Below are 105,073 nucleotides of genomic sequence, written 5' to 3'. Positions count from 1 at the left end.
ACAGCTGGGCCCTAACCGGTTTGGCTCAGTGGATAGAGCGTTGGCCTGCAGACTGAAGGGTCCCAGGTTAGATTCCAATCAAGGGCAGGTACTGTAGGGAGCTGATATAGGGTTAAGCCTCAGACTGACCTGTGGGCAAAGTCACAAACAATTCCCAGCTTAGAGGGCACAGTCCTCTTAGCATAATTAGGCTTGACCTTATAACACTCCCTAGATCTTATCTGGGAAGCTAATGGGCTGAGGAAGTGCAGGAAGTATAACCATGGTGTAAACAAGTGAAACTCACAAGAACAAAAACAAGTGAAACTCACAAGAACAGTGTAACTTTGGTAACCACTACCTTGTTTACCTCTCACTATAAAATAAAGGCTCAGCTTGCCTTGGGATCCCTCTCTGAGGCCTCAGCCAGGCACAGGGAAGATCCACGGAGACTAAGGAAAGCTAGAGAGTTCTGAACGCTGTCTTTGTGTAAAACATTCTTCGCCGACTCCGTCCACACTGGGGCTGGACCCCAGCAAGGTACCTTGGTTGCAGGCACATCCCGAGTAAGGAGTGTGCAGGAGGCAGCTGATCTATGTTTCTCATTGATGTTTCTAACTCTCTCCCTTCCTCTCTGTAAAAAATCAATAAAATATATTAAAAAAAAAAAAAAGAATACAGCGGGGGCATGGGATGCTGCTTCTCTGATGGAGAGACAGCTCCACAGCCTGCAAGCCTAAGCTTTATTTTATAGTCAGAGTCCACAAAGCAAAACAAGGGAAGTGATCAACATGTTTACAATGTTCTTGTGAGTTTCACCTTGTTTTGGTAGCCTTGCTGCACCTCCCACGGCCCATTAGCTACCTAGGAAGGAACTAGGGAGGACGATAAGGTCAAGCTTAATTATGTTAGAAGAGCTCTGCCCTCCAAGCTGAAACGTGTGTGGCCCTGCCACAGGTCAATCCAACACCTATAGCCGCTCCCTACAGAAAAATACGCTATATGAATTGAGAAACTTAATGGTTAAGCAGCAAGTTAGACACCTAAAAGGAGAAGGAACCTGAAGCAGATCTGAGAAAGTTACACAGTTGGAGCCCAGGGATACAAAGAAATGGGAACTACGGCAAAGAGGTTGGAAAACCACTGGAGATAGAGTGAGAAGGTGTGACATAACCAGAGTTCCAGGAGTGAATAGAGTCCGAGAATTTTATGAAATTGAAGTTCATAAACGCTAACAATCAGGAAATTCCAAGCAGGATTGAAAAAAATACTAAATCATAAGAAATTAGTAAGAAAGACAACAACAACAAAAAACAGCTATAAAGAAAAGGGAGAGAGACGATTAGAAACTAGGACGTCTATTGTGGGATGCTTCTGGGCTGGGGTGAAAGCTGTTCTGATGACAGAAATATAAGCTGGAGCTTACGATGCTCCACTCCCTCTGGGTGGGAGCCGAGGGCTGTAGCTGTCAGGAGAGCCTGCCTTGCCCGGAGGGAGTGCGGGATCTAGTGCTGCAGTCCGGATGACACGTGTCAATACTACTTTAAAGACACAGAACAGCTTCTTGCTGATAAAAGCAGAAAAAGGCCATTTAACTATTAGGCTCATAGAAACACTGAGAAGGTTGGAGAGGAGCTCAAAAAAGTGTGTGTGGGGTGCAGAGGGGGGTCTGAGCAGTCAAAAGCACTCCAAGTTCTACCTTGGGACCAGAGTGCTGATGTGAAGATGCCATTGCTGCCACCTAGGGTACTCCCCACTTTCCCTCCTGCTTTGCTCTTGATTGAGCAATTCCCAGCAGAGGCATCGGTCACATGGCTGCACGGGGATGCTGGGAAAGCAAGTATCTGGTCTTACATGGTGGGAGGTGGACGCTATCTTCTATCTAGATTTATGGTGGGGAGTTTCCAAGCATGAGAAGGGGGTTCAGATGAAGGGTGGTCAAGAAAACGTATGTCCACTTCAGGCTGGACTGGCCCTAAGCCTTCAAACTGTGACTTTTCCCTTCAAGGGTGCAGAGGAAATGGACAGCTCTGAACTTAAGCTGTGGATTTGTTTAGGTGGGGTTTTCTTTTGTTCTGTGTTTTTCTTCCCCATTGGTAACAGATTTATTGAGATAGAATTCATATATACTGTACACTTTACCTATTTAAAATGTACAATTTGCCTGGCCAGTGTGGCTCAGTAGTTGAGCATCAACTGTGAACCAGAAGGTCACGGTTTGAATCCTGGTCAGGGTACATGCCTGGGTTGTGGGCTCCATCCCGTGTAGGACATGCAGGAGGCAGCCAATCAATGATTCTCATCATTGATTATCTATCTATCATCTATCTATCTATCTCTATCTCTTTCCCTTCCTCTCTGAAATCAATAAAAAATATGTTAAAAAGATAAAATGTACAATATAATGGTTTTAGTATAGTCACAGAATCATGCAGCCATCACCACAATTTTGTAGCATTTTCGACAATCCCCAAAAGAAACCCCATACACTTTAGTAGTCACTTCCCATGTCTTCCCAGTCCCCCCAGGTCTAGGAAACCACTAGACCACTTTGTCTCTATTTTGGGACATTTCATATAAATGGAATCAATATGTGGTCCTTAATGTGCAAACCAGCTGTAGGGATACAAGGAACTGAGGCTGTGGGGATGGTCTCACAGGGGGTCAGGGTAGCAAACTTCACCCAAGGTTTGCCCTCTAGGGATGGAAAGTCCTGAGGGCAGACAAAGAGGCTCAGATCTTTGGTGGTGCTGGCGAGAAGGGCAGCGTCAGGACTGCTCGCTGGATGGCTGAATGTGGGCCAAGTCTGGGGGTGGGTTAGATTGTGTGCTAAGGACAGTGGGCAACACAGGAGCTGGACTGCAGACAGAACATGCAGTTTTGGGGCCACAGCTGGTGTGTCCTTCCCTTAAGAATTGCTGGAGACTCGTCCATTGCAGATGAGCAGGTAGGTCCCCTGTGGGAGGCCGAGGGGCAGGTGACTGAGGATGAATAAGGGGTTGAAGAAGTGCAGTGAGGAAGGCTGGTGGTGTGGTGTGGAGCTCAGCCCACACAGGAGCCAAGGAGGCAGCAGCAACATGGGTGGAGGGGGAGAAAGACTCATTTTGTCCCCTACACGCAGTGCATGCTGGCCTGGCTACTACAGCCCAGGGGCTCTGGGTCTCTGGTGGGGAAAAATAGGTGAATAGAGAGCAGAAGAGCGAAAAGCTGTGGGCATAAAGGCTACCTCGAGAACAGGCCTGGCCTGCCCTGGCCATCCCTCTCTGTGGTTACAGCGTCAGCTAGGGTCCCCCGTTCCATTCCCGGTCAAGAGCACGTACCTGGATTGCAGGTTCAATCCCTAGTCCCACATTTGGGGTGCATGTCAAAGGCAACCAATCACTATTTCTCTCTCCCCCTTGCTCCCTTCTGCTCTCTCTTAAAAAAAATCACTGGAGAAAATATCCTCTGATGAGGATTAAACACACACACACACACACACACACACACACACACACACAGGCACGGCCTGGACCAATAAGAGAGTAGGCCATGATCTCTGGCTCAGAGGTGGAGAGATTCCCCAGTGAGAAGCTGCAGCAGCCCTAGTGTGCCCTGGGGCCCAGCAGCCCCAGCCTGCTGCTGCCTGCCTGTCCTCCGCCTTATGAATAGGCAGATCAACAGGCCACCGACAGCGCCTTGGACCCCCCTACTGCAGAGCAAGGCAAGGCCAGGCCCGCCTGTCCACCCTGTTGGCCCTCTGGTTTGTTGCCTCGTCCTGGGCACCCCGACTCTCAAACCCTGACCTTTTTCCCTTGCAGATTCTATTCCAAATCTCAGTCCTGGGTGGCACCCAGTTCTCTGTCTGGCCTCTGTGCCCTCTCTCACCACCTGACTCAACCCTTCACCGCCTCCTTCCTTCTGAAGCTTTCTCCTAGTCACTTCTTGGCTGCAAGAACCATGAACTCTGGATGCCTGGGATACTCCTTCCCTCCTCTCCTACTGCCCCTGCCAAGAGGCAGAGCTCCAGCGCTGGCACTGGGTCCCGTAGCCTCGCCTGCCCTCCCTCAGTGTGAGTGGTGCCAGGGCAGCCATCATAGCAGCACAGGCCTGCCTACAGGGCAGGGATCGAGCTTTGGTGACAGTGGGCAGCTCTGTGTGGCGACGAGGAATTCACAGGGGCTGCAGTTCCATCTGCTTCCAACCCAGATCCTAAGGCATCTGGACAGGCCCGCATGCAGGCCCCTGGGTGCCTGCCAGGGTCTTTCACCTCACCTTCACTCCTTCGGCCTTACCTAGGCCAGGTGCACTCACTGCTGGGTGTGGTGGCCTTTGGCAAAATCTTTACCATGTCAAATGCTCCCACATCCAGTGCTTGTGAGAATGCCACAGTGACTGGGCCAACTCCACAAGGAAAGTGGAGCCCCGTTTGATAATCTGCCCAAGTTACATGCCATCCAGCGTGTGGCAAAATGGGCTGGAGCCACCCTAACCGGTTTGGCTCAGTGGATAGAGTGTCAGCTTGTGGACTGAAGGGTCCCAGGTTTGATTCCGGTCAAGAGCATGTATCTTGGTTGCGGGCACATCCCCAGTAGCGGGTGTGCAGGGAGGCAGCTGATTGATGTTTCTAACTCTCTATCCCTCTCCCTTCCTCTCTGTGAAAAATCAATAAAATACATTTTTTTAAAAAAATGGGCTTGAGCCTGCAGCCCACCAGGTGAAAGCACTTCTGACCACACACCCTCTGAGAAGGGGTGGCGATCCATCCCTGTCCACTTAATCCCCTGCTGAGGGGCCGATGCTAAGTCACACCTGACTCCCTCCCTGCACGATTCTCCCCACGCTGTCACCCTCACCCTAGTGACTCCTGGACGGCACGAGACGGCCTCGGAACCAGAGGACTCTTCTTCCCTTTTAGCCAGCGAAGCCCGCCAGATCCCCAGCAGTCACCACACAGGCCGCGTACTCCAACTCCTGCATTTTATTTCTGTAGGAAGCCGGGCCCTGCCTAGCCCCGGTCCCATCTGCAGGGCTACCGGAAGGTGGAGAAGCTCTGGGTGACGGTGCAGGAGGCATAGGGCACACCTCGAGATCGAATCTGCAGGGTGTGGAAGGTGAGGGGTGGGTTGGGGCCTGAGGAGCCCGGGTTCAGGGACTCGGTGTGAGGCTCCATCAGCGTCACGGGGACTGCGTAGGACAGCATCTGGGGCCGGTCATCACGGCGTCTCACCGTGCCCTTGCCCAGGAGGTGCAGGATGCAGGAGAGGACATCAGTGCTGCTGCAGGCAGACCCCCTACCCAGGCCGCTGACCAAAGCCCTGGGAGGACAGGGGCCCTTCTGCCACGCTTCCAGCACCTAGTAGGGAGAAGGGAGGGGGACAACAGGTCAGACACCCAGCTCTCCCACGTCTAGCTTCCACTCCAAGGACAAGCTGCCAGGGCAACGAGCTCCAAGGGCACCAGGTGCACCCCAACCTCAACCCTCCCAGGACCACAGGGAACCAGAGGCTTCAAATGTGGGCCCACCTCCCTCTGTGGACGGCACCCTCCACCCCAAAGCTCCATCACCCCTGCCCACCCCACCCGCCTACCAGATAGACAAGCTGGCCAATGTGCAGCCCCTCGTCCCCGTGGGCCTTGAGGATTCGGACGATGAGGCAGTTCAGAAGGTTCCGTCTCTTCTCCAGGTTCCGGCCCTCTTCATCCTCAGCTTCCAGGTACGTCTGAGGGGGGATGAGCCACACGTTGCCCCTCCTTGGCCTGGGCTCCTCGCTGTCATCTCGAATCTTGAGCACACCTGAAACGAGCACTAGGCACTCGGGAGGCGGCCCCCGACCAGGCCAACCTGCTCAGGCCCCTCCGCCCTCAGCACACGCCTCCCGGCTCAGCCCTCCGCCCTCAGCACACACCTCCTGGGACGTCCTTTTGCTCGTGAAGGTCCAGGGGGCCTCGTGAGGAGGTGAGAAGCCCAACTTCCTGATTCAGGGTGTCTGCAGGGAGCCCCGAGAGGGCCCGCAGGTTCTCCACGGAGACCGCCTAGGGAAGGGGGGACGTTCAGGGCTTCCTCACGGGGTGGAGCGGAGAGGGTGGAGGGAAGGAGGGCAGGAGTCAACGTTTAGGGAAAAGATGGGAGAGGAGTGGGAGAGAGCAGGGAGGAGCAGGCAGCGGGACCACCTTCAGGTCGTTGAGACAGAGCAGCAGCCACATCTGCACGGTGGACACATGCAGGGTCTGGTCCCCAAACTGCACCTCGGCCCGGCCCCGCCACGTCCACTGCAGCCGCCTCGGCGGGCCCTGCTCCAGGACAGGGTAGCTCTGGCCTGGTGAGGGCACACCACTGGTTAAGCTTTGGCCCCGCTAATTGCAGAGCGTGTGGCCCAGCATGTGTGGACACAGGCTCCTGGCCTGAGCCTTCTGGAGCTCAGCCTTCTCTGCTCCCGCCAGGGGAGCCTCAGGCACCGGGGAGCCTCAGGCACCGGGGAGCCCACCGCGTGCCTAGCCCTGTCCCAGGCAGGCTCTGGTCAGCGCCTTCGAGGAGTCCCCCATAGTTTAGGGAGACAAAACCACAAAGTGAGGAAGCGCAGGGGCTCTCATTGCCTGGGATCCCGCTGAGAGAGAAGGCATGTCTCCCTGGTTAGTCTGGGACCCCCTGAAGGTAGGTCTGATTCTCATCCCCCTCCGGTGTCACTGCCCAGCCCAGTGGGAGCTGGGGTACAGTGACTGACCTACCACGGAGGGAGAGAGAGAGCCCTTTCTGGGGGCCTCAGTGCCTCCTGCCTCCATCCTCCTCACCACCCACAAAGAGAGTCTGGGGTCTTATGTTAAGAAGGCAATAGTTCAGTGATCTAGTGCCTAATAGCCCCACCCCCTGCCCCAAACCTAAGCTCCTGCCCTTTCTTCTCAAGTCTACCCCATCAAGCCTCCCAACCCCAGGGCCCGCCCCAACCCCCAATTCTTCCCCAGCATCGCAGCCCCCCTCCCCCCGTTTCCTTCGCTCCGCTCCTCACTCTTGTTGTAGAAGTTGGAGTATCGGTTCAAAGTGCCCCTCAGGTAGGAGGGCAGGCAGGTTCTGGGATTCAGCGTGTGGCAGATGGAGGCAATGGGCCAGCAGCGTGGTGACAAGACCAGCACAGACACTTCCGGCATTGCCCCTTCATAGTAGAGGTCTTCGTTCTCCTCCTCCTCCTCTTCCGTCACCTCTGCGGCTGCTGCGGCCCCGGCTTCCTCAGCTTCCTCTTCGTGGGCTCCCGCGTGCTCCTTGCCACTGGCCTCCTGGCCACCAGAAGAAGGAACACAGGTTCCCGAAAGCCGGGGGGCCTCCCCAGTCTGCTCCATGCCTCTCTGCTTTCCGAGCCTCCCATCTGCTCCTCCCTCCCCTGGCACCCACCTGTATTTTCTTCTCCGTGTCCTCCAGCTTCAGGAGTTCCTGATCCAGCCGCTGGAGCTGGTAGACGTGGAACTGGCGCTGCAGCTCCTCAGAGGTGCTCAGGGTCCGCAGCATCTGCTGGGGGAGGCGGTGGGGGAAGCAGGAACCGATCTGCTCCAGCACGGCCCCCTCCAGCCAGCTGCAGCCCAGGCTCAGGAGACGGTCCGCCATGTAGTGCCTGCAGCACACACAGCCCGGGCCCGGCCTCAGTGTGGGCACTCGGCACGGCCCAGCCTCCTGCTCCAGGCCTCCAGGCTCCCAGACCCCTCTGTCGGCCTGCCTCCCCCCACCTCCCACTCCCGAGGCCCACACTCACTGGTAGTAATGCTCAAAGGTGGTGGCTATTTCCAGGCCAGAGAAAATCAGGACGGTTTCCAGGCATCGCTGCAAGTGCGCCAGCATCTCCATCCCCCGGGCCCCACCAATCCGGCTGCCCTGGATCCGCTGGTCAATGTGCCGGGCAAACTGCTCACTCACCTGGGCAGTGGGAAGAGCACAGGAAAACCATGAGTGGGTTAGTGGGTGGGAGCAGTGAGGAGGTCTGATGCAGTAGATACGAATGGCTCAAAGCTTCATAAATTGGTCAACACTTTCGTAAAACTTTTTCAAAACATGTTTTTATTGATTTCAGAGAGGGAGAGGGAGAGACATTAACATCAATGATGAGAGAGAATCATTGATCGATTGCCTCCTGCACGCCCCCTACTGGGGACTGAGCCGGCAACCCAGGCATGTGCCCTGATAGAGAATCAAGGTGTGACCTCCTGGTTCACAGGTTGATGTTCAACACTGAGCTGGCTGGGCCATAAAACTGCTTTATCAAGTCATTAACACTTGTATTAATGAGAGGGAGAGGGAGAGAGAGAAGCATTGATGTGAGAGCAAAATATCAATGGGCTGCCTCCTACATGCCCCCTACTGGGTAATGAGTCCGAAACCCAGGCATGTGCCCTGAACGGGAATATGCCCAACCAAGCCACACTGGCCAGGGCTAACAACCATAATTTAATATGAGGAAATACGTTATATGTACAAAAATGGTCACGCTGCAGCATTACTAATGAAACAAAACGACCAAAAGCAACTCGGGCAGCCGCTGCCTCACGCTCCCACTGCGTCCTTCCTTGCTTACCAGACAGCCTGTAACATTTTAGTTTATCATCTGCTTAATTCCATGTCTTTCCTAGAAGACTAAATTTTTGAGGGGACAGACTTCGTCTATCTTCAACTCTTAGCACATTTTAAGCGCTTGTTAAATATTTATGGGATGATGCGAATGAGGGAGTAAATTATAGTACATCCATTAGATGGAATTTAGGCACAAAGAAAAAATGAGTGCAAATAGCAACACTGGCAAAGGCTTTTAATGTAACGATCCAGGGAAACAGGATACGGCATTTTAGGTACTCATGAGTGAACTGTTAAGTCATGCATTCAGACAGGAGAAAGTTTATCAAGATATATTAGGATGGCATGCTGCGGGTCACTATGCTTTTTTCTTTGAATTAAAAAATATATGTTTATTGATTTTAGAGAGAAAGGGAGGAAGAGAGAGACATCAATGTGAGAGAGAAACATCAGTTGCCTCCCCTGTGGTCCTCGAACAGGGATCAAACTGGAAACATAAGTATGTGCCCTGACAGGGAATCGAACCCTCAACCTTTTAGTCTATGGGACGACACTCCAACCAACTGGCCAGGGCTTTTCTTTGAATTTTTGATAGCATGGATATATACATAAAAGCCCAAACAACAACAACATGGTTATGTCCCAGTGCATGCTGCTTACTGAATGGGAATGGAAGGTGGGCCCTTCTGAGGTGGGGAAGGGAGAGGCGAGGTGGGAGGCTTACGTGGGCAGCTTTGAGAAAAGGGAGCTTCAGCAAGGCCCCGGCACAGCCGTTCTGCAGCGCCAGCAAGAAGGCTGCCCGTGGCCCAAACAGCTCGGAGCTGGACTTCTGCAGATTATTAAACTGCTCACAGTAGCGTGGCACAAAGTCGTCATCCCGCCAGCGTGAGGTCAGAAAACTGTTCACCTGTGGAGAAGGGGCAGCAGCGTGAGGAGGCCACCCCACACCATGGCAGTTCCTCCCTCCCTCCCTCCCCGCCCCGCCCTGCCCACCTGCTCCTCCACCGCTGCCTGCCAGCAGCGGGTCAGGTTTTTCACGATGCTGCTGGGAAGCCCCGGGGTAGCCAGGGAGCCCCAGTCGTGGCTTCTGTTTCTGCCGTCTGTGGAGACAGGGAGGGCAGAGGAAGGTGGGGGCAGCCCTTCAGCCCTGGGTCCCCATTCAAGGCTGAGCCCGGGGGCCTTTCCCGACATGCTGCCACCCCAAATGATGCTCCTGGTGGGGTGACACACACTTGGAAGAGGAATAGGCTGAGCACACAGGGACGGGTAGGGTGAGGAGGGACAAAAGCCGTAGAATGAGTGGGGGCACACAGGGCAATGCCCCCACCGAGCTCCCGCCTGAGTCCTCTGGTACTCACTGGGCCGAGGGGCGGCCCCCGCCGCAGCGGGCACCTCACAGGGCTCCACGTGCACCAGCAGGTGGGTGAGGCGGCGCACCCGCGAGGAGAAAGCTGCCGCGCGGCTCTGAGGGTTGCGGGCCGCCTCCCGAGACTGCAGGTACTGGTCCAGCAGCCAGCCCAGGGGGCTGACGCCGTCCTCATCTGGAGGCAGAGAAAAGAAGCCACGGCAGGGCATGTCTGCAGGACTGGCGGGTGGAGAAAGAGCAGTGGACAGAATGATCTGGGGGAGGGAGGTAGCAAGGCCCCTTCTGATCTTATGGGGTCGGCTGGCACCTGAGAGATATGGGAAAGGAGGTGGCCCCTGGGCTGTGAGAAGAGGGGCACTGGGTTTCCAAATACACGCGCAGGTCCCAAAAGGGACAAGAGCAAAAACCGGTGGCTCTAGGGTAGAGCATGAAGAGGCCGGTTAGTGGGGCCGACAGCTGGATGGCAAAGGGGTCAGGGGTCGGATGGTTACCGGGGCAGGTGATGTTCTGCACCAGGGGGCTGACCAGGGCCTCCCAGCAGGTCTTGCCCAGCGCTCGGGCGGCCTCGTCGTCAGGGAGGAAGCGATCAGCAAAATTCTGCTCCTGGCGCAGAGCCCCGTTGAGTCTGGGGATGAGGAGGAAGGAGGAAGGTGTCATAAGTGGCCCCAGTGTCCACCCAGACCAAATCCCCATTGAGTACTTGGCAAACCACCCCCCCAGGGTTAACTGGCACATTCCATTCCCAGGGCACCAGAGCAATCTCGTCTTTACTCTGTCCTTCCCTCCTCAGACTACAGAACACTCCAGCCCCTCCCCAGGCACGTTAACTCTCTCTCCCACCCGCCACGGAGCCCGCCCAGCCGCCACCTGTGACCTCTCACCTTTCGCACACACAGGCACACACATGCTCGCACACACCTAGAACTCAGGTGCAGGAGGTGCTTGCGGTCCTCCGCTATGTCCTGACTCCAGGCCTGCGCCCGAACCATGTAGAAGAGGCGTGTGTGACGACAGAGCTGCTCCCGGAACACTGGCCAGAACGTGGGCTTGGGGCCCAGGACCTCCAACCCCCGAATGCGCGTGTCGATGCCGCCCTGCAAGGCGCACGGGCCTGCTTCACCTGGTGCACAGTCTCCTCAGGAGGGGCTGCCGTCAGCCACACCCTCAGGCCTCGCTCCTGGAGCTGCCCACCACCCAGCTGGAGCTCTGGCCCAAGATCTGCAACAGCTGCAGGGCAAGAGCCCGGTGCCCGGGAGCCACACCTCACGCCTGCCCTACCTGCTGGCAGCGCTTTATGCGGATCTGGATGACGGGCCAGAAGCGGTTCAGGTTCTCCAGGAGGACCACCCGGCGGGCGGAGGGCATCACGTTGACCTGTGGGGGGCGGGGGGAAGGCTGTCACCTCTGTGTGTGGATGAGAGTGCTGAGAGCACAGTCTGTTCCTGTCCCTCGCGGTGTCCCTCCCTTCCCAGCCCAGGATGTGGGAGGCCCTGATGCAAGGGTGCTGCTGCCACCCTCACTGTTGAGGGCCTGATGCCATCACGTAGGCACAGGGATAAAGGCCTCTACTTTCTATGGGGCCCAAGGCAGAGAGGAATGTAGGAGTCTGGGCAGGAGGGTTGATCCTGTGAGGGTTGGTCTCACAGCACAGGGGTCCCTACCGAGTTGAGTTCTGTGTTAAGAGAGCTGGCGCTGTCGCCCCCGAGCACCACCACCCTGGCCGGCATGTAGCTCGAGTCTTCGCCGGCCACCAGCAGAGTCAGCTGCCTGGGAGCAGGGAGAGGAACCAGTTGGAACTGGAACCGGTCATATCCTTGCAGACGGAGCCAAGGGGACCCTTTGGTCATGTTCACGGGGCTGGTGCTTCGCCCAAGACAAACACGGAAATCGTGAGCAAGTGTGGGGTGGCCAAGCACATGCATGGAGCCTGTTACCTGATGAGGACGCCCTGGCGCATGTGCACGGTGATGGAGTGGGAGCCGGTGCTCCCGTTGGACTCCCAGTAGGTCTTGGGGTTGCGGTCCGTCAGCTTGCTGGCCCGGTGCGGGTTGGAGGACACCTCCACCTTCTCCCAGCACTTGTCCTCCTTCACTTCCACACTGGAGCCTGGGGGCGGTGGGAGGGGGTGGCGGTCACAGCCCGGTAGATGTGGAGGGAAAACAGACGCAGGTATGGGGGCACGAGTGACGTGGGGACAGGCACGGACCCTGGCACAGATATCTGAGGAACACGTCAAAGAAGGGGATGTTGATGGGTCGGTGGGTTCGTCGGTGGTCTTCGATCTGACCCAGCACCATCTGCAGCCGGAACATCGGAGAGAAGGGGCACAAGGAGAGGAAGGAACACGGAGAAACAGGAACACGTATGGAGAAAGACCCAGCAGCAATGGAACTTCCTCCGTGCCACAGGCAGAGCAGGTCCACATGGGCAGAGGCGTGGAGAACAAAGCCCCAGGGTTATTAGACTCACCCGCCTCTCCCAACTTCAGAAACACGCCCGCCCCTCCACTGCTCGGCTTCATATTCTTACCATGTGTGACCCCACAGCTTCCATCCTTCCCCCTGACCTGGATACAGCCTCCCAGGATGTTGGTGGTGAGCTTCCTGTAGAGGTGGGCATGCTTCTCACACTTGAACACCATGTCCCGCAGCTCCTGGGCCAGGTCCAGCTTCCCCAGGTGCTTCTCCAGGGCCTTGGAGACGGCATCTCGGGCTCCCAGCTGATTCAGCACCACGGCATAGTCCCTGCTCGCGGAGGCCAGGCGGTGCAGGAAGAAGATCAGTTCCTGGAGCACCTGGGGTGTGGGCGGGGGAGTGAATAAAGGGGACAAGGCACCGGCCACAGGGGCATCTGCACTAGTGGTTACTCTACACCCACTGGGTGCTGGGTGCTGGGGCTACTGCCGTGAACAAGACAGAGTAAGGAAATAAAATGACAGGGATGGGGAAGACACAAGGGCTGGGCGGAGTGAGAGAACCAAAGACAAACTGAAATGGAAAAGCCAGGAGGTGCTCTGCCCCCGCGGCGTTCTCCACTCCTGATTATGTTTGCAGGAGATGCAGACAGCACCACAGCGTGTTTCTCTTCCGGCCCAACTGTCCCAAGAACCAGCTGTGGGGCTGCATTTTGCGATCCTCAGGCCCTAAGCAGACACCTGTGGGTGGGGAGGGGCCGAGAGGGACCAATGTGTGTGCGCACAGCGAGTCTACCCTGCCAAGGTGTATGCTGCAGACACCCACTGCCACCAGGACCCTAGTTCTCTGACCCGCCCCAGCCTCTGTGCCCAGGATGTCTTTGTGGCAGGGGACTCTGGGATGTGATGGTCTCCTCCGTCTCCTGCATCCACTGAGGCTCTTAATGTCATGTGGACATACCCTTTTGTGTAGAAAAGGAGCTGGCAAATAAGGTCACACATTGGGGTTGGTTTATATTTGCATAAGGAAACACAGGGAGGATATATATAAGGGGCCCACGGAAAACAGGGATTCAGGTGGGAGTGAGAATTCAGTATATATCTTATTATATCGTTTTGATTTGTGAATTGTGTGAATGTATTACATACTTAACACTAGATTGCCCAAGGAAGTCATTTTGACTGCTTTTTAATTTCAATTAGAAAAACAAATGTATATAAGGACACAATGTCTTAGAATTTTGTGACTTTTTGTACAACATATAAATGCGTTTATTAATAATTGTAGTTACCTCCCGCTCCTTCATTTCCGGTATATATATATATATGTATATATATATATATATATATATATATATATATATATATATATATATATGTGTGTTATACCTATATTGCCCAAAAGCAGTCATTTTGACTGCTTGGGGAAATTTTAATCAAATGACTCTTATTATTGAGTTGAGTAATAACAGTTCAGCTCTGTATTGAAAGAACAGTTTTCATTTTTTTTCAATTACCATCACATGATAACATATAAGTACATGATAAATTGTCGATACTTGATAAGTTGCAGTTGCTCAATAAGCTAAACTAGTACTTGTTATTCAAATCTTTATGCAGTGATACTTGTTCTAATAAGTTGTTTATTTTATTTCTTTTGGGCCCTAAATTCATGAAAGAAATGTCGAATAGAAGTGAGTTATTGGAAAAGCTAAGGAACATAAGTGAAGAGTGCTCCGATATTATTCTTTCACAATGCAGTCATTTTGACTGCTTTTGGGCAATATAGGTATATACTAAATTTCAGTCTTTCTAGTGTTAAAGAAATAAAAGTCAATTTTAAAGCCAAACCCAAACCAAGAGCACAATGCTCCGCTGTGCCCTTCAGAGCCCCACCCAGGAGGTCTGCCTCATCAGAGGCTGCCTTGCGTCCCCTGCCTTCAGCATCCCCCCAAGCAGGACAGGGGTACCTCTCGGTCAGCGTCTGGGGACCGCAGGCAGGCCATGCAGGCGTCCATGGCCTCATGCCAGGGGAGCAGCAGCGCCTCAGGGAAGTCCGCCAGCCGCATCAGGATTCTGGGGAGCAGGGGTGGAAGGAGAGATATGCAGCGAGTCTCAGAGACCCCTCTCCCCCCACCCCCCGACCTATCACCACCGCATCACCTCAGAACGGCCAGGTGCAGGGCTCTGTTGGCTGCTGGAGTGTCCAGGCTCTGCATCAGCACCAGGAAGGGCTGGGGCTGCTGCCGCAGCAGCAGCAGCAGCGACTTGACCTCGCTCTCCTGGGTCCCTTCTGAGCTGAGGGCTTGCTCCAGATCCAGGACAATTTTCCCAGCTGGCCCATAGCCCTCCACCAGATGCCGCAGGGGGCTGCGGGGGCACTGCGTCCGGGGTTCTTCTGCTACAGGACGAGGGAAGTCACAAGGGTTGGCCACGGTTAGTGATGTGAAGGATCAAAAAAGGACAAATTCCTAACTCTCAATCTTGTTTCCTAACTTCTTTAAAAATGTTTTTGATTTGCTTTGTCCCCTTTGTTTTAGGGCAGCGGTTCTCAACCTGTGCGTTGTGACCCCTTTGTCGGTCGAACGACCCTTTCACAGGGGTCGCCTAAGACCATCCTGCGTATCAGATATTTACATGACGATTCATAACAGTAGCAACATTACAGTTATGAAGTAGCAACAAAAATAATGTTATGGTTGGGTCACAGCATGAGGAACTGTATTTAAAGGGCCAGAAGGTTGAGAACCACTGGTTTAGGGTCTCATAACACTGCATAATGTACTTATGACAGCTTCATGACAAATTTTATATTTCCTATCCTTACAATTGCAAAGACGCTTCCCGTCCACAGAGCAGAGCATTTCCCTGTATCTAAAAGCGTTAACACTTAGTTTTTCTCGACACTAGGAAAAATGTGGAGGGTGGGCTTTCTCAGGCTTTAAACTCTCTCCGTTTTCTAACTTTACATCCTCCTTCATTCTATGGAGGGAGCACAGTGTCTGCTTCTCTGATTTGTTGCTCATCTCTTAGGTTTCAGCTTCTCCCTCGGGTGCCATCTCTTCTGGACAGGATCACACAGAACTCAGCACGGACAGCTCCGGGGCTCAGGCCCTCCGAGAGGCCACTGTCTGTCTGGTGCCCCACCTCCCACTCCGGCTGCATCCGCTGATTGCTGGGGCTGGGGCTGGGCTTCCAGCAGGGATGGGTAAGCCGGCTGCCCTGCCAGGGCCTCGGGCGCATATTTCCTGTAGACGCGGCAGCTGAGCAGGTCCCTGAGAGCGCTGTCATCGAGGCGCTCTGGCAGAGCCAGCAGCAGGTCCTGGGCCAACTCCACGGGCACGGCCAGCTCAGCCAGGATCTCGTCATCCAGAACCTGCCACCGGGAGAAGCTCTCACTGCGGGCAGCCCTCTGAGCACAGAGGCTCAGGGGACGGGGTAGGGGTGGGGGTCTCTGCATATGCCTTCTCCATCCTGAACCTGCCATGGCTGGCAGCTGGCTCCTCCCAGACGACTCGCCAACTCCTCCGAACTTAGACCCCTCCCCTGCAGCCCCTTCCACTATCAGCCTCCAGGTCCCACCGGAGCCCTCCAAACGCTCTAGTTCAGTGCAGCCCGTGCAGTGGAGCCTCCCAGCTTTGGGGTCTACCTCTCCATCCAGGTTCTCCTGGAGGATCTGCAGAACCTCCTGGTGGTCAGGCCCATCCAGCTTCTTGATGAAGAAGAGGAGCTCCCACCACTCGGCCTGGGTCAGGTGTTCGCTCTCCTCCGCGTCCTCATCCTCAGGCAGCACATAGGGCACGGCATAGAGCTCTGCCATGGGTTTCCATCGCCAGGAGGGCAGGGCTGTGGGAATGGGGCATCGGGCACCAGGATCACCGCCCAGCCGGCCAGACCACCACTCCCGTGCTCAAAGCTTACGCCAGCTCACCCTCTGGGCTCACCTACACCCTGGGCTCCACTGCCCACTGCCCCCCGGTACTCATCAGCCTCCACCATGTCCTCAATGTCTTCCTCAAAACCCAGAATCTCCAGCATGTGCCAGTGTACCCAGTAGGTGCGGCCAGTAGATTCCCACAGCACCTGGAAGAACATGGGGAAAGCGGAAAGGGGAACAGAAAGCTCACTTAATGACTGGCTGTGGCCACGTGATGAGGACACACAGCCCGCAGATGACCCCTGGCCAAAACACTGGAGAGCATGGACACAGCCTTCCCCTATGAGCACTGGCCCTGCCTCTCCTCTCATCTACACTTCCTCCTGTCCTGCACTACCCTGACGCCCTGGCCCTTTGGGAAAGCCTACCTGTCTCAGTTACCTTCCTGGGAGTCTTCCTGACCTCAGAGCCCTCTAAACCCAGATTTTTCCAGCCTTCCGAATGGCCCCCTTCTCAATAGACCCCTCTTTGACCATTTCAATTCCCTTGGGAGTTTTCTCCTGCCAGAGTCCCCTGCATGGAGGCCCCGTCAGGGTCCCACCGCCATGCGCTCTCACCTGCACAGGGGGCACGCCACTGTTGCTCTGCTGGAACTTGCCCTCGTCCCCAGCACTGATCTCCTCGTAATTATCCAGCATCCGCACGCGCATCCCCGGCTGCAGGGTATCCCGCACATACAAGGCATAGGTATTGCCACTTGCGAACTCAGAGCGAGGGCGAAACCGCCTTGACCTCCTGAGGGAGGACTGGGCCTGGGTGGGTGGCAGTCCTGGGCCTGCATCTGCCAGCTGGGGCTGGAAGATGGAACAGGAGGACCGAGCCAAGGGCCCCTGTCTGCTGGAGGCCCAGTCCCAGCGCATGGCCTGCACCAGCTCTGAGATCAGGGTGCCCATGGCCATGCTGAATTCCAACTCCAGCCGACCCCTCTCCCTGCTCAACTCCTCAGGAGCAGAGCTGTTCTGGGCTCCTGGTCCTGCAGCACTGTCATTCAGCTGATCCAGGAGGGAGGTGACATGCAAATAGCGCTTCACCAGGGAGAAGAGCAGCCGTCCTGGGACCTGTAGGACACAGTCTTTGGCCCATGTCCACTTTGTCCCAGCTTTAGCCCCTCTCTCCACACCATCCTCTATGGAAAGGTATAAAGGCCTGCTTGCTAGATCTTCACAGCTCCACCCCCAATGCCCCTGACAATACCTGTGGCAGCTGAATGCCCTCGAAAGACATGGGGTGTTCAGAGAGTGTGGCCTGTGCAAACAGAGCCAGCAGGGCACAACGGCTGTCAAAATCCAGGTGTTTCTCAATGGCCTCTTGTTGGCTCAGTGACAGAAGAATCTGGGTCCGGGTCCCTGTAACCCACACTCCAATCAGTAACTGCTCCCTAACCTTAACTTTCCCAGGCATCTCTCCTAGACCCCCTAGACCCTCCAATCCTTTTCCCACCTACACTAGGAATGACATGATTTGCTTCGAAAGCCAAAACTTCCTTTTTCATATATATGCATGCATATATATATGTATATATACACATCTTGCAAAAGTCTACACTTCCTTTGCCTAGACAGCCAATTGATATGAGGTTCTTGGGGACTCAGTCTTTCCTCTTCTGTAGAGGTGCCCCTACCTACCACCCCACCTCCTTTTCTTCCAACTATGAGAGAAGTGCAACAGATCATTTACGTATTGATGAGGTCAGAGGCTCCTGTGAGGCCCTAAGCCCGCCCAGCCGCTCTCCTGCTCTCCCTTCCTCCCCACACTGCTCCTCACCAGCATCATGGGAGGCCAGGGCTTGTATCATCCGGCCGGCGCTCCAGCGAATCTGATAATCTGGGCTACTCAACATGTGCATGAGCAAATCCAGCAGCCTTGGGTCTTTGAAGACGCCAGCGAGGGGCTCGATGCTGGCATAGGCACTGAGCACATGGACAGTGTGAAGCAGAGGAGCAGGAGGGATGGTGCCCACGCACTCCGCCAGCTGCCGAAGGGCCCTCTGAATCAGGGACTTCACATCCGTTTCCATCTCCTCCAGCACAGACTTGTCCAGGGCCCCAGCCTCCCCTGCAGTCTCCTGGGAAGGCCAGATAACTTGGCCATCCTCGCCCAGCATCTTGTGGCAGTTGGCATAGATCTCGTCACTGGACATCCATAGCAGGATGTGCTCAGCCTTGCAGTCCACTTGACTAGAGCCCCCTTCCCCATCCTCCCCACGCCTGAGGACGAGCCAGCGGATCTGGTACTCTGGGTGCCCATTGTGGCCCAGTCGCTGGCGGATCAGCTCATCGGGATAGGCATGCAAGCCGGGCCCCAGGGGCACTCTGAATTCCCTGTAGCGGAGTTCCCCCACCATCCTGGCACCTGGGACAAACAAGGAAAAGAGAGCAGGCAAGTGAGATTGAGAAGAGAGGTTGGAAAGTCAAGGACACCCAGGAGAAGGGAAGCAAATGCGGCACCAGCTGTTGGGCGGGTGGGTAAAGCGGGGCCCAGGAGTTGCCTGCTGCAGGCCGGCGGGGCCAGGCTTGAGCAGAGGAACTCTGGGGTGTTTGCTGCAAGAGAACACAAAATGTGGGGGCTAAGAGGGAGGGGGCCTAAGGCCCTGCAGCCTGGAGCGGGTTGGTTTAGCGCATTGGGAAGGGGAGTGGGGGGTGGGCAGCCTTAGAGTCCCAAGGGAATCCGAGGTCCTGGGTCAGGTGGAGGCAGCCCTGGGAAAGGGGTAGATGCAGCCCAGGGGGTTGTGTTGGGGAGTGTGATGAGAAGCAGTGCTGGCTCCGATGCTTGAAGCACAGGTGTGAGTCACAGAGGAAAGAGAACCGGTGGTGGGGTAGGGGCAAGGCGGAGGGCTGGGAGGAGGACTGGTGGGCTGCAGGCACGGATGACTGCGGACACTGGAGGCACAGGAGCAGCAAGGCCGGCGGGGGCAACACGAGGCCCAGGACAAAGTGGGGAGGAGGCCGGGTGCGTGAGGGGGGGGAGGCTTGGGAGGACCGGGTGGCAGACCTGAGCAGCGGGAGGAGCTGGGAGGTGGGAGCGCGACAGTGGGGTGGGTGGCTGGGCAGCGTAAACCAGAACCCCGGGTGGTTTGGAGAGCAGGGCTCGGTGGGCTATTGGCGGAGGCAAACCCAGGGAGGGCCGCGGCGGGGCTCTGGCCACCTCGGCAGCAGATGGAGATCCTGGTGAGGCCTGTTCTTCGCTGAGCTGGGGCCGCGCAGGCGATGGCGATGGCGGCGCCGTTGGCGGGCAAAGATTTGGGCCCCCAAAGGGGGTCGAGATGGGGAGGCGGGAGGGGGCGTGCCCCGCAGGACAGCGTCAGGCCGGGGGCGTGGCGAGCAGGGACCTCGCCGCTGCGCTGTCACCGCTGCCAGCGCGCAGGTCTGCAGCCCCAGGGGCGGGGCCCAGCCGCGGTGCCACCCGCCCAGCTCCGGGGGCTGCCACCTGCCCAGAGCCTCGGCTCATTTCCTGGCCCAGCGGAAAGTGAGGGGCCCTGGGAGCGGGGGCGGAGCCGGGGTTGCCAACTCAACAACGTGCCGCCCTTTCCTCTTCCTTGCGTCCTCCCTCCTGCCACCGGAAGTTCCTTCCCCCTTTCCCCAAGCCATAACTAAGACCTCGGGGGTCATTTATTACCCCCTCCTCCATGACCTATGAAGGAACGGAGAGGAGGGGGACGGCTGGAAGCGAGGAGGTTGCAGGTTGCAGCCAGTCTTTGCCCTATATTGTCTCTCCCTTTCTCCCCCGGACACGTTTCCTGTCTTTCTGCCCGTCCAATATGTACCACCTCCCCTCCCAAAACACCAAAAACAGATAAAAATGGGGGGTCACTTTATTAGAGTCCAGAGGTGTCAGCTTTGGGCAGCCGCTGAGGGCAGCTTCACGTAACTCTTCATTGGGGGTAGCGGCCGAATCTTCCTGCCAGCCCAGCCCCCCTTTCGTTGCCATCGCCCGCTGTTGGGCCTCTTGCCCAGCCAGCGGTTCCGCCCCGCCTTGCCAATGACCCGTTTGTTATGATCAACGTTGGATACTCGGCCTACTGTTGCTATGCACGTTTCCAGCACCTGACAGAGAAAGCAGAGGGAGAGATCGTATGGTGGGGGGAGAGTCTGACCATGCTGAGGGCAGGACTCTTGGGACGGGAGAGGACGGGGAGAAGCACAGCATAACTGAACCTGAGTGCAGGTCCTACAGGAGCTGAAAACAAAAGACACTGTTCTCTGTTCCATCGTGGGGCCAGCCTGAATGGACAGTCCCTCTTGCAGCCCAAAGGACAGCCCCAGCTCAGGGCAGCTCCTGACACAAAACACCTGGGAGCTACGTGGGCCGGGAAAGGTACATTCCAAAAATTCCTCCGCTGCTGCTCCCTCCCACGGGTACCCACACACACCTGCATCTGCCTCTTAGAAGGCAGCTGGATGATGGCTGTGCCATTCACCTTCCGCAGCAGCACACCGCACGTCCCTGGGGAGGGAGAAGCAGCTTTGCCACCCTCCACAAGGAGGAGGCGGGGGACAGACTTATAGGGGCCACACCCCTCAGGGGCATATCAACTGGAGCAGGATGCATGCAATGTTTTAGGTGAAAACATAAGCACTTCTTCATCCTCGTTTTCCTTTTTTCTTCTTTTCCTCTGCCAATGGACCAGATGTGGGTCTTTGGTTCAGAGAATTGGGACCTGGGGTACCACCTGGCCTTCCAAATTGTAAGGCTCGTCCCCCTACCCCCCAGCAGCTTCTTTCTTCATACCTGCGGCTCGGATATACTGGGCCCCCCGGCCTGGCTCGCTCTCCACACTGTTGATGAGGGTCCCCACTGGCAAGGCCCCAAGAGGATGTGCATCCCCTTCTCGAGGAGCAACTAAAGGACAGAATTTCATCAGCAACAGAAGGAGCCTCCCAGCCCACACACATCCGGTGGCCACCTCTCACCTGCCATGCGGCCTATGTGGTCAGAATTAAGGATTATATCTCCAGCCTGCATGTTTTCCGTGGCAACGATCCAGCGTTTCCGGTTGCCCCCAGCAACCAGAGCTATGTCTGCTGACCTGTTCAGGGTGAGTGACAGATGAGCAGACCGTCTAGGCAGCCCCACATTTCTGAAAAGCCACAGAGTAGTCATTCGGTCATGCCATCATCACCCCACATCCCAAACTTGCCTACAGGGGTCATAGCGGACGAGGATGACCTTCTCCTCAAAGGGTCCCGGCTTGGTGTCCTGCTCCGGCCGGAACCGAAGAAAGTCAATCATGCGATAACGCTGCTTGTGACCCCCGCCGATACCATGCACTCGGATTCGGCCTATGGTCAGGACAGTGAGGGGACATAACCCATGTTAGAATGACAGGCCTGTCCTGGGCAGAGAGCAGTGTCTCTAAACATTATGAGTCAAGGAGAAAATTATAAAAAATTTCACAGCACAGTGGGATAAACGGGGATGGGGAAACACATGGACCTTGGCAAAAACATAATTATATGATTATTAAAATTGTATAAAACTTCCGGATAAATTCTCTGTAAATTACTAAATTCAGTAAGTTTATTGAGGGCCACATCAATTTCAACTGTTATCAATTTTTTGAAAGATGTGGAGAAAAATGTCATGAAACTTGCTGCGAATGCCCAGTTTTCTTCTATTATTTAGATGTCTTTTAGGTGCACAGACCACCTGCCTGTTGCTTTGTATTCTACTCATCCTGCATGTAGAAGAAAGCCAGTAAGTGTGTTTTAATTATATCCCTCTGCCTGTACCCACATACAGAACTAGAGTCCTACCATGTTTTTTCCCTTTATTGTTTAAATCCTCTTGCCCTTGCTCCCACCTGTGTGGTCTCGGCCTCCAGATTTCCTCATTTTCTGTGGTGCGACAGTATACGTGGTACGACTTTTCCAGGACACGAACTTGGCACTCAGGGCCACAGAGGTAAGGAACGGGCGGCAGGGGAGCAACATCGAGGCAGAGGGCAGCTGGAGAGCATTGCTTGTCGCCTGGAGAAAAACATAAACCTCTGTCACCGGAAAGCTAACTGAAGGAGAGGCATCACAGACCCGAGAGAGAGGGCAGAGTGACCATCAAGTTTAGCTTGTAGCCCACCTCCTACTGGAAGTGTCCCAGATCAGCTGTCTAAAAACTCTACCCTTCACAGCTTGTACATGTAACAGTGTGGAATGTTTATCCAGGTGTATGCGCGTGGATTACCTCTCCTCACTTGATCCTTGTACCTTTGAAGTGTTTTCAATGTTCTCCCCTTGGTGCGTCTCCTAATTCTGGCTCAATTCTCCTTCTCCAGGAAACTTTTCCTGCCCTAAACAACTCCCTTTTCCAGAGCTGGGAACTTCCACACACCCATGTACCACCATCAGCACCGATGCCTTTTGCCCATGTGCATTATGTTTCTGGGAGTTTTTCAGATACAAATGGAAGGTTGGGATCATTTCTGCGTTGTTCCCTCTTGCATTCCCAGAATTTCACAGAGTAGGTTTTGAATTTTAAGTATGCATCTGCTGCCCAGCTGGTATAGCTCAGTGGACTGAGCGTCATTCCATGGACCAAGAGGCCCCGGATTCAATTCCCGGTCAGGGGCACATGCCCGGGTTGCGGGCTCCATCCCTAGTAGTGGGCGTGCAGGAGGCAGCTGATCGATGTGTCTCTCATTGATGTTTTTCTCTCTCTCTCCTCCCTTCCTCTCTATCTAAAAATCAACAAAAACATGTCTTTTTTGAAAAGGTCTGCATCTGCCGAACTCTACCATCAGCCCAAGGTCCAGACAGAGCAAGACTTTCAACTTTTCTTTTCTGTGACTCATCAATTGCCCACTAGGAACCTTAGGCTCCTGTTCTTGGTATCTCACTCTGCATTCTCTAATCTCATCCTTAATGGTTTTTATAATGGTTATGATATCATAACCATTGCATAATCTCAGGCTTTGAAGCCAGTCGGACTAGCTCAAAGCGTTGGTGTATGACCTTAAACTACTCACCAGTTTTCTCTCATGATAACATAAGGTATAACTACCTTACAGAGTGATTTGAAAGAGTTCACTTATATAAAACCTCTATTACTTATGCCTGGCTTATGCTAGGCACTCAATAAATGTCAATTACTACTGAGACTTGTACAACCGGTTATTCATAAAGCACTTTCACCTCCAATATCTCGTCCGAGGAATCCAGCGGCCTGTGAGATAGCAACACTTACAGAGGAGAAAACAGAGGATTAGAGTGACTTTATCCAAGGTCACGGGCCGGCGTGACTAACCGCCAGACTCGCATCCCCGCCTCCCATCCCCGGGTGTCCCCTTTCCGGCGGCCCGAGCGGAAACAGCCTCATTCCCTGGTAAGCTGCGTTACCTGGGCGGTCGGAAGCACACTTGGGCCGGGGGCGGCGGCAGCCGGGGGCGCCAGACTCAGAGAGCCCAGAGCACGGGTCAGTACCCGCAGAGCCATCAGGGTAGCCAGGCACCGCCGGGCTCAGTACGCCACCACTACCTCTAGGCCGGCGGCTGGCGCTCCGAGATGACGCTAAAGCTCCCCTGGGCCGTCGCTCCCTTGTGACGTAAAAGGGGAGGCAGGAGAACCCGAGAGCACGCCGTGTACACACCTCCGTTCTTGCGTGCGCGTGGTCAGAGCCAATCCTCGGGCGGCTCTTAGGCCGCGTGACTGGGAAGCAGGCCCCGCCCCTCTGAGCCGTCAAAACAATTGCCTCGAGCGGCAGCCATGATGGATTTAAAGGGGCAGTACCGGACAGGGCGGCAGCCAGATCAACACCGCGCGGGTGAGTCTTTGAGAGTAACTCTGGGGCGGAGGGTTGAGGTCCCGCTACCCCTTATTCCCGCACTCTCGGACAGATAACACACCCCGCCGACTGACCTCACTCAACTCGACAGACCAAAAAACTCCGCCCCCTGCGCTTCTTCCCGCCCCTCGGTGTCCAGACAGACAGACTGGCAGTCAGTCGGCCTGCCCCGCCCCCTGCGCTACCAACTGACTCATTGACCTCGGGATTGTGGGGCCGCGGAGTCCTCTCCCGCGACGCAGACCTCGGTCGTCCACCTGCACCTCCCCCGCCACCCCCGCCCGTCTCACTCTCCCCATCCTGGGCCCAGGGCAGGTGGGCGGCCGGGGCCCTCCACCGCCTGCCAACGCCGGGAGTCCCCCTCCCAGCGCCACGTTCCCTGTGGCCCTGCAGCCGCCCAGCAGCCCCGGCACCGTTCCCCGCACCGTCAGGCGCTGGGAGGCCCCTTAGGCGACTCTCCGAGCCGGTTAGCAGGTGATCCGAACAGACAGCCATGGCAGTGGCTGCGCCGGGACTGAGCACGTCTTCCTCCTTCCTCTTAACCCGGTGCTTCTCAACCTGGGCTGCACGTTAGAGTCACCTGGGCATCTTTTTAAAATCCTGATTTCTGGGCCTCATTCTCCGGAAATTCTGTTTCTTTGTTACTAATTTGTGGCCCCTCCCCATAACAAAGAAACAGAATTTCTGGAGGGCGAGGCCCAGAAATCAGGATTTTAAAAAGATTCCCAGGTGATTCTAACGTGCAGCCCAGGTGGAGAACCACTGTCTTAACCAGCCGCGCCTCTTCTCGCGGGCCAGGTCCCCGGTCAGGGCTCGCTCCCTCCTTGGGGAGGACAGCTCCCGGGCGTGGGGAGGGAGGAGGGACACCGGTCGCCTTGCAGCAGGAGGGAGGGTGTTTGTCCTGGGTGGGGCTCCGTGCCAGGTCCTCTGGGTGGCTGTGAAGTGGCGAGAGAAGGGGTGAAACGCTGGACTCCTGGACTTTGGGCAGGGCAGGTCCTTCCGAGTCCCTGGCTGCCGATCGGAGTGTCTTCCGGGCTCCGGCCTGAGCGCCCCAGCCACGGGCTGTGCTCGGGAAACAGGTAAGAGGACTGCAAAGATGAGAAACAGGCCCCTTTGAGGACGGAAGAAGATAGCCTGAGGCCTGGAGGGCGGGGAATATGGGTTGGAAACTCGGGGGAAAGAGTTAGGGCTGACCAGGTCTGCAGATGCTGCAGCCTGAAGCCCGGGAGCCCGCTCGGGCCCTCGCATCTGGGTCCTGCGATGAAGGCTCTGTTTTCTTCCTTTCCCTGATTTAACTTTGAAACGTACCCTTCCCTTTCCCCAAAACCTCGGCACTATTTTCTGCAAAGTCACCTGTCTGCTTTAACCCTGTTCCCTTTGCAACTCTCCCCAAACGCCCTGTGCTCCTTTAGTGCTGTCTTTCGTCTCCTGCTGCCTTTTCCTAACCCAAGCTCTCTCTCCAGTTCCTCTTCTGTTTTGGTCCTAAGTTCTAAATTCCTCTGCTAGTTATCAGGACCTTTGGTTCTCTCTCTCTCTCTCTCTCTCTCTCTCTCTCTCTCTCTCTCTCTCTCTCGGTTTAAGTCATTTCCTCTCCCTCTTTCTTTCCCACAACCTTAAGCTTTGTGTTTTTAGTGTCTTAGGTTCCCTCCCCGCTGGTCACAGTCTCTTTCCAATTAAAACACATGGTTGCCCATACCCTCTCTCCTCTCTTAACTTGGATCCTCACCACCCTCGAACCAAGGTGCACAGCCTCCCTTTCTTATTTTCACCTCCCTGGAGCTCTGTTGTTTTCCCAGCCCAGGCAGGGTCCTCCGGGCCAGGATGTCGGGCCTGGTGTTGGGGCAGCGAGACGAGCCTGCAGGGCACCGGCTCAGCCAGGAGGAGATCCTGGGAAGCACGCGGCTGGTGAGCCAGGGGCTGGAGGCCCTACACAGTGAACACCAGGCGGTACTGCAAAGCCTGTCCCACACCATGGAGTGTCTGCAGCAGGGAGGCCACGAAGAAGGACTGGTGATGCACGAGAAGGCCCGGCAGCTGCGCCGCTCCATGGAAAACATTGAGCTGGGGCTGAGTGAGGCCCAGGTGAGAGGGACGACATGGTGCCCGGTGGCCCATGGAGGAGCAGTCGTCTGATTGGAGGTCTGGGATCACTTGGATCCCCTTGTCCTAGATTCTTGCATTCATTCATTCATTCATTCATTCATTTATTCAGTAAATATGTATTAAGCTCCTACTGTGTGCCAGGCACCACTCTTCTGTGCACTAGAGACACATCATGAACACAACACTCAAAAATCCTTGCCATCTTAGAGCTTGCTTTCTAGCTGGGGGAGGCAGACAATACATACATAAATTAGTAAATGATTCAATATGCCACAGTGATCATTGCTAAGGATAAAAGAATAAAATTAAAGCAGGGAAGGATAATATGAGAGGGCATATGAGTTTAGATAGAGTGGTCAAAAAAAGGCTTTACTGGCCTGGCCAGGGTGGCTCAGTGGTTGAGTGTAGACCCATGAACCAAGAGGTCACCAGTTCGATTCCCTGTCAGGGCACATGCCTGGGTTATGGGCTCGATCCCCAGAAGGGGGCGTGCAGGAGGCAGCCAACCAATGATTCTCTCTCATCATTGATTTTTTCCATCTCTTTATCTTCTCCCTTCCCATCTCCCTAAAATTAATAAAAACTTTTTTTTTTAAAGGCTTCACTGAAATGGTGACATTAGAGCAAAGGTTTGAGGATGAGGGAATGAGTCATGCAATAAATGGGGGAAAGGCACCCTAAGCAGCATGGACAGCAAGTGCAAAGGCCCTGAACCAGGGCCTTTTTATAAAAAAAAAAAATTTATTATTGATTTCAGAGAGGAAGGGAGAGGGAGAGAGAGATAGAAACATCAATGATGAGAGAGAATCATGGATTGGCTGCCTTCTGCACGCCCCCTACTGGGGATTGAGCTCTCAACTTGGGCATGTGCCCTTGACCGGAATTGAACCCAGGGCTCTTAAGTCCACAGGCCAACACTCTATCCACTGAGCCAAACCAGCCAGAGCGAACCAGGGCCTTTTCAATGAGCTCAGTGAGAGCCAGTGTGGCTACAGTAGAGTGAATGAGGGGAACCAAAATAGAAAATGAAGTTCAAGAGGTAATGGGGTTGGGGAGAGGGGGAAGATTGTGTCGAACTTGTAAGTCAACATAAGGATGAGGAGAGGAGAGATAACATTTTAAAAAGACCATCTGGCTGTTGGGTAGGAATTGACGGTGGCTTGGCCTAGGATGGTGACTATAGAGTTGGTGAGAAATTGGATTCAGGGTTTATTTTGAAGGTAGAGCCATTGCTCCTCAACCCCACTTCCTGGCTCCTGCTAGTCCTGCCACCACTCCTGCCTATCTCTGAACACTCCTAGCCAGCATCTGGTGCTCACAGGATGTGCCCACCTAGGTGATGCTGGCTTTGGCCAGCCACCTGAGCACAGTGGAGTCGGAGAAACAGAAGCTGCGGGCTCAGGTGCGGCGGCTGTGCCAGGAGAACCAGTGGCTCCGGGACGAGCTGGCAGGTACCCAGCAGCGGTTACAGCGCAGCGAGCAGGCCGTGGCTCAGCTGGAGGAGGAAAAGAAACACCTGGAGTTCCTGGGGCAGCTACGGCAGTACGACGATGATGGGCACACCACGGTAAGCGTGTACGGGCGAGGCTGCCAGGATGGGGGGTTCGGATAGCTGGGAGTCACCACAGTTATGGGGCAATGGCCCCATCATCTGCAGGGGGCAGCACTGCTGCTCAGCCTGCCCCACCCGGCAGAATTCAGGTCCTGACCCCAGCTCCAGCTGACAGCAAGGGGAAAGAATATTCGCTCATTCAATCAACATTTCACTAAGTGACTATCACATATGCCAGGCACCGTGCATTCCGCTGGGGATGCAGCAGTGGACAAGGCAGAGTTCCTGCTCTCACAATTACAGATTTGTGCGGGGGAGACAGATAAACACCTGGACAGTTCCAATCCAGAATCCCAAGTGCTGCAATTAGGGAAAGCATAGCCCAGTTGAACAAGAACCTCTTAAAATTTGCTCTCAAGATGTATGAAATGTAACTCTCACTCAACAGGCATTTATATATCTTTATGCCTTAAGCAGTTCAAGAAGATGCATATAGGAGACATGTAAAGAACTAGAAAAGAGAATTCATGGGTTTTTTTCACCTTATAATGTAGCTGTAGGAACAAGACTTAGGTATGAGAACTCATGTGGGACAACACAAAGCAGCAAGTACTCGGTGCTGGGTGAGGGATCCAGTCAGTGTGGGAAGAATTGCAAGGAGACAGGTTTCTGAGGACTGGAATGGTCTGAGAAAGAGTCACAGAGGAGGCAGGGTGCAGGGATGGTGAGATATAGGTTAGATTTTTACATTTAAATAGTTAGGAGTGCCCTGACCAGTTTGGCTCAGTGGATAGAGCATCGGGCCTGTGGATTGAAGGGTCCCGGGTTTGATTCCGGTCAAGGGCATGTACCTTGGTTGCTGGCACATCCCCAGTAGGAGGTGTGCAGGAGGCAGCTGATCGATGTTTCTCTCTCATCAGTGTTTCTAACTCGCTATCCCTCTCCCTTCCTCTCTGTAAAAAATCAATAAAATATATTTAAAAAATAAAAAAATAAATAGTTAGGAGTTTGGATAGATTTTGATGGATGATGAGGGAGAGGGAGGAGCTTTCTAAACTAGGGGGTGGGGGTGTTGCAGATAAGGCTCCAGGGCTGGGAAGCTGGTCTATTCCAGGGAAAGTGTGCTGGTTGCATGGGACACAATGGGGAAGCTGGGCAGCAGGGTTGGAGGTGTTTGTACAAGGCTGCAATGCCTTGTGGGCACAGCAGAGTTGCCCGTGTGAAAGTAGGTTAGACAGTGAGGGTTGGGCACTAAGTCCAGCATGAGCAGTGGCAGATGATGGGTAAGATCACACACTCCCTGCCCTCAGGACAGACAGGACAGACATATAATCAGTGTAAACACACAGGACTATAATTACAGGAGTTGAGGGGGTGAGAGGTGGAGGCGGGAGAATGAGGGTACTTAGGAAGGAAGCTTTCTGAATGTGAAGAAAGGGAAAGTCGAGATTTGCAGATGAGAGGCCTTAGCTTGGTGAGACGAATGCTGGCCTTCCCAGGGCCAGGGACATGAGCAGGGTTCGTTTCCTGGACCTCACCTGTCAGGGATTTCATGGTTCAGAGGGGCCCTGAAGAGGTTACTGGGGGGATATCTTTGCTGCTGCTTTCTTTCTAGGAGGAGAAGGAGGGTGATGCCACCAAGGATTCCCTGGATGACCTCTTCCCCAATGAGGAAGAAGAAGACCCAAGCAATGGCTGTGAGTCTGTCTCTGGAGTGGGAGGGTGAAGAGGGGCAGCAGGAGCCTGGCCCAGCTGTGCCCCCTCCCCCCGCCCCGTACAAAGGATGCTCACCATCCAGAAATAGTTCTCCATCTTCCTCTGGAGATGGGGCAGAGACTTGGCTGGTACTCTGATTTCCTCAGCCCCCCATCATTTCTTACCCATCAACATTGCCAGGTACTGTGCTAGGCGCTAGGCATACCGAGATGAGAACGACGGGGCTGGCAGGAAGGAGTCACAGCTGAGTGGGAGAGGGACCGACCCTGGAGTGGAGGAACATGAGCTCCTCCAGGGAAAGAACCAGGTCTCCCTTATCTTTGTATCTTGGGCACAGCCCAAGCTCATGCTTATGACGGAAATGTTTGTTGAGTGAATGAATTACTGGGTGAACAAATGGGACAGGTTCAAGAGAGTGGGCAAAAGAATAATAGTTGAGGCAGATCTCCAGAGAGAGAGCCCGGCGGGGGGGGGGGGGGGGTAGGTGCAGGCGTGGAATAAGACAGGGAGTAAGGGTGCGGAGGGCAGGCAGCAAAGGAGAGAGGAAGAGTCCCTGAGGAAGTCTCCTGTTCGTTTTCTGGGATGGTTTAGTGTCACGTGGCCAGGGTGCCCAGCATAGCGGATATGAGATCCCAGCGAGATTACGGACTCTGCACAACTTGGTGATCCAGTATGCAGCTCAGGGTCGCTACGAGGTGGCTGTGCCGCTCTGTAAGCAGGCACTGGAGGACCTGGAGCGCACATCTGGCCGGGGCCACCCAGATGTTGCAACCATGCTCAACATCCTTGCCCTGGTGTATCGGTGAGCACTGCCCTCCCTCTGGCCACAAATCTGCTTCCAGGTTCCACCTTGATCCATCTTTGGCTCCCGCTCCTCCTCTCCACTGGGTATCTCTTCTCCCTGCTGGGCCTTCCAGGTGTATGCCACTTGGAGGCTTTCTTCTGTACCAGAACTCTCATTCTATCCATACCTGAGCCCTTGACCTTAGAGAATACTCCTTTCTCAGGCTCTTTGCTTGCCCAGTCTGTCTCCTGGGGAGGGTCTCTTTCTCTGTTTCTTGTGTCCAATAACCGATGGCTCCTCTTGACATGGTGAGTTTTGCATACAGTAGGGGTGAGTTGGTGAACCTGTCACTGCTCACATGGGGCTTCGTGTCTCCTCATGGTGGGTCCAATCCCTAAATGTATCTCAGATCCCAAAGGATAGGAGGGAAGGAGAGGGCTTGGGGGCAGAGTTCATGGTAACCTCTTGATACTTTTGTCCTCTTCCAGAGACCAGAATAAGTATAAGGAAGCTGCCCACCTGCTGAATGACGCCCTCAGCATCCGGGAGAGCACCCTGGGCCGGGACCACCCTGCGGTCAGTATTCCTTGCCCTCCTTCCCCCATGCTCTTTTGGTCTCTCTTAGCTGTCCACCCTCTGCCCACAGCTTAGTCACCGGGGAATGTTCAAGAAGGAGATGTGAGGACTCCTTTCTTCCAGGCACTGTCCACTGATCCCAACTCTGAGACCCAAATGACTCCTTAAAAAAAGTTTTTATTGATTTTAGAGAGAAAGAGGAAGGGAGATGGAAAGAGAGAGAGAGAGAAATATCCATCAGTTGCCTTCTACATGCCCCTTACTGGGGATCAAGCCCAAAACCTGGGCATGTGCCCTGACTGAGAATCAAACCAGTAACCTTTTGGTGCATGGGATGATGCTCAACCAGCTGTGCCACATCAGCCAGGGCCAAGTGACTCCTCCTTATAATGAATATTTTCCAGAAACTTAATTCATAGATTATGTAATCTACCTACACATATAATTTCCAAAACATTGAATAACTTATTAATATGAAAGTGAAACAGGGAAAGTAATTTATAATAAAATAATATGTACAATACATTAAAATGAAATAAAAACACAATATAACAGTTGTACTGAATATAACTATGCTAGAAGATACGATATAGTAGTCTGATATATAGTGAATAACTTTATATTAGAAGGGGTAAGACCAGGAAACCATCCTATATAAGTATGAACCCTGCAGGTGTGGCCCAGGGGTTGAGCATTGACCTCTGAACCAGGAGGTCACAGATTGATTCCAGGCCAGGGCACATGCCTGGGTTGTGGGCTTGATCCTCACGAGGGGGCATGCAGGAGGCAGCCCATCACGATTCTCTCTCATTATTGTTGCTTCTACATCTCTCTCCCTCTCCCTTCCTCTCTGAAATTAATAAAAACATATTTTAAAAAATAAGTATTAAAAATGACAGCAGAAGGATTGGTGGATATGAGATTAAAATATAGTGTTAGAATAACACAGACCAGATTTATTTGTATATCATAAAACAGAGAGTAATAAGCAGGGGTAGCATGCTAAGGTAAACGATGGGTTGGCAAAATGGAGAAAATGAGAAATAAGATATTTCTGAAAGTGAACTCACTGTGTGAAAATGATTCCCTATGTTATGACATGTGATGGGCAGAGATGCTGTATCTCAGAAAACATCACTTGTGTCTTGATGTCCCACCGAGTGTCAAAGCTTACATTTGTCAGAGAATGTCAGGCAGGACATTCAACATTTGGCCGAGCAATTCCACACATGCAGAACATCTGTAGCTTCCTTGCCTCCCCAAAGGTAATAAGGCCCCCAATATTCATGGCAACCGAAAACAAACAAACACCACACAAATAAAACCCACCTTCAGAAATATAAAAAAGTGCCCCTAGGGGGCGATGCCCCCCATAGAGAGCCCCAGAGCCATCCAGTTCAGCATTTCCCCCTCCCCAGACTCTGGCTAGGGTGGCAGAGTCCGTTTCTCTTGGGGGTGTGCAGCGTGGGGGAGGACCTCCAACTCTCAACGTCCTTGAAAGCACCAGTGTCTGAGGGGACAGGCCTGTCTTCCTAGGTGGCTGCCACACTCAACAATCTGGCCGTGCTCTATGGTAAAAGGGGCAAATACAAGGAGGCGGAGCCGCTGTGCCAGCGGGCGCTGGAGATCCGAGAAAAGGTGCCCACATCCTCTCCCCATTCTTCCCTGCTGCTGTGACCCCTTCTCCAGCATCTGTCTTCTGGTTTACCCTCTTGCCTCACTTTGTTTCTTACCTCCCTATCTCTGCCTTGTCTTCTCTTTTTTTTTAATTATTTTTTTTATTGTCTAAAGTTTTACATACGTCTCCTTTTTCCTCATTGATCTCCGCCGCCGTCTCCCCCCCCCCCCCCCCCCGCAGCCATTCCCACTCCGGGCAAGCCCCCACTGCCCCAGTGTCTGTGTCCATTGGTTATGCTAATATGCATGCATACAAGTCCTTTGGTTGTTCTCTAACCACCACCCCCCCCACCCACACTTCCCCTGCCTTTTGTCTCTGGATCTATTTTTGTTCATCAATTTTTGTTGATCATTATATCCCACATGAGTGAAATCATGTGATATTTATATTTCTCTGACTGGCTTATTTTGCTTAGCACAATGCTCTCCACTTCCATTCATGCTGTTTTAAATGGTAAAAGTTCCTTCTTTTTTATAGCGGCGTAGTATTCCATTGTGTAGAGGTAACACAGTTTTCTAATCCACTCATCTGCCGATGGGCACTTGGGCTGCTTCCAAATCTTAGCTATGGTGAATTGTGCTGCTATGAACATAGGGGTGCATATATCCTTTCTGATTGGTGTTTCTGGTTTCTTGGTTGTCTTCTCTTCTGTCATTCCCTTTCCCCGTTCCCTGTAGGTGCATGTGCATGTGTGTGCACACATGGACACACATACTTACAGCCACCTATCCCTCCTTTGCTTTCCTTCAGGTCCTGGGCACTGACCACCCAGATGTGGCAAAGCAGCTGAACAACCTGGCCCTGTTGTGCCAAAACCAGGGCAAGTATGAGGCTGTGGAACGCTATTACCGGCGGGCACTGGCCATCTATGAAGGGCAGCTGGGACCAGACAACCCTAATGTAGCCCGGACCAAGAACAACCTGGTAAGGGACGAGGGGGCACAGTGGGTGGAAGGAGGGGGGGGGGCAGCATCATAGTCTGGTATATTAACACCATCACCTTTGTGCCATCTCTGGGGCTGTCTTTGGGGCTGAGGGATCTGCTTCATTCCAGTGGGAAGCAGAAGTCCTATAGCCTCTTAGGATGGAGTGGGAACACTCTTGACCATAGCTAGGAAAGGAGGTGTGAGGAGGATCTCTGGGGAAAGTCATAAAGAGAACACCAAGTGGAAGTCCCTGAGCCTGGCTGAGAGCTTGCTCCATCTCTTGCTACCGTGTTTTTGCCTTCCTGCCCCCAGGCTTCCTGTTACCTGAAACAGGGTAAATATGCTGAGGCGGAGACGCTCTACAAAGAGATCCTGACCCGAGCCCATGTGCAGGAGTTTGGGTCTGTGGACGGTGAGTGGTGATGGCCTGGAGAGGGAGCTGCTGGGAGGGAAAGAAGTGCAGACCAAAGGTTGGGGGTTAGGCCGCAGTGGTTCCCAGGGGGAGCCAGACCCCTTTAGTCCAGCCCTGTGGGCCTCTGGGTCCTGGCTCCCCCCATACTGTAAAGCTCAGTTTTCTAACCTTGCCATGCCATCCCATGTATCACCCCCAGATAACCACAAGCCCATCTGGATGCATGCAGAGGAGCGGGAGGAAATGAGCAAAGTGAGTGGGGAGCCAGCCTGGGGAGCCTGGGGAGCCTGAGGCTCCCAGGGCCTCTGTCTTACTCCTGGCACTAGCCCAGTTCTTCACTTCCCAACCAAGCCCCAGCCCCAGATGCATGGTGCCTTCCCCAACCCAGCCTGCACCCTGCCCAGCTCCAGCTTGCACCCCAAATCTCTGTAGTCACATGTCTGGCTTCCTCTCCCCTCTGTCCTCCTGCAGACCCGGCACCGGGAAGGTGGCACACCCTACGCAGAGTACGGAGGCTGGTACAAGGCCTGCAAAGTGAGCAGGTAAGCAGCAGTGAGAAGGTGGCTTGGCCTCTGAGGCCCTCCATTCAGCCCTGATCCTGGCCTCCTGGACCTTTCCCTTTCCTCCCTTTGACTTGCCTTGGCCTTAGCTCTGCTCTCTCCCTCTCCTGTTTCTTTTTTCTTTTTTAATCCTCACCCGAGGACATTTTTCAATTGATTTTTTAGAGAGAGTGCAAGAGAGAGGGAAAGACAGAGAAATATTGATGAGAGAAATACATCGATTGGTTGCCCCCTGCACGAGCCCTGACCAGGGCCTGGGCCTCGAAGCAGCCTGCAGATTGTGGAATTGCAGGGCTTCCCTCGAACCCGTGACCCTTCGGTCTTCAGGCCGATGTTCTATCCATTGAGCCAAACCGCCTAGGGCTCCTGTTTCTTTTTAGAGCCCATCCTCACCCCCTTCCCTGGTCTCACCCCCACAGCCCCACAGTGAACACCACCCTGAGAAACCTGGGAGCTCTGTACAGGCGCCAGGGAAAGCTGGAGGCAGCCGAGACCCTGGAAGAGTGTGCCCTGCGTTCCCGGAAACAGGTCAGAGACTGGGAGGGGAAGGGTGTCCCCAGGTAGTGCCCTAGGGACAAGACCCCTGAGGCTTCTTCTGAGTCTCGGAAGAACAAGTGGAGGGACCGAGGAGGGAGACCGAGAGAGGAAGGTGATAGCCCTTGTGGTTGTGGTGGTTTTAAGTGTGTTCTTACCCCTACCTGCCCTTTGCAGTTAGAAATCCAAGTTCAAGGTTCACTTCACTGAAAGGGATTATTAAAAGGGAAGCCCTGCCCTTCCACAATTTGAAGACTCTGTTAAAGAGAGGCATGCATGGCTGGTGTGGATGAGGGGAGCCCAATGTCAAGAACTTCTCAAATTGTGGGTGTTAGCTCATTAGTGGGTCAAGAAAGCAATTCAGTGTGTGCCATGGCTAAACATATATATGCATCTATACGTAGGAATGCATCGCACATAGAGAAGGTGGGTATCGTTCCAGTGTGTGTACTGGGACATCACAAGGAAAAGTGTCTTCCTTCCTGTGGCTGATGGTGAAAAAAGGTTTGAAAGACCCATCCTGAGGAGTAAGGAGTGGGAAGTCCCAGCTTCTTCCTTCTTCTTCCAGGGCACTGACCCTATCAGCCAGACCAAGGTGGCTGAGCTGCTTGGGGAGGGCGACAGCGGAAGGACCTCCCAGGAGGGTCCTGGGAGCAGCGTGAGATACGAGGGAGGTGAAGATGCCTCTGTGGCCGTGGAGTGGTCAGGGGTAAGTCTGGCGATTGCCCCGGGGTCTCTCCTGCCCCTGCCTGCTGGTGTCAGTGAGAGGCTCTGAGCCTGTCCATGAAGGATATGAGAACATGGCCCCGCTCCAGTTCAGTCAAGACCCTCCCTCTCAGAGGAATCTACCAGCCAGCTAGTGGCTGGGCTCTGGTTTTCAGTCCCTGGGCCTTTGCGGGAGGGGTGTGCGTGCAGAATAAATGGCAGGAGTTGACTCAGAAGCCAGTCTGCATGGGGTCCCCTTGGCTTCTGTTCCCCATCCCTCTCCACCAGGACGGCAGTGGGACCCTGCAGAGGAGCGGCTCTCTCGGCAGGATCCGGGATGTGCTTCGTAGAAGCAGTGAACTCCTGGTGAGGAAGCTCCAGGGAACTGAACCTCGGTCCTCCAGGTACACAGTGAGACAGATATGGCAACGCAGGCAGGCGGGCCTGTCCTCCAGAGCCTCTGGGCCTCTCACCTCTGGAGCAGTGTCTTGGAGAGAATCATAGAGCAGGTCCATGGGATGTCCATGGAGAGCGTTCAGGAAAAATGGTGCCCCAGTAGGGGGAAAAGACACCTGAGGAGATGCTCTTTACCGATGCAGATAAGAAAGTGTGTGTGTGTGTTGGGGCGGGGGGGGGGGGGGGGGGGGGGGGGGGGCGGGATGGGGAGGAGTCAGTGACTTGCTTTTGTGTGGCAGGCCACAGCCTTAGTAACACTCAAGAGGAAGTGCCCTGGCCACTGAGCAGTGGTTAGAGTGTCAGCCCGAGCACTGAAGGATTGAGGGCTGGATTCCTGGTCAAGGGCACATACTCTGGTTGCAGGTTCCATTCCGGACCCCAGGTTAGGTCAGGGATGTGCAGGAGGAAACAAATTGATGTGTCTCTCTCACATCCATGTTTCTCCCTCCCTCCCCTCCTCTCCCCCCTTCCCCTCCCCTCCCTTCCCCTCCTCTCCCCCCTTCCCCTCCCCTCCCTTCTCCTCTCTCTAAAGAAAAAAATCAATGGAAAAAATATCCTTGGGTGAGGACTAACAAAGAAAAAAAAAAGGAAGGAAGAGGCCTCAATTCTTTCTTTTCCATTGTAGCAGCAACATGAAGCGGGCAGCCTCCTTAAACTACCTGAACCATCCCAGTGCAGCACCCCTGCAGGTGAGAGCAGTGCTGGTGAGCTTATCGGTGGGTGAGGAAGAAAGGACAGCCTTAGAGCAAGCCCAGGGGAGTTAGGGAAGGGGGAGAGTCATCTGGGATGAAGACTCTGGCTAGGGAACTGGACCTGGCAGCCCAAATCAGGCAGGCAGCTTGGTGGTGGTGGCGGTGACTAGGAAGGGACAGTTTCAGGTCAGAGATAGTAGCAATTAAATTCATGAGGGGGTAACAGGAATCAGTGTTCTCTAAACTGGTACTTTAGAATTAGTAATAATTCAAGAAAGATTTGGGGTTTCTAATTGCTCTTCCTCCTGTAGCCACCAGACACCTTACCTTGGGGACTCAGTAGTCAAGAAAAGGGAAAAAGAAAAAAGTATCCAATCATCTCCTTTTGAAAAAACAGTAATGACATTCTAACGGAAATGACCACTTGCATCAACACATTCAAAGTATATGCCAATATTCATGTGGCTCTTCCAGGTCTTTTCTCCACCCGACTGTGGCCTTCTGGAAAATCCTAGCAAAGCCTCAGATCTTGGGGTTGAGGTTACAGGTCCATCGTAGGTCAAGAGATAAGACTGCAGCCACGAGATGGACAGAGTCCAGGGAACAGTCTTCAGGGTGAGGTTGAGGGTGAGGTTCCTGGGCTGATGGCCTATGTTGTCTGTTTCAGGTCTCCCGAGGCCTCAGTGCCAGCACTATGGACCTCTCTTCAAGAAGCTGACATTCAACCCACCCCCCAGGTCTCCTGGGTTCCCCCACAGCCCTCACAGCATTCCCTCTTGCTCCAGGCTCTTCCAGCCCCTTGGGGGGACAGTGAAGGGGAACAGTTAACCAGAAGATTGCTGCTGCCCTTAGGGTCTCAGCTCCCTCCTCAGGAATCCTTTTCAAGGACCCTCAGGACATCCTCTCCCCACCCTGTGGTCCTCAAGTAGCTAGCTCCGAGGCTCCCAGGGTGGGGAAGGAGCAGGTATGCACCTCAGAGATGCAGCCTGCTGCTGGCTTATCTGTCAGAGGTTTGGGCTGGCCAAGCAAGATACCTGGCCCTGGCCTCCCTTGTTCCCTCGGCTGCCTCTCTTCAGGTCCATGTATTTCACTTTTCTTAAATAAAAGAATCAGGTAACCATTCTGCCACTTGAGTCCTGATTGAAGAGGGTAGGAAGCAAGGGTTGTGTTGGAGCCCTTCCCGGAAGGGAAGGGTGAGGGGCAGTGATGGATGGGGCAACAGGAGTGTTGATTCTTGGATCTCTCCACTCTTCCTTCCCTGTTTGTATCCTCTCCAGCAGGGCCTGCAGGAAGGCATCTGGGGGTGGGGGAGGAGGCCCACACCCCAAGGAGAAGGTGCTGTGGCTGGGTTGTCAGGGACATGTGGTGGCCATGTGGCAGGACCCTGGAGTCCTGGCGCCACTGCTCCCGGCGGTGAGGCCCTCCGTGGCTGCCCCTCCTCCTCCAGCTGCTGGGGGGAAGGGAGGTCTAGGCAGGCCTGGGGGCCTCCGGAGCCAGAGGGGAAGGAGGCACTCACTCCATCCCCTCAGCATGTCCTGGAGCCTGAGCAGCAGCTGGGGCCCATCTTCTAAAGCTTGACTCCTCCTGACCCGCCTCCTACACCCCTTGCTGCTTTCACAACAAAGAAAGAATGTGGGGGTGGCGGCGCTGGGGTGGGGGTGCCTGGAACGGGGCTGTGCTGGGCCTCCCCACAGCTGGAGACTTGGCCATGCCCTGACACAGCCCAGGCTGCCTGGGATGGACTTGGGATGGATTTGTCAGTTTAACAGCCGTCAGCCTGGTGCTCCGAGTCCAGCCAGTTTCTACCTTTGGGCTCATGGTGGTCCAGAGCCAAACCGGAGCCCAGCCATGCACCGGTCCCTCGTCTCTCCTGGGCTCCGCCGTACCTCCAGGTTACCCTGCGTGGGGGACACCAAGGATAGCCGTCTGTTCTAGGTCTGGCTAAGGATTCAGGCTGCAAAGTTCCCTCCCACCCGCGGGCTTGGGGGAACTGTTGGTCAGAGTCCCATGGAAGGCCCCGAGCTGACATCCTCCCCAGGGGTCACGGAATCAAAAGTCCCTACGGTGCCCGCGTCCTCACAGATCAGGCGGAGGCACAGCCTCTCACCCCACCGCGCTCTGGTCCCGGGCCCCCTCCGGGGCCGCCCTCCGCCCGGGATCCAGCTCCAGACCCCTCCCCCAACCGCGAGCTCCGCCCCGCCACGACGGGGAGGGGGCGTTGAGGGGGCGGGGCGCCGCGCGGCGGCGGCGGGGAGGGGGCGTCGTGGGGCGGGGCTTGGCGGCGGCGGCGGAGACGCGCGAGGACTCGGAGGTACCGGGCGCGCGCGGCTCCGGTGAGGGACGCCTCCGGCTCCGGCTGCTGCCTCGGCGCCCGCGCTTCGGTGCGCTCGGCCTCCGGGGCCCGCCGCGGAGCGCAGTCCGCGCGTCCGCCGTGCGTCCCCCGCCGCCTTCCCCGAGCCCCCGTGATGGGAACGCGGGGCGCCCCGAGCTGCCCCCGCCGGCTGCCTCTGCTCAGCGTCCTGCTGCTGCCGCTGCTGGGAGGTGAGTGCGGCGAGCTGGGGGAGCGGGCTCGGGCGCGCGGGAGCCCCGCTGCTACCAGGGGGCGCCCGGGGCGCGGGTTTGGGCGGCGGGAGCGGAGAAGACACCCTGGAGAGGCTGCCCGGGGCGCGGGGTCCCGGCGGCTGGGAGGCGGCCCAGCCCTGAGCGGACGCGGTCGGCGGGGACCCTCAGCCACCCACGTCCACGAGGTCGCGGTCCGGCTCCCACAGAGTTTCCCGGCCTCCGCGGAGAGTTGTGCTCGGAGCTGCCGGGAGTTGCCGGCGCCCGGGCCCCGGGGGGGAGTTTATTTTCGGGAGAAAAACGACTACCCCCACTTCGGGGGGTGCAGCGAGGTGGCTGGCGGCGGGGGAGACGGGTGCCCCTGGCGGGCTCAGCCCAGGTGAGGGCGGCCGGCCCGGGACCAGCTGCGGGACCGACCTGCGGCGCGGGGCAGCATTGTTACCTCCGCCGGCCCGGCGCCCCCGGCTTCCCTTCGCCCCGCTCCGGGGCCAAGCCGGACCCCTGCCGGCCCTGCTGGCCCTGTGGCGAGGGCGGGAGAAGGGGGAGTCAGGGCCGCCCCATCTCCTCCAGCTCCTGGGCCCGAGCCCACTCCCAGCCGGGGCGGAATCTGGGGAGCGGAGTCCCAGGCTGTCGCGGTGACTAATGTGTGAAGGCCGCTGCCAAGATCGGGCATGGCCGGCCTGCAAAGGTGCGGACGGGGCTTGCGCTGCTCCTTCCTGGATTCCCATCCTGTGCCTCCTCCCCGAGGAAGCGAACCCCGCTTTCTACAGGCCAGGCAGGCAGAGTTCCATCTGCCTTTTCTTCAAGCGCTCAGCATTTCCACGAGGGCGTGGCCCTCACTCCGGGACAGACGGGACCGGATCCCACCCCCTCACCCCTTTCCCCCCTCACCCCCTCACCCCCTCCCTGCCTGTATTCCCTGCCTGGGTCACACCTGAGAGTCACCCCTGCGGTATGGAAGTGCTTTACAGGAAAGCATCAAACTCCCTGCACAGCCTGGACTGGCAGTAGGCCCCCATCCTTCTCCCTTCAATAAACCACAAACTTGGAGGATGCTTGGGCAGCCACCCTCCCTGGGGACCTGGTCCTAGCTCATCACTGCCTTCCTTTGAAGAGTGGCCTTAGGCAGGGTGGGGGTAGAGAATGGCCTTTTCTGACATCTTCTTGTTTGCCGGCTGCTGAGGGGTTTTGGTGCCCATGGAATCAACATCTCGGCCACCCCTGGTTGTAAAAGGAGAGGTGATTGTAGCCCAGGACCCAGGGGTAAGAACAGGCTCCAGGGATTTGTGGGAGGTGTTTCTGGAGCTGCCCTGTGTTCCTTGTGATGTGGGGTGGTTATGGCTCCTGGCAGAACCCACATCTGCTCCCAGAGGAAGTATGGAAGTTTTTTTTTTTTTGGGTTTTTTTTTTTGCGCAGCCAGGATGGGGGGCCCAGCCATATGGGTGAGCAGCCGGAGCTCACAGGCTTCCTAGGTCAGCCAGCTGTTTGGGGTCTGGGCCTGCGGGTCGCCTGACATGGCTGCCTTCGCCGCGGATGTTTCGAGTTCTGGAGTCTAGGGCAGATTCTGGTGGAGACGGGGCTCTTGTGCAACAAATGCTCAATTCCTTCCGTGAGAAGAGGACTCTGATGGTAACGGATGTTAATCCGGTGACTGGTGTTTGGGGGGGGGGGAGGCTTTTGTGGGGGAAGTTAGGGCAGGCTGAGGGCTGGAGGTCTGGACTCTCCTCTGGGGGTGGGGGGATGTCTTGGGCTCAACAAAGGAACATTTTAATGAGAGCCTTAAATCAGTTCCACCAAATGTGCCCTGGTGTGGGACTGTCCATGTGCTGTAAACAATTTCAGTCAAGGCTTCAGCGCCTGCTGTCTTCCAGTGAAATTGGGGGACCCAACCCACCCCTGGCCGGCATGACTTCAGGGGGCAGTGATTTTTAAATAGATTACCGTAGATTTCCCCATCTCCTTGTTTGTGTAATTAGCCGGAGTTGTAGGGAGAACCCGCTGTTAAGGTTGGAATAAGGGACTAGGTTGGGACTAGGTGGCTGGGCTTGTGGATTAGACCACGCTGAAGTTTGGGTAATGACGCTGTAAACGGCTGAGTAACTTTCCAGACTTTGAGATCCCTGTTGTGATAAGTATGGTGGTGGAGGAGGAGGAGGAGAGGGCTTAACATTTGCAACCTGGGATTCTGGGCCCCAACTGCTCCGTCAGTTGTGGTCATTCCCCATCCCCTTTCCCATCGTCACCCCCCACCCCCTCCAGTCTTTCCTCCGGCTCTTGTTTCTTTGGGGAAGTAAAATTGTCATGTTCTGAGAGAGGCTGTTCTGCAGACTCCTCGAGGCTCTGCAGCCTGTAATTCAGGCTTAGGAGTTGCTTGTTATCAGTGATGGGCTTTCTTAGATGTTGGGAAGGACAGTGGGAGGGCCGGGCACCGCACTTGCCAAAGGATCCAGTCAAGCGCCTGGGGCTCAGAGCAGGGTTGAGTGGTGGAGAGAGCTCAGGCCGTGGAGATGAAATGTTTGGCAAAACAGCAACTCCAACTCTGACAGGCCCTGTGTCCCTGGGCAAATCTCTTGACCTCACAGTTGGCCTCCTCTGTAAAGGTACTTACTTCCTGGAGTTGTGCTGAGGATTAAATGTGATGAGTATATAAAGGCCTCCTTTCTTGTTCTTCCTCTCCTGTGGTGTGCTTCCAACATACCTTTCCAGCTCTACAGTCACCCCAACAATAAACATTGTCCACCAACTGGAACCCTCCATTCCACCCAACCAGTCTCATTCCTGATGCCTAAAACACACATGGCTCCTCAGACCTTTCATTCCCCTCTGGCCAGTCTCCAGTCATGGACTGCCTCCCCACCTCTCTCTCTCTTAAAAAAAATTTTTTTTTATTGATTTCAGAGAGGAAGGGAGAGAGAGAGAGAGAGAGAGAGAGAGAGAGAGAGAGAGAGAGAGGAGAGATACATTAGTGATGAGAAAGAATCATTGATCCTCCTCCATGCCACCCACTGGGGATTGAGCCCGCAACACAGGGCATGCGCCCCTGACTGGAATCAAACCCGGGATCCTTCAGTCTGCCGGCTGGCATTCTATCCCCTGAGTCAAACCAGCTATGGCTCCCCATCTCTCCTTGGCCCAGCTCCACCTCCATTTCATCCCCCAAACTGTCCTCTCTCACCTGCCAGAAAGTGGATGCCTAATGAACTTCTGGACTCCTGGGACACCTTCCATATTTTTGTCCCATGTATTTAGGCGTTGGGTTTTAATTTACTGAAGGGCTCTCCCTTTAGAATTCAGTACAGTGGTTTATAATGGGTCCGTATTTGGTTTATTAAAAAGGTCGATGCACCTTTCGGGTAGATGGCAGAGTAGCCACGGGCAAAGGTGAACAGCCCCTTTGCCTCTCGGCATTGGGGTCCGTGTGCCCTTTTCAGCTTCTCTGGGTTGGGGTGCCTGTTGTTCCTCCCTGTGTCTGCTCCGCCGTGACCCAGTCAAGGGACCAGCTCTTCCTCCTCCGTTTCTGGGCTGGCTGGTCTTTGTGGTGCTTTCTGAGTTTTGATGTGGCTACTGGCCTTCTCCGAGAGTTCCTGGGCGTGGGCAGCCACCTCTACATAGGAAGCCGACCTGCCTGGGAAGGCCACAGCTTGACAACCGTGAACTAGGTAGGGGCCTTGATTATCCACAATTTGCCGCCCAAAAGAAGGTCCAAGGACAAGTGGCATCAGCATTTCCTGGGAGCGTGAATCAGAATCCCAAACTACGTTTTAACAGTCTCCTCCGCTGACTGTTCCCCCGAGTTCCAGAAGTCCTGCTCTAGGCATCTCTCCTTACACAGAAACTCTGGTTGCAGCAGGACAAAGTAGGGGCCCTGGATCTTGTACAATATCTGGAGAGTGAGCCAGTTCATGTGCATACTCTTTGGTGTGATGTGTGTATTTAAAAATGACCTCACTCTGGATTGAACTTGAATCAAATTCTTTTAGGATACTTGTCCATTAAATATGTGACATTAGCCCTGGCCGGGTGGCTCAGCTGGTTGGAGCGTTGTCCCTTACACCAAAGGGTGGTGGGTTTTATTCCCGGTCAGGGCACATACCTAGCTTTCGGCTTTTTTTTTTTTTTTTAAATCCTCACCTGATGATATTTTTCCCATTGATTTCTAGAGAGATTGGAAGAGAGGGAGGAGGGGAGAGAAAGAGATGGGAGGGAGGGAGGGAGGGAGAGAAACTTCGATGTGAGGCACATCGATTGATTGCTGGGGAACCTGCAACTGAGCTATGTGCCCTTGACCGGGAATCGAACTTGCAACCCTTTGGTTGGTGCTCTAACCACTGAGCGACCGTCTGGGTTTCGGGTTTGATCCCTGGTCAGGGTGTGTGAGTGTGGGCGGTGGCCCATCAACGTTTCCCTCTCACATCGATGTGTTTCTCCATCTCTCTCTCTCCCTCTCTCTCTCTCTCTTTTTCTCTCTCTCTCTCCCTTTCTCTCTCTAAAAATAAAAAACATATTCTCCGTGAGGATTTAAATTTTTTTAAAAGAAATGGGTGACTCTAAAAGGTTCACATTAGTGTGATATTCTGTTCCTCTTGGAGTCTCAGTTTTTCTCAGAGGAGCATGTGTCTATTTTATAATGAAAGCCAGTGGAGAAATTGAATTTGTTAGGCAGTAATTTGGTCAGTGGACGACTTTTCAGGAATACAGTTGGTTCCTAAAGGGAGGTGACGTCTTCACTGGGCCTTGAGAGTCGTGTTGGAGCATTTCACGTTTTGGAGCGATGAAGGGGTTTGTGTGAGTTTGTGTTTAAACCAGTGCAGTTTCTGTGAGATTCATCTGGGATGGAGATTGGCTGGTTCAGACTTAATTTTTGAGCCAGCAGCAGTTTGGGGCCAGGGATTAAGTCTTTGGTGTTTTTCTAATGGAAGAAGGGGTCATTAGGACCCTGGGTCCCCTGGCCTCCCTTGGCCTCCCTAACCTCAGTAGTATGCCTTTCTGCTGCTACCCCCCCCCCCCCCCCCCCCCCCCCCCCGCCGCAGAGCCACATGGTGGGGCTACAGGCTCCCCCTCCCGTGGCTGCTGTGAGGGCTCTAGCCTTGCCCTCCAGCTGCCGGCCTGCCTCTTTCTTCACTCCCTGCTCTGGCCCCCCACTGCCTGGTCCTTTATTGTGGGTGGAAGTTCTGCCGTGGTGGCTGGGTTAGAGTCCTGTCTTGGGGTTCTCTGAGTTCACTGCTGAGTGCACACTTGGCCCTGCCGAGCCCCCTGGCGCTTTGGTGGAGCTGGCACAGGAGCTGCTGCAGCTAATCAGCGGTTTGAGGAAGCCCTCTGTAGTATGTCACTTTTTCCATCCTCTTTTCTTCTCTGGATTTGGGCCGTTTTCCTGCCAGCAGCAGTGGGGCAGGGAGGGAGCTTTGTTGGAAGGATAGACATACAAAGGCGCCTTTCCCCTCTTGCTGCTTGGTTTGGGTTCTCCACGCTCTTGTGTCCCTGGGCGCATTAACACGGAATGAATGCACAGCTGAGTGGAGTGCAGTCTACCTGGGGTCCTGCAGATCCCAAGTCCCTGCCAGACGCTTCGACCATCATGACGAGTAGGATATGCACCTGCTGGTTTAGGTGTATATGGACTGGGTCCTGAATCCTGGGGTGTGGATGATGAGCCACAGGTAGGGAAGTACAGTGTAGACTAGTTTCTCTCAAAAATGTGGTCCAGCCAAAACCGGTTTGGCTCAGTGGATAGAGCGTTGGCCTGCAGACTGAGGGGTCCCGGGTTCGATTCTGGTCGGGGGCATGTGCCTGGGTTGTGGGCATATCCCCAGTGGGAGATGTGCAGGAGGCGACTGATCGATGTTTCTCTCTCATCGATGTTTCTAACTCTCTGTCTCTCTCCCTTCCTCTCTGTAAAAAATCAATAAAAAATATATTTAAAAAAAAAAATGTGGTCCAGAGACCATCTGTGAATATGGTGGAGGGCAGGTAACCATAGGTACTGATTAACATTTGGGTTGCCTGGGCTTTCCTGCAGACTTGCCCATCAGAATTGTTTGGGGCAGGAGTAGAAGGTGCATTTCAGTTTCTTTAGATTAGGTTGTATTTTTTGAATAGCTAATCCAGTTACATAGTTCAGATCTCAAAAGGAAACTGCATTTTACAGGAGCTTCCCAGGAGATTCTCACCTTCACTCAAGTTTGAGACCCACTGGGTGGCCCTGAGGAGAATTTGTCCGTCTAAGGAGAGGTGTGGTGATGAGAAAGAGGTTGGTGTTAATGTCAAGGGGCTCAGGAGCAAGTCAGTTAAAAGTGTTGGAGGCTCTTCTATGGGTGACGCTGTCTCAGGTGGGGAAGGAGGCAAGAAGGAGACAAGATGGAGAGATGTGAATCAGATGAAGTATAAAGAAAGACACCGTTTGGAATTGTGCTAAATGGAATAGAAGAACATTCCAGAATGTGTAGGATGGTAAGTCAGCGATGCAGGTGCAAATGGGAAGGGCTTCAGAGAGGAGAGAGGGTTGCTAGCTAGTAGCTGTAGGCTGCATAAGGGCATTGGACCAGGAGCCTGGAAACTTGGGTGGTCCTTGTTATAATTCGTCAACATCCAGGCACGATAAAGGAAGGGTGGTGACATCTACGATCCTATGACACTTGGTTTTGTCTGTTCTGGTCCTGGCTCAGTTGCTGCCTCCCCGCACAACCCTAAGCGGCTTCATTCACCTTTCCCAGCCTTAGTTTCCTCTTCTGCAAAATGCAAATGAGGCTGATCCCTGCCTTGCAGGCTGGTGCTCCTGGCTGTGGAGATGGTTGCCCAGTGAAGCCGCCCCTCTGGCCAGCCCTGATGTCCCTTCCCGGAGACTGCCCTGACCCTTTGCATCCCTTTACGCACGGTGTCAGCTTTTCTTCCCAGTCCTCAGTCTCTAGAATGGTTTGCAGGGTCTCAACAAAGTCGCTCTTGACAGGCAGCTCTAGAAATGGTTTCCTCGTTCGAAAGCACAGATTTTTCTGAATGGGTCTCAGTATTCTAACAGCAGCCCAGAAATGTGGGCACAGCCACTGTGCATTTCCTGGTGGGAATTCTCCCTCCGTCTGTCCCAATGGCCGCTCCTCCCCAGGGTGGTCAGCGCTGGCGCAGGGCCACCATCTCCCCGGCATGCTGACTTCTTCCAGGGAGCGGGCAGTGCGTGGCTTCTCGCAGCCTGGGGAGGGGCTTCTGTCCTCACGGGGTGGCTGTGGGGGTTTCCCGGTCGGTCACTCTGTGTAACTTGTGGGAACTTCTGTCAGCGCCATGGGAGGTTCTGAGGTGCTGTGTGGTCTCCCTGGGGCTGGTGAAGGTGGTCAGAGTGGGCACTAGCATACACTGGCTCTCCTTTGTCTGCTTCTTGGGGTGGTGGGCAGGGAGGAGGATGCTTGGCTGCTTTGGGGACTGCCGAGGTGTCTCAGCCTCTAGCTCACACAGTGCCTTTGTGCAAAGGAGAACGAGGCACCGTTCCTCCGAGTGAACGCAGCCCTGCACCAGGACACGGGCCGTGGCTCGTGGAGCACAGGCCGTGCCGCGACTGGCCGGGCACCTAGAGCCGTGCACATCCTGCACAGTCAGACGTGACCGTCCCGCTGCAACGAGGGCTTTGCACCCGGCGGCTCTTTGCGTCCCATGGACCACGGTGAGATCGGTGACTTCTAACAATGTTTCAGGTGAACGCTTTTCGCTGCTGTCCTGCCTCCTGTGGTGGTAGAAGCCTGGGAGGCTGGGGCCCTGGCTGCGCCCGCTCCGCAGTCTGTGCCCGTGGCTGCGGAGGTCTCAGCCTGTGTCTGGGCTCCTCTCCCGCCAGAGGAGTCTGCTGCCTTGCCGATGGAGGCTTTTAGCCTCTGTGGTCATTGATAGAGAAGGCTGAGTCTTCGGGTCAGAGGGGCAGGGCTGCTCAGCGTTTCCTTCACAGTTAATGAGGAGCTTCAGGCTTGCCCCTCTGCCGGGGCACCCCCGGGCCTCCCGTGGCCCCACAGAACGCGTTGGGGCATTTCTGACGTAGAGGAAGTCCTGTAGTGGAAATGACGTCAGTCACAGAGAAGGGGCCTCGGTCTGGATGGGCTCTTGTTCAGTGTGCCCTGGGGGTGTCCAGCCCTCTCAGCCTGAGGGGGCACTGAAGGAACACTGACCAGGCTGGGAGTTGGGAGACATGGACCCTACCCCCACATCTGCCCCAGACTGTTCGAATGACGTTGGGCAAGTCCCACCCACCGCCTGGGCCCCAGCTTGAGAGCAGAAGACCTTGGAGGACCCTTTACTGTGACCCTGACCTTCGAGACTGACCCGACCCAGGATTGCCATGGACACCCTCCAGCCGTGTTTCTGCCACACTTACAGGCTCCCTCCTGGCCTTTGGTTTGGGGAGAGCGCTTTAATCGGAGGGCTGCATTTTATTCTGGAATCTCTAGTGCGTGGGCACAGATGTGTTTAGACTTGATCGACTGGTGCTGTGGGTATAATTCCCTGGGTGCAAAGGAGAATGGAAAGGCTTGAGTAAATTTGGGGGTGGGGGGGGATATAAGGGGCGGGGAGAGAGAGAGAGAGAGAGAGAGAGAGAGAGAGAGAGGGAGAGAGAGAGAGAAGAGAGAGAGAGATTTCTTATCCGAGAAGAGAAGGCAGAAATATTTACCTGGTTAGTCCTCTCAGGTATTTGAGGGGCTACTGCCTTTTGCACAGACAGGAGGCCACTGAAGGGAGGCTTAATGTTGGGAAGCAGGGACTGGGTGTGCTTTGGGAGTGGCTCCTCTGTAATCACCAGCGACTGTACCCAGCTTTACAGTTTAGGAACCGCTTTCACTCACACTGACATTTGATCCTATCAACTCGGCTCAGAGGGCAGGACGAGGATGCAGGGTTTTTTGTTTTGCTTTGGAGGGGGAGGGGGTGGGAGGCATTTGACAGGCACAGAAACCAAGGCAGAGTGTGATCTGCTCAGGACTGCAGAGCTGATAATAGAGCCGATTCCCTGTGCTCACATGTCCTCCTAATGTGTCCTCACTAGAAGCTATGAAATGTCGAACGCACATGCCTTGGAACCGGGTCGTCTCTGGGGAGTGGATTTTGCAGATGAGATAACTCACTCTCTGAGTAGGTTTAGGAGCCGTCCAGCCAGAATCAGAGGGAGGAGTAACCTTCGTTCTTTCTGCATAAGGAGTGTATCAATAACATATTTGGAGAGATCTTTAGGGCCACAGACCATTTTTCTCCCGTTTTTGTTACAGGTCAGGTTAAGGTTTCCAATGGCCCATTCTGAAGTTTGTATACATCTTTACATTTTTTAGAGTTACAGTCAGACTGTATGTAACCTAGAAGTCTAGGATATACTGTGCCCAAATCCCCAAGATTTGAGCTTTTCTCTTGAACCCACGGGTCCTTAGACTCTTCGCCTGGTGCTTCTAGAAGGTCACAGGCAGTGACAGGCCCCAGCTTGCAGGTGAGCTGCCACATTCCAGACCAGTGTGCCTGCTGGGCGCTGCACACTGGGTGATGCCTGGTGCAGACCACGTAGGTGGTAAAGAGTCATCCCTGCTGTGGTTATTACTAGTTTGCCGTCTCTAACTGCTTTTGTATGGATAGATGTGCCCGAGTTTAGTGGTAAAGACCCTGGCACATAGTAGGGATACAATGGATGTAGGTTTCCCTTTCATTTCTGACTTTGGAGGCAAAGTCTTTTTTATTAATTTATTTTTATTGATTTCAGAGAGGAAGGGAGAGGGAGAGAGAGAGAGATAGAAACATCAATGATGACAGAATCATTGATTGGCTGCCCCCTGCACACCCCTCAGTGGTGATCGAGCCCGAAACCCGGGCCTGTGCCCTCACTGGGAATCGAACCGTGATCTCCTGGTTCCTAGGTCGACAGTCACCGCTGAGCCACACCAGCTGGGCTGGAGGCGAAGTCTTTGAATTCTCAAGAGGTTCCAGAGAGGTGGGACAATGACCTCTGACGTTGCAGGAGATGGAGGCTTTTTTGGGGCCAGGTCTGTCTCCCTTTAGCCGAGCTGTGACTGCTCTTGGCTGTCCTGCTGAGTTTGTTGTGCCCTTGAAGTTCTCAGATTCCAACGTGGGAACTTACGTTCTCTCATGGAAGGGTGCAAAGTGACACTTCGGTGTTCTGACTCTGTTTAGCTCATCTAGTAAAAAACACAACGCTGAGCTGTGTCCTGGCTGGGAGACGAGTGAGAAGGACCCTGCCATGCCAGCAGGTCCTTAGAAAGGTGATGTGCTAGGGTGGCGTTTCAGATCCCACATTCATTTCCTGAAAAACAAAACAGGTCACAGAGAAAACGTTGCCATGCAGCCTTAGGGGGGAAAATACAAGGAAATGCTGTTGATCTTGGAGCTCCAGCTACAAAGAGCAAGTCATTCTATCTGGTTGGTTACTTCAGCAGGTTAAACTAATTGTCGAACTGACCGATTTAAAATATGTCCAACTTGCTAGCGTATTGTCACCTGTGATCTGGTCTCCTCCAACCCAGGAGTCCTGGCCAGAGGAGCTTTGAGAGAAGGTGGGGGTGGGGGTGGGGGGGTGGAATGGTGGGTCCTGGAACCGCCCTGGGGGGGCCTGCAGGAGGACCTGTGTCTTTTATTCCCCTTTCCCCAGTTTCTGAAAACTCCTTAACACAGAAAGCTTTTATTTAGTAAACACATGCCCCCTGCCTTGATAAAGAAACCTGATTTCCTTGTTGTAGAGTGTGTGTGTGTCTGTCCCTTTATTAATTTTAAATGTTATTTATTGATTTTTAGAGACGGAAAGAGGGAGGGGAGAGAGAGATCAATTTGTTGTTCCACTTACTTATGCATTCATTGGCCGTTCCTTGTATGTGCCCTGACTGGGGATCGAACCCATAACCTTGGTGTGTCAGGACGACTCTAACCAGCTGAGCTCCCCGACCAGGGCTTATGGTCCTTTATTTCTGTGTAAGAGGCTGGGATGCTGTCTCTTTACCTTTGTTTCAAAGGCTTTTAGAAGATGGTCTGAGAGGTCCTGTCGAGCTGGCCTGCTGGCTCTGGCAGCAATTTTAGGCGAGTCTCTACTTGAGCCTCCCCATGAGACTCACTTTCCCAGGCCCCCTGAAGCTGCTGCCGAGACCCAGAAAGGGGACAGAGGACCCGGGGCCAGCCTGGCCTGGGCTTGGGTGGCACCCCTCTGTCCCCTTCCCACCGGCAGGGATCAAAGCAGCCTCCTCAGGGAACAGGGAAATACCTCTCCCAATAGCCCCACCAGTGAGTAAACAGCCAGGCCTCTTGCAGCTTTTGAAGCGCGGGCTTCAGGCCTGGAGGAATGCAGAACATTTCATTTCAGGAGTGGACTTAGGTTTCCACTGCGCTCGGTATTTGCAAATTTGAAACAAATGCCCTCATTTAGCAGCAGGCAGGCTGGGCAGTAAACGGGGCTGTTGAGGGGCATTTATGGCAGTCACAGGTATTTGTGGGAAGAAGGACCCCAGCCGGTTCGGGGACGGACACACGGTTTATGGTGAGGTGGCTTGTACGGGACCGGCCAGGTCTCTGGCGGAGGGTTGTTGTTAGGTGGGCTTTGTCATAAAAAAATATAGCTGCCTCCTGCCCCGCCCGGAAGCATCTCCTTCTGTCAGACAAAGGGGTTTGGATGCTGTTTATCCCCCAGGGCTGATGCAAAGGGCCCTGTCCTCCCTCTGCTTGGCTGCGGAAGTATCAGATTTCCAATGAACCCTTCCTTCTCCCACTCCCAGGGCTTGAAAGGCTCATTAAATGTGCTTTACATGTAACAAGTTGGCTGAGAGGTGCCCCCTCGCTTCCAGCCAGTTTGTGAGGAAGGAGCCAGGGAAACCTGTTTTCCTTTGTTGTTGTTTCTGGGAGCAGGGTCTGTGATGCTGCAATGGCAAACAGGCCATGATTTTAGGGATCAGCCAAGCAAGGGTCTGTGCCTTTGAAGGGGCAGCTTAACCTAGGCCGTCTGAGGCCGGGCCACCCCCCTCTGCCACCCCAGGCAAATTCAGAAATCTGTTTCGGGACCGAGCTCCTGCTTCACAGTTTGCTCCCTGAGACACCTTAGTTCACTTCACTTCTCTGAGCCTCAATGTCCTCATTGGTAAGATGGGTGTAATCATACCAACCCCACGAGAGATCGTGTGAGAAATAAGAGAGACAGTACTATATTTCATTTACAATATAACATATTCGACAGGCGCATTGCAAGAATTTTTAAAACATGCAATACCAGGCTAGTCTGGGGGCACTGACCTGTTTTCTCTAAGATTGTCAAAATAATAATAATAATAATAATAATAATAATAATAATAACAGCCAACACAACAATAGCAACAATAGCCGTCTGGTGGGAATGAATCAAAATTATACCTTTTGGTGTGTGTCAGATCTGCAAAAAATATACATATGTTTTGGTGTGCTGCAGAATTTTAGTAATTAGTGTACGTGCGCCATGAGATGAAGGTTAAAAATCGCTGCTCTGCTGGTATAAGGTGCTCTTTTCCTCCCTCCAGTTTTACATCTTTGAAAACAGGCTGTGACGTCAGTTACGTAGCATTGTTTTTAGTTTCATTGGTACCGTTCCGTGGGACCTGAGTAATGGCACAACTCAAAATAAGCGACACCTTTGAGATTCTGTGTATATGAAGGACTTAGTCTGTCATATAGTGAATGCTCAATAAAAGATCGCTGCAGTGCGATGAGGGTGATTTACTTACAGGCTTGCTTTTGTTTCTCATCCACCAGTAACTTTGAATAGAAACTGTTTTTGTTTTTTTTTAAGTCTGGCACATAAATAACTAATGATGCTTAAGGCGGCATCATGGTGTGTGTGTGTGTGTGTGTGTGTGTGTGTGTGTGTGTGTGTGTGTTTCGGAGCGGGAGGTATGGCAGGGGGACTTTTAATTCCTTAGAAGGCAAGAGATACCCACAAGAGAAAGGAGGTAGATGTCCCTAAGAGGGTAAAGAGTCTATTATGGAAAGAAAATTCCTCTCTGATGGTAGAGTCTCCGTTTAAAAGGCTGGGCGATTCCTCAGGGACACTGGAGACACGCTCCAAGAATGGACTGTCTGGCAGGCAAATTAAGACAGAACCAGAAGAGAGTAATTAAGGACGCAGAGAAGTACCACAGAGGATGCAAGCCAGGGGATGGAGACCTGAGTGGGGCAGGCAGGAGGCAGACAGGAGATGCTAGCCTTCTCCTCCACTCCCAGGAGGCACAGTTGTGTGGGGTTGACTTAGGCTTTGTGGAGACACCTGGTGTTGTCCATTCTGCGTTGTGCTGTGCATTCTGCTTGGTGCAGCCCGAGCACTTGCTGCTGAATGACACCTTTTCCTCTCCTGGACTCAGGAGGCCCGAAGGCCAGAGGGTTCTGCATTTGGTTGAGTTCTGGTTCATGTGGTGGTAGAATGGATTGGTTGTGGGGTCGGGGTTTAGGTGTCAGATGTATGTATTAGTGAATGTCAAGAGCAAAGCTTTTTTTTTTCTTTAAAAAAATTATTATTTTTTTGTTAATCCTCACCCAAGGATATTTTTTCCATTGATTTTTAGAGAGAGTGGAGGGAGGGGAGGAGGAGGAGAGAGAGAAACATTGATGTGTGAAAGATACATCAACTGGTTGCCTCCCAAATGTGCCCTTGGACCAGGAATTAAACCTGAGACCCTTTGGTGGGAGGGCTGAGGCTCTACCACTGAGCCACACAGGCTAGGGCTTTTTTCTTTTTTAATAGATTTGTTTCAAACCTTCTAGATGTTCACTTTTGTAGGCTTAGGCACTTCTTTGCCTTATAGGGGTTTCAGAATGCAGGATTCTTTCTGTATTCTTACCCAGAATTTTAACCCCTCAGTACCCAGCTAGGAAAGGGGCTGATTAATGGATCCACCAGGAAGGAAGGAACTCAGGTCCGAGGTCTATGAGGCCCATCCCTTCTATGGAGTGAGTGCCTCTCTTACCTTCCCTTGGCAGTGTTTTGAAGAAGAATATGGTGTAGATAGATGGTGGGCTGTGAGCAGTCAGGAAGAACACCATTGAGGAGCTAAGGTAATTCCAGTGCTTTCTCCCTGGAAGCCTTTGCTATAATGGTAAGGGCATTTTTCATGACATAGAACTTATTTTTGGAGGCCTTCTGAAACTCAATGTGAAATTTTCTTCTGGGGCACTCGACCTTCGTGAGGGTTGAAGGAGGCAGTGGTTAGCCCTGTTGGTTGGAGCGTCATCTCATTTTATACAATAAAAGCCTAACATGCAAATTTAGGACCGGGAGTTCAACCAGGAGTTTCACCAGGGGGCGGGGTCAGCTGGCCAACCACTTGTGGGTCCTCCCCCCAGCTGGCGGGGTCAGATGGTGGTGACAGGCAGGCAGGGGGAGGGAGGCCTCCGCCGGCAGCCCCTAGGGACCCTACCCGTGCATGAATTTTGTGCACTGGGCCTCTCCTATGCCAATAAAGGCTGTGGGTTCAGTTCCTGGTCAGGGAACATATCTGGGTTGTGGGTTCCATCCCCAGTTGGGCACGTACACATCAATGTTTCTCCGTTCCTCTCTGAAAGTCAATACAAACACATCCTCAGGTGAGGATTTAAAAAACAACAGCAACGAGGCAGTGGGGTTCTTTCCAAACCAAGTCAACAAATACTTTAACGCCCCTTTTATGTCTCAGGTACCCCAAGTGATACCTATGGGCCGTCAGTTGTCCTCACATGATAGCCAGTTGCCCAGTTTGAGTCACAGCCTCCCGATTCCTTGCTTGCATCCATGACTAGAAAAGCCTAGAGAGGACTTGCAAGGACCTGCTGCTAGCTGCCGGCCTTGGGGGAGAGGACGGTGGCAGCTGAGTTAACAGCTGCCCGGTCGGGGCGGGCTGTGGCCTCACCCTCGGGAGAGGTGTTGATCAGGCTGACGGGCAACAAATCCCCCCTGAGCCCCAAGTTGGAAGTAAATTTGTTAAAAGTTGCTCTTAGACTCCTGACAAATTGCTTTCAGTTTTTGCTGCCAAAGAGAACTCTGAACGCAGGGTGTAAATTGGGTTATTTATACTGTCTCTGTTGTTGTTGCTTCCATGAAGTAGGTGTAGGAGGGCTCCGGTCCAAGGGAGCTTTTCAGGTTCTGGTTGCTCGGGTCCCTGGCATCAGGCGAAGAAGAGGAGGAGGGGTGGGCGTGTTGGGGTGAAGTGCCCTTGAATGCAGGATGTGTGGTGACCGGACAGGCCTTTGAGGTGCCTGGGACCAGCCTCTTCCATTAGATCAAAGAAATACCTTTTGTTTTCCCTCTCACACTTTCCTCTGCCCTGGAGCCAGAGTTGTAAAGAGGTGGAGTTGTGAGGGTCTGCATCTGGGGGCAGGAGTGGGGGGTCGTGGGGGTGGGGAGGGGGCCCGGGGTCTTCTCTGGTGCCCGCACTTCCTGTAGTCTGCTCCTGCTGCCCAGGGGTCTGCCTGGGCGAGCCTGGGCACCTCGGGCTCTGCTGGGCCACCCGCCCAGTAGGGCCCTGCCCGAGTTGGGCTGTACACCCAGCCACACAAAGACGGATTTCACTCCAGGCTAAGTGTTTTGTTGCTGAATCATTTGCATTCATTAAAAGTAGTGAAGGGTGAGTGATATTTAAGGCAACAAGACGGTTTTGCTGGAAGCTGCTGCCTTAGAACCTCATTAAGAATTCTTGGGGCTGGGGAGAGGATGGGTGCAGCTCATTCAGAGCTTACTTAACTTCTGACTGCCTTGGGCATCGGCCAGCTACTAAAATATGAAAAATGTTTGCCCAGCAGCCCCCAGAGCTTGGTCAGACTGCCCTGGCCAAAGAAAACACACACTTACAATTCATTATTTAGCCGCCTCCTGCGTGCTTGCTCCCCATCTCTTCCTCCCCTGGGACCTGCTGAGTTTGGGGCGGGGCGGGCAGGAAGGCCCCTTCGTACCTATTTTAAAAGGAAGGTTGGCCTAAAGCAAGTGCTGTCTGCATTCACCCTACCCCATCCCACCCCCACTCTCTTCCCAGGCTGTTTCACACCATCTTTGCTGAGAGCCTTCGGGGCTGTTGCGAGGGTTTGCTATTTTAAACAGAGCCACCGCAGATATCCTTGTGCCTAGCTTTGCCCTGGTACTTGTATATCTGCAGGATAAATTCCCAGGAGTGGAGCTGTTCTGTCAAAGGATATGAACGTATCAAATCTGTGTTAACATTTTTATATTTTATATTTAAAAATGTCATCATTTTTCTGGGGAAGGGGTTTTCTGGGGAGGGAGAAATTTCGGAGTCACCACTGTACAGTGGCCTGTGAAAATCACACGGAATGTTACTGTGGGAAAACTGGTCAGCATGGCTCACATGGGGGGCATTTTCCTCACGAGGAGCCAGAGGATTTAGCATCTGGACCAGACACTGTTAATGATTATGCCAGGACAACCAACGGAGGCCAGGGTTGTTCCCCGTCACTTGGGGTTCGGTAGCCCAGGGCCCACCAAGGATCGTGTTCCGTCATCTCCGAGGCCACGTATGTTTTCCCTTGGAGCTCTCTCTGAATTAGCTGCTCCTTTTTACTTTCCATCCTATCAGAGGTGTGCTTTTTGTGGCCACCCTGCCCCCACCTTTTTTTTTTTTAATTGATTTTTTTACAGAGAGGAATAGAGAGTTAGAAACATCGATGAGAGAGAAACATCGATCAGCTGCCTCCTGCACATCTCCTACTGGGGATGTGCCCGCAACCAAGGTACATGCCCCTGACTGGAATCGAACCCAGGACCTTTCAGTCTGTAGGCCGATGCTCTATCCACTGAGCCAAACCAGCCAGGGCTCGCCCCCACCTCTTGATGATGAGCTTGGTAGGGTGGGTTGAGTTCTGGTCCTCTTTTCCCACAAAGCCTAACCTGGTCCCAGATGCTCAGGGGTTGCTCAGGAATTTCTTGGATTCCCAAGACCAGAATTCGAGTCCTGGAAGTAGTTTAACTTTTCTGAATTCCATTTTGAAAGGTTAAAGTCAGTGGGGCGTGGACAGGCTAAATAGCCATCTCAGACCGTGAATAAAGAAGAGTTGAATTTATTTAAGGAAAAGGAGGTGGGGGGAAGGGATATCCAGAGGGAAGGGCTATACAGCACTGAACCAGGGGGTATTGGGTCCATGATGGCAGCAAAAATATACTTAGGACAGTGAAACAAGGAAGGGCATTGGAGAAGCAACAGGCGAGCCCAGACTGGGCTGCTCTGGCTCACTGAGAAGTCAGAGAAAAGGGGGCCTTGGGACAGGTTCAGGGGGTTAGCCCGGGAAGAGCCGCCGCTGCCCATTGCTCCCCTGGTTGCAAATCTCACTGGGTCCCTGAGAGGTTAGGGGATGCGTGTCTGTGGGGAAAGAGAGGGAGGGAGTGGCAGTGGCGTGCTCCTTGGAGGGAGACCCTTTGGCCTGGCCCTGGGTCCCTTGTCCTGAGTGTATTTATCTCTTTCTTGGAGGTGGAAATTTTAGGAGAGGTCTCAGGGGAGGGTCTCAACAGAATATTCAACTTTTTCCCGGGATCTCCTTGGGACACTAGGTGTGCTCTTTCTTTTCTTTTTTTTAAAAAATATATTTTATTTTTTTTTTTACAGAGAGGAAGGGAGAGGGATAGAGAGTTAGAAACATCCATGAGAGAGAAACATCAATCAGCTGCCTCCTGCACACCCCCCACTGGGGATGTGCCCGCAACCAAGGTACATGCCCTTGACCGGAATCGAACCTGGGACCCTTCAGTCCGCAGGCCGACGCTCTATCCACTGAGCCAAACTGATCAGGGCTAGGTGTGCTCTTTCAGTTCAGCACACCATTGAGCAAAACTGGGCAATATATATATATATATACACACACACACACACACACACACACACACACACACACACACATACACTAAAGCAGGGGTCCTCAAACTACGGCCCGCGGGCCACATGCAAATACAAATATTGTATTTGTTCCCGTTTTGTTTTTTTACTTCAAAATAAGATATGTGCAGTGTGCATAGGAATTTGTTCATAGTGTTTTTTTAAACTATAGTCCGGCCCTCCAACGGTCTGAGGGACAGTGAACTGGCTCCCTGTTTAAAAAGTTTGAGGACCCCTGCACTGAAGGCTCAGTGCGCAAAGTCACGCAGGACCCAGACTCCCTCCTGCCACGCCACAAGACCGAGAGCTGCTGCGCTACGAGACCCATCAGTGCACCTCCTGGTGACCGGTTGTTTGGTTGTTCAGGCGTTATGGCCACTGGCCTTTTATAATATAGATATATACCAGGCAGCAACATCTTGATTTAAAAAAATATCAAACCACAGCTAATACTATATTTAAAGATGAAAATGTACTGTTCTCATTAAAATAATCAAGTCATGTGCTGGCCAGCATGACTCATTCGGGAAGCAACCGATCAATGTTTCTTTCTCACGTTGATGTTTCTCTCCCTCACCTTTCCTCTCTCTCTAAAAATCAATAAAAACATACCTTAAAAAACAATCAAGTCACTACAATGTAACATTCTGGAAATTGTAGCTGAAATAATACTATAAGAAACAAAAATCAAAATAAAGTTATTGTTCTTTGCTGATGGTATAATTTTTTTGACACATGAAGCCCAAATATCAACTGAAAAACACTAGAATCAATAAGACAGTGGAGTCATTTGGCCAAATAAAAAACTACACAAAACCCAGAAGGATCAATATCTATCAGCAATTAACCTTTTAGAAAATACAATGGAAACATTTATCTCCTTCACAAAATCAACAAAAAGCCATAAAATACTCAGACATAATGCAATATAATGGAAATTATGTTGAGGGAGCCAGTCAATATCACCCTTCACTCTGAATTTGAAACTGATGGAGGCAGAGAGGAAAGAAAACAGACAGACACAGGAATTGGACAGATGGAGATCAGTGTGTCACCTTTATTATTAATAAAGGCTAGGTTGAGCCCTGACTGGTTTGGCTCAGTGGATAGAGCATCGGCCTGCAGACTGAAAGGTACCAGGTTCGATTCCAGTCAAGGGCATGCACCTTGGTTGTGGGCATATCCCCAGTGGGGGGTGTGCAGGAGGCAGCTGATCAATGTTTCTCTCTCATTGATGTTTCTAACTCTCTATTCCTCTCCCTTCCTCTCTGTAAAAAAATCAATACAATATATTTAAAAAAAAATAAAGGCTAGGTTGAGGAATAAAATTTATTTTATTTTTTAAATATATATTTTTATTGATTTCAGAGAGGAAGGGAGAGAGAGATATAGAAACATCAATGATGAGAGAGAATCATTGATCAACTGCCTCCTGCACCCCCCCATTGGGGATCAAGCCTGCCACCCGAGCATGTACCCTTGACTGGGGTACAAACCCGGGACCCTTCAGTCCACAGGCTGATGCTCTGTCCACTGAGCCAAACTGACTAGGGCGAGGAACAAAGTTTTAATCTGAAGAGGATAAATTGGTCTGATCATCCCTGTGTGTGTGTGTGTGTGTGTGTGTGTGTGTGTGTGTGTAGGCTACCTGTATAAAATGTGTTCTATCTGTACCCTAAGTAGTGGGGGAGGGGGGGGCGGGGAGGGTCAGAGCCAAACATGCCCAATCAGACATCACCCCTCTCAGGGGCTTGTGGAAGAGATGGTGTGAGGCTCCAGTGGTACCCCCTCTACTGGAATGGGGAAGACTTACTGCTTCTTAAAACTTCCTTTGCTCTCTGAACTCCAGGGTCTTAACCACTGAAGACCCTGGACATCTGGGGGTGTGGTTTTTGGGGGTGTGGCTGCAGGGAAAGGAGCAGCTGCCTGGCAGCTATTCCTAGTCCCACCTTCCGGAACCACACTGTTCCTTTGTAGATGCTTCCAGGACAGCTGGAACATAGAGTAGATTTCCCCCAGAAGACTCTCAAATGGATCCAAACGGGACTGTATTTAAATTAATTTTAAGGCAGTTCTGCACCCAAGGGGCAAATTTGCTTCCTATCTGTTGCCCCAATCATGTGCAGTTCCATTTTCTTGTGAGAGGTTAAATGACAGTTGAGAACAGGAGCCTTCAGGGCCGGTCACTGCTTTGTCCCAGCACTTAGAACTGCGCCTGGCACATAGTAGGCTGCATTCAGTAATTAACGATCATTCTCGGAGGAAATTGCAACATGTAATGCAGAAAAGGCTTTATATTCCGGATCTTGTTGATTACAAACTAATAAACAATAAAAATAAACAAGGAAATGATAGGCAAGGAAGTTGAACAGAAAACGGACGATAAGGAATTCAGCTAACCAGTAAAAAAATATGAAAGATTGCTTTATCTTGTTAAAGGGCAAACTAAATGTCTCAAACCACATTAAAACAAAGTATTATTTTATGTCTTTCAGATTGACAAAGGTTAATAAATACCAGTGTTGGTAAGGAAGCATAAATTGGCGCAACCTTTATAAAGAGCAATTTATCACTTACCAAAAACTTGAAATTGTATTTGGTCCAGGGGGAATTCTGTTTCTAGGAAGTCATCCTACAGAAACACTTTCATTACCCATGTGCATAAGTTCCTGTACAGAGAGGTTCCGTTGGAGCATTGTTGTAATGGCAGAATATTTAAAACTATCTGAATGTCCATTAGGGTGTTTGACAAATAGTTATGGGTCACTGATACAGTGCAGTAATGCACTGCAGTTGAAATGAATAGGCTAGAACCACGTGGCCAGACTTGGAAAGATAGCTGTGGTTAACTGTGCTGTGAAAAATGCAAGCTGCAGAATAGCAGGTGTAATGGGTTGAATGGTGCCGAAACCAGTTTGGCTCAGTGGATAGAGCATCGGCCTGCGGACTAAGGGGTCCCGGGTTCGGTTCCGGTCAAGGGCATGTACCTGGGTTGCGGGCACATCCCCAGTGGGAGGTGTGCAGGAGGCAGCTGATCGATGTTTCTCTCTCGTCGATCTTTCTCTCTATCTCTCTCCCTTCCTCTCTGTAAAAAATCAATTAAATATATTTAAAAAAAAAAAGAATGGGTTGAATGGTGTCCCCCAAAAGGTTATGTTGCAGCCCTAAGTCCTGTTGCCAGTCTATTTGACCTTTTTGGAAATAGGGGCTTTGCAGATGTAATCCTTAGGTTATGAAGGTGGCTCCAAGCATGTCATCGATGGGGGGGTGTCATTACAAGAAGAGACACAGACACACACAGGGAAGGTGACCTTGTGAGGGTGGAAGCAGAGATTGCTGTGATGTCTCTACAAGCCATGAATCCCAAGGATTGCCGGCAACCGCCAGGATCAGGGAGGAGAGGCATGAAACAGACTGTCCCTTGGAGCCTCTGTAGGAACGAAGCCTGCCGATGCCTTGATTTCCAGCTTCCGGCCTCCAGAACCATGAGAGGATACACTTCTGTTTTAATCCCACCCAGTTATGGTAGTTTGTTGGAGCAGCTCTAGGAAACGAATAGAACAGGTATGTCAGTTTCCCATAATAATGCATCTGTGATTGGCCGCTGTTCTCTGCGTGGCAAAGCTTCTTTAGTCCATTTTCTACCCTAACAGCCACCTCCGGGGGAATTTTCTTTTTTTGTCAGGGGACAGCTTGTCAGATTAAGTTTGTATCTCACCTCCTTTGTCTCCCCCTCCTTTGCCTTTTGCTGTGTTTCCCCTCATCACCCCTGAAACTCTGAGCATCCTGAATACCTGGCGTTCTCTGACCATGCTTTATCTTGGTGCGTCTGTCTTGTTCTACTCGGAAGCCCCATTCCTTCTTCTATTTTTTGTTTTTAAATCCTCACCTGAGGATACACTTAAGGGGCGGGGGGAGTGGGGGAGAGGTTGATGGAGAGAGAGAAACATTGATCCGCTGTCTCCCCACCGTACTTGCCCTGACTGGGAATCAAATCCGCAACCCAGGCATGTGCCCTGACCGGAAATTGAACCCACAACCTTTCGGAGCACAGGACACTGTTCAACTTCGCCCGGCAAGCCCCATTCCTTCTTAAACCCTTGTTTTGAAGGGCCTTCTCCCAGGATGCTTTCTTGCCCCTGCCCCCGATTTTGTCTTGTGCACCCACCACCACACTGAGTGATAAAGTGGTAAAGCCTGATGATTGCCATAGCTTTCCTCTGGAGCCAAGAGGGTTGAATCCTGCATTTGTCGCTTACCAGCTGTGTGAGCAGGTAGCTTCACCTCTCTCTCTGTGCCTCAGTTTCCTCATCTGCATACTGGGGATCATGGTACCTACTTAGCTGGGTGTTTAGACGCATTAACAAGCTAATATGGTTAAGTCTCTTTGAATAGTGCCTGGTGACTAGTTAAGTGGTCAGTAAGTGTTAACTATTATTATAATCCTGTACATGTTTATATATCTAACTCCCCCACTAAACTGAGGTGCTTAAAGATAGTACTTGTGTGTTTTTCTCTCTCCATCTCCAGTGTCTTGCAGAGTACTTGGCAGTAGTAGGCGCTAAATAAATGTTTGTTGAATTAATAATGATAATTAACGTAAGTGCCTACCGGGATCCCATATTGGGCTTTGTGACCCTCTGCTCATTCCACATCTTTTTTTTTTTTTAATATATTTTTATTGATTTCAGAGAGTAAGCGAGAGGGGGAGAGAGAGAGAGAAACACCAATGATGAGAGAGAATCATTGATCAGCTGCCTCCTGCACGCCCCCTACTGGGGATCGAGCCCACAACCCAGGCATTTGCCCTTGATCAGAATCGAACCCACGACCCTTCAGTCCCCCTTCAGTCCGCAGGTGACGCTCTATCCGGCTAGGGCTCATTCCACATCTTGCAGGGGTAATGGGGCCGTGTATCTGGCTCAGTAAAACCTCTGCAGACCTGCTGGTGTTTCCCGAGCACCTGCAGTGGGGGGATGAGTGTGAGACCAGCCCTGTCCTCAGGGAGCTTAGAATCTAGTCAGGAAGGCAGGTTGTAAGTACATGAAATGATAAACACTCGGTTTTAGTAACTGTGGGAGCAATAGAAGACACAGAATCTGTATTCACACTTGTTTTAGTTGGTGGCATGTTGTTATCTAGCGTCTTCCTTGTTTTCCAAGTTTGTTCTGGAAAGCTTCTTAAACTTTTTAATAATGAGACTTAGATGTAGAGACTTCATGAGGTTCAGAGTTGATTTTTTCCCCCATGTGTGCATCCCTCAGTAGACAGGCATCTGGTTCTCTCTGGAATTAGCAGCCATAAACAGCCATTGCTAGATGCACTGTTTCATTAGGGGTTGTAAAATGGTGATGTTCCTGTTTATCAGCGAGGAGACTTCTATAAAGACAAGCCTCCCCTCACGCACTGTTTGGTTACCATGAGGTATAGCTGCTCATGAAAAAGAAAACAAGTGCCTGATTCTTTACCAGGTTTTAAAATAATGATGTGGTTTTCTAGCCTCCTTCATTGGTGACCAATGGAAGACTTTCGGCATTTTTTTTTTTTAATTTAGAAAAACATTATTGCCCTGGCTGGTGTGGCTCTCAGTTGGTTGAGTGTCGTCCGATGCACCGAGAGGTGACCAGTTCGATTCCTGGTCAGGGTCTGCAGATTTCGGGCTCGGCCCCCAGGAGTGGGCATACAGAGGGCAGCCGATTGATGGTTGTCTCTCATCAGTGCTTCTCTCTCCTTCTCCCTCCTCCCTCTAAAATCAATAAAACACACACACACATATTTAAAGAAAACTAATACCATTGCCCTGGCCGCGTAGTTCAGTTGGTTGGAGTGTCATCCCTTACACCAAAAGGTTACAGGCTTGATCCACAGTCAGAGCGCGTACGGGAGGCAACCAATCCGCGTTTCTTTCTCATGTCGATGTTTCTCTCTCCGTCTCTCTGTTTCTCTCTCCCTCTCCTTTCCTCTCTCTTAACACCAATAAACATATCCTGGGGTGAGGATTGAAAAAAACAAAACACATCATCATTGTGAATGCCATGGACTTTAAACTTCCTTGATGTGTTTAAGTTGGTGTGGTTATTATCCTTGTGGATGCTTAAGTGTCCCTGCCTTGGGCCCATGGGAGCCTCTTCACGCTGGCCCTGACCCTTTGACGTGACCCTGCTAGTCTTTGCTCATTTCCTTGTAGGATACGATGTCCCAGGCTCATCTCATTTCCTGCCGCAGACCTGGAATCAGGCACTTCTCCAGGGAGGAAGGGCATGAATTTTTAAGATATTGGTACAATTTTACTAAACCACTCTCCAGAAGGGAACTATTAGAATTTACACCCCCATCAGCAGAGCTTGAGGACCATTTTCTCCATAGACTTGCCAGTGTTGAGTTATTTTTAAATTCTTGGCGTTCATCGGACAGGCAGAATAGCTTGTTCTAATTTGCATTGCTTGTGTTACTAATGCATCAGAACATTTTCTTATATTTATTAATCATTTACATTTGTTTTGAGGACTCGTCATGTTGTTTAGATCATGTTACTGCTAGAATTTAGTAGTTATTATGATGGATTTGTAACTAGATAGGAAGGCCAGCAACCCCACTTCTGTCAATTGCTGGAAATAATTTTCCTAATTTGTCGTTTACCGCTGAGAATTGCTTACAACTTCTATTGTATGTAGTCAGGAATTTTCCTTTACAAAGCGTAGAATTTTCCAGTTGTCTCTTGTTGGGGGTCTTACAGGGTCAGAAAGCTGAAGCCTAATGGTTATCTCCAGATGTGAGTTGGTACGTGAACATCCACTGGACTCCCCTCCCCTCCCCCTACAGTTGTGTTCCGTGAGGCCAGAGAGAGGCCTGCCTCATACCAGGATGGTCTGGATCATTGTCACCAGACACTCGCTTTGACTCTTGTTCATATTGAAGGTGATTGGAGAAGCTTTTGGAGGGGAGTGAATGGAAGTATGAGCAACTGCTAATCTGGGCGCTGCTGGGGACCCTTAGGGCAGTGGGCAGCAGCATGCAAAGCTCCCAGCCATCAGCAGCCACGCTGCAGAGCTTCACCAACACGGGGTAGCAACCCTGGAGCTGTGGAGCCCCCTGTTAGGTACATCCAGTGACCGGTGGCTCTGAGGCTCTGTCGGGCAGCAGTGGGACGAAGTTTAGACCTGAGGGTCTATTCCGAGAGAACCACTCCACCAAGACGGGAAAGATTAGGTGAGTGGCAAATCAAACAGGCCTCTTTGCAGCTCTGAATGGCCTGCATGAGAGGAATGCCAGCAAAGTCCTTTATTGGGTAACAGGTGGCTGTGATGAGATGTAGTTCATAAAAGATTAAAAAAAAAAAAAAAGGCAGCTCCAATGGAGCAGTGACAATAAATAATGGCTAAGAGTCCACTCACGTAGTCCTGAATACGTGCCAGGCCCTGTTCCAAGCATGCTACATTTGTCAACTTGTGTATTTGCTTTCCACAAGCCTACTTGGTAGATGCTGCTATTGGCACTATTGAATAGGTGCAGGAATGGAAGCACCGAAGGGATAATAAACAGCTTGCCCAAGTTGGTAAGTGGGAGGGTAGGCTGTGCGTGCAGGTGGTCAGACTGGGCCCTGAGCTCTGGTCCCATCTCCATCCTGCCTGAATGATGTGGGCCAGGGCCTTCACCATGTGTAGCTCTTCCAGCTCCCCAGAGGGCACCTCCTCCTTGTCAAAGCCCCGCAGGATGAAGAGCAGCGAGCTGGTATTACCTGCGGGAAAGGAAGTCCTGAAGGACAGAGTGACTTGTACAGAGCCTGGTCGAGGATGCCGTTCTTCCTGGCTTTGGTAGCTGTCACTTGTGGCATCAAAGTCAAACTCTTTGAACCTTCTAGGAACAGAATTGCCCGGCCCTCCGGTCCAGTTTAAGAACCCATTGTGGCCCTCGAGTCAAAAAGTTTGCCCACCCCTGCCCTAGACAGGTGCAAAGTGTATGTGTTTCTCTTCTCACTGAGAGGACCAGAACCTCTGGGGTTTGGTGCCCATAGGGGTTTTGTTCAGGATTTTTCTGGACATGGCTCTGACCTGGCGCTGGGCTCTTGAGGGCCGTGTGGGGTCCTGCTCGAGGTCCTTACGGTCCAAGCCCAGGCCTGGCCCTTGCTGGAAGGTGAATGCTTTGCCCTTGTGTGAGGAGCAAGACTGAGTTCCAAAAGTCGCAGGACTGCTGGGTCAGGGGTTCTGGAAAAGTTGGGTTGAAATTGCCCCGCCGTCTTCTTGCTCCTGGCCTAATGGCTCAGACCATTTTTAGATGTCAGGAAGTATAACAATATGGTACATTTATCTTGGTGAATAATGGATGAGCCTGGGGAAGGTACTGTACTTTTCCTGGTGAATTATTTACCAGGAGCCTCTAATTTGAGGGCTCTCCATTACTGATGGTCTGAATTTGGTATCTGTAGAGCCCCCTCCCCTCTTTTCTTGCTCCCCCAGGTCTCCCACCTGCAGGCTAGCTCTAACCTTTTGTTCCTGGTGTTACACTGGCAGCCTTGTTGCCTGTGGCCAGGGCCTGTCTGAATTTTGAGCCCCTGCAGCTGCTGGAGAGGAGAGGGTGGTGGGAGGGGAGGGAGGGAGGACTCCTTACTGAAGACACGGGGACAGATCTGCTGGGAAGCTGGGACAGTGTGGGCTGGTGCCTGCTCTGCAGGCTTGGGAGCCGTATGTGCACATAAGTCATTTGTCCTCTATGTCATTGTCTTTTTCTGTTTCTTTTTTAAATCCTCACCCGAGGATATTTTTCCATTGGTTTTCAGAGAGAGGGAAAGGCAGAGAGAAATATCGATGTGAGAGAAACACATCGATTGGTTGCCTCCTGCACGCACCCTGCCCAAGGCCTGGGCGGGGAGGAGCCTGCAACCTAGATACGTGCCCTTGACCCTTGACCGGGATTGAACCCAGGACCGTTAGGTCCATAGGCTGGCGCTCTATCCACTGAGCCAAACAGGCTAGGGTTCTCATTATCTTTCTTAACCCTTTCTCTGGATCTCTATGACTCTATGTTGCTGTATCTCTATCTCTCAGTTTATCTCTGTGTCTCTGCCTGTTGATCTCTCACATTCTCCCTCTGTCAGATATGGATCTTTCTCTGCTGGTATCTCTTTCTTTCTTAGTCTGTTGGTCTCCCTCTGTCTCTCTCAGTTGGTGGTCTTCCTCTGTCTGTTGTGGCCGTCTCTCCGTAAATCTCTCTGTCTCTCTGTTGGCCATGCAGTCAGTCACTCAGTCTGTGTGTCCCTTTCTATCGCGTAGTCTGCTTGTCTGTGTCCCTCCCCTGCACCCCGGACTTTACGGTCTGTCAGAGGCACCTCTTGAGTTGGAGGGACAGCCCGTTCCAGACTTAAGTGAAGTCAGATCTTGTTTGTTGCCTTCCAGATCCTGACTTACAGATCGCGGAATAGGCATGAAATAAACTTTAGGTCTTTGTCTTTTTTTCTGTTTGGCTATTCCATTCAGTATTACATCAGCCGCTCGGAGGGGCTTTTTTCCCCTGCAGCTATTTGTGCTTTATGTTTTATAACATTTAACCCCCCAGAGCCGGTATCCCTAGGCTTTAAGCATCTGGTGATGAGTTGCAAGTTTTTGGTGCTTTTAAAAATAACTTACAAGAAATCGTTCCTGTTATTCATCAATTTGTGTGGTTTTTTTTCATCTTTGTTATTGATTTGGAGGTTGAAATACTTACTTTGGCATCTTTTTATCCAGAGTGCTTTTTCTAAACAGCTGATCTTTTTTTAAAAAAACACGTGACTCTTTTTTTGGTTATTTTCTTTAAAAAAAACAAAGGGACAAATCATTAGTAATGCAATTAAAAGATTAAACAAAAGAATAAAGTTAGTTTTGCCTTATTAGGAAGTTTATATTTTAAGCAATAAAATGAGGTTTATAAGGATCTAGGAAGCGTCTGATGGTTTGACTCTATGTAAGCATCTGGCCTGCCTTCCACCTCCTCCTCTCTCCACTGGCGCCCCCTCACCCCGCGACACCGGGCCAGACTCCAGTACATCTGAGTAATATTTGAGCAGTGATCATGGCTGCGGTAGTTGGATGTCAACCACAAGATATCCCCCCCTTCATCCCCCAGCCCCAGCAGACTAGCGTCCAGGAGAGCACCCTTGTCTCTGGATCCTTATCTTTGTGTCTCAGGCTGAGCCCTAAAGCCTAGAGCATCCCTTTCTAAGATCCCTCCCTGGAGAGCAGGGTTGGTTTCCAGAAGCAGCTGTTGGTGAGACAGGTGGAGAAGGAAAGAAAGGAAGGTTGGGGGCTGGGCACTTTGAAGATGGGGTCTAGTTCTGACTCCTGGGCCCTGCCTCATTTCTGGCCCTGAAGGGAGGGACAGACAGCCAGGCCGTTGAGCGTGTTGTCCGAGGGGGCCTCCCCCCGGCTGCCAGGGGGCACTGTCGGTCTCCTGCACACGTGCTAAGCGTCGCCGCGTGTCACTGGGTGTGCGGCTACCACAGGCCCGGAGTGGCTGGTGCTGCCCACATCACACATAGCAGAGTGATTTCCTCACATTCCCCACTCTTGTCTGCTCAGGAAGTGGTTTGCACAGCAACTTCTAAACTTGAAAGTATGAGGCTGGCTTTTTCTCTCTCATCCCTTTGAAACCAGCTGAGGTCCAGCCTCTTCAGTGACTTTTTGGGGCTTGTGGGGAGGAGGGAGGAGAACAGGAGAATGGGTGTGTGTGTGTGTGTGTGTGTGTGTGTGTGTCTCACCAGTCTCTGACGATACCAGATGCGTGGGGGAAACAGACTGTGGGGCGAGGTGGGCTCTGGAGGCCCCGGCAGGGTGCTGGGGGCACAGAGAGGAGGCTGGAGGCACAAAGACTGATGTTCAGACTGTGGACAGCTATGTTCAGCCACGTCCTTGTGTGTAAAAGACTCATTTGTTCCTTCCCCACCCTCCCAAGCCCAGCAGTGTGTTCATCTTTCGAGGGGAGAGCGGGATGTAGGTGACGGCCACAGGGAAGGATAGTGCCAAACGGGTGAAAGTGAGAAGCAGAGGGAGAGAGAATACAAGACGATTGACATAGGTCAGGATACCTGCAGGTGAACAACAATCACACTTCGCCAGAGCACATGCAAGGGGAGGTTTTACATTAAACCCGACAGACCTGTTCGGGGAGAGTAAGGGAAAGCGATGAGAAGCAGCCAGTGTGGCCTCAGTATTCGCAGGAGCCGGCCAGACCCAGCGACAGTTCCTGGCCCTGCGTTGACTGGCCCTGCCTCGACTCCAGTGTCCTCTGTCGAATGAGGCTGGCCCGTGGCGAGGGTTCTTTGGATTAGAAGTCAGGTGCCGGCGACAGGGCCGCAGCACGTGGTCGGAGGAGCTGGGGCAGCCGGTCCGGGAGGACTCTGCAGAGTGGAAAGTGTCCCGTGTCTGCCCTGCTCAGTACGGGGGCCTGAGCACTTGAAGTGTGGCTCGTGTGACCGAGGAGATGAACTTTCAGTTTTGTTTCATTTTTTTAAAATATATTTTGTTGGTTTTTTTACAGAGAGGAAGGGAAAGGGATAGAGAGTTAGAAACATCGATGAGAGAGAAACATCGATCAGCTGCCTCCTGCACACTCCCCACTGGGGATGTGCCCACAACCAAGGTACCTGCCCTTGACCGAAATCGAAATGGGACCCTTGAGTCCGCAGGCCGAAGCTGTATCCACTGAGCCAAACCGGTTAGGGCAGTTTTGCTTCATTTTAATTGTTGAATTTAAATAGCCCCACGTGGCCAGTGGCTACCATATTGGACAGAGCGGGTCCAGGGGCGGACTTTCCTCATTAAATGTAGGTGAGGCCACTCCCTCTAAAGGGCAGGAAGCCATATTCTCCCTTCCACAGGGAATTTGGGGTGAACGTCTGTGACCACTCTGGTTAGGTCTGGGGTCTGTGCTCACTGTCTTATCAGTCTCCGAGAGGTGGTGATGCAAAGATGGGTAACAGGAGCTCAGAAAACAGGATCTCACAGAGTTTTCTGAGCTTGTCATCAAAATTAATAAACTAAGACTTGGCCCAGCCAGTACTGGACCAAGGTAGTGGGCCCCAGGCTGTCGTTTAGTTTGCCCTCAGCCTCCACAGGAAGGACCGTGGGAAGCTTGCGCGGGGCCTGAGTGCCCTGCTGTTCTCGCTGTGGTCTCCCAGAGCCGTCGCCACCGTACCTGGGAGTCAGGCCTGGTTGGGCCCTGCGTCTGGACCCCTATAATGAAAGGCAGTGGAGCCCACAGGGAATCCCCTTCCACCTTCTCCGGGTGACCCCTCGCCACCTCGCCCCCTCTGGACTCCCTGAGCACTCCCGCTGAGCGTCCTGAGGTCGTCCTGGGGTTGAGCTGCTGGCTCAGTTCCCAGTCGCAGCCCAGCAGCCCCATCGGTTTGTCTACGATGTGCTGGCGTCTTCAGGAGACAGCTGGCTGCTGTCTCTGTCTCTCTGTCTGTCCCTCCTTCTCGGGGCTGAAGATGGATCTACCCCAAGGCATAGAGTGTGGCCAGAACTGGTTCTCCCTGGCGGTTCTAGTCCAGAGCCACTCCCCAGCCCCCTGCACCAGGCCTTTGGACACCTCGGGGATCACCCTGTCGAAGAACATTTCCATCTGAGGTCCATTCCTCAACCCCGGCTCTTCCACAAAATACCGACTTCCGTGCATGGAAGTTTCAATCACACTGTACATGCACGCCCGCACATGGTATTTTGTGGAAGAGCCACACTCAAGGGGCCAAAGAGCCGCATGTGGCTCACGAGCCGCGGTTTGCCGACCACGGTTAGGGGCCTGAGAAAGAATCACTAAAATCAGTTTCAAGGCTGCCATTTCCAGGTGTGGAAACTGAGACCCAGAGAGGACAATTACGGTGTCTAAGATTGGATAACGGATGTAGAACAAGATTTCAGGTCACATACTCTTTTTTTTTTTAATTTAAATTCTTTATTATTTAAAGTATTACATAAGTCTCCTTTTTCCCCCATTGACCTATCCCTGGCCACCTTCCCCTCTGCCCCCCTCCCCCCCGCCCCAGCACATGCCCTCACACCCCGGGTCTGTGTCTGTTGGTCATGTTCATATGCATGCATACAAGTCCTTTGGTTGATCTCTCCGCCTGTTCCCCCCCCCCCCCCCCGCCTTCCCTCATAGGTTGTACAGTCTGTTTGATGCATCTATGACTCTGGTTCTATTTTTGTTTATCACTTTATGTTGTTCATTATATTCCACAAATGAGTGCGATCATGTGATATTTATCTTTCTCTGACTGGCTTATTTTGCTTAGCATCATGCTCTCCAGGTCCATCCATGCTGTTGCAAATGGTAAGAGTTCCTTCTTTTTTACAGCAGCGTAGTATTCCATTATGTAGATGTTCCACAGTTTTCTAACCCACTCATCTGCCGATGGGCACTTAGGCTGTTTCCGAATCTTAGCTGTTGTGAATTGAGGTCACATCGTGACTTTATTCCCCCCGGAAGGCTTGCAGGGTGCCCGCTCTGTGGCCCAGGCACTCTGAAGAGCACAGCCGTACCGTGCTGGGCACGAATGTCTGCTCTCCCTCAAGCCCACAGTCCAGCTTGGGGGCTACAGCGCTCAGTCACGGCACAGGTAGGGATATTCTCGGTGGCGCAGGCAGTGAGCTGTCAGTGCAAGTGTGTGGCCAAGCAAGAGGCAGGGTCTCCTGGGGAGCCACAGGAACGGGAGCAGCTTGTGCTCGGTCCCTGTCTGCAAGCCCCCGCTGCCTCCAACCCGCACACCTGCCATTTATAGCATCACTGTAATCCCTTCCGGGGGTGGCTGCCTGGGCTCTTGGGACGGGGCGGGGGGGCGGGTACGGGGTGGGCAGGGAGGGGACTCCGGGGAGTAAGCCCTTTGTTTCTGTAACTGCCTCCGAGGATCGGTGCAGTGAACCAGTGTTAGGTCTTGGTGGCTGTCCAGTCTCACCCTCTTATTTCTCTGATTTTACAGATAAGAAAACTGCCTGGCTGGTGGGGGCAAGGGGTGCTGATGCCAGGGCCACTCCATTTGTTAGTGGTTGTGTTGAAACTGGAATCCAGGTCCCCCAGCCCCGTGTTCCGTCTGTAAGATCACACAGCCTCACCCTGGCTGTGTTATTTCTTTCTTTCTTTCTGGCTGCGTTTTTCATTCATTGCTGCTTCCTCGGAGACCTGGCAGCCATGGCGGGGTTCCTGAGGGTGAGAGGTGTGTCCCGGGCATGGCCCTCTCGCCCCATAGAAGACAGGCTGGCTCTGCTGGGGTCGGGTAGTGTGGTTGCCAGCTGGGGAGCATCTGAAGCCACATCTCCAGCTGCCGTGTGTGTCCCTCTGGGCCCAGGTGCCATTGGACACAAGGTCACGCCCCTGCCTTAGAGGTAGGTCTCCGCCTCCAGGGCCTCCCAGGAGTGAGCAGGCCAGGCCTGAGCTGTGGTTTTCATCTAAGGCAGAGGAGCTGGCCCACTAGCTTGTTTCTGCCCTAATCCCTGGTGACTTTGTTCTGTTCCTCTAATCCGGATGTGGGAGCCTCTCCAGATATTTACAGTTAAATCCCAGGACAGGAACACTCAGCTGGGCCCCTGGCTCTGCTCCCTCCTGCGTCGCTCAGAGCCAGGGCTGTACAGTGTGCGGAGGCCGCGGGGGTGCCTGTCAGCAGGCCTGGGGCCTTTTGTAGACGCTGGGGAGACAGAAGGGGGACAGAGCTCGTGCTCCACTCTGGATGCCGGGGCCAGCTGGGGTTGATTCTCAGCGACCCTCTGAACCTAATGCTCTGGGCTTATCCGTGTGTTTGCAGGTGCCTAAGCCACAGGCAGTGTATCGGTGCTGGTGGTAACGGAGGGGGACGTTCCGGGTGCCCGAACCCGCCAATCCCATCCAGCATTTGTGTTTCTATCGACCTGGGTAAACGTGGGGGATGACTGGGCCTGTTGTCCATCCAGGGGACTTGTTCCTGCCGTGATTTGTTTCTCCAGAAACTTCCAAATGCCTATGGGCCACGGACCTGTGAGTGGCTCCAGAGCCCCTGAAGGTGTGCCGGTTAGACCCCTGAAGGCCCCGGGTCTGTGCCACGTGCACGGGTCCCTCGGGGAGGACGAGTGGGCAGGGTACTCCTGGGGCTCTCACTAGGTGCCCCTAGAGTTTCCAGCTGGAGGGGACTTGTGAGGAGGGCTGTCCTCCTGTGGGTGGGGATACTGGGGGCCCCTCTCCTGACTGGCACATTTGTGCCTCTGGTTGAGGGCAGCCTCTCCTGGCCTGTGTCCTGATGCTCCGCCCCAGACAGGGCACAGGAAGTTGGCCAGCCTCTCCCTCAGGGATCTGCATGCCCCACCAGGAGCCACTGAGGCCGGGGCTCTCGGGGGGCAGCCAGGCGTCAGGAAGTACCTCATGGGGCCCCGGGCCCTGCAGCCAGGATGCGTCTGAGGTGTGGAGGGGTCAGCCACTTACCTGTGGCCGGCTGGCCTCGTGCGTGGGAGAGGTCACGGTCACTCACTTGATCACACAGAATCTGCCAAATGCCCTGGGTCATCTTGGTATCTCAGCCTGGTGCTCAGGCATCTGTTTAAAGCATGGGGTTTCTCTCCTAAGAGGGAAAGAGAGAGGGCAGATAAGATCAGCTGGTCAAGTTGGCAGGTCCTGGGCCTCTGCAGTGTCCTGGGGGGGGTGTTTCCCTCAGGCTCGGAGGACAGCCCGAGACATGGGTCGCTGAGTGGCCCAGATGGATACTTGGACTAAAGCTAAAATTACTTCAGAGCAGAAAAACTTCCTGCTGCTCTCTGCTCTCTATAAAATCATGTTTACACATATGTGTGCACGCACACGCACACATATACACACATGGGTGGACTGGGCCTGGAGCCCAGAGAGCAGCAGCGAGGGCAGGCACCAGACCAGATGCGTGCTGGGGGCGGGAGCGGGAGTTGGGCTGCTGCCCACACAGCCCTTTCTCAGGGGGGCTCCGGCAGAGTGAGTGTCTGCATATCGATGGCTGTTGGGGAGCCGAGAAAGCGGCTTGGAAAATGTCCTTATTGGGTATTTGCCGCTCCAGCCTCGGGGTCAGCGCCACGTGTGGGCAGCTGGCTCTGCTGCCTGTCATTGCGGGGGCGGGGGGGTGGGGGCTGCTCGCACCCCTACCTTCTGTGTGCTCCGCGCTGTGCTATGGGCTTTTGACTGTGTGCATCCACTTAGCCTCACCGTCTGAGTGGTAGGGCCAGGGTCCCCATTTCAATGCAAGGGGAGAAGCCAGGCGAAGTTGGCATTGTGAGGGGGTGGCAGGGCTGTTGGGCAGCATCACAGCTGCTACCCTGAGCGAGGCGCCTCAGGGAGCCCATCGCTGTGTGTTCTGTGAGGTCCTGTGTGTAGAAGGCGTGATTCGTAGATGGTGTGGCCAGACCAGGGAGGAGGAGGCGGCTTTGGGAAGCCCATGACCGTGTTCCACCAAAGGTCTTCCCTCGACCACAGCTCGGGGGCATCCTCAGGCTAGAGGGAGTACCGGGACAGGAATGTGCTGGTGGCTGTACCACCTTAAGGCCGGTACCACCTCATCCCCCAAAGCCCTCCTCCCCCACTGTCATTGCTGTCCTCCCTTTCAGCCGAAGCTTCTGAGGAGGTCTTCACTTCCCAGCCCTGCTTTTTCGGGAGCCTGGTGTTTCTGCCCGGGTCCTTGGTCTGCCTCTTAAGTCTCCTGCCTCTTTCCCCCGACAGAACAGCTGACCTCTCCCGAAAGCCGTGTACGTGGCCAGACCAGGCACACCTCACACTGCCTTCTCAGCAAATGTGGATGCCACAGCACTGGGCCAGCCTCCTGCACGCGGAGCCGCGTGGCCCAGCTGTGGGCTCAGAGCGGGCCCGGGGGCTTGGAGAGGGCCTGGTGGCTGCTCTCCCTGCCTTTTGTAACATCTAAAGTCTGCCCCAGCCAAGCGCTAACCAGGACCTGCTGTGAGCTGACGTCAGGACAGAGGGCCCCGCAGGGCCGGCTTTGATGTTTCCCAGGCCCTATCGAGGGGGCGCAGGGGGCTCTGAGTGGCAGTCTGGGAATGCAGCATCTCTCACCACAGCCACGGGGCAGCCCCAGCCCCAGGAGGGGATGTTGGAGGCCAGGCTGGGTCCCCTCTGAGTCAGGCCATTTCTTTTCCCAGCTCAGGTTTCTGTGGCCACTGGTCTGTGGTTCCTGCAGCCCATGGCCCCTTTCCCTGCATCCCACCCATCCAGCTTCTCTGCTGTGGCCGCTCCGGCCCGTCCAGGATCTGGGAGCGGTCCTGGGCCTTGGGGGGGTGGCGGGGAGCGTTCTCATGTTCTTAAAATGCAAGACCTTGGGCAGGAAGGGTGATCGCGGTAGTAATAACGGCAGCTGCCACTTACCAAGTTGGCTCTGTCCGAGGCACTTCTGCGCCAGGAAAGACACACAAAGTGTGAGGGTCAGGCTTTGAGCTGCACCTGTCTGATTCCAAACCTTAACTAACGCTCCTTCCTCAGCTCCCCTGTGTGGTGAGACTCCGGGCTCCCCACGGTGTCTGGAGTAGCTGAGTGTGGAAGTGGGGGCTCACTTAAGGTCATCTCTCTTTGGCCTTTGACAAGTATCCTGGAGTTCGGGGTCTGTGGTCCCAAGATTGTGGCGAGTCACGCTCGAAGAGGCCCTAGTGGGCCTTTGTGTCATGAGAGGCGGTCAGGGAGGGCTCAGGTGCCCCATGCTTGCCATCTCTTCCTTTGAGGTCACCTCAGTTCAGCCAGTCGTCAGCTGAGCGCCTTTGTGTGCCTGGCATTTGTCTGCAAGAGGTGTGTCCACCCCTCTCCCTGGCCGTGGGGAGTGAGAGGATTGTTGTGGGATCAGATACTTCTAGGGTTAGTTTTCAGTTCCTGGGCGGGGCTGGGCAAAGTGTGGGGCTCCGGTGCTGGTCCTGGCTCTGCCACAATTACCTGTTTGATCTTGGGTAAGCGCCTTCATCTCCCTTGACCTCCGTTTACCCATCTGTACTACAAAGGGGTTGTACCAAGTTGCCCAGCACGGGGAGGGCCACACTCCCATGCAGTGTTTGGAAGTGAGTGGGGGGTATTGGGTTGTCAGGGTGCGTGGGGGTGCTTAGCAGTGCCCAGGGAGCCGATGGGTTAACTTGCAAAGCGGGCGTGATAGCCCAGCATGGTGGAGATGGTCCCATGTAGACAGCCAACATTATCCCATTGGGAAGTCATGGGGGTGCTCTGAGCCGTTTCCAGCCCCGGGCATTGTGTGGCCTGGCCCCTCTGAGAACGTTGGGGGAAGGAATGACCAACGCCAGGGGCAGCTGCTCATCTGGACCAGCCCTGTGGGGTCTGAAATCAGCTTCTAGCTGTTCGGGAGGGAATGGGCAGGACCCACTAGCCTCTTCGTTCTAATGGCCCTTGAGGGGCCCAGCTTGGCCAGAGGCAGAGCCTGCTGCTTCAGGTAGCAGCCCCAGGTGGTCCACTCCCTCTTCCTGGAGGGGCAGCACGGTCCTCTCTGCTGTCACCCACCCCCGGCTGGTCTTCCCGGCCCAGCAGCTTTGGGCCTCTGCAGGGAGCGCACGTGGGCCAGGAACAAAGCCCAGTGTGTTATTCCTGCTGCTGTAACCATGCCACCTGCCTGGCCCTGCCCTCCGCCTCGCAGACCCATCTGCTGCTTAGCACAGGCTCCTCACTCTTCCCTTTGTTCTCACTGGCTGTCGTTCACCTTGGTGGCAGGGCCGGCACTGAGCTGTAGCCATGCAGGAAGGGGAATGGATTCCAGTGAAAGCCTGGACCCACTTGGCTCTGCTCTCAGCTTAGCACGGGAAATCCAGCCTTGGTCACACGTGGGTTCTTAGGGGAAGAGTGGGAGTGTGGGGGTGGCCCTGGCATGTCTTTGGCAATAGCCCGAGTTCTAGAGAGTATTGGCTTCTCCTGTGATGGGGCGGGTGCTCCCGGAGAACCCCCTGGGACACTGGGCTGCGGCGTCCTGTGGGTGAGATTCAGAGCTCCCTTCCTGACCCGTGGACCCCCAGTCATCCTTGGAAGATGCTCTTTGGATCATGATTTAATTTAAATGTGCTCAGCATCCTGGATGCCGAAGGCAGTGAGGAGGGTTGCCTGTGAATGTCCCCTGTTTCCCAGCCCAGCATCGAGACCTCCTGTGATCTGGTCCCACAGGTCCGGGGCCCCTTCCTCTGGTGGCCATCAGCGTCCCCACCCCAACCTTGGGCTTCCTCCCTCTCCTGTGCTCTGGAGCCCCTGACTGCCCACACCGCTCGCCCTGAATCTCGCCGTGGCCTGTGGGATTGCCCTGTGTCCCCCTTCAGACTGGCCTCCCGTGGAGCACCCAGCACAGTTTAAAAGCTCCTCATTGGACACTTGGGAATTGTGGTCTCAGGAGCCTTCCCACCTGCACCCATTGGACGCTGGACGCCGCCTGTGTGCACAGCCCCCTTTCCCTCCTGTGCATAAGGGGCGAGGGGTGACCTGTGTGAGGACAGTGGCTGCAGCTCCTCTTGACCCTGCCTGTCCCTTGTCCCCCTCTGCAGGCGCCCAGGCAGCCATCGTCTTCATTAAGGAGCCGACCTCCCAGGATGCCCTGCAGGGGCGCCGGGCGCTGCTCCGCTGTGAGGTCGAGGCCTCAGGCTCGGTGCACGTGTACTGGCTGCTGGACGGGGCCCCTGTCCAGGACACCGAGCGGCGTTTCGCCCAGGGCAGCAGCCTGAGCTTCGCGGCCGTGGACCGGCTGCAGGACTCGGGAGCCTTCCAGTGCGTGGCTCGGGACAAGGCCACCGGAGAGGAGGCCCGCAGTGCCAACGCCTCCTTCAACATCAAATGTGAGAGCCGGGCTGTGCCCGCCCCCCCGCCAGGCCCTCAACTCCTGAGCCCTGCAGGACCCTCCTTGCCTTCAGCTTCTCCCATTTCCAGCTGAATAGGGCAGGCCGATGACAGCGGTCAGCTCTTTCTGCTCCATGGATCAGAGAAGATCAAAACTCTAATTTTTCCAAGCCCCCCACCCCCCACCCCCACGCCCCGGAGTCTTGGACCATTGATCTGGTGGACGCTTTTGCAAATGGCAAGAGCAGTGAGGCAGAGTGGCCAAGTGTCAGGCTTGACCTGCCAGGGACTAGCAGGCGCTGGTCTCCGGTGGCCCGTCTGCAGCCCCAGCCTCAGCGTCACAGGGCTTCCCGGCACTGTCTTTTGGCTCAAAGCCTCCGGGGTCCACCGTTTTCTGCTTGTCCTCCTTCCCTCTGCCCTCCCACGCTTGCTCTGCTCTGCCCCTCACCGTGCAACCATGGCCTCTGCCGCAGGGATTGAGACTGGCCCTGTGGTCCTGAAGCACCCGGCCTCGGAAGCTGAGATCCAGCCCCAGACCCAGGTCACTCTGCGTTGTCACATTGACGGGCACCCTCGGTAAGGAGCCGACTCTGAGGATGGGGGTGGGGAGGGTTATTCTAGGCCAGGGTGTTCCCCCAAATCTCAGACTCGATTCAGATGCATTTCTCTTCATTCTGGAACAACCCCTGCCCCTACGCTGCTCCACACCAGCCCCTGGTGACCCAAAGGGCAACATTGTGTGCGGAGCGATCCTGGGTGCTGGGAGCTGAGAGATCTGGAATCTCAACATGATTCTGCCCCTAAATTGCTGTGTGCCCAGGCCTGTTTCCCTCCTTGCAAATTGAGGGGTCTCGCACTGACCCTCTGATTCTGTATCCCACCCACTGGGTCCCCGAATACCCCTGCCTCCCTGTTGCTGACCCCCTCGCCCCACAGGCCCACCTACCAGTGGTTCCGAGATGGGAGCCCCCTCTCCGAGGGTCAGAGCAACCACACGGTCAGCAGCAAGGAGCGGAACCTGAGCCTCCGGCCGGCCAGCCCTGAGCACAGTGGCGTCTACTCCTGCTGTGCCCACAATGCCTTTGGCCAGACCTGCAGCAGCCAGAACTTTACCTTGAGCATTGCTGGTGAGCCAGGGCTGGGGATGGAGAAGGTGGAGGGTCGGGATGGGAGGGGCCGACTCAACTGCCTGTTCATGTGCTGCCTGTGCCTCTCCCCCCAAGATGAGAGCTTTGCCAGGGTGGTGCTCGCGCCCCAGGACGTGGTGGTGGCGAGGAACGAGGAGGCAATGTTCCACTGTCAGTTCTCAGCCGAGCCACCCCCGAGCCTGCAGTGGGTCTTTGAGGATGACACTCCCATCACTAACCGCAGCCGGTAAGGGACCTTCCGGAACGGTGGTGCAGGTTGCGTACTGCGCAGGGCATTCTCTAAAAGGGGATGCGGATCGTATCGCAGACGTCATGCTTCAGTACATGTGTTACTCCAGAATTCCGGCAGGTGGCAGTACAGTGTCTTGTAGTCACTAAATGAGTCCAACAAAGGGAAGTCTCGGGGATGAGCATCTTTCTCTAGTTCCCACAAGGGCAGTGTATGAGCTGAGCTAGCAGTGGCTCTGCTTCGACCCGTGTGGGTCTTCTGCCATCAGAGGTGGAGACCCAGGGATGGAGGGACACAGGATCTGGGTGATCACAGTCTGGATAGGATGGCAAAGGCACCTTTACACACTCACATACCTACAGGACACACAGGCACACACATGCATGTGTTTTGGAGGAAGCAAACACTTCTAGAAGGTGTTTTATAGGGACTTGTGTCCTCACCCAAGCCCTGTGAAAACAGAAAGCACCTTTGTGGTGCCAGGTGTGGCCGTGGTTCTTAGGGTGTGGCTCCCTAGGCTAGGGACTTGGATACCACCTGGCTTCAGCCGTGAGCGCATCATCAGTTCATCTGGTGTGGCCGTGGGACTTCTGCTGCTGGACTGGGGGCCTGACTGGCAGCTTATCTTGACCCCGCAGCAAGGCGGCCCCTCTGTCCCCACAGTTGCACGCTGCCATTGCTCGCTCTCACGTAAACACTGCTGCTCGCATTGCCACTCCGAAAGCCAAGTCTCCTGTAGCTGGAGCACACGCCTGCACATGTACATGCATGGGTGCACACATGCACGTGTACACACACACACACACACACACACACACACACTCACTCACATGATGTGTTGGCTTCCTTCTCTGCCCTGTTCCTGGCTACCTTCCTACATCTCCAGCCGTCACCTTACCCTCTAGAAGGCGGCCTGTGGGCCACTTCTCCAGTCAGCACTCTCTCCCCCCGCAGCCCCCCCCACCTCCGCAGAGCCACCGTGTTTGCCAACGGGTCCCTGCTGCTGACCCAGGTCCGGCCGCGCAATGCCGGGGTGTACCGCTGCATAGGCCAGGGCCAGAGGGGCCCTCCCGTCGTCCTGGAGGCCACACTTCACCTGGCAGGTGGGTCTTGGTCTGGGGTGCCGAGGTGGGGGCTGCCTTCAAAATGGTTGGCATGTAGAGATTTAGGTTCCCGTTTCCATTCAGAGAACAGCTCGGAGGACAGAGGGAGGACGAGCATGCTGAAGATTATTATAGGGAGAGTTTGTGCGGGAAAGGGCCAAAGTGTGCGGTGGGAGAACACCAGGTACCCTAAGACCCACTGTAACAGGGCTGTTTCCCTCCCGTGCACATCCCTGCAGAAATTGAAGACATGCCTCCATTTGAACCCCGGGTGTTCACAGCTGGCAGCGAGGAGCGTGTGGCCTGCCTGCCCCCCCAAGGTCTGCCGGAGCCCATCATGTGGTGGGAGCACGTAGGAGTCCGGCTGCCCACGCACGGCAGAGTCTACCAGAAGGGCCGCGAGCTGGTGTTCGCCAGTATCGCCGAGAGTGATGCCGGTGTCTACACCTGCCACGCAGCCAACCTGGCTGGTCAGCGGCGACAGGATGTCAACATCACCGTGGCCAGTGAGCACCCGTGCCTTGAAGGCGGACGGGAGGTGGAGGGCCCAGGGCCAAGGGGCTCTTGGGCTCTGGGTGTGATGGATAGCTTTGTTGGTGCTCACCCAAGGCCCTCTCAGCTCTGGGCCCTGCAGGCTTGGAAATCACTCAGCTGCTGGGAGGTGATGTTGGAGCCAGGAACGGAGGTTGGGCTGTCACCCCAACCTCCTCACAGAAAAGTGGTCCCCTGGCTCCAGAGGAAAGAGCAATGGAATGGAGTCCTAGAGACCCAGGTCCCATTCTGTCCCTGGTGCACGGAGTAACCAGTAGTAGCGAGTCACCCACCTTGCCAGGTCTCAGCCTCCTAATCCATAAAATGGGCTCATAACTCACCTGCCCTACAAGATGGTCGGAAAGATGAATGAAGTAGATTGAAAAATAATTTCCTTTTTGGAAAGGTGATGGTGAACAAACCTATGTGACAATTATTTTATTTGTTGTTATACTTTCCAGATTCCTACAATGAATGTACTGCTTACAAAATAAGAGTAGGGAATAGCGTTAACTCTTACACTGAACAGGCTGCAAGTGCATATGAAAAAGACCGAGAGATGCCTTTGCTACAGGCATAGAGATTTATTTGTCTACTTTTTCCTTTATATCATGCCTGTCCCAAACCTTTGTGATAGTATAAAAGGATACACAAGACAAACTCTTATGTACATACACATACACACAAGTTTGCAACCTGCTGCTTCCACTTATCTCTACATCGTTTTAAGAGAGTAAATTTCAAAAATTCAAAAAGATTTTGAATATGGAAAGTACTTTGTTAATTTGAAGTTGTCACAACACTAATCCAGTTAAAATACTGAAACTTCAGAGTCCTGCTGTCCTGTGCTCAAGTACCTGGTTCAGGGGGAAGCCGCCGCACACAGGTAACGCATGCAGCACAGAGGGCGCTCAGGACACTCCCAGCGGCGTGCAGACACATGCGAGCAGCTGCAGCTGGCCTTTCTCCAGTCTGGGTCTGTGGGTCATATTTTTCTTTGGGGGCACTTTTTTTAAAAAACATTTTTATTGATTTCAGAGAGGAAGGGAGAAGGGGAGAGAGATAGAAACATCCATGATGAGAGAGAATCATTGATAGGCTGCCTCCTGCACGCTCCCTGCGGGAGATTGAGCCCGCAACCCAGGCATGTTCTCTTGATCAGAACTGAACCCAGGACCCTTCAGTCCGCAGGCCGATGCTCTGTCCACTGAGCCAGACCAGTTAGGGCTGGGGCACTTAAAGAAATGCAGCCCTGGCTGGTGTGGCTCAGTTGATTGAGCAGGTCCCATGCACCAAAAGGTTGCTGGTTTGATTTCCCATCAGGGCACATGCCCAGGTGGCCAGCTTGATCCGTAGTAGGGGGCATGAAGGAGGCAGACGATAGATGTTTCTGTCTGTCTCCCTCTCCCTTTCTCTCTCAAATCAATAAAACACATCAAAAAAAAAATAAAAATGCAGAATCTGGGAGCCCATCCCAGATCTCCTGACCCAGACTCTGTGGGGGTGGTCCCAGGTGGAGAGTTTAACAGGCGCTGCAGGTGCTGTGTAGCATGCGGCAGGTGGGGAGGCCGGCTTTGATCAGCCGTTCGGCAGGCATTGCCTGAGCCAGGCCTTGAGTCCTGCGCTGCACTCTGAGGAGGAGGCCTGTGCAGTGAGAAGTGTGTGACACATGCAGGGCTGGGTGAGGTGGGGAGGGTGGAGGCTAGAGTTGGGAGAAGGGAGAGAGCTCCGTGACTGCATTCCGTCAACAGATTTATGGAGTGTGTTCATCGTGCTAGGCACTGTTCCCAGTCCTGGGAATGCAGCAGTGAACAAAGCAGACACAGTTCCCCCTCCTTCTGGAGCTTGTAGTCTGATAGAAGCAACAAAGCAAACAAGAAAAACAATTGAATGGACAAATATGTAATTTTAGGCGGCAATGGAGCCATGAAGAAAAATAAAATAGGGTGACAGAGAGACATGAGGGCCAGGGGGAGATTAGGGAGAACTCCAGAGGTTGGCATTTGAGCTGATACTTAAATTAAGGAGGGAGCCACGTGGATAGGCCCTGAGACAGAAATGGGCTTGAATGTTGGAGGGACAGCAGTAGCCTGAGTGGCTGGAGTTGAATAAGTGGTGGTGAGTGTGGTTGAGGTTGGAAGATGGAGACTAGATCATGTGGGCCATGCAAGAATATAGGCTTGTGCCGGCCAGTGTGGCTCAGTGGCTGAGCATTGATCCCTGCACCAGGAGGTGGCCGCTTCAACTCCGGGTCAGGCCATATGCCTGGGTTGCAGGCTTGATCCCCAGTAGGGGGCGTGCAGGGGGCAACCAATTGATGCTTCTATCTCTCCCTCTCCCTTCCTTGCCCTCTAAAGTCAATAAAACATAAAAAAAAGCCGAAACCGGTTTGGCTCAGTGGATGGAGCGTCGGCCTGCGGACTGAGGGGTCCCGGGTTCGATTCCGGTCGGGGGCGTGTACCTTGGTTGCGGGCACATCCCCAGTGGGGAGTGTGCAGGAGGCAGCTGGTCGATGTTTCTCTCTCGTCGATGTTTCTAACTCTCTGTCTCTCTCCTTTCCTCTCTGTAAAAACTCAATAAAATATATTTTTAAAAAAAAAAAAAAACATAAAAAAAAGAATATAGGCTTGTATTCCAAGTCTATCAGTTATCCATTGCTGCCTAACAGATGACTCCATAACCAGTGGCTTGAAACAGTAGACATTGTTGCACTTAAGATTCTCTGGACAGGGTTCAACTGGGACGCTCATCAGCCCCAGTGCTGCTGGCTGGGCTCGCTGGCATTTGCAATCAGCTGATGGGTCAGCTGGCGGCTGGCTCACCTGTCTGGCAGGTGGTATTGCGCAGGGCATCTCCGTTCTCTTCCCCTCGGCTGCTCCGGCAGGCTAGCTCGGGCTCAGAAGGCGCACAGTGTCACTCCCACTGTTGGACAAGGCAGGCCACCCAGACTCCAGGAAGTAGGGGAACAGGCAGAGAGGGAAGTGGCAACATTACGGTACAAAGAGACTGAAGGGATGGGAGGGCTGTTTACACCCATCTCTGCAAAGTCTCTCACACCACGTCAGGGCGGGAAGTCCTTGCAGGGTGTCGAGTTGGAGAGTGACATTTTCAAAAGGTCACACTGGCTGTTCTGAGAAGGCTAGAATGTTAGGGACAAGAGTTAAAGCAGGCAGACCAGTTAGATGGCTGTAATTGTCTAGGGGACGGGTTAAAGGGGCTGGAACAGAGGTGGTGGAGGTGAGGTCAAACTCAGCATTTCGGATCTAAGGTAGAATGGGCTGTGTAGAATAAGTGTGAGGGGGTGGGAGTGGAGAGAAGTCAAGGCTAGGCTTTTGACTTCTGCAGTTGCTGGAGAGTGGCTATATTTACTGAGGTGGGGAAACGGGTGAGCAGGTTTTGGGGGAAATCGGGTGTTCTTTGCACATCTCAAGTTTGGCTTTGCAAGTCTGAAGTTCATGGGGGTCGGGGGCGGTCAGGCAGTCAGGGTACACGTGTGAGAGTCATCCGCTCATAGGGTGTTGAAGGCCGTGGACTGGATGAGATCATTCAGGGAGTGAGTATGGCTCCAACAGAACAGAGAGCTGAGGCGTTCTAGTGTCACAAAGAGCAAGGACTTTGGAGTCATACAGACAAGAGTTTTCAGTCCTGCCTCTGTTGTGTTTTAGCAAATCACCATTGGTGCCCTGAACCCCTGCCTTCTTAGCTGTAAATGGGTAAAGAAATACATACCTTGGGCATATATTGTGATTGTTAACCAGGACAATGTTCAAAAAGTGCTGGCATGTAGGCCACCGCTAAGGATAAGTGCTACAGTTAATAGACGGGGGCACTGAACTCAGGGCCTGATGTGGTGGTAGGATTTCTTGGGGTTGGAGCCTTTGGTTTTGTGGACATGATATCATCAGCCTTCGCTGTTTCCTCCCTGTCCCTGTAGCTGTGCCCACGTGGCTGAAGAAGCCTGAGGACAGCCAGCTGGAGGAGGGCAAGCCAGGCTACTTGCATTGCCTGACTCAGGCCACACCGAAGCCCACAGTCATCTGGTACAGAAACCAGATGCTCATCTCGGAGGTGAGAGTGAGGCTGGCTCGGGGGGTGGGTGGATCCCCTCCGCCGCTCCCTGGTGGTCCCCTCCACGTTGCTCTTTCCCGAGGCTCTCCTTGGGGCCGCGTTGGTGGGGGTTTCAGGCCAAGACTTGTGTTGCAGGACTCTCGGTTCGAGGTCTCCAAGAACGGGACCTTGCGCATCAACAGCGTGGAGGTGTACGATGGGACCTGGTACCGCTGCGTGAGCAGCACCCCAGCTGGCAGCATTGAGGCCCAAGCCCGTGTGCAAGTACTGGGTGAGCTGGCGTGGTGGGCGGGAGAGGAAAGGGAAGGAGCAGCAGGTCTAGGACCTTCAGGCCTGTCTAGCTGCCTCAGTGCCTCCTTTCCACCCACCTGCCCTCCCTCTACTGAAACAGAAAAGCTCAAGTTCACACCACCACCCCGGCCGCAGCAGTGCATGGAGTTTGACAAGGAGGCCACGGTGCCCTGCTCAGCCACAGGCAGAGAGAAGCCCACGATTAAGTGGGTACGAGCAGGTCAGTACCGTGTGAGCCTGGGGGGTGAGCAGGCAGGACTGTGTAGTGGTCAGATGTGTTGATGTCTGAGGGCCAGCTGAGTGCCCAGCATCATGTCAGGAACGGTGGGGACAGACAAGCAATGTAGGGCAGATTGTAGTCCCGTTAGGAAGAGAAAAGCCAGACACAAAAGAGGTCAGATTATACTGTTAGCACCTGAGACGCGTCAGGACAGTGATTGACGGGGCCAGACAGCACTGTCATGCCCTTCCTTGTCCCTTTTCAAAATAGTCATCCTTTTTGACATAAAAGCAACCTGGGCTCCTTTAGAAAATATCAGGAGAAAAAAAATACACAGTCCCACTATCCATTATCTGTGGGTGTGTGCCCTTTTTCTTTTTCTATGCATATCTTTGTTTTTACAAAGCTATTTTATTCACTTATTAAACTTGTCATACTTACTATATAAAAATAGAAGATGCACATAACTATGCAACCTTGTATTCCTTTTTAACTAACAGTATGAAGCATCGCCCCATCGTTTCACACATGAACATAGGCCTTGATGAGTGCGATAATATTCCAATAATTGGATTCACTATAATTTACTTAAATATTCTCTAAATGTTGGAGATTTGGGTTGCTAATCATCCTTCCTCCATCCCTCCCCCCCTCCTCCCTCTCTGTCTTTCTCTCTCTCTTTTTATTGCTGCAATAAACATCTTTAAGCCAAAGTTTTTTCTGGATTTGGGTTTATTTCCTTTGGGAAAGATTCCCAGAAATGGAATAATTATGTATAAAAGGGTATGCACATTTTTACAACCCTTGGTGCATGTTGCCAAATTGTTTTTTAAAGGGCTGGACCAGTTTTCACATTCCCGTGAGCAGTGAGAGTTAGAGAGGAGGGTGTCGGCTTTGAGGAGGAAGTGGGTCTCTGTTCAGGTGGTCTGGGGGCCTTTTCTGTGGGACGTGCGGCTCGCGATGGATCTGAAGCCTGGGGTGGTGGCAGAGAGCAGGAGTGGGCTCCAGGAGGGAGGAGTGGCACGCAGCGAGGTGACAACAAGGCAGATTCGATGCCCAGTCAGAAGTGCAGTTTGGCAGAAGTGGAATGTTACACAGGCAACAGATGGAGGTGAGGAAGAAAAATTGAAAAAGGAATAAATAATGGGGGATTCTCGATGCCTAGCTCAAGTTTGGGCTTTGTCTGTAGGTACTCAGGAGTGATGACATGTTTTTGAGTAGATTCGAATGACTGAGGGCATTGCCACCATGTAACTCTGGTCAGTCCCATTACCTCCCTTTGTGGCCCCTGCAGATGGGAGCAGCCTCCCAGAGTGGGTGACCGACAACGCGGGGACGCTGCACTTCTCCAGGGTGACCCGCGACGATGCCGGCAACTACACTTGTATCGCCTCCAACGGGCTGCAGGGCCAGATCCGTGCCCACGTCCAGCTTACTGTGGCAGGTGCGACGGTGGCAGGGCCTTGGGGCTGGGGCTGGCAGGCCCCGTGTGGCAGCAGCCTGCATCCCGCCAGCCCCAGTGCTCACGGCTCCCTGCCCCTCGCGGGGCTCTTCCCATCCAGTTTTCATCACCTTCAAGGTAGAGCCGGAGCGCACAACTGTGTACCAGGGCCACACAGCTCTGCTGCGGTGCGAGGCCCAGGGGGACCCCAAGCCGCTCATCCAGTGGAAGGGCAAAGACCGCATCCTGGACCCGACCAAGCTCGGACCTCGGTAGGGCCGTCTCCCTCCCACACTCACCCCTCCTCTCCGCCGCCCGGTCTCCCGGCAGCCGGCGAGGTGGGCAGTGCCGTGGCTTCTCTCCTGGCAGGATGCACATCTTCCAGAACGGCTCCCTGGTGATCCATGACGTGGCCCCCGAAGACTCGGGGCGCTACACCTGCATTGCGGGCAACAGCTGCAACATCAAGCACACGGAGGCCCCCCTCTTGGTCGTGGGTATGGGCTGGGGACGAGAAGCTATGGGACCCGACGTCTTTCTCATCTTTATACGACTTTCTCATCTTTACTAATCGGACCCTTGTACACGGAAGGCACTTTAACCACTTTTGTGATGGGGTGGAAGTCTGCTGGGCCATGTCACAGTCTTTGTCCTTGCTTAGAGCTGGGTGTCCTTTTCTTAATAGCCCACAGCTGGTGTGTGTGTGTGTGTGGTGGGGGTGTGCTTGTCCTGTAGAGCTTTTTCTCAGGTCTCCTGCAGTAGCCACATGTGTCCCTGGGTGGGCGGGGAGGGGATCAGGTCAGGATGCATCAAGGCAAGGTTCCTGTGTCTGTCCTGGAGGCCCAGAGAGGATGCTGCGTCAGGTAAAAGGCCCTGACTAGGCTCAGGGATGTGGGGTTTGGGTCTGGCCGCTCCTGCTGCTAACCATCTGTATGCCCTTAGAGCAGGGGTTCTCAACCTGTGGGTCACGACCCCTTTGGCAGTCGAACGACCCTTTACAGGGGTCGCCTAAGACCATCCTGCATATCAGATATTTACATGACGATTCATAACAGTAGCAACATTACAGTTATGAAGTAGCAACGAAAATAATGTTATGGTTGGGTCACAACATGAGGAACTGTATTTAAAGGGCCAGAAGGTTGAGAACCACTGCCTTAGAGGCAGGTGTCATTTCCTCTTCGCGGCTTGTTTCTGCATCTGTAGAATGAGAAGGTCTCAAACGTTTTTGGTTTAGCAGCAGAATTATTTTTCTAGACAAAGTAGGAAGTGGGGCTTGAACTGGAACACAGCGAAGTGACAGGCCCCTTGGAGCCCGTGGGTATGTGTGGGAATTGGGGGCTTCTGCATCGTGGGTCTGTCAGTTTCTCCACAAGACCCTAGGCCCGTGGTTGGCAAACTGCGGCTTGAGAGCCACACATGGCTCTTTGCCCCTCGAGTGTGGCTCTTCCACAAAATACCACGCGTGGGCACGCACATACAGCGCGATTGAAACTTCGTGGCCCATGCGCAGAAGTCAGTATTTTGTCGAAGAGCCACACTCAAGGGGCCAAAGAGCCGCATGCGGCTCGCAAGCCGCAGTTTGCCGAGCTGCAGTTTGCCAACCACTGCCCTAGGCCATTGAAAGCCCCTAGACCAGGAGAGCCCTTCTACACGTACGTTTCTCCAGGAACCTGTTTGTGCTGGGCATTGCCTAGGATTCTAAACCAGAAGTTCTCAGGTGCTGCTCTCCAGGGCCTGACCCAGCGTCCAGTCACTGAAGAAACGTGTTAACACACAGTGTGGGCTTGTGGTGCCCCGACAGGCGTGGTTGTCACTCGTGCCCCTGGCCTGGTGTTCAGATGCAGTCAGCCAGGGGATCGCTCCCTGGGGCCTCGGCAAGGCCTGAAGACCGCCCTGGTTAAAGCCGGTGACAGTGGCGACCCTCCCGGGTCTCTCTGGCTTGACCAGGCCATCGAGTGTCTGGGAGGTTGTCATATGTGTGGGGCATGGAGGGGCTGGTAGAGAAGCAGGCTGGGTTTGTGTCAGCACCCTGCACAGACCTCTCTGTGTGTCTCTCAAGACAAGCCCCCGCAGGAGGAGTCCGAGGGCCCGGGCAGCCCTCCCCCCTACAAGATGATCCAGACCATTGGGCTGTCGGTGGGCGCCGCCGTGGCCTACATCATTGCCGTCCTGGGCCTCATGTTCTACTGCAAGAAGCGCTGCAAGGCGAAGCGGCTTCAGAAGCAGCCAGAGGGCGAGGAGCCAGAGATGGAGTGCCTCAATGGTGAGGGGTCCCCTGGAGGCGGGAGGCGGTGCCCGGAGGCGGTGCCGGGTGCAGGTGCTGAGCGCCCTCTGGTGGCCATGGGGGGCGGAGCTGCAGCGTTGGAGGATGTCAGGCTTGCCCCTGTCCCTGCAGCCAGAGCAGAGCGTCCCACCCCAGCTGGAAGCCTGGAGTTGGCCCATTCCCAGGGCCTGGGCTTCTGAGGAGCTGGCGTAAGCCTTCCTCATTGGAGCCTCTGTGCCAGCTTCCTGTGTTTCCTGTGGCACTGGCCAGATAGGACTGACTACTATAGATGCTCATGTTGCTGGTTCCCATCTTGTCTGTCTGTCCTGCTCCCCCCGCCCCTCCCCCACACCCCGTTATTAGTCTTTGAGGCCCCAAAGACAATCTGTTTCTCTCCAGCTGGGATCTCCCTAGGGGCATTTTTGCGTCTCCCCTATAAGCTGAGGTGTTCAGACGCAGGGCCTGGGTCTCCCTTGTGGTTTCCCCTTTGTGCCTGTTTTGGGCTTTGCCTATAGATGGCCCCGCGGAAGCCAAAACCCTTATGTCTGTATGGTGTGCAGGGACCAGTGATTCGGATGAGACTTGCGCAGCTTGGTCCATGTCAGTCAGAGACTGTCATCCTTGCCTCATCCCCTCTGTTCATCAGTCGAGATTGGACCCATTTGGTAGAAGTAGAGGGTTGGGGTGGGGGACTGAGGCCCCATAGTGACCTGAGTGACCAGTCTCATCTTGGCACTTCCCTGTGCTCCTCCTTCCCAGGCGGGCCCTTGCAGAACGGGCAGCCCTCAGCGGAGATCCAAGAGGAAGTGGCTTTGACCAGCTTGGGCTCTGGCCCCGCAGCCACCAACAAACGCCACAGTACGAGCGACAAGATGCACTTTCCGCGGGCCAGCCTGCAGCCCATCACCACACTGGGTAGGCTGCCTCGGCCACAGCTCCCCTGCCTGGCTGCAGGTCACCGGTTCTGTCCGAGGCTAGGTCATGGCTGTGGCTCTGAAGTCTCTGACACCCAGAACCTAGAGATGGGGGAGCGGGGGGGCCACAGGGGAGATCTCGTCCAGTGTGTCCCCATTGCTGTTCACACCCCACCTCACAACTTGTGTCATTCCTGTGTGTTACTGACTTGATGTTTTCTTTAGATTGACTCCTTAAAAAAAAGTAACTAAAGTTAGCTCTGTTCTAGGGAAATATGTGAGAAATTAGGGATCTGTGCCAGTTAAATTTTTCTGAGTGTACATTAAACATATAACTTTTAAGACATGTTTATCATGAGCCACCTGCCATTCTCATACAAGCCACCCTTTGGAAAACCCTGAATATTGATCCCACCCCTTTATTTTACTGCCGGGGACTTGAAGCCTCTCCAGGTGGGAGAGGAAAGGTTTGCTCAGGGTCACACGGCTGCACTCGGCCACTGCCCAGTGCAGGTGGGTGGGAGCAGCAGAGACTCCCCACCGCATGCCGGAGAGGCCTGGCCCTTCCCAGGTCAGGGGCTTCCCCGCTTGGGTGCAGGCAGCTGGCGGACTCGGATCTGTCCCCACAGGGAAAAGCGAGTTTGGAGAGGTGTTCCTGGCGAAGGCACAGGGCTTGGAGGAGGGGGTGGCAGAGACCCTGGTGCTAGTGAAGAGCCTGCAGAGCCGGGACGAGCAGCAGCAGCTGGACTTCCGGAGGGAGTTCGAGATGTTTGGGAAGCTGAACCACGCCAACGTCGTGCGGCTCCTGGGGCTGTGTCGCGAGGCCGAGCCCCACTACATGGTGCTGGAGTATGTGGACCTGGTATGCTGCTGGCAGGGGACCTCGGGTCTCGGGCAGGGCCGTGCCCTCACGGGGGTTGGGGGGTGCACCATGGGAACCTCCCCTCTTGTGGTCTCAGCTGAGACCTCGGGTTTGCCTGCTGTTACACCATTGAGATGCTTGCCTCCTGCCCCTCCCCTCTGCCCCCAGCTCTGACACCTGACTTCCCCTGACCAGCACCTCCTCTGCCAGCCCTATGTCGGGTACCAAGTTTCTTCCGGCTTCACTGCACCCTGCATGGGTACCTTCCAGGCCTTCTTCTCTGACTCCGATTTTCTGTGGTTATTTTTCTCTTGAATAAACTTAACAGAACCCGGCTTTCCCTCCTTCCCGCCATTCCCGTGTGAGGCACCAGTGTTAGCCCAGTCACCAGCTTTTTCTTTCCACCCTGGTTGCATGCCCAGATCTGCCCCTTGCTCTTCATTTGCTGACTGACCTCGACCTAACTCCTCCAGTCCTCAAAAGGCTGCTTATCAGCCCCCCTCCCCACCACCCCCTCCCCGCCCCCAGCTCTGGGGCAGGAAGGGGAGGAGTAACCCTTTCTGCTCCCATCAGAAGTGTTTGCTTTGTGTACGTTTCTGCTGCTGGGGTCACCCCGTTTATGTCCAAGATGATCAACCCCCAGAGGGCAGGGGTCTGTGGGGTGCAGTTTTCTTCCTGGCACCTTGAAGGCAGGGGCTTCCACACCGCCTGTCTGAGGCTCCTCTGAGGGCAGATAGGACAGTCCTCTCTTTCGGACTGATAGCTTCTGGGAGGCGCCTGCTGTGTATTCCTTCATTCCCACTGGACTTCCCTCACGGGAGGGGGGTCCAGTCGGGTGGGCGTTCAGGTCAGGACTGCTCGCCATCTGCCGGGCAGGCACCTGTGAGCACCTGCTTGCTTAGATGCCAGGGATATAGTGGCTGGGCTCTGACATGACAGACTTTTGCTTTTCCCTCAGGGAGACCTCAAACAGTTTCTGAGGATTTCCAAGAGCAAGGATGAAAAATTGAAGTCACAGCCCCTCAGCACTAAGCAGAAGGTGAGGACAGGGAGGGAGAAGAGAGCGGTCCCTGGGGTGGGCCAGGAGCGAGGGCAGTCCTCACAGCAGGTCTGCTAGCAGTGCTCCCTGTGGGCCAGGCGCTGTGGTAAGCACTGTGCATGTGTTTCTCAGTGATGACAGTCATCATCGTAATGTGTTGCCATCCACATTTTGTGGGTGAAGAAACTGTGGTTTAAGAGGTTAAGTGACTTGTCCAAATCACATAACCTGAAAGTGGCTTGGTATTGCCTTGTTGTTTTCATATAGAAGAGTTGCTCTTTGCCTTTGCCACTGGAGCAAGACATTAGCTCCCTCAGGGGGCATTTAACTGGAGGACCAGCTGGGAGCACTGAGCTGGAGCAGCAGGGAGCCCTGAGGTGGAGCAGCGGGGAGCATTGAGGTGGAAGAACAGGGAGTAGTGAGGTGGAGGAGCAGCAGGGACCAGTGAGGTGGAGGGGCAGCAGGGAGCACTGAGGTGAGGAGAGCAGGGACCAGTGAGGTGGAGGAGCAGCAGGGAGCAGTGAGGTGGAAGAGCAGCAGGGACCAGTGAGGTGGAGGGGCAGCAGGGAGCACTGAGGTGAGGAGAGCAGGGACCAGTGAGGTGGAGGAGCAGCAGGGAGCAGTGAGGTGGAAGAGCAGCAGGGAGCAGTGAGGTGGAGGAGCAGCAGGGACCAGTGAGGTGGAGGGGCAGCAGGGAGCACTGAGGTGAGGAGAGCAGGGACCAGTGAGGTGGAGGAGCAGCAGGGAGCAGTGAGGTGGAAGAGCAGCAGGGAGCAGTGAGGTGGAGGAGCAGCAGGGACCAGTGAGGTGGAGGAGCAGCAGGGAGCAGTGAGGTGGAAGAGCAGCAGGGAGCAGTGAGGTGGAGGAGCAGCAGGGAGCAGTGAGGTGGAAGAGCAGCAGGGAGCACTGAGGTGGAGGAGCAGCAGGGAGCACTGAGGTGGAGGAGCAGCGGGGAGCAGTGAGATGGAGGAGCAGTGGGGAGCCCTGAGATGAGGAACAGTGAGCTGCCTGAGTTTTAGGGGCCTGCTGGCCTGGGTGTGTCCCTGAGTATGTTTCTTTAGGCTCCGAGTGTGGAAACTTCTGTGAGTGGGCTGCCCATGTTTCACCTACTGTGGTTTTTACACTTTAACTCTCACTTCAGCTGTAGCTGTGCAGCCTTTCCTTCCTGTCCTCCTCCTGCCTTCAGGGCAGAGGGCTGCTGTGGGCACAGAGCCCTGGCTGGAGCCCGTGGTGGAGCAGGCCTGGGCTGAAGCAGTGAAGAAGGGAAGCTTGCCTGCTCCCCTGCCCACGGCAGATGATCGCTTCTGCAGCCTGGCTCTCCCTGTCCATAGCCGGCTCCCTCTCCTCTGAGCTGACCCGCCTCCCTCATGTGCCTGGCACTGTTTCTAAGCTGACAGCAAAGTCACCTCATAAACCGATCAAAGCTCAGGGCAGGTGGGCGGACACTGACTGCCAGGCCCCTCCAGGTGACCACCCCTGCCTTGTAGGCTGACTCAGGTCACAGACTCGGGCAGGGCAGGAAGGTGTGCTGGCTGATTAGTCAGGTGCGTGGGGCCCTTGGCTGCCCCTGATCTCTCTGGGGAAGTGGTCCTGTGCCCTTCAGACTGACCTCCCATTACAGGTGAGTTTACTAGGCCCAGATAGGGTAGGCGACCTGGCCCCAGGTCAGCTAGAGTGGGCCTTTTGACACCTCGCGCCTGCCTCCTTGACTTCTATCACTATCCCACTGCTTTCCTGAAATCCTTCTGGGGACCCCCCACCACCACCACCCATACCACGTATGGCACCATGGTTCCAGCTCTGGCTGGCCAGGGAGCAGCCTGCCTACCCCTCCAGCTCCCCTTAAAAACATAACTCTGAGAAGCCATAGGACAGGGCATGCTGCCCCAGCTGGTGGAACGTGGGGACCCCAGAGCTCACAAATCGGGACATGCATGGAGCCTGAGGGCCCTTGGGGATGGAAAACGGAAACTGCCGGGCATCGCTGGGGCACTGAGGATCAAGCGGGGGAGCTTCGGTAAAAGAGGATGCATGTGCACACAGACTCCACGTACCCCACAGAAAGCAAGGGAGAGGCGTTCACTAAGAGACTCCACTTCCCTCAGGTGGACAGACAGTTGTGGTTAACAAAGAAGGCTTCCTGGTGAGAAAGCCATTTGAGTTCAGTTCTCAAGGACAGGAAGTAGTTTAATGGCGGGAAGGGGATGGATTCAGGAGTGAGGGGACTCCAGGTAGGTCTCTGCGGCTGGGACCTGGGGACAGGGACACAGGCCGGCAGGACGTTGGTTACCTCTGTCACATGGCCTGAGGGACGGTATTTTACCGAAAGTCATCACTGCCTTCGCTGAAGATCTCTCCCACACTTTTTTGTAAGAGCATCTTAAATTTGATGGCGGAGCTTCAATGAGTTGGTTCCATGCTCTCTAAGGACAGTACTCAGCATCTGGTGGGGGTGGGATTGCTTAAAAACAAAAAAAAAGATTTCTGGACCATACCTCACTCAGACTGAGGGAATCAGAGAATCTGAGGGTAGCGTCTGAGGAACTGCAATTTTCCAGCAACCTTTTCAGCTGATTCGTAAGCCCATCAAAGTTTGAGGAGTCCTTGCCAGTGGTTTTGAGACCTATGTGGGTCTCAGTCAGTAGTTTAAAAAAATGCTGCTTTGGGGGGATTCCATAAAAATGATAATTCTTAGGAAGTATGTATTAAAACCTATAGATACTTCCTTGTGCTAGTAATTTAGTGAGCTACTCTGTTAACTTCATATGCCTAGGAGTCCTGGGGAATGGAAGGAGAAAGAGTTAAGTGTTTTTTTAAAAATTATTTTTATTAATTTCAGAGAGGAAGAGGGAGATAGAAACATCAACGATGAGAGAGTCATTGACCGGCTGCCTCCTGCACGCCTCCCACTTGGGATCGAGACTGAACCGGAGCATGTGCTCTGACCGGAAATCGAACCGTGACCTGGTTCACAGGTCGACGCTCAACCACTGAGCAACACTGGCTGGGCAAGAGTTATGTTTTTAAGGGGAGCAGGAGTGGTAGGCAGGCTGCTCCCTGGCCAGCCAGAGCTCGAACCAGGGTGCCATACGTGGTATGGGTGATGTTGGTGGGGGGTCCCCAGGAGGATTTCAGGATAGCAGTGGGATAGTGATAGAAGTTAGGGAGCCTGACCGGTTTGGCTCAATGAAAGGAGCGTTGGCCTGCGGACTGAAGGGTCCCAGGTTCGATTCCGGTCAAGGGCATGTACCTTGGTTACAGGCACATCCCCAGTGGGGAGTGTGCAGGAGGCAGCTGATCGATGTTTCTCTTTCATCGATGTTTCTAACTCTCTATTCCTCTCCCTTCCTCTCTGTAAAAAATCAATAATATATATATTTTTTTAAAAAATAGAAGTCAGGGAGGTGGGGGCAAGCTGGAGGGGGCCAATGGGGGGGGGGAGGGGGCATATGTAATACTTTCAACAATAAAGATTAAAAGAAAAAAGGTCAGAGACCTTGGCCTTGGGTGGTGGCATAATTGTAGATAATGCTTGTTAAGTAGCTGATAAGATGATGGGGATTTTAAAGTTGGAGAACTGTAACCTGTGGTTTCTCTATGCATCACCTTCAAGCCAGTGACAGGACGAGATGTAGGGTCGCTTAGCACCTGGTGGACAGAGCCTTATGCAGCCAGATGCCAGGACCTGTGGCGGTACACAGAAAGCCTGGTGTGAGGCGAGCACAGTGAAGTCACAGTGGGTTAGCTGGGACCTGTTGAACGTTGGAAAGGAAGGGGTGGGTCTGGTCTTTATAACAGCATTTGAACATTGATCCTGTGGCCCTCTGGTGGCGGCTTGCCCAGCAGTAAGGAAACACTTCGTTGGCTTGGGTCTAACAGAATTCCCTTTTGCCGTCCTCACGGAGCCAGCGTTTCCCGAAGCACTGCCTCTCTGGAAAGATAGCAAGTTAGTCGCCATGCCAAGCCCACTCTCTTGTTTCCCTTGACAAGCAGCAGATTGAGAGCAGACTGAGGGCAAAGGCAGGTGTGATGAGGGCACATCACAAAAGCCTTTGTCTGCCCCTTACAGATAGCCAGGCAAGGCTGAGCAATGCCCTGGGGTTTTGAAGCCTGAAGGAGAGTCCGTTCACTTACGATGCCCACTTCAGTGGTCATCTGGCCCTTTTACCACCAGTGGCACTTGGGGTGTTCTGAGGATGGCAGTGTGGGGACTGTTTGGGGCGTGTGGCCTCTGCTTTTCCTTGGAGATGCAGTGCGGGCTCTGTGCCCAGGGAGAGCTCAGTGATCCTGTGGATCTCTTCTCAGCCCTCCTCACTAGCACACTGTTTGGTTGGAAGCTACCCAGAGATTTTGTGTCATTACTTTTTTTTTTCTTTCATCCTCACCCGAGGATAGTTTTTTCATTGCTTTTCAGAGAGTGGGAGGGAGGAGGGAGAAAACATTAGCGTGAGAGAGAGAGATACGTTGACTGTTGACTGGTTGCCTCCGTGCATGCCCAGACTTGGCGCAGGGAGCAAACTTGTGACCCTCTGGGGCACAGGCCGGCACTCTAACGGCTGAGAGACACCGGCCAGGGCTGTGTCTTCAGTTTTGATAAAGAAAATGCACCAAGCCGAAACCGGTTTGGCTCAGTGGATAGAGCATCGGCCTGCAGACTGAAAGGTCCCAGGTTCGATTCCGGTCAAGGGCATGTACCTGGGTTGCGGGCATATCCCCAGTAGGAGATGTGCAGGAGGCAGCTGATCGGTGTTTCTCTCTCATCGATGTTTCTAACTCTCTATCTCTCTCCCTTCCTCTCTGTAAAAAATCAATAAAATATATTTTTAAAAAAAAAAGAAAAAAGAAAAGAAAAAGAAAATGCACCAAGAAGATGAGACTTTCCCCAGCGCTTGATGGTGCTTGTTCGGCAAGTGCCTCTGCATATGCGGTGTCTGTCAGTATGTTGGCTGTGTCGATGGGCCTGCCGCGTGTCCAGGTGGTCCCAGAGCTTAATTTCATTTGGTTCTGTTCTTCCAGCAGCCCCGCGAGGCAGGCACTGTTACCCCGGTTAACAGAGAAGGAGGCTAAGCGGTCGTGGCTTTGCCTTGGGCTTTCCGAGCCTCACACCGATGGGATGGAGACCCACCAAGGGTTGTGTGGGGGGTGGTCACTTGGATCCCCCAGATGTGGGTGCTTTGATGAGTGAGTCCCTTTCTTGCTCCAGGTGGCCCTGTGCACCCAGGTGGCCCTGGGCATGGAGCACCTGTCCAACAACCGCTTTGTGCACAAGGACCTGGCCGCTCGGAACTGCCTGGTCAGCGCCCAGAGACAGGTGAAGGTGTCGGCCCTGGGGCTCAGCAAGGACGTGTACAACAGGTAGAAGGACGTGGGTGGGTGGGGTGAGGGGTAGAAGGGAGGTGTGGGAGGTGTGGGGAAGGACTGCTTAGTCTGAAGCGGAGAGCCCAGGAAGGGACAGCGGCTTCCTATCCTCTCTCCAAGGCTGCAGCAGGCGTCCTAGCCATTGGGACACAGGTCCCTGTCGCTCATAGATTTTTCTCTAGTGATAAAATATTACAAACCTTTAAAAAATAACTAGTAGGTTTTATAAGTTTGTATATAACTTAACTATTTGTATGGTTCCCTCTGTACCTTCCTGAATTCACTAATTATTATTTTGAATCCTAAGACTTGAAGCTCAGCGCCAGGGCCAGAGGTGCTCTGGGAGCCCATCCACACTGCAGAGCGCCCGGGGCGCCTGGGAGCTTCCCCTCCAGTCACCCCAGTGCTCAGTCAGACATCGGTCATGCTTTAGTCATCATTGATGTATTCCTAAAGCTTTTTAAATGTTCTTTCCACTTAACATGTTCTCCTTTTTCACAATCTTAAAACCAGTGCCAAAAGTATGTATGATTATTAGCTTTTTATTTTTATATTAAAATGTAGCAAAATTTGGTTTTAAAGGAATTTTTAACCATCAACCCCATGTGGATGCCCCCAGATTTCATTCCGTGTACCCCTATGTTACCAGTTTCTCTTGAGTGCCTTGAGGTAGGAAAGCTGGGTTCTAGCTCGCGTATGAGACTCAGACCTGGGATGAGGAATCTGTGGTCCCTCACCACAACCCACCCGACGCTGTGAGCCACGGAGGCCCCACCCCCACCCCACGTGTGGTTTTCTTCTGCAGTGAGTACTACCACTTCCGCCAGGCTTGGGTGCCTCTGCGCTGGCTGTCCCCCGAGGCCATCCTGGAGGGTGACTTCTCCACCAAGTCTGATGTCTGGGCCTTTGGTGTGCTGATGTGGGAAGTGTTCACCCATGGAGAGATGCCCCATGGTGGGCAGGCCGACGACGAGGTGCTAGCAGGTAGGCAGCTGTGTTCCCAAGGGACCATTCCACAGGTTTTTCCAGGTGGAGAGTTTGCTCGGGATCCTGGGGGCAGCTCAGCCTGCCTCCCCTCAGGGCTGGTCATAGCAGGAACACAGTTATGGCCACTCCAGGTGTTGAAATACCTTCATGTTGGTTGGTAACAGCCCTCGCCCACAGTGACCACTCCAGCCACTGACACCTGCCCCCATGCATTGGTTGCCTCCTGTGCTGTGTGGACCCTGACCCACCAGCCCGGCAGAGCTGGGGCCAGGGGAGTTACCCCTTTGGTTGCAAGATACTTCCCCTGTACTCCTTGAGTCAGTGCCCACCAGCCACTGGCCAGTGGCCCCCACCCCAGGTCGCCCTCCAGTGGCTGCTTGTGGGTACTGCCGGCTCCACAGAGTGTTGGGCAGGAGGTTAAAAGTTTGCCTAACTCTCATTTTCCTGCAGACTTGCAGGCTGGGAAGACCAGACTCCCACAGCCTGAGGGCTGCCCTTCCAAGCTCTACCGGCTGATGCAGCGCTGCTGGGCCCTCAGCCCCAAGGACAGGCCCTCCTTCAGCGAGATTGCCAACACCCTGGGAGACAGCCCCGCAGACAGCAAGCCATGAGGAGGGAGCCCAGGCAGGCTGTGCCTCAGGCTGGCGTGGGCACGGGAGGACCCCCTGACAGGTGCCTGCAGCATGATGGGCAAGATCCCTGTCCTCCTCGGCCCTCCGGGCCCCACCCTGGCACCACAGGCACTGCTGAGGTTTGGGCTGGGCCTGCGATTTCCTCCTCTCTCTTACCCTCAGCCCTTGGGGGGGTTGACTCGGACCCAGACTGGTGACTAGGACCTTGGACTGGGCAGCTTTTTCTGCCACCCCTTCCCCCATCAGGGATAGCGTGGGTGCCTCAGGTAACACCAATTTCTGGCCTGGGTCTCCGCCCCTTGGCCAGGTGCAGTTCTGCCACTCACCTGCTAACTTTGCCCAGGGCAGGCGAGGCTGCAGATGAGCCGGGTTGGAGGGCCGTTCCTTAATATACTCAAATTCCTGGGTAGTTCGGGCCCTCGGGGCCCACCTCGGGGTCTGCACCAGAATCGCGGAGGACACAGCCAGTGCGTCCTCCCCACATGGACTTGTGCACGCCGACCTGACCTGTGTCTCCTCCCCACCCTTCTCTCCTTTCCTCATCCTAAGTGCCTGGCAGATGAAGGAGTTTCAGGAGCTTTTGACATTATATAACCCGCCCTTTTTGTATGCACCACGGGCGGCTTTTGTATGTACCGTACTCGCAGCGTAGGGTGGGTGGGCATGGGAGGGTGGGGTGCGCCTTGGAGGAGATGGGGACGGGGACCACCCCTGCCTCACACTTTTGTTGTTGTTGTGTGTTTGTTGTTGTTTTTTTACACTCACTGTTCTCAATAAAGAAGCCTTTTTTACAGCCTGTTTCTGACGCTCATTCTCTGCTGTTGCCCGTGAATCGTGTCCCATCTTCCCTGGCTTATCAGCAGGGCCATGTGCCTTTATGGAGTCTAGTGAGGCTCGGACGGGGATAACTGGCAGACACTGGCCCTTCTTGCTGATCTTTGTGGCGCAGTTAAGAATGTGGGCTTAGGAGGCAAGACCACCGCTGTCCGTGGGCCCCTCCGCTGCCAACCACGTGTTCTCTGCCGGCTGGCCTAGCACTCGTGCTTAGATGGGGAGGGTGGAAGAGTGAGGGCGGACAGTTAGAGTGGGTTTGGAGGAGGCGTTAATGACAGATTCAAGTCTCTGAATGCCTCTAAGACTTCAGGAGGGAGGTGGAGTGGAGAGTATTGAGCCAAGATGATGCTCGATGCCCTGAAGCTCCAGAGCCCTCGGCTGATTCGATCCTCTCTTCTTTACATAGACCCTGTCATCAGTTATTTCTTCCTTATTCCAGTGACTTCAGCCTGTGCCCCACCCTAGAGAAATGAGTCCTTAACTCTGAAACTGCTCTAGTTCATTCTGTCCCTCACCATGCTTCTCAGTAATGAGAATAACAGCTAATATTTATTGAATACTTGCTCTGTACCAGTCGCTTGGCTAAGCACTTAACATGCATTATCTCACGTAATCTCTGTGACTAGTTTGTTAGCCCGATGTTACTGTCCCCATTTCACAGATTAATTAGAAAATGCTCAGGGAGGCCAGATGGTTTCCCCAGGTCACACGGCTGGTAATTGAGCCACTTGCTTATTGATACACAGTGCGTTGCATCCCACAGATGTGTTGGAATGGGGAAAAAACCCAAGAACAGTTTCTCTAGAGCAGTGTTGTTGTTTTTTTGGGGGGTTTTTTTTGTTGTTGTTGGTTTTCGTAAAACATGAACTCTGATCCATGTTCCTTTAAAAAAAAAAACAACAACCATGTTTTTATTGATGTTAGGAAAAGGGAGGGAGAGGGAGAGAGATAGAAACATCGATCACTTGGCTCCTGCACACCCCTAACTGGGAATCGAGCTTGCAAACTGGAAACCAGGCATGTCACCTGATCTGGAATCAAACCAGTGACTTTTTGGTGCCTGGGACGATGACACTCAACCAACTGAGCAACACGGCTGGGCTCCGGAGCAGTGTTTTTCAAGCTGTGGGCTACCATTAACATTTTAAAAATACGGAACATGATAGAAACTATCTTTTACAAAATTTTGTTTGTAATATTTGATAGACGTTTGTGTATACTGGGTTATGTTATTAGTCAGCTACTGGGTGGTGATCCTGCATAATAACAGCCACAACAAGTCTGAGTCACAACTACAATTTGTTTTTCTCCCTCATAGATCTGAAGGTCGGTCAGGTTCAGCTCACCTTGGTTGGGTCTAGCCAAGTTCAGCTGGGCGTGGTTGTAGGCTATAGGACGGGCTTGGGTCTAATCTGCTGGTCCTAGAGCATGCTCTCATGTAGTAGCAGGAGCACACGAGATCAAGCCAGATCACGCAAGCACATACATGTGAAACCACAAGTCTGTTAACATGTTATTGGCCAAAGCACATCACATGTCAAAACCCAACAGCAGTAATAGGTTCTGCAAAGTCGCATGGCAAAGGTTGGGGCTATCTAACTCCCACACAGGGTGTGGAAAATCGGGAGCAAGAACCTAATTCCCCGCTGATTGTGATGTGAAAATGATTTCTTAACATGGGTTGCACTCAGAAGTACTCTTTTTTTTTTTTTCACATCTAACAAAATTATAATTTTTTTTTAAAATATATATTTTATTGATTTTTCACAGAAAGGAAGGGAGAGAGATAGAGAGTTAGAAACATCGACGAGAGAGAAACATCGATCAGCTGCCTCCTGCACATCTCCTACTGGGGATATGCCCGCAACCCAGATACATGCCCCCGACCGGAATCGAACCTGGACCCTTCAGTCCGCAGGCCGACGCTCTATCCACTGAGCCAAACCGGTTTTGGCTTAACTATAATTTTTAATATAATCTAATACCCAGTCCATATTCAGATTTCCCATTTGTCCCCATGTAGTTTTATGGTCGATTTGTTCAAACCAGGCTCTCATCAAGCACCATGCGTTACATTTGGTGAAGTAACTCCATTGTAAGATGATGTAAATCTTGTGTTTTCCAGGGGTCTTACGGGCCGTTGTGCTACTTATTTATGCCCCCATTATAATCCTCTCCACCCTATTTCCTACACTCCTATGGGACCCGGGGTGGGGCGGGAACCTGGTGGAAGGGGGAGTGGGGGGAGGAGAGGGACATCTGTAATACTCTCAACAATACAGTTTAAAAAAAAAAGAACTATAATTCCAATCCTAACAGTCCCTTTTTTTAAATTTTATTTCTTGAAGTATTACAAAGAGTATTACATGTGTCTCCCTTTTTCAGAAGTACTCTTGAAGGTCATTCACCACTAACCCTTTCCTCCCTCCTGGCCTTTCTTGACCATTCAGCAGCGGCTAACATTGTCGGCCACATGGCCTTTCCAGACTTCCCCCTCTGGACTGTGGTGATGGCATGCCATCGCCATCTTTTTCTGACTAGGCCTTCTCCGGCTCTGGCTGAGGTTTCCTTCTTCTGCCTGCCCGGGAGGTTACTGTTTTTCTGAATTCTGTTCCTGGCCGTCCTCTCTCTGTCTTCTCCTGCAGGATCTCACATCAAGTGGCTTTCATTGGCCCTTTAGTGTGGACAGTTCTCAAAGCATTAGCTGCAATTCCAGCCTCTTCCTCAAGCTTCAGACACACCTACCCATTTCCTTTCTTTTTAACATTTAAAAAACGTATGTGTTTGTATTGATTTCAGAGAGGAAGGGAGAGGGAGATAGAAACTTCAATAAGAGAGAATTATTGACTGGCTGCCTCCTGCCCGCCCCCTACTGGGGATCGAGCCCAGAACCTGGGTATGTGCCCTTGACAGGAATCAAACCCAGGACCCTTCAGTCAAACAGGCCGACACTGAGCCAAACCAGCTAGGGTTCATGCCCCGTTTCTTACAGGACATTTTCCTCTGCTTGTTTCCCTGGGCCCAAACTGAATTTCTCTCCTCTCCCAAACCTGGTCCTTTAGCCAAGTTCTCTCTTTCCATTAATGGTACCACTGTGTGAGGATTTTATTCACAATCTCAATCTATCATGAGTCTCCTCTCTGTGTACCCCCTCCCCGTGCAGCCTGTCCCCAAGATCCACTTCTACCCTTTCCCTGTTTCTATCGTGGCTTCATTTTAAGAGAAAAAAAATTTGTATAGAAGTAATACTGGTCACGGAAGAAGTCGAGCGGTGCAGACGTGTGTAAAGCAAGGGGCCCGCTCTGCTAGTCCCTCTCGTCCTCTCCGGTGGTAAACATTCGTGTTTGGAGCATGGCTTTCCAGACTTCTCCTGGGCACACTGTCCACGACCTCCTTTTGCTTCCATTCCCTCTAATGTTGCCATTACAATTGAGACCTCTTTTCTTCTGTGTGAAGAATCCACGCGTAAAGGTTAACTCCAAATGGAAAGTTTTAGAGTGTTAGTAATTTTTTGTGTGACTAATTTTTAAAAATACTCTTTAGTTTTTTTTATCTGAATGATAAAAATCAGGAGAAGGAAAGAGCAGGGTGGGTGGGAACGGTGTGGTATGAGGGGATCTGGCTGGAATTCTGATGCCCTTCTGGGGGTACGTCAAGGTCTGGGGTGGATGTAAGCTCCCACCTTCCAGGGGACTGCTGTGATTCCGACCTTATCAGAGAAGCACCAAACTCACATTCCAGAGAGGCCAGAGGGGACTTATCTGAGCTCAGGGGGCTGTAGGGAGTCTATAGTGAGCCTGAGAGCAGATGCCTCTTCCATGGCCACCATTCAACTCGGCTCTAGGCTGTAGTGCTCCTGTGGGCATGTCAGCCTGGAGTTGCTAAAAGTTCCAGTCTTTGTGTGAGGTTGGATATTCAGATTTTTATATAAAATCTGATTTTAAAATATTATGTAACCCAAACAAAACACATCGATTCGGGAGGACCACTATGTAAAGTAGGTGATTGTCTAACTACTATGTTGTACACCTGACACTAACACAAAGTAGTACTGAAAGTAAACTGTAATCTATACTAGTATATATCAAAAGCTAATAGGCAACGTGTCCCCTGGGGAGTTCGACCGGGAGATAGGGGGTTTGAGTGCACACTATGATGTGCGCTGACCACCAGGGGGTGGCGTGGAACATGGCAGGCGATCGGCAGTGGAGGCGGCGTCTGTGGGCAGCAGCAGCAGCAGCAGCAGCAGCAGCAGCAGCAGCAGCGGAGGTGTTAAGAGCATTGAGGGAGCCAGGGAAGGGGGAGGTGGGGAGGTGGGTGGGGAGGGGGGACCATGCCGCCTGAGGGTGGCAAGGGAAGGCGGGGAACCTGATCGGCCCTGATGCCAGCCAGGCCCAGGAACCCTACCCATGCATGAACTTCATGCACCAGGCCTCTAGTTTAAAAAATAAAGTAAAATACTTCTATGAACCAGTTTGTGTGTGTGTGTGTGTGTGTGTGTGTGTGTGTGTGTGTGTGTGTGTGTTTAATCCTCACCCAAGGACATTTTTCCATTGATTTTTAGGGAGAGTAGAAGAGAGAGGGAACGACAGAGAGAAACATCGATATGAGAGAAACACATAGATTGGTTGCCTCCTGCATGAGCACTGACCAGGGCCCGGGCTGAGGAGGAACCTAAAACCTGGGCATGGGCCCTTGACCAGAATTAAACCTGGGACCCTTTGGTCTGGTCCGCAGGCTGATGCTCCATCCACTGAGCCAAACCTGCTAGGGCTGAACCAGTCTTTTTACTGACTTTATCTACATCAACAGTTTTAGCTTCTGAACCCGCAGTAAGCCAACAGAGTGTGGGTGTGGGCTACCCAGTGGAGATGGCCGGCAGCGGTTGTCTTCTGGGGTGCCGCTGCCACTGCTGTGTCTAAACTAGGGGTCTCACACAGAACAGTCTAGAAGTCAGGCAGGAATGGACCACAGGACTGTGATTGTAGAACTGTTGCTCACGTCGCAGTCCCAAGCACCATCTGTGGCCCTGAAGCCCTTCTGTAACCTATTTATCTATTTGACCTGTTCTTCCTCTTGAACTAACACATTCCATATGTTTAACTGCCTGTTGTGTAGACTAAATGAGGAAAAGAAAAAGCGCTCTTTAAAACTACTGGGAAAAGGGAAACAGGAGGGCTCTTAATTCCTTTATTTAGAGGTTTGATGAACGAGTCCATGTTTTTAAAAATAGGTGTGTATGTATATGTATATACACACATAGCTCACAAAAACATTTGAACATACTTTATCTCAGTATTTCTCAGTTTTGGGACTGGGACACAGTAAGGTAAGCTGTTGACGTCATCCAGCACACGCGTGTTGAACCATATGAATGACGCTATCCCACCTTCTTGACCTATAAAAGGGAAATTTTATATGATTAAACCCCAAAATAACGGGAACAAAAGTTTCATGCAGCGATATCTTACCCTTGCTTCTCGTGATACTCATTTACTTTAAATGCTGGTTGCAGCACACTAAACTGATTTCATTCACCACCTCTTAATCTTCACAGCTTCTTAAGGTAGGAATCATCACCTTCTCCTACCCTATTGCACACAGAGGATGTTCATCTCAGGGATGCCGTGATCGTCCCAGGTAGCTCCTATTAACTACCCCTTCCTTTGTGCTTTAGTCTGCAGTAAGAAACTCATGGGATGGGGACCAACAATGAGGAATAGGAAGCTTGGAGAGGCCAGACACTTGTTTCTGGCACACGGCTAAGAAGAGAAAGATTCCAGATTTGAAAATTGTATGTAACAGCAAAGCTGAAGCTATTTTCACGGCTTTGGAGCTAAGGCCCAGAACGAGACCCTGGACCTGGCATTGCAGCACCCTAGTTCTAACTTTTCTTCTTCTCCTATGGGCTTTGCAGAGAAGGGCGTGTGTGTGTGTGTGTGTGTGTGTGTGTGTGTGTGTGTGTGTGTCTGGCTTAAACTTTCTTCTCGGCTACACTTTTTCCCAGGCCTCTGCACTGGCTGAGGGGTGGGCTTTATCCCTGGGACCACCCCCTCCCCATCCCATCCCGCAGCTGGAAGTCTTCACTGATCTCCATCTCTCTCCTCCCTGCCCCCATCGGGGAGTCAGACTATCTCCCCGGTCTTTTCCAGATGTACGTCTGCCAAAGACCTCCCCCAGTATAGATGATGATGAATGAGGACTGGAGAGCCGGCCTGGTGGGAAAGTGTCGTCGCCTTGAAAAGAGAAAGAGAAAGGAAGTCGGGGGGTGGGGGAGGAGAGTTGGAACGGAGTGGCCAGGGG

General features: G+C 53.4%; 4 protein-coding genes across 11 annotated transcripts; 2 read left to right on the top strand and 2 right to left on the bottom strand.

Annotated features, from left to right (window-relative positions):
• Nucleotides 1–4,924: 4,924 nt before the first annotated feature.
• Nucleotides 4,925–19,828, bottom strand: CUL7 (cullin 7). 4 transcript variants are annotated; one of them, XM_059701621.1, is made up of 26 exons: nt 19,373–19,828; nt 17,993–18,580; nt 17,423–17,574; nt 16,786–17,286; nt 16,236–16,374; nt 15,941–16,137; nt 15,439–15,667; nt 14,455–14,692; nt 14,262–14,367; nt 12,445–12,672; nt 12,085–12,175; nt 11,813–11,984; nt 11,540–11,645; nt 11,157–11,252; nt 10,797–10,972; nt 10,370–10,503; nt 9,867–10,053; nt 9,506–9,605; nt 9,237–9,419; nt 7,701–7,861; nt 7,346–7,562; nt 6,966–7,230; nt 6,133–6,278; nt 5,868–5,994; nt 5,550–5,755; nt 4,925–5,314 (listed from the first exon to the last, which is right to left on the bottom strand). In XM_059701621.1, exons 2-26 carry the CDS (start codon nt 18,570–18,572, stop codon nt 4,991–4,993), a joined length of 5,061 nt encoding a protein of 1,686 aa, XP_059557604.1. In that variant the 5' UTR covers nt 18,573–18,580; nt 19,373–19,828; the 3' UTR covers nt 4,925–4,990. The 4 variants fall into 4 exon arrangements, with proteins under 4 accessions (XP_059557604.1, XP_059557601.1, XP_059557605.1 ...); XM_059701618.1 differs by having other exon boundaries at nt 9,506–9,612; nt 9,871–10,053; nt 19,373–19,827; XM_059701622.1 differs by having other exon boundaries at nt 9,506–9,612; nt 9,871–10,053; nt 14,455–14,689; nt 19,373–19,827.
• A 193-nt stretch (nt 19,829–20,021) lies between these two features.
• On the bottom strand, nt 20,022–23,742 carry MRPL2 (mitochondrial ribosomal protein L2). Of its 2 annotated transcripts, XM_059701628.1 has the most exons (7): nt 23,557–23,741; nt 22,029–22,194; nt 21,366–21,507; nt 21,139–21,254; nt 20,957–21,067; nt 20,598–20,671; nt 20,022–20,271 (listed from the first exon to the last, which is right to left on the bottom strand). In XM_059701628.1, the coding sequence occupies exons 1-7, from the start codon at nt 23,650–23,652 to the stop codon at nt 20,059–20,061; spliced, it is 918 nt and encodes a 305-aa protein (XP_059557611.1). In that variant the 5' UTR covers nt 23,653–23,741; the 3' UTR covers nt 20,022–20,058. The 2 variants fall into 2 exon arrangements, with proteins under 2 accessions (XP_059557611.1, XP_059557612.1); XM_059701629.1 differs by lacking the exon at nt 20,598–20,671 and having other exon boundaries at nt 23,557–23,742.
• A 106-nt stretch (nt 23,743–23,848) lies between these two features.
• On the top strand, nt 23,849–95,259 carry KLC4 (kinesin light chain 4). 3 transcript variants are annotated; one of them, XM_059701625.1, is made up of 16 exons: nt 23,849–23,980; nt 25,798–26,083; nt 27,441–27,671; nt 29,272–29,353; nt 29,964–30,174; nt 30,645–30,732; nt 32,269–32,370; nt 33,161–33,334; nt 33,649–33,748; nt 33,948–34,000; nt 34,220–34,290; nt 34,728–34,836; nt 35,411–35,551; nt 35,836–35,951; nt 36,629–36,692; nt 37,363–37,818. In XM_059701625.1, the coding sequence occupies exons 2-16, from the start codon at nt 25,823–25,825 to the stop codon at nt 37,411–37,413; spliced, it is 1,854 nt and encodes a 617-aa protein (XP_059557608.1). In that variant the 5' UTR covers nt 23,849–23,980; nt 25,798–25,822; the 3' UTR covers nt 37,414–37,818. The 3 variants fall into 3 exon arrangements, with proteins under 3 accessions (XP_059557608.1, XP_059557610.1, XP_059557609.1); XM_059701627.1 differs by lacking the exon at nt 23,849–23,980 and adding an exon at nt 24,908–25,080; XM_059701626.1 differs by lacking the exons at nt 23,849–23,980; nt 35,836–35,951; nt 36,629–36,692; nt 37,363–37,818 and adding exons at nt 24,995–25,080; nt 95,155–95,259.
• Nucleotides 38,969–98,617, top strand: PTK7 (protein tyrosine kinase 7 (inactive)). 2 transcript variants are annotated; one of them, XM_059701623.1, is made up of 20 exons: nt 38,969–39,236; nt 76,559–76,846; nt 77,321–77,423; nt 77,784–77,974; nt 78,071–78,221; nt 79,179–79,327; nt 79,567–79,833; nt 83,793–83,926; nt 84,062–84,197; nt 84,318–84,437; nt 85,732–85,881; nt 86,000–86,150; nt 86,248–86,375; nt 87,941–88,144; nt 88,904–89,059; nt 89,688–89,920; nt 90,879–90,959; nt 96,163–96,314; nt 97,123–97,301; nt 97,755–98,617. In XM_059701623.1, exons 1-20 carry the CDS (start codon nt 39,161–39,163, stop codon nt 97,913–97,915), a joined length of 3,210 nt encoding a protein of 1,069 aa, XP_059557606.1. In that variant the 5' UTR covers nt 38,969–39,160; the 3' UTR covers nt 97,916–98,617. The 2 variants fall into 2 exon arrangements, with proteins under 2 accessions (XP_059557606.1, XP_059557607.1); XM_059701624.1 differs by lacking the exons at nt 96,163–96,314; nt 97,123–97,301; nt 97,755–98,617 and adding an exon at nt 92,101–92,625.
• The last annotated feature ends 6,456 nt before the right edge of the window (nt 98,618–105,073 follow it).

This window comes from Myotis daubentonii, chromosome 6, assembly GCF_963259705.1.
Source record: "Myotis daubentonii chromosome 6, mMyoDau2.1, whole genome shotgun sequence".
Lineage (NCBI taxonomy): Eukaryota > Metazoa > Chordata > Mammalia > Chiroptera > Vespertilionidae > Myotis > Myotis daubentonii.
Note: the sequence above shows the minus strand (reverse complement) of the source record. Positions and strands in the feature narration are given on the sequence as shown.

Bases quoted from the DNA above. Each gene is read 5' to 3' on its own strand.
- CUL7 (XM_059701618.1), bottom strand. From the start codon at position 18,572: ATGGTGGGGGAACTCCGCTACAGGGAATTCAGAGTGCCCCTGGGGCCC. The intron at 12,673-14,261 runs GTACCCCTGTCC...CCCACACCCCAG, and splicing joins CCCCAGACGCTGACCGAGAG to GTGCTCCAGGAACTGATCTT. The intron at 11,985-12,084 runs GTCCGTGCCTGT...CACCGCCCCCAG, and splicing joins CCTCAGATATCTGTGCCAGG to GCTCCAGTGTGGAAGTGAAG.
- KLC4 (XM_059701625.1), top strand. From the start codon at position 25,823: ATGTCGGGCCTGGTGTTGGGGCAGCGAGACGAGCCTGCAGGGCACCGG. The intron at 30,175-30,644 runs GTGAGCACTGCC...GTCCTCTTCCAG, and splicing joins ATCCTTGCCCTGGTGTATCG to AGACCAGAATAAGTATAAGG. The intron at 32,371-33,160 runs GTGCCCACATCC...GCTTTCCTTCAG, and splicing joins CGCTGGAGATCCGAGAAAAG to GTCCTGGGCACTGACCACCC.
- PTK7 (XM_059701623.1), top strand. From the start codon at position 39,161: ATGGGAACGCGGGGCGCCCCGAGCTGCCCCCGCCGGCTGCCTCTGCTC. The intron at 88,145-88,903 runs GTGAGGGGTCCC...CCTCCTTCCCAG, and splicing joins AGAGATGGAGTGCCTCAATG to GCGGGCCCTTGCAGAACGGG. The intron at 97,302-97,754 runs GTAGGCAGCTGT...ATTTTCCTGCAG, and splicing joins CGACGACGAGGTGCTAGCAG to ACTTGCAGGCTGGGAAGACC.
- MRPL2 (XM_059701628.1), bottom strand. From the start codon at position 23,652: ATGGCTCTGCGGGTACTGACCCGTGCTCTGGGCTCTCTGAGTCTGGCG. The intron at 21,508-22,028 runs GTGGGAGCAAGG...TCCTGACCATAG, and splicing joins TGGAGGCCGAGACCACACAG to GCCGAATCCGAGTGCATGGT. The intron at 21,255-21,365 runs GCAAGTTTGGGA...CACCCTGAACAG, and splicing joins GTCCGCTATGACCCCTGTAG to GTCAGCAGACATAGCTCTGG.